The following is a 121896-nucleotide window of genomic DNA, read 5'->3' on the forward strand; positions in this document are numbered from 1 at the left end:
TAGCGTCAACTCGTAATCTGATGGTTGCAGGTTCGAATCCACGTCACACCAAACATGCACTTTCAGCTGGAGGTGCGTTGTAATGTGATGGTCAATCCCACTATTCGTTGGTAAAAGAGTTGGCTATTTGCGCTTGCTGTCCCTAATTTAGCGGTGTAAGACTAAAGGGAAGGCAGTTAGTCATCGCCAACTCTTAGGCTACTCTTTTACCAACGAACAGTGGTATTGACCGTCAAATTATAACGCCCCCACGGCTGAAAGGGTGAGCATGTTTGGTGTGACGTGGATTCGAATCCGCGCCCCTCGGATTACGAGTCGAGTGCCTTAACCACCTGGGCATGCCGGGCATTTATCAAAGAGCATTATTGTACAAAGATAATTAACCATATTACTGTAAGCTATATTTTAAATAAGGTAGTTTCTCTACTACTGATTAAGGCAATTATGTTTATTAGTTTGTAATTAAGCACAAAGCTATACAATGGGCTATCTGTGATCTGACTACCATTGTATCGAAATCCGGTTTCTAGCGTCGTAAGTCCGCAGACATGCCGCTGTGCCACAAGGGAGTTGATAATTATGTAATAACACTATGTAACAAAATTTTTACTTTTTCTTGTTCCTTGGCAGAGAGTGTTATTTCCCAATTGCTTAAGCCTAAAGTAAATGGAAAAGACATATTCTTCTTCAAACTTTGCTTTTGTGACCTGGGTAATGAAATTTTCAAATTTACCCATTTTCCAGAATGCATCTGCTATCATGTATCCGGACCTTCCATCATCCATCGCCCCAGTACCACACTGCCCTGAGTTCCCTGTACTCACTCCGCCATAGAGAAAGCAGCCACCCTCAGAAGAGAGCAGCAAATCAGAAGAGGGAGTGGACGTTGAAGATCCAGATTAAAATTTCAGAGATGCAGTTGGTAAGAGAAACCCATACTACCCCAACCAAAGAGACCTCAATGACTTAATCAGAGATCTTGGTTTAACAAAGTCGAATGCCGAGCTTTTGACATCTAGGCTCAGGAAGTGGGATTTATTAGATGAAAGTGTGCAAGTCGCAAGTCAGAGGAAGCGTCACCGACATTTTTCAAGCTTCTTCACTCATCAAGATGGGCTCTGCTTCTGCCACAATGTATTTGGTCTGTGCGAGGCAATTGGAATTGCCTGTAACCCGAACGAGTGGCGCCTCTTCATTGATAGTTCATCCAGAAACCTTAAAGCTATACTGCTCCATAAAGGGAATAAGTATCCTTCTCTTCTCCTGGCTCATTCGGTGCACCTCAAAGAGGAATACAACAGCGTCAAGATCTTGCTAGAAGCCTTGAAGTATGATGAGTACGGCTGGGAGGTTGTCGGATACTTCAAAATGGTGGCATTCCTGATGGGTCTCCAAGGAGGCTTTACCAAGTTTCTTTCTTATCTTTGCCTTTGGGACAGCAGGGACACTGCAGCACCCTACAACAGAAAGCATTGGCCACAACAGACCGAGTTCTTTGTGGGGAGCACAATGTCAAATGTGAGCCACTAGTGGATCTCCAGAAAATGTTGTTCCCACTATTGCATATAAAATTGGGTCTTATCAAGAGCTGTGACAAATTGTTTCATAAGGAGTCTGCAGCCTTCAAGTACCTTTGAGACTTCTTCCCTTAGCTGTCTGAGACAAAGTTCAAAGCTGGTGTCTTCTTTGGACCACAAATAAAGAAGATTCTGGAGTGCACAGAATTCCCCAAGAAGCTCAGTAGGAAAAAAGAAAAGCTTGGGGCAGTTTTGTCGCAGTGGTTCGGGGCTTATTGGGCGATCACAAGGCTCAAAATTATGTGGAACTGGTTGAGGCTCTGGTGAAGAACTACGGCACAATGGGCTGCAGAATGTCCCTGAAAGTACAAATCCTTGACACTCATCTTGATCAATTCAAGGAGAATATGGGAGCATACACAGAGGAGCAAGGCGAGCGCTTCCACCAAGATATACTGGACTTTGGACGCTGCTACCAAGGAGCGTATAACGAAAACATGATGGAAGACTATATTTGGGGCCTGACACATGAACGTGATTTACATTACAGTAGCAAATCTCGAAAACTACTCACTTCTAAACATCTTTGTTAATTTTTGTGTAACTTTAGTATAAATACATGTAAATTTTGATTCATATGTTGTTTTATTCAGACCTGATGTAAACGAAAATGTGCAAATTTGCTCGTTTTTTACATAGAAAATAGGTTAATTTCTAAATGTCATTATCCAGGTCACAAAAGCAAAGTTTGAAAGGAATAATGGCCATTTTCTGTACTTTTACAACATAAGCCATTAAGAAATAAATCATACTATCCAGGAACAAAATTTGTGTTGCATAGTGTAATTGAGAAAGTTTTTCTGATATGTATATACAAGGGTATGTTATTTATAAATATGAGTAAGTAGTTAAAGAAATTCACGAATATATTTAGTAAGTTTATAAGCTCGGTGTTTTATATGTAAATGTGTATGTGTGAAATGTATCTCGTATATTAACTTTGTCAAATGATTAGCAAAGAAATTATTTAAACAGGTTTACTTGTGAGTTAAGCATACTTACCATTTGCCTCGGATTTTTGTTGAATGGATGTTTATGCACTTAGGCCTACAAGTGAATATATGTTGTAGTAAATTTGAAGTAAGAAATAAACTGACTCGTTATTATTATGTGAACTAGCCTACGCATTATTTTATTCAAATAATCCCAAAGAACCTGCTCAAATGTAGAGTACGTAACACCAGAATGGATTAATAATTCATAAAGTTTTATTTATTATGCAACGTGTACTTGTGTTATTTCAAAAGTTTTCGTCTATACCTAATTGCTGTTAAAGGTGTAATGCTATGTAATTATTGAGTTTCTTTGTTCAGAAATTGTGTTGTCTGTAAGTATGTTTTCATAAAGGCAAACGAAAGTTACATTGCTCGTTCACCAACATGAATTTGTAAACTACTGGCTTTAAAGTAAAGCTTAATGTTGGCTAGAGGTCAAACACTAAGTAAATACAGTAGGAAATGTGTGGTGTATATCATGTATTTTCTACCTCCTTGTCTTAATGTAGATATTTTTTTAACTTATGTAAGGTATGTATAGTTGCCACATACTATTTTTATCAAAAAGGTTTTTAAGTTCTTTTGCTTTGGCTACCTTATTTTCTCTCATGTACTTAGAGCAGCATTTTTATCTTCCCATAGGAACGTTTACTTCAAGGTCACTCATAGTATGGCAAGTTACAAAGTTATCTTTTCAAATGGCCTTCGGGTAACTTTCTTTACGTTTCGTGTGTGATTTCAGTCAGTAAAGCCACATCGGGCTATTTGCTGAGTCCACAGAGGGGAATCGAACCCCTGATTTTAGCTTTGTACCATTGGGGGACTCATGTTTCGTTGGGAACGACCACTCACATGGTTAGTGTTAATCATTATTAGTATATATAATATATAAATATTACATAAAAATTTGAAGTAAGTAACAAGAAATTTATTCACTATGGAATAACAAATTAGTCTAATTGGGCTTGTTTATAAGCTGAACTCAGAAAATCGTCGAACCTAATCTCCAGTGAGGCGACTGTTCGTTGTAAGAAGTAAAATGTACATTTTTAATGAATTTGAATTAAAAAAAAACTTTTCATTATTTTTGTACATATGTGCCTGGTACCTCTAATTCTTATGGATTGAGCTAGTCAAACGCTATAGAAAGATTTCGCGGTATATATTTTGAAGAATCTTCTTTCTATAACAAAAATTGAAAACGGCAAAAGGTGGTGGGAGGCGTCGGTTCCTATTGCATGGATGACATTTCACCTGGTGTCGACGTAAAGATGACTTTGGCGTGAAAGAAGTATGAATGAACAGTTTTATTTTTTCTGGAAAAAAAGGTTTTCGGCTTGGATTCAGTGGTATAGTGTTAACTTTGTCAAGTTATTTGGTGACAATGTTTTGTTCCTAACCTCTTTCAGTTATATCTGTTTCAAAGAAATAATGTACTAGTCATATGAAATTATTATTAAACCAACTAGTAATGGCGGCGTCATTGTCATTCGAGATAAGTACGTCTACATCAGCGAAACTTACAGACATTTTTAATCATTATAAAAAGATAGATTTAAACCCCACACTGCAGTCTGTTAAAATTATCGAAGATATGCTATATATCTTACAGAAAAGTCAACACATCAGTTATGAAACTTTACTTTCCTTTCACCTATATGGCCCGGAATGGACAGGTGAATATGGTACTCGACTCGTAATCTGAGGGTCGCGGGTACGAATTCCCGTCGCACCAAACATGCTCGCTCTTTCAGCTGTGGGGGCAATCCCACTGTTTGTTGGTGAAAGTGTAGCCCAAGAGTTGCGGTGGGTGGTGATGACTAACTGCCTTCCCTCTAATCTTACATTGCAAAATTAGGGACGGCTAGCGTAGATAGCTCTCGTGTAGCTTTGCGCGAAATTCAAAACAAACCAAACCTTTCACCTAAACGCTAAAATCAGGGGTTCGATTCCCCTTGGTGGACTCAGCAGATAGTCCAATGTAGCTTTGCTACAAGAAAAACACAACACACACATTATCATTTTCTCTACTTCCTTTCTCTACGACCTTTTGCAGTTACTTTATTTTTATTTGAAGACTCTTTTGTTGTTATATAACTTTATACAAACACACTTTGTTGCCAAAGGGACTACTTTTATGTTCCATGTTTATACACTTCATTTTAAAGGTATTTATTACTGTGTCTTTGAAATTTGTGTGTTGAGGTATCATTTTTGTCTATCCTGCCCCGGGCGCCCGAGTCGCGCCAAAGATGCTCGCCCTCCCAGCCGTGGGAGCGTTATAATGTGACGGTCAATCCCACTATTCGTTGGTAAAAGAGTAGCCCAAGAGTTGGCGGTGGGTGGTGATGACTAGCTGCCTTCCCTCTAGTCTTACACTGCTAAATTAGGGACGGCTAGCACAGATAGCCCTCGAGTAGCTTTGTGCGAAATTTCAAAACAAACAAACAAACTATCCTGCCCATGTGTTATGAAGTGTGTTTGTTTAGCAAAAAGGTATGATACCACATAGTCCACAGGCAAGCGGCTGAATCGAGGTCTTAACTTTTTAGAAATAAAAGTTAGGAATGACCAAAATAAGTAGGGAAGACAAGTGTGATGTTTGAAAAAAACAATAACACAAAAACATTAATTTATTTCTCTTTTAGTATGTAAAGGTGAAAATTTACAAAATGTTCAAACTTATATATATATATATGAGTTGGTATAAGTGCTTTTTGTTATTATTCACACCGCCATTTTTAAACAACATTATAGGTAACTTTTTTTTTCTTCTATTCAGTCATGAACTTTATACGTTTTAGCACCAAGCATTTTAGGTTTTCTTTGACTGGTGTTGTTGACTGTTAATTCTTTTAGACTTGCGCTGGATGGTTTCTTGGTTTCATCAGCCATGCAAAGGTCTGTAGGTATCGAATGTCGTCACTTTTTTTTTTCTTTTTTTTTATGTTATTTTCCAAGTGATGTGACAAAAATGAAACCTGAGATAATTAACTATATCCAAATTTATATTTTTTAGTCAAGTTTTTTTTGTTTGGAAATTTCGCACAAAGCTACTCGAGGGCTATCTGTGCTAGCCGTCCCTAATTTAGCAGTGTAAGACTAGAGGGAAGGCAGCTAGTCATCACCACCCACCGCCAACTCTTGGGCTACTCTTTACCAACGAATAGTGGGATTGACCGTCACATTATACACCCCCACGGCTGGGAGGGCGAGCATGTTTAGCGCGACGCGGCCGCGAACCCGCGACCCTCGGATTACGAGTCGCACGCCTTACGCCCTAGGCCATGCCGGGCATTTTAGTCAAGACATGTGACAATTTTTATCTTATGGGGACATCCAACTAAATTAATTTTCACTTATGTTTTATTCAGTAAAGAATATTATTTTATCGTAAAATTATGTTATCCAATCTCCCTCTCCATTGAATTTGGTTGGACTTAAACCTCAATCTGCAATATTTTAATTTTCCCAGTTATTAAGCTTAACAGCATGAAGTCAGTGAATCTAAGAACAATAAACTATTCATTGGGGGATTTTATAACTTCCTTTTCAGTGGCTCAGCGGTAATACTTGAAGGCTAATAACGCTAAAAACAAGGTTTTAATACCTGTGGTGGGCACAGTTAAGATAACCCATTCTGTGGCTTTGCGCTTAGCTATAAACAAATCTGAAAATCAATCAGAGATTTCATAAAAATTTCTGAGAAGCACTGCTTCTGCTGATATGTTGCATAACAATTTTTTATACCCTCATGATGACGAGAAACCTACTAGGGGTAAAAATGTATTCTACAGACGACTGGTTTGTGTATTAAAACTTTAATTAAAATAAAGTACTTACTGGACAATGTTTCGACCTTTTCAGGTCATCTTCAGGTTAATAAAAAAAACGTTGTTCTATACTGTATTTTAATTAAAGCTATAATAGCCATACCAGCCGTCTTTAGGATACATTTTTTAAAATCCTGTCATAATCTAAGCGGAGAGGTTATACAGATGAAAGTAATACAATATACCTGAGTAATAAACCTACCGAATAGCCCATGTATGTTTCCTTACCCGTATTTTAAAAATCTCCTGTGGCACAGGGGCATGTCTACATCCTTACAACGCTAGAAACCAGGTTCCTATACCCATGATGAGCAGAATACATATAGACCATTATATAGCTTTGCGGTTAACTACAAACAAACCATATTGAGAAAGCGACCCCTACGTATAACTCCATGTCATTGAGACGCTCTGCGCATATTGCGCAATTGGTTTCATGTTCGGAAAATACGACCTGGTTTTAATATAACTGTATAAGTTACTGTGCAGTTTAATTAGGGACTGAGTTTAGAAATCTCTGTGGACCGGTGTTGCTTCTTTGACCTTGAAGGGTAACGTTTTCCAACTGTTCCTAGGTTGGTAATTTTTAGTCAAAATTAATATAAAACATAAAGATGCTTTCCAGATTTGCGAAGATAACTGTTGCTGCTTCAACGATTTCTTTGCGCTCATTTTCGACTACTATTCATGTAAGTTTTAGAAACAAAATGCCATGTTCATTCAAATTATTTATGACACTTTAGTGTAATATCAATGATATGAGACTGAAGGCATGATGATATTAACTTCGGCATTACGGTGTACAGTTCATATTTTTCTATTCCTTCTACTTCTAATAACATAAACGATAATAGTAACTAATAAAGACAATAGTAAAGTAAATGTGTGATTTGGGTTACTGAATACTGCTATTTATAGGGTTATGACCTTTCTTTAAAGTTTAAGGTTTAGGTAAGATGAAAAAATAGCAGTTATGTTATATTATGTGCTTATTAGTTTTAGCTTTACTGTTACTAGTCAAGTTTTTTTTACAAATTGTGATCTCCCTTTTTTAACATTTAAATCGTGCATAATATATGACCAATGGCAATAGCAACTTGGAAGATTTGCAAAGACATAATGTATGTTTTTTTTAAGATTATGCTTTTCATTGTTAGTGTTACTTAATTGTGGTATTCGTCTAATACTAATAATAAAATGCAGGTTGAAGGATTTATGATTGTTTGAAAAATTCACTTTGAGAAGTGGGATACAAAAACATACTGTTACTTATTAAATATAAACATTTCTTAACAATGTTTTTATTTCTTGGGATGAGTGTACTGGTGTAGTACTTACAGTAGCAGTTTCAAAAAATTAGTTCTCATTTAGGATTTTTTAAGCCATTGGTATAATTTCTTCAGTTTTAATGTAGCTGGTCAAAATTTTTGCTGAGTACTGTGGGAGGATATGTATTTACTGCAGTTATTAGTTATGCCTCAAAAATGTTGTTATACTTCTAGTGGTTTCTGTTGAGGTAGGTTATTTTTTTATTATTTGGTAAGGTAAGAAAATTACAAAATTCAGTTCACTCCATGATAAAAAGCATTTTATTTGACTAAAATGTGGTAAAAGTTCAACAATAGGATTCAATTCAATTTAACAAATAATACTAAACAGTCAAGTGTTAACACTTTCAACTACTTATTGTAATTTATTGAACTTGTATTTTTTGTTGTTAGAATACAGAGTTAGTATTAATAAAACTTAAATAACAACCTATGTTACCAGTTCCATAATCAAATTAATTATAACAGACTTGTTCATCATTGAATAATTTTAACAAAATCTTAGTGAACTTGTGTTTTATTAAGTTACAATGTTAAGAGCAGCTGGTAGCTACCTCGCAGCCAGGAATTATATTTCAAATAAAAATACTTGACTTATCTGAATATTTGATATTTTGTGAACTACATCAATAATATTAATAGTAAAGGTGATTAATTAATAACAATAATCATGATAATATTAATGATAATGTCACAAAAATTAATTATAAATTTGATATATATTTGTTGTATGTGTGAGAGAGTATAATGTAAATTAATACATTCAACAAAGCTATGTTCATTAAGTCAAGGGCTTCTGTAATGTTAAAACTTCCATTAGGCAAATAGTAATATAGATATAAATGTCTAGATTGAAAGATGTAGTCTGTAGGAGATTTAGTTTTACTTTGTTCTCAGAATCTTTTGTTTGTTTAACAAAGAACTGGAATACTATATACTCTTAAAGTACAAGTTTAGTATTAAAAAAATACTAATTTAGCACATTAGAGTAGGTAAATGTATTAGAAACACTTACTTTTTTATAATTTGTTTTTCACATTTTGATAATATTCAGTATTTGGTTCTTCCTTCTTTTTTTTTTTTTTTTGCATCAACCAAAACATTTGTACAGAAACACCGTATTTTACCTGCTGTAGTAGCAAGCAAGACATTTGTGGAGACTTTAGTAAATGAAATGGTAATTGGAAATGGTAATAATCCAACCAATCATAACATACTCTCTAGAATCCACCAGTACACCATGAAAGACCAACACTTTATATATATATATATATATACACACACACACACACACACACACACACACTGACCTGAAGGCGAAAGGCGGTAATCTTTCAAAACTTTGTCCCCTACACTTGTGTCTCCACAATAGGAAGTTGGTTTATTTTATAAAGTTTCATCAGTTAAAACCCTTGTTCCTGGTGCTAATCAATTCCATTGTTATAAATGAGAACCAAGAAGTTCCCTCATGCCACTTTGATAGAGACAAGTCATGAATTGAATAATGTAGTCTATACTATAGTATAACTGTTACTCTCTAATCTTAACTAAACCTTAGATGAAGCAGTTTATGTTGAGATGCCACAGGAAAAGAATTATTAGATGAACAGTATGAAGATGATCTATTGTCTTCTTCACATAATAACTCTTCTTTTTCCCAGTCTATTGGTGAATGTGGCACTGAGAAACCATCCCTATGAGCTACTGTTTTCAGTGCAAATACCTAATTGGGATATTTAACATAGTGTTTAATTTACCTGAATATCCAGAAATTTTAGTCATGCAAAAATAACAGTCGGATAATCTTTTGACTCGTGCCATATCATGGCACTGTAGGTGGCATACTTGGTCTCTTATTATTTAACCATGTTAAGCCAGATGTACAAGCTGTACAACACATATGAAGCCCATTGGTTTCCATGGTTACCAGTTTAACACCCAAAAATAGCTTTATTTGTGTGTGATATTTTCCTTCATAAAACTGTAATATTTTCTACATATGTAGAAAATATATAAACTGTTTGCATTTTTAGAATTTACATGAACTGGAAGCAACCAGCATTTCAGATGATCTTCTAAAAAAAATAAAAATTACAAAAATAATTTAAAGGATATGAGAAAATAGTTCTGCAGAACTTCATTATTATGGGTATGATGCGAGGAAAAAGAGTGGAGTGAAGTGACTAGGAGTGACAGGTGTCACTCTACTCCATTTACACTCAGTTGAGGGACTTGTCAAATATTCTGGCAAACTGGATACACAAGTTTTGTGATTCTGAGACAGAGCAGATGATCATAAGAATGAAATAAAAGTTTTGTGTTATTCAACATAATTATATCAAGAACAAATATCATGTACATGAACAATATATTTGGAATTTCATACCAACTAAATATAGTAAGTGTTTGATGCTATCAAAAATGTATGCCTTTTACCCATTAAACTGTCCAAATGTATTTGGTTTCACAGCATAAATCTATTGTACTGAAGTGATTGCATGGTATTTAACATAGTGCAGATAAAATATTAAAATAATTCTAAATCCAGAGGTGATGGCTAAATTGTTATTACATTTTTTTAAATCATCATCAAATTACTCTGAATCACTTGAATTTTTTAAAATTTTGTCCAATAGCAAATTTTTGTTGTCTAGTGAATTATTCCCCTATAGGTTTTAAGAACTTGCCATGCTTATTCTGTTTTAGTTTCTGTATAGTTGGGTGAATGTATTTAAGTAAGTTGTCTAATTATGTTGTACATCTTTCAACTTCTGCATCTTATCCTAAAGTATTTTTGTGTGTGTGTTTGTAAATACATACGAGTTTTACTCCAGCTTATATAGTTGACATATTGTACTTTCATAATGAGGTTATAGTTTTATTTTTTGTTCTTGATAGTCTTTGAAGTAATCCAGTTGTTTCGTACTTTAATTCAATAAATTGACTGTGTATATTTTAAAATTTTACTATTATTCTATAAGCATTCTTGATGCATTGCTTTATTAGAATAATGTGAAAGTTGCTATCCTTGGGGCCAGTGGTGGGATTGGCCAGCCCATGTCATTGCTTTTGAAGAACAACCCTATGATCACCCATTTATCCTTGTTTGATATTGCACACACTCCAGGTGTAACTGCAGATCTCGGCCACATCAACACCAGGGCCAAAGTCAGTGGTCATTTAGGCCCAGAACAGTTAAAGGTGAGATGATATAATATGTGTTTGTACTTATTGTAGAATACAGAGAAATATGGGTGCTTATATTTCTTTGATAGTGTTATGAAAATTATTACACACACCCACACATTGAGAAGATTACTTTTTCTTGATATATAAAAAATCAAAACATCAAACAACTGTTTGTTCCAACTTGTGAAATTTAAAACCATTTACATTAAAATTATGGCAGTTTCCACTTTAGTTCCATGGAAAAAGAGAAATTACTAGAAATGTCAGACATGTCTGTTTTAAAACTGTGAATATATTTCTTGTAACGTTAGGAGTCGCTGAATGAAGCTGATGTTGTTGTGATCCCTGCTGGAGTGCCAAGAAAACCTGGTATGACTAGAGATGACCTTTTTAATACCAATGCATCTATAGTTCGTGACCTGACTGATGCTTGTGCTCAAACTTGTCCAAAAGCTATGATCTGTATTATTGCAAATCCTGTAAGGAAATCAAATTTTTGATTTGTACATAACATTTATTAGTAATTACAGTTAAAATGGTTTTTTTATAAAGTTGTATAGACTGTGCCCTACTTGCTTATAATATTGTTATTTAATAAAAAAATGTAACAGTAAAAATAAACTTAAGTTACAAAATTTTTGTATATGTAATCATCTTGATATTTTGCTTTTACATTCTGATACATGATTCATATTTTGATTAAAAATCAGGTTACTGGATCAACAGATCTGGAGGCTTAAACTTTTTAAATGATATTAACTACTGTCATAATAAATGATGTTATATCAAGCAAAATATGAAGTGAGCTCAGTTAATACTTAAAAATCTAACACCTTTATTTAATACTTGGTGGCCTGACTAGTTTTTTTGTTGAATGTTTATTAATATTTAAAATAATTAATATTTGTTGTCTGCAGGTGAACTCAACAGTCCCAATTGCAAGCGAAGTTTTCAAACAACGGGGAGTCTATGATTCAAACAGAATTTTTGGTGTTACATCACTTGATGTAGTTAGAGCAAATACTTTTATTGCAGAAGCCAAGGTTTGTGTTTTGAAATATTCAAATGTTAGAAGCTGTTAGTCATTACTGTAGAAGCTGTATATACACAAGTTTCTCTTTAAAGGATGTAACAGATTAAGGTATAATTCAAATGCTCTTTTTAACAGAAAAAATTATTCATTAATAAATGTTAGGATTTTATAATTATTTTACTTTTTTTTTTTTAAGGGACTGGATCCAACCCAGGTTAATGTCCCAGTAATTGGAGGTCATTCTGGTGTGACTATTATTCCTGTAATATCTCAGGCAACTCCAGCAGTATCTTTTAAAGATGATGAACTGGATGCCATGACAAAAAGAATCCAGGAGGCAGGAACTGAGGTTGTAAAAGCAAAAGATGGAGCAGTAAGTTTTACTCAGTGGGAGTAGGTTATTACTTGTAAACGACATGTATTAAATATTGCACAAAATCGGTTCGAAAAGCACAAGTAGGAATCAGGATTGTGAAAATAGGACAGAATTGGTAAACAAAGTAATTTGAAATGCAGATGGTAGGAACCAGGACATTGAATAAGATCCATTAATACAAAGGGGTTGAAATGTACTTGAAGCTAAGTATGATTTCATTAATTTTTAATTCAGCAGGCAAAATAGAATAACCAATGTGCTACTTATGTTTTGTGGAAACAAATATTAAAGCTAAAACCTGTATGTCTTTCATTTTATAAGTCAAATTAATGAAGCTGCAGAATGTATATATTATATCCAGTATTTCATGTATTATGAACTTCTGGTATTTTTGTTTTATTGGTTCAAACACGCATTTCTGAAAAAATTGAATTTCTTATAAAATAACTAATTTTCATGTTTTTAGTAGTGTAGATTTTCTGATGTTAGATAATCAGTATACCTCATCATATTAAACATTGCTTATCTGTCTGTCGGTTAAAAAACAAAAATTGATTCCCAGTGATAGATTTGTGTATATGTCATTATCTAGTTTCAAGTAGTTTAAATTTAAAATACTTGTATTAAATTGTTGGCATAAAGAAATTTGCTGTTATATACTCTTCAAAACAAGAAACACAAAAGGGATATTTTTGTTATTTTAAAGAGAAATATATGTAATAACGTTACAAGCTCAGAGTGTGTGATATTACACGTGTTAAGGCACTGATTGTCAGACCAAAATGACAATAAAAGTTGTGCACTTTGAAAATGGAGGAAAACATCGGATTTTTCGCCAAAACTCATGCGTGTCCAATAAATTTGTTTGAGAGATCTGCATGTTCTGCAAGTGCAACATGCGCAAAATCTCTATAAAAGTGACGGGTTCTTGGTTTCCATAGCTCAGTGTTAAGCCACTGACACGCAATACAGTTACGCCAAGACTGACTAAAGCACAACGCAACAACGCCATTGGAAGCAGGCGAATCTCGATCAGATGTTGCCAGAGCTGTGAATGTCCACCCAAGCACCATCACAAGGCTATGGAATTGTCACCAACAACATGGATCAACCGTGACCGTCCACAATCTGGCAGCCCTTGTGTGACCACGCCCGCACAAGATCGCAACATCCAGTTACGTCGCCTTCGGGATAGGACCACCACTGCGACGTCTACTGCCTCAACCATACCAGGGCTGCGTAGGATTTCCGATCATACCGTACGCAACCGTCAACGAGATTCTTGGGCCCCATGTGCAACCCATCATGGTGAACGTCAACGACGTTGTAAAAACATGGCAACCCCCGTCCTCACACAGCCCGATTCACCACCGTCTTCTTCAGATATCACAACATCAACATTCTTCCCTGGCCCTCCAGATCACCAAACTTAAACCCCATCGAACATCTTTGGGACGAGTTGGACCGACGTCTGCGACGGCGACAACCTCAATCTCAGACTCTACCTCAGCTTGCAGCAGCTTTGCAGGCTGAGTGGACAGCCATTCCACAGGATGTGATTCGTCATCTCATCGCTTCCATGGGCAGGAGATGCCAAGCAGTTATTGATGCTCACGGGGGGCATACTCGTTATTGACGTTGAGTGATGTTGGACTTCGCCTTCGCAGACTTTTCACATTCAGCAGTGAATGTGCAAAGTTTCACACATGTCATACAACACTACCTGGAATAAACTTAACAATTTGTCTCATATTTTACCTTTTGCATTTCTTTTTTTGAAGAGTATAAATAACTACAATCCTAATTGTAAACAAAATAAAATTATACCAATATAAATATTGCAGAATAAACCTTTTTTTCTAGGGTTCAGCCACTTTGTCTATGGCTTATGCTGGTGCACGATTTACCAACTCGGTAAGGTTTATCATAATCATTGTACAAGACATGATTTATCAAAAACATGCAAAGGGAAAGCCTTATTTTGAACCAGAGGTGTTGCTAGTACGTGTAACCTTTGCCCCAATTATATTTGACAGTGCTCTGAATACCCCACTGGTTTCTTGAAAAGCCAGGATGAAAAAAAACTTGTACTGAAATGCTGAAAATTTACAAGTCTTTGGTCCCAAGCCCTAAATCTTTCAAATATCTAGCAGCACTTCTGTTGTATAAAATATACATTTCATAAGTACAACTCATTCGACCAAGGTCTGTGATTTTATTTCATAAAATGTGATGATAAAACCTTTATATTGTTACTAAGCTTTTTAAACTTTTACACATGGAGGATATCAAACAACTTTGGGTTTTTTATAAACACAGTTGAATAATCAAATAACTACACTGATTTTATATATTTTCATTATAATTTATTGAGGGTACTAATAAAGATTTTAGATTTTATAAAATATAAAACTTCGAGCAGACTATGGACACTACCTATCTCATTGAAATCTTTGCTCAAAAGAAGATGGAAGTCTTTTCAAAGATTAAAATGTGGGGAAAGCCACTCTTGGAACATTCTAAGCTGTTTATTGGTTATTTGCATACCATGTAATGAAATGTATATAAGGGACTTTTCAAAAAATGGAAAGAGTTGAACAGGCCACTGTTTATTTAGTACATATCTCACTAAAATAACAAGATATGAGGTTCTTATTTTATATTACAAACATCTCATTTTAAACAGTGGTGCATTCAGCATAACTCTTAACTCACTGAAATCTATATTTAGATTTATTTTATTTTTGTGAAACTTATTTTTTTACCCTATCATAAAGTGAAGTTGGTCAATTTGACTGACCTCCTAACTGCCAAAGAAAGAAAACAAACTGACAGAAATCTACCACTTTTTTTCTTTTCCAGAATAAATTCAAATTAAAACTACATTACTTTATTCGCAGTAGATTTAAGCTATTAACATTATCCATTTATTTATAATTATATTTTGCCTTTTTAAAATGTGCCTAACTGCAAACTGTGTCATTAGAAGTTATAAATCACTTGGCATTTGCAGCTTGCATTACACTATCAAATTATATTGCCCACATACTGTTTGTGTGTGTGTGCAAAACATTTTGGTTATTAATTTTATCTAATGTAATATTCCTTAACCTAGAAAGATCCATATTTTTCCAGTTTAGTTACTTTTATTATAATTAAAAATGGGAAACAAAATGCTTGCCTTGCCTTTTTTGGTTGATTGTTGGACATTTAAACTCAGTTTTTATACCAATGATAGTAATGTACTAAATAACTTATTGTTTAATTATATAATGCACCAAAGAACATAGACTAATAACATGCTTAATGTAGACTATTTTCCCTAACTTTTATAATTTTTCTGCTTTTCTAACTATGCAAAGAGAGCTGTTACAAATTCATCCAAGGTAGTCATTAAGTTTCTCAGAAGAATGTTACATGTACTTTGAGTGAAATTGACTGTGTTCAGAACACACATTGCAATATGTCATGTAACAGATGAATACCTTTCCTTTGTATTGGTTATACTACAGCACATAATTAAATGTAAAAAGAAAACAACATATCTGGAAAGAGAGGAAGTGACAGGTGAGTATGGTAGGAATGTTACGATTTTCTGTTGATAGTTTTGTAGGCTATAAAAATTATGGTTTGTCTGAGCAATGGATATTTACATTTAATTTTTACTCCCTTAATGGGTGGTGGTGGGGAAAAGTAAGACAAGATGCCTAAAACAATTGTGATACTAGGGGAAATTTAATATTTGAAAAATATTTTATTGTAGAATTAGGAACTTAAAACTTGTATACTATTAAAATTATTTGCCAAATTTTTTTGCTCTACCAAGTGGTATAACAAAGTAGTTTACTAAACTTTTGAATGTAAGAAACAAACTTTCATGTAGTAAAGGATGTCAGGAGAGAAAGGGTTAAAATAATGTTTCTGAAACACACACGCACCAATTTATTTTCAAACAACTTGAGTTTAGAGGGGTCTGTGTACATTTAATTGTTATACTTAAGTCAAAATAATAACTTTTCTATAACTGTAAGTTACTGAAAAACTTGTCGTCTGGTGTAACTGAGATAAGTTTACAAACTTCTAATACTGAAACCATGGGTTCAATTTACCATGGTCAACATAGCTGAACATGTCTTTGCTGGACAAGAAAATAGGGAGGAATGACATTGAAGTTAAACACTTTTTAAATGTTCTTTTGTTAATATCATGTTTACCTGAACTATATTATATATGCCAATATTAAATTATTAAAACAAGCAAATGAAATCCTGGTTTGTGTAGTATGTTACTGCTTTTATATTTGTTGCTAATACTGTTACTGGATTGACACATTTCAGGCTGACCCATTATAGTAAATTATGCACAACTACTATATATATATATATATTTGTCAGACTTGTTTTTAAGAAAGGTAAATGTTGCTCAAGTAAATATTTTATTTCTCAGCTAATTTTGAAATATTTCATTAAAACAGTTGCTTGAAGCAATGAAGGGAAAGGAAGGTGTAGTGGAGTGTACCTTTGTAAAATCATCTGAAACAGAAGCTGCTTACTTTGCTTCTCCAATTCTTCTTGGGGTGAGTTAATCTTTACCTTGACTTAACCCTTTTGTATTTCTAGATACACAAGAACTTTGTTTTGTCTCTTTCTCCCAATAAGTGTTAGTAATTATTGCTTTTTTATAGTGCCAATTACTAGTATTGGAAACCTTCATATAACAACCCCTATATTTACAACTTTGCTTTGAGTGTACTGTTATGTGGACCATTATTTATAAATCCTTTATTACATGGTATACTTTGCCTAAATAATACAGCCTCATCACCATCAGTACATGAAAATTAAAACACTATGCTATAACTCTGTTTTCAATTTAATCATATCATAGCAATCTTTGACTTTTTTTTTTTTTTATTCTGTTTGTGGTAAAATGTCCGCTCTGCAAGTTAGGGCTAAATGGCTAGTCATCGTCATGTATAGAAGGATTCTTTACTGATGCCAGTTACCTAAATTACAGATTTTATAAAAGGAAGTTTTTCTTAATATGGTCAAAGCTATGTTTTTTTCAATTTTCATAATGAAAATGATTTAATCAGCTGTGACATTTCTTTTAACATCATTCATATGGGCTGGAGACAGGTAAATTTGGACAATGTTTGGACTTTAAGCCTCTAAGAATTTTCCTACTACAATTTTGAAAAATATACAGAATTATTGCTAGATGTATGTGTGAAGTTCAATTCAACTACAATTATTTCAACCTACCATCGTTTTGTGTTTAATGTTTTTATTTTGAAATGTTTCCATATTGTATACACACAGATTTAATTCTGATTATGTGATTAAACTTTTCTTGCTGTAGCCAAATGGAATTGTCAAAAACCTGGGCATTGGAAAACTTTCACCCTATGAGACTGAACTTGTTAAGAAAGCCATGCCAGAGTTATTATCTAACATTAAGAAAGGAGAAAATTTTGTAAAAATGAGCTAGTTTAAAGTAGTAACTAGTTGCATTAGCCAGTCTTTGTTGAAACCTTTGTGTGTAGACTTAAATAGTTATAAAAGTGTTAAACCAGAAATAAAGGTGAAGTTTATCCAAGTAAAAACATTATACAAATAGAAAGTTTGAGTAATTTTATTAAATCAAGTGGTAAAAATCAAACTTACCCAATGAGCACACTTACGATCTAGGAGGTAACATATCAGGCACTACACATTACAAAAAAAGTGCTGTTGTCTCAGATTTAAATTTAGAACTTTACCCACATCTTGCCAGAACTGTACTAGTGAAGGATGTTTTAATTTAAACACTTATGCAAAGGCTGGTATTTTAGATAAGTTCTGTTTATTGCAAGGTTATTTAGTTCTAGAAGACAGACAGAAGCACTGTATACTAAAGAAAACTGATTTCACCGCAGTCTGCAATTAAGTAAAATACCATTAATCGTCACCCCTCAATCCTTCCTATGGTTTTAGCTTCGTTAAGAATGTTAGATGCTTCTAACCGGTTTATTTTTGCTTTAAAGTACTTTTTTTCTATATTATATATCATACATATCCAATGACATTTTACTAACACACAAGCAAAAATATTTTCTGTTAGAATATAACAGCTAAGGACTAAGTTAAGCAACATAATAAACAAGTTTAAAATAATCATCCTATAATGAATGGAGAAAAAAACATTTGCTATTAAGATGTCTAAAGTGTGCATGATTGCTTAGTAAGTGTTAATAACTTCATTCTTTGTACTTCACAAATACTATCTCTAAAGTTAACTTAGTCTAATAGTTTCACATGGGCTATTATTGTATTGAGACTTTAATAAGAAAATATTTGTACAAAAACATGCAGCATTTTTAACTTCATACTAAAGGTTAGTTTAATGCTTCTACTATATTAACATAATAGTTTTGTATAAACAGAACCTAAGAATAATGGCAGTATCTCATGAGAACTTAGAGATCACCTAATTAAAATGTGGATTAGAATGAAAAATATCCAAAACATTTGTGAAGTCTTGGTAAAACAAGGGGAGCACCCAATGGATGACACAGTCAACCTTTTTCCATATGAATTACATTGCTGCAAATATTGTTAACATGTTTTTTTCTAGAGGATATATCTTACACCTACACCTCGACTGGTAAAAACTGATTTACGATGTAGGAAATGTGTATTTTTCTTCAAACAAAGGAACTTTATTGAATTTGTGATATTTTGGATATACTTCAATATCTAAGGAAGTGATAGTTGACAAATTCTGTACCATTTGCAACTACATGAACTAGTAATAAAAATTAAGTTTTTAAGTACATAGTGCTACATCACAAGTATTGTGTACGTGTATGGTGTTTATAATGCAAACTGTTGACAAGTGACAAACCTTTACATACACATCCAAATTAATTCTTAAGCTGATATTGAAACAATTTAAGAAAACTGAGAAAGAAGAAAAAACAGCACAGTACTTATGTAAGAGCTGCACAAAAATTATCACCAGACAGATCTAAACCTCCATCTATTATACACTAACCATCTGTTCCTTTGCATATGAATTCAATATTTCCTTATTACATGTAAGGATGTACTTCAATTAACCAGCCCAAGAATTCTTGAAATGACAAAGAAAATTTGAATCTTCTAGCCTATTTCTGTGAAAGATTCTACACGTATCAGTGATAAAGATTGCGATAAAGAGAAAGACCTGACAAAGCTAAACCAACAAAAATGACTAGAGCTTTCTAAGATGAGTACCAGTCTTTCCCTGATGAGATATCTGACAGTTCTAAACTAAAAGGCTAGAATTACCTAGTTCATAGAATTAGTTTTCTCCAGTTGTATCCATCACAGCTTGTTGTGGACTAGAAAATAAGCTAGATTCATAGTTTTGAAAGCTCATATCTTAGTGTTTCTCTATGAGAGATCTGACAACCTCTAGTTTAACAGAAAGTATTCCATAATCCTGTCCAGAAAAAGTTACTCCAAAGCTAAACCAAACTGGCTAATTTCCTTACGTGGGAGGCTGCAAGTTAGTCCCCCTTTGCAGCTTCAACATGTCAGTAAATATCAAATTATTTATAATTCTTACAGAGAACAGGATGAGATTAACTCTTTAGATTTGTAGTGGGTCTATGGTTGTAGGTTAATGCTTTGATGAAATGTAAATGTTGAAGGTATACATTACTCATCACAATAATATACAGCTCCTGAGTTAATGTTACTAATACTTCATATTATACAAATACTCTACAACAGTGAATCTGATATTTATTTTCAAGAACAATTTGTAAATTTTGAGGGGAGGTGCTTTATTTGAAAACAAATATTTAATAATTTCATTTCTGTTAGAACACAGAACTGGAGAAAATTAGCAGTTGCACAGGTGTATTAACACATCTATGGTACAAAAAATATTGGTAAAAACTTGATGAAAAAAACCATTGTCTATTTTTCTTTACAATAACTGCTCATGTGGTTTAACAATATTCATTACATTGTTTTCTAGAAAGCTTTCTCATCTAAAAATAATTTCAGTGCTAAAAATACATACAACAATAAAACAAACCTAGATTTTTACAAGAAAATACTTAAGGTTGGAAATCCTTTTAAGATAAGTATAAAACTTTGACATGAGCACCAATATAACTTGAGGTAAAAATGAATAATGTCCAACTTATGAAATAAAAATTTGGAGGAGATTATACAAGTAAAAGATGGTGTCATGTTGTTACTTCCTAAATCCTTCATTTCTTTCTCCAAGGAAAATGTCATGCCATAATTAAATCAAAGTTTAAAACAATGATGTGAAATAAAAGGCATATGAAACACTTTGCAAATATTTCTTCAAAACCTTCTAGTTTCATTTTATCATTGTGACTTGTGTGTGTCAAATAACAAGTCTGAGGATTCACAATCTCTTTAAAAAGAACTTTTTACCTTCATTGTCTAATACTGCTGCTCCACTGCTATTAGATAAGTGGCCATAGCTGCAGGAGCAAAGGCACCTGACATTAACTCCAAGGAGTAGTTAAAAAAATTGCATTTAAATATAAACTGTAATTATAATAATTTGTTTGGATGGCTCAATTCAGAGGAGTGTCTTGTACTGAAAACATCATGGAAAGGTTTTTCTTTGAAAATTTGGCAAAATAGCTACTAAATTGAAATCCTAAGGTCATTCCCATTGATGGGGGGATGGAGGAAGTTCCAAGGGATGAGCAACAGCAGAGCTAAATAATTAAAAAACAAAAAACATTACACTACATCAGTCAGGATAGAGGTTTCTAAAATTATGGATTAACAAAATAATTAGTAGCATAATATTAAGTTACTAATATTGGCATTTAACCAATAAAGGCACTATGCTACAACAAGTGTATCTAAGGTAATACTGTATTTGAAGCATGTGAAGATTCTGTGGATAATCTAATACAATTTCCCATTTGTATCTCAGAACAGCTCGTATAGGTATTAACACTTTTACTGATAAAGAGAGAACAATGTTTCAACCTTCCTAGGTCATCTTCAAGTAAACTAACTAATAAGAAAAAAACATAGATTTAGGTAAATAGATACAAATCATGGCAGTGGTTTAGAATCAGTAGTTGCAATAGAGATGTACTGCACACACACACTCAATTTATTTTATAAGTATAGTTGAATTTATGACCTACTCTTAATTTTCATTTTATAAAATATACTTTTTAAGTTTAGTTTTTCTTACTAATTTAGAAAAAGGCCAATTATAGGTTTAAATACATCACTTACCTTGCAAAACTTTTAAAGGCTGCTGAGTGGGGGTTTATACAGAGTGGTATTTTGCCACTACCAGGAACCATCTCCATAATGAACGTGTGTAATTGTGCTGTAACATTGGAAGTTTAACACTTTTTAAAAGACATTCATTACAGTTTACACTACTCCTATTTACACTGTTTTATCATAGCAATACAATTAGCTCATAGTGTTTCTAAATTAAGTCAGGCAAATTGCACATTACAGTTACTGTAAGTTAAAGCAGCAAATATTTATTTGAGGGGCTCAAAATACAGACATGATTGTTCACCAGCTCAGCTTTTACAAATCACTTATATAAAAACAAACTGTACAGTTCTCTTCAAGCTTGTCAGTATTTTCCAAAAAACTATGCTGTACAGAAGGATAATATCAACTGTTTTATATACATGACTTTTTAAATAAAAACAAAACATTTAAAATGCAGAACAAAACTATTTGACTGACAGACAACATTACAAGATTGTATATTTCAGTAACTGTTCTACCATCATGAGTAAAAATATACATGGTAAGCAGGTGGTTTTGTAATTAAAAGGTTAACTTTTGTAATCTATGAGGGTGATACAATTATTGTATATAAGAAGTCAATATTTCTTTCCAAAACTGTGCATTATCACAAACTAATCCTTCATCTCTATTTAACTGATAATTATTTATTGTAGAGCACAATATTTGTATTAATTCTCAATATTCAATTCATTCTGAATAAATACATTTTTAGCAAAGTAAGGAATGCTGAATTTAAATCAGTTTGATATAGGGTTTAAGTTTGAACAGATGAACATAAAAGTAAGTAGAAGTAACTGTCCATTGTCAAAAACAAGTACACACTGTCTTTGTATTTTACATGTAAAAACTAAGTGTTTACATATCACCTTTCATCCAGATCAAAGCCAAAGAAAGTTTTTTATATTTAAGTTACCATAAAACAAAATAGCAAAACTAAAACTAATTTGCACAGTGGTTCATTAACATACCTTTTACTTGACTGACTGATTTGAGATCGTTTTCAGAGCAATCAAAAACATAAAGAGCAGATGGTTCAAAATCAGATACAAACACTCGCCCTGAACAAGTGGAATGACAACAATGACACATACAGGAGTGGTAGCGAAGGCGGCCTTCATCAAGGTATGGGTGAGAGAGAGCATCAACACAAGATATTCTGTTTTTCTAAAAAACAAAGTTACATTATTTGGTAAAACAAACATTCTGGTATATCATAATGCTCATTTTTCCCAAATTAGAATATCAATCCTGAGTAAATGACACTGAATATACTCAGCAATAAAAGAATTGCAGACAAAACTTGACATTTTGAAACAAAGAACTAGATGTAATAATGAGTAGTTATAACCAGATAGTAAAAGACTCCAAGCAGTTTCATAAATAGCAACAAAACATCTCTAAACAAGGTCACAGATATAAACTAACAAAAAAGTTTTTCTCATAATTAAAAAATGCAAACCCCTATAGCAACAGCAATGAATGCACAACTCCTAAAGCTTAAACAAAAGGAGGGAAAGGATCATATTTCACTATTTATATACTACATTAAGTCAAAGTCAACAACCAAACAGTGCTGTCAGGTTTTAGAATTACTTTGCAACTGAAAATAGGAAAATCAGTTTCTTTAATTAAAAAACAAAATGAAAAGGAAACCTCATAAGAAAGGACCAAAAGTTAAGAAAATAAACATTCTGGATTACAGAGAAAGAGTGATATCATAATACTGCACAAAATACTTAAGTAAAAGAGTTATTAGCAATGTTGAGGAGGTAATCTCCTCCTGTTTAGATGAGGAAGTGGCAATGCTAAAAACAATTAAACAAATGAAATACCTACAGGATTGAAGACCAACATCTGACACAGAAGATGCACAGCTTCGTGAGTAGCTTGTAAGGATAAGCTGTAAAGGTTAGAGAGAGAGGGAGGCTTCTGTGGTATTGTCATCATGTGAACACGAGCTCCTTCACAAGCATAATCCATATCCTCCACAGATGGTGTTCCTAGCAGACTTGTTATAAGATCCAACTGGATGAATGATTCAGATACTTTATACAGTCAGTCACACATACTACAAGCAATACAAGTAAAGTCATTCTTGGAAAATTAAAGAATTACAGAGATCTATGGTAAACAAAAAAGAGGAAGAATTAAAAACAAAATTCTTATTTAAATAGAAATGTTTTAAAGGGTTAATTCATTCTTTCCTTCACCTGCTGGATTGGTGTTTGGGCTTGAAATAATATCCTCCGACTCAACATCTCAGCAAAAATACATCCTACCGACCAAATATCAATCTTGGAGCCATAATGTCTGGCCCCCATTAGGAGTTCAGGGGCACGATAATACTGTGTCACAACTTCTTGAGTCATGTGCCTATTTTTATCTAGTTCCTCCACTCGTGCCAAGCCAAAATCACAAATCTGCAGAAAATATAGAAAAAAAAAAAAGTCTAATTTATCAAATGTTTTATTAAATAAGTTATATACCATATAAATAGAAAGATAGACACACACACAGGGAATTGATAATTTGGTTATGCATGTTTATGAGGTTTATTTTTCAGAAATATTCTGAATGTTCAAGATTATGTATCATTCCTGACATATTTATTCAGTTTCTCACACTCAACTGAATAACCACTGAATTGTATTTAATAACCTTCAGATGACTGTGCTTATCCATGAGAAAGAAAGAATAAATGATCAGTTAAAAATCAAACTTTAAAATATGCAAAAATATTAAATCAGAAAAAAACAAAGTATCCTGCTTCTGATTTTCATTGACAATTAACGTAAAAAAAAAATAGAGCTGCTGTTGATCAATAACTGACAGAACATTAAGAACACCTACTGTCGATAATAAAAAAAAGATGCACGATGCACCTTAAGGACAGGATGATAAAAATAACTATCACTACTCACAATCAGTGACCAAAGGAACACAAATACATTTAAGAACATGGATGATGCTGATCAGCAAGAACAATTTCTACCAATTAGTGACAAAGAACTTACCTTTAGAGCACAATTGCTATTAACCAACAAGTTTCCAGGTTTTATGTCTCTATGTATTATCTGAGCAGAATGGAGATATTTCAGCCCTGCAGAAAAACAATAACTAAAAAATACTCTTTAATTATGGGTTATAGCAATAATATGTAGGTCTAACAACACCAACTGTGGTAAGAATAAAATAATAAGCATTAAATATATGAACTAAGATAAAATTATAATTAAAAAGTGTACAAACTAATTTCAGTCATCGACTGTCATTTGCTTGGAATAAAATAAAGATGTTTGTTATTAAGCACAAAGGGCTATCTCTGCTCTTTCCACCCCAAGGGACATCTAAGATATTAGGCTTAACGAAATTAATGTATGCATTAGTCTAAGCCGAAGCTGCAAATAAAGTGAATATTAAACTACTTCCTGATGTTAGACTTACCTAACAAAATATTTGTAATAGTAATTTTCTGTTGTACTTTATAATTTAGAAAATGTCTTAATTTCATGCTTGGGAATGTTTTTTCCCCCCAATGTTTAAAGCACAAAAGATAACAAAGAAAATTAAATTTTCAAGATTCTTGGATCTAAAAATATTTTCAATTACCAGGAAGTTTCAAATTTTGTTGTTATATTAAGCCTTTAAGTTTACTTAGCTAATTCATAAACATAAGTACCATTATTCAACAATAAATAACAAGTTGGTAAACAAGATAGTCAGACATAAATCAAAAACCTATATTATGGGGCCTTTACAGACACCAGTTCATTTGTAAAGTATACAGTGAAAATAATCAAGTTTTAAGCGATGATTAGAGCAACAAGTTTACATTAAAACAAACAAATTGAAACTTCACTTTTTTTTTTTTTTAATCAAGTATCAACCTATAGTTAACTTTGTGAACAATACAATGAAAATATTCTATATATTGTTCCTGAAAATAAGACGAGAAGCCAAACATTTAATAGATTTAAATTGCTTCTGTATTATCATTTCTAAAATTATAAGCACAACGTTTATCTCCGACAGCTCATATACATAAATAATTTGTCTAAATTCTTAAAAGAGTATAAGGTAATTAACAGAGTGAAATGCTTTTTAACATAAGTTCAAACCACCTAGGAGATCAATAAGGTAAAGGTCTCATACTTTCATGTAAAACCTATTTCTTAACAAGTAGCAGCAGCAGGTTTGGTCAAAAAACAAGTGAAATTTTCTGTATTTGATTACTTAATTAGGTTTAAGTATAAAATAATAAGACTGGAGAAACATTAAGTGACTAAACTTATCATGAGAAATAAAACAGAAAATACATCATGTGTGCTTGCACAGAAAGAATTGCAACTGGCTACAGAGTTTTCTCTCCCTCAGAAGTAATTTCTGTAGAACTAAGACACCAATCTTAAAGAATGCCTTTACTCAACAAATCTGGCAGAACTGGTTTGCTCAAGAAAGCATGTCTGTATTAAACCTATACACTACTCACTTTATTCAGTCAACAGTGTCACTGGTTCTTATTTTGGGTTATGTCAGAGTTAGAAGATTTTCTGAAGTTTAGATGTGTGTTTGTAAAAAATGGGCCCAGAATTTATTAATTGTGACTTGTGAATGTTACAGTCAATATTCTTAAGAATGTAGTATTAAAACAGTTCTCAGTGTAGGGTAAAGGAGTAAAATTATACTTGTAAACACATACACAAACTATACACATTAACAATTTTAAAAATAAACATGCTCTTGATAAACAAATGTTTAACTCATAGAGGTAGTCTTTCAATATAGTTTACAGTTACCAACTTTTTCTAGAATAGAATTACAATATTTTTTTTAATAATACATTTCTCTGCTTTATTTCATTTATCGATTGATTATAGTTTGGTAAAACATTTAAAACAACAGACATGTCTGTTCATCTATGTAAATGCAAAGCCAGCCATTACCATTTGTATATTTATCTAGCCTTCTTTTAAAACCCCATTAAATTTACTGCTTCCACAACTTTTGAAGGCAACTCATTCCAAAGGCCATTACCTTGCTAGATAGATAAAAAAAAAAAAACTCAGCAGAAAGGACCACTACACTGCCAGAAGTTTCATTTGTACCCCTAGCCCTACTATTCTTGACACTAATTATGAAAAAATGTATTGAAATAATCAGTTTCCTTAACAATTACATCTCAATTAGATCCCCTACAACTTTTCTTTGCTCAAGAGAAAACAGTATTAGAGATCTTATCCTGTCCTTGTATGAAGATTTTTCTGCTTCAAGTATGATCCTAACAGCTCTTTTGAACCCTTTCCAACAATTCAATTTCCTTCATAAAATAAAGAACCCAGAATTGAAAACAAATTACAAATGCAGTCTAAACAAAGTCCTGTACAATAAAATTATAACCTCTTTCAAATTGTATTCAGTATTCCTGTAGACACAACACAATATCAATACAAACAATGAGGTGTCATGCAGCCAAAACAACCTGCTGCATGTTATTAACAGGAGTGATAGATAGCTTATAATTTAACCTTCTGTATCTTGGACTGTGATAGTACAAACTATCACATTATCAGTGAATAACCTCTGCTGGAATCTTACTTCACACACAAAATTTCAAACTAATCAATTATGAAACACCTTAAATATAACTTTTTTCTCTCCCTCTCTTCACACCAAAAATCCACATTTTCACTACAACTTCACCCAAGTGAAGAAGTGGGCTGTTTTTACACCCTTCAGTCTTCACTATTCTGTGTGAACTTTTAGCATGCTACTAAACTGTTACATTTTGGTTGAATAGGGTACATATAAACATTTTTCATGTTAACAAATTCTTCTCTGTTGAATAAAAACAACTTACCTCTGAGTATTTGATATAAAAAAATCTTAACATGGTCTGAAGTAAGGGGTTGTGGTGATACAATAATCTTGTGGAGGTCACTCTGCATTAGATCAGTTATTACATAACTAAGAAAAAACAAGTCAAGGTTCAAAACACAGTTAACACATGTAAAAAGTTATCCAAAATTAATATTAAAATATAAAATTTTAATATATTGTAAAATATTCAAAAAATAGCAATTAAGAATAACTAATGAGCTAGGAGTAGGATTGTGGAATGTACTATTGGTGAAATAAAAACTAGGATTAAATAAACTAATTATGTGTATAATCTAAATGAGGAAACTAAGTGTTAGTACTAAAGTTAAAAAACACTGGAAATTAAAAGAAAACATTCTTTAAATATTCAGAGTTTGTCATTATCAAATTCAAAATTCAAGAAAAATCAGTTCTTTTAGAAATGAGCATAATGTATTTCTGTGCAGAAGCAGTATCTGTTGTCTGCTAGGGTAAAGTCCTTAGTCTAGAAAGCAAAATGGTCCATACTTTTATCTCTCACCAACTTTCTTTATTACAGATATAAAATTTTGTTTCACTACAAATACCCTTTTAAAAACAATTTTCTGTGGGGAAAAAAAATCTACCCAACACTTCAAAATTATAATATAGTAAATAATGAATTAACTTGAAATATTTTGTTGGAAATATACTTCTTTAATAGATTTATTCATGTATTTTAATGAAGTTTTCTGTTATTTTTTTTAAAAGAACAATGTGTCCTCTTGAACATGAATCTGGTTTTACACCACCTTACTTCCAAATTCACTTCCCCTATATTACAGCAGTTTCTGAGGAGAAGGAATGCATTATATAATTAGAAGACATATCGCAGTTATAAATACGCCACTGAAATATCTAAGTTATCTAGTACCACAAAAAATGGTTTGGGAAAAAAATGTATCCTCAGATAAAGTAGCTATATACAGCTGGCTATTGGACACGAAAAAAATAGGAACGAAACAAGACCGAGATGGAAGTGGGCTTGATTTGGCTAACAACTACGTACCAGACTGTGTTGTTTCAACTTTGAAGGGACAATAAAATCCCTACATCACTGACTTCCCCACTTTTTTTCTCCCCATTGAGTTTTGTCTTTGAATAGAATTTCAGCTTTCATAATTATAAATTTTCCTAAAGTTAATTTTAGAATATTGATTTTAACTATTTTATAATATAGTAGCATTTTATTATTAGAGATTCTTGTTCTGTTTTGTTTACTTGAGAGGAATCAAGTGATATATACTCTTTCATTCCCACCTTGTCCAATTCCTTTTTCAAATTTGGTAACCATTCTTGCACAGCTTTTTATTATTATTTATTTAGTGATAAATGTTTTTTTTAATTACTAGTTCACTTAATTCTTTTTTGTTGACTATTGTATTGTATTAAATACAGCTTTCATGCCATACCTACATAGAGTGCACTAGCATATTCTCCAAAACTATTTGCAACTTATTATAATTTTATTAAAAAATAAAAGGTATATGGTCAGTACTCAGGTCTCACAAAACCTTGTTTCTGTTTTAGCACAAACTAGGCAGCAGCCCATATTCGCTATGTCCAGCACATGAGATCTAACTTTGGATTTTAGTTTTGCAAGTTTGCAAATTTACTGTTAACATACTGTTGCAATTCCTAAGTGCCATTAAATATATTAAGTTGAGAAAATCTGCTTGTTATACAAAATCTCGTTATGAGTCAACAGTGAAATTCTCTCTCTCTCTCTCTCTCACACACACACACACACACACACACACACACAGTTATTGCAAAAGTGTACGTAAATTTTTAAACTAGGTTACGAGGTTTCAATTGCATTGTATGCAAGTAGGAATACACAAAATATAACTGCATGTATGAATACTTTATATAGCTATTATGCAGAAATGTATACCCATACACTCAAACACATGAATATCAAAACGTTTACGTCACAAGGCTTTAACATATCTAATAGTTTCTCACTTTACATAAGGCTTATCATCAGAAGGTTGGAGATACATGGCCCCCCTTTACATACTGGAAAGTATTTATTTCAAGAATTACATTACTGATGTTTCAACATGATATAATCATCTAAACAAACACATTAATGTTATACATTACTTTCACGTAAATATTGAAAAAATAATATTTGAAGGCTATTAGTCTGCTTATAAGAGATGTATGACCTATTAAAAGTTGTTTCTAAAAACATAAGCTAATCTTAAAAAACAGGAACTTTTAACCTAAATGGCGCTCCCCCTCCTCTCTTTTGCTTATGGGTTAAATGGCCAAATTAGTAGTTTTATAGTAAAATGTTCAGCACCTAAACCCTAATAGTTATAGCCCTTAAAGTTACAAAGTGTTCGAAAACGTATATACAAAAATTAAAAGCTCGATAATTGTTTTTTTGATATGACAAAAATTGGATATAAATAGTAAGCTTGTAAATTTTGTCTTGGTCTCGTTTCTTTGAAGAACGAAATGTTATTCGAAATTATCTACACATGCTACAAAAGTTACGATAGTGAGGTGGTGCTCCATCCTGTCGGAAGATAACTGTTTTTAAAATTCGCACAAAGCTACGCGAGAGCTATCTGTGCTAGCCATCCCTAATTTAGCAGTATAAGACTAGAGGGAAAGCAACTCTTCATCACCACCCACCACCAATTCTTGGGCTACTCTTACCAACGAATAGGGGGATTTGACCATAACATTATAACGTCTCCACAGTTGAATGGGCGAGCACGATACGAACCCACGACCCTCAGTCCACTTCACTTTACTCGAATTAATAACGTTTTAAAATCAAACTTTTTCAGGGTTTTCGATTGGTAGAGGAAGACTTATCAAATGGCATGCTCGTTCACTCGATTTAACCCCCTTCAGATTTTAATCTCTGGAACTTTTTAAAACAAAAGTCTACTATAACAAACCAAAAGACCTTGAAGAACTGAAACAGATGTTTTAATGGTATCTTATTCATCCCTACTACTGTATCGGAAAATGTTTTCTAAAAATTTGAGCGCTGAATTAGAATAATTATAGCGAAAGATGAAAAATTGGCATTTTATGGTGCAAAGCAACTAGGCTATCTGCACGAAAGCTGGAGGACATTCAATAAAAAACGCAAAGGAAATTTTTAGGAATAACAACCAGCAACATCTGTAAAAATAAAAACACTTAGTGTGAACTGTACTTCTAATGTTGTGGCTTTGGAGAAGTTCCTTAAATAAAACAAAAAAATGTAAAGTTAATTAATTATAAATATTGAATAACTATTAAAAATTTTTTTACCCCCGAACAAGTCCGTACCTCAAGATAAAATGAAGTATTAGCCAAAATAAATATATAGAACTATAAAAAAGCCAAAAAAATATATACCAAATTTCAATACCCCTGAAGGTCACTTTAAGCTGAATCCTCTCTCAACGTCATATGGGCCTTAGCACTTCCGTTATCAAATAGCGTTGTGCTTCTTTCGCAAACAAAAGTTGGACTGAAGAAGAAACGTGAAAATGTTGAAACTTGTATCCATTTAAATTTAGGATTGTGTCTTTACAGTGGATTTAAACTTTATTTGATCTTAACAGAAATCGCAATTAAGAAAACTAAAAGCTCTTGTCAAATAAATATTTACTAATTAACACCAGTATGTGGACGATTAAGCAAACAAAACCCGTGCTAGACTGAATAAACAATTAATCGTACAAGTCCGATGAAGGGTGTGAAAATAAGGCCCTTGTGTTGTAAAATATACACGTGCGTATATATCAGTTATCAGGAAAGTAAGATTTCATATCAAATTGATTATCTGTGTTCAGAAAACAGTTAAGTGATTTTATACACGTTTGAATATAGTATATTTTAGTTATCTTACGGCAACAATAACAATGCGATTACAACTACAGGGTGGCCCGTAAGTCCCTACCCATGGATATATGTTATTGTTATATTCAATTACGCATTATCTTAATGACACTTTTGCAGACAAATGGATAGGTTGTGGTTCTGTAACATCCACCAGCACCCATGAAATAACCCCCAAGAAGTCCGGACTTGACAACATGCGAAAACTCTCTTTGGGAATACAAAAGGGCATTCTGTATAAACAACGTATAATGTTGAGTTGAAGGCAGCTGTTACCGTGGCATTTGGAAAAATAACCCCTGCTATGTTGAGGAAAATGTCTCACAGAACATGGCGTTGCATAATATTACACAACGAGAATGAGGGACAGCACACAGATACACTGGATACATAAGATATATGGATGGGTAGGGACTTACAGCCCACCCTATAGAACAAACGGCTACCTCAAGTATACATATCTGAAACACTACAGTCAATTTCAAACTTTCTTGGTGTATTGGCGTAAAATGGGAGGTCGCATTTTGAAGTAAGTGTGTTGTGATAACAAGTTTAATTAAATACAGCTCCACCTGAAATTGTACAGTGAATGAAAGTATATAAATAAATACTTTTATTCGGCATATTGGGTATTAATATGCTGACATAAAACCGATCATGTCGGACGTACAGTAAAACTTTAATCACATATTAATCAAATGTAATACGTAATGTGGGAACGGAAAACTTAGAAAGATTAAAACTTAATTGCAGGATAAAACAGAAACGTAATAAAGAACTCTAACAAACAAGTTTAAAGCTGTCTTTTAAATGAATTATCAATAGCAAGATATATTATTCAATGAATATTCTTAGTAGTAACACACACACACAAACTATAATGAAAATTATGTTTAGACAACAAGACATTAGAAGTACTTGATTTTCAAATATAAAAATATTTAGAAATTCACATAAAAGTATTCATAATATGAAGAGAACCCATACATCACCTCTTATTTCAAATCTTTGAGACAATTTATCTTCTCACATTATTACGGCTATGTGAAAAGGTCGTATCTGTCGCTCTATTAGGATGTTATACAGATAAGAGTACAAAAGGTTTTGTTTGCTTGTTTTTTTTTAATTTCCCACAAAGCTACTCGAGGGCTATCTGTGCTAGCCGTCCCTAATTTAGCAGTGTAAGACTAGAGGGAAGGCAGTTAGTCATCACCACCCACCGCCAACTCTTGGGCTACTCTTCTTACCAACGAATAGTGGGATTAACCGTCACATTATAACGCCCCTACGGCTGAAAGGGCGAGCACGTTTGGCGCGTCGGGGATTCGAACCCGCGACCCTCAGATTACGAGTCGCACGCCTTAACACGCTTGGACATGCCGGGCCAGTACAAAAGGGCTAGCTGTTGTTCAATGATTATGCTTACACAGGGTTTAGTACGGATATTAATACAAACACTGCATGTTTGATCTAAAAAACCAAATCCTTACGCTAAAAGCTGTAATAAACTTTCTGTAAAAGGTAATAAAATAAATACTTCGAGTTATATCTTTACTTACGCCCAAAGCGAGGAGAAACAAATTCTGAATGTCCCAAGTTGTCTTTCAGGCTTCAGTTGTTTGAAGCTTGAAAAAAACCATTAAACTAAAATTTGATTCGAATAATTGTGAAAAGAAAAATATTTCCTTCCAATAGAAACAATCTTGTATACAACGGAAAATTCCAAAAACTACAACGAATTTGAACAATCTGATCATCACTAAATAACGAAATAACGGTGACATGTTGCCTACGAACGAACACGAGTGTTTTCTTATAGCAAAGCCACATTGGGCTATCTGCTGAGCCCACCAAGGAGAATCGAACTCCTGATTTTGGGTTTGTAAATCTGTAGACTTACCGCTGTACTAGCGGAGGGCCAGAAGTATGAAACGTTGCTTCCGCAATTACAAACACAGACAAATGTGTTTTTTTTAAAGCAAGTATAGATACTTCATGCCAGGAAAATCGCACACGAATAAACTACGATGTATATTTAGAGGACGTGAAACTTATTTGTATGATCGTAAATACAAGAGCATTTAGTCTTACGATTCTTTAAAGCTAGTGTGACTTTTGTATGCTAAACATTCAACGCCACATTTAGATACTTCACCAATGCCAGGTTCGAGAAGGATAAAGAAATGATCTTTTTTTTTTTTAATATTTCGTTTCAACATTATTTGAAATTTGTAATTTTTTTTTTTACTTCTCTCCGTCTCGGTTTTCTTATACCAAAGCCACATCGGGCTATCTGCTGAGTCCACCGAGGGGAATCGAACCCTTGATTTTATCATTGTAAATACCTAGACTTACCGCTGTATCAGCGGTGGGCACATCTTTTATTCACGGCGATATATAACTCGCATGACAGTGAACTAGAGGAGGAATATTACAGATACGAGAGACGATTTGGTCCTTTACGTCTGTCATTTAACACTAACCCTTGCAAAAAGGGAAATTTAAAACCACCCATTATCTTTCACAAAATCATGAATTCTGCAAGTAATAAATCTCCACTTCTGTTGATGGTTGGTTCCATTAGTAAATCAAATCACCCTGTTACAGAAATGAAAATGTCTGAGCTGAAGCCTAGCCTAGTTTTAAGTTTGTCTTCTCGGCCTCTTGCCTTCTTAACACAGAACTAGTAAATTAGTCATTTATCCTATCCATCCCCTGGATAAACTTGTAGATTTTAATAAAATTGCCTTTTACCCTTAAATTATCCGAAGATAATCCCTTCATCCACGAAATACAGTGGCAGCCCATCCTTCAAACCCCTTACAAAAAGTCAGTATTATTTCGTAAAGAAACCAAGTATTCCAAGTCAGGCCTAATAGTCGATTTGTATAGAGAACAGATTCTCTTTTGACTTAACATTAATGTCTATAAGCATATCCTAACATTATGCTAGCTGTAGTACTAGCGACAGAGCACTACTTTAATGGCTTAGGTAAATTCTCCGCTATTATGCAAAAATCTAATGTATCATGCTGTTGAAGGTTCTCACCTATATTAAAAGGTGTGATTCACATTATGATAACTAATACATTATCTTGCACTTACTGTAATCAAAGGTCATTTCCTAAATATCTGTCCAACTTACCAACTGATACCAGACATTCTCTGTTAATACATCAAAATTCTCGATACGGCTAGAAGTACCTAACAGTTTAATTTCAATGATGTTGAAGATTAAGAAAAGAGATTCAAGAAGTGACACCTGAGGTGCTCCATTATTAAGACGTTCGCTGTGCTACATTGATATTTTACAACACTGACTTGGAAATAGAAGCAGTCCTTCAATGCTAATAAAGAAACATTTTTTTTTTTAAATCGCTTTACGTTATTGACAAATGGTCCCAACCAAATTGTGCTTTATCTACTATTCGCGATAAAATTACTAAAACCTTTGAATTATTAAACGTTCCCAGCTATTTTTTTCTGAATTGCTTTCCTAGACAATAAATGTTAATAAAAGGTGATAAAACTTTTTTTTTACAGACAATATGACATTAAATAAATGTAACAGTAAGTCATACTATATATATATATATAGACACACGCATATTATATACATACAAACGTATTTAACAAAGCTGTGTCGAGCACTTTTGTATGTACATAATCGGACATGACGCCTATCCTGCTGATTACTGAAGGATACATTTCTTGAAAGAAGTCTATGTGAGGCGGCCGTAAAATGTCAAGAGCTGACAGGACCTAAAAGGAAAATAAATGATTGATCAAGACAACATAGAACCAAAAACTAAGATTACATACTCTGACTTTCAGTTCTAACAGTTCTCTAATTCATACTGTCTAGAAGGTGATTATCGACTCGTGCACATAAGGCAGAAGAATAAGAAATTAAAAAATAAAACGCATTTAACTTGTATATATTATTATTAACTATTCATATGAATGGCCGGCTTTCGCTTACTTGAAGAGTGACTGTGATTATGATAAGTCGGATACAGTAATTTGACTGTATGCTGTTCAGTATGGACGGGAGTGCCGTACTTCTCACATGCCTGTCATGCTAAGTTGTATCATAATTGTTTTTACTTTTCTTTCGAACCCTATTAAAGATGTCTTCAAAGAATTGAATTTTTTTTTTTTTTTTTATGAGTTCAAATTGGGTAACAAAATACAGTCAAGGCGCTAAAAATATCAATCATTTCATACGAAACGAACTAGTATTATATATACAATAATTTATCGTTATTATAATTATTAAGAGCAGAATATGCCCTCGGGTTACAGGGACAGCAAAACTATATATACTGTAACCTCATCCATACATTTAGAACAGACTAATTTCAAAAGAAAAACTATTGAACTCCCATTTTACATTTTAGTAAAAGCTATAATAATCTAGATAACATTTATAACCCGAGTGCTCTTGAGAGGGACATTTCATTCGAAGTTTCTTCCATTAGAAGAAAGTCTAACTTTAGAAAGTGTTTGGATTATAGGGTTTTTATCACTTTATATCGATTTATTAAGCTTACATGTTTTACTGACATGAATAATCTAAATGAAATATGTATAAGAACGAAATGTTATATAGTCGCCAAACTGTTACGCAAAACAGTGGGTACCTAAAGAGGGGAAAAAGTAGAAATTACCTGTGATAAATAATGGTATATACCAACGAAAGTGACTATACTTTACGTATATTACCTCAAGTTCATCAACGTATTTCGAACAATTACGGATTTACTAATATATTTTTAATATCAATGTGTGTTTTAGTTAAATATGTATAATTTAGAAATACTTGTAGCTCGTACTATTAAACGTGTATAACGAAATTTTCGCCTATTCACTAAATTTGTAGATTCTCGAGCATAAGAATCAATATATGTATATAAATACCAGTTTTGCTGTCTTATATAAAATTTCTAGAAAATATTCTGAAGCTTATAAAAAAGGTAACCAACGCAAGGCAGGGAGTTCTATATTGTAGGTTTACTACAGTTAGTGTACTACACACATCGGAAGCTATAAACTTATTGACGCTTATTAGCCGCGAAACTAGATACTTATAAAAATGTGCAAAGATTTCAACATTACAAGTCGTTTAACTTCAGTAAATTAACTTCGGACTTAATATTTCTAAGAGGATATTAAGTATCTTCCTCAGAAAAAAGCTTCTACACAGCGTGAGACCAGCAAAGAAAAGAGCAGGGGTTCCCAACCGGTGGGTCGCGACCACCTGGGGGGTCGCGAAGCCTTGTTAGAAGTAGCTTAGGATAACATTAATTTTATTTCAATTACATTTTCATGTCGCGAGTGCCAAAAGGTTGGTACCCCTAGAATAGAGCTAAGCATTAAGTAAACTGTACCGATATCAATTTTAAACTGAATTTGCTCACCGTGAACTGTCGATAAAATATTCGGTTCCAGACCATATAGAAGACTTAATATTGTCATAAAATATTTTTATATAAATCATTACTTGCAATAACCTTATTCTAAATTATACTATTGTTTGTATACCAAAACATTTGTGTTAAGAAATAATTGTATGTACCAATGATCTGAAAAAGGGGTTGGGTTAGTTTCTTGTATTTATCTGAACATTTGTATACACATCCTACTACATATTTTAGTCATTAAAGCCTTTTTACAAAAGACAGACATGATGATGCACTTTCTGTATAAATTTTCGACATTACTTATGGGATGACCTGAAACTCAAATTGAAAAAGTCCTGGAAAGTTGCACGAATGCAATTCAACAGTTTAAAAACTGTATGTTAAAACTAGTTTCACATTTATGTTATTCCTATTTAACTTACTAACAATAACAGATTAGATGGAAAAAATTAAAAAAATAGATTTTTAATATAACAAGTTTCCCAGAAACCTACGTACAATATACGAATAGGAATAATAAAAAAAAAGAAACGAATGTCACTACCCAAAAATGACAACTTACATTTAACTTTTCGAAATTACTAATTTTAGAAGTCGAACATTGAAAGATGAAAATAACGATGATCAGACTCAGATTTAAAATATACATGATAGTGTTTGTTCAGTATCGTAATGTTGGTAAGGGATTATATTATACTTCCATGATTTTGCACATTCTGTCAGGTCACTAGCTATTTCGTATTTGCAAGTCACGATTTTGTTTCAAACACACACAGATGCAATGGTTTTACGACTATGGCCATGTCCGACACGTAGTACGTCAATTTTTTGTCACTGGAGGCTACTATAAATTTGGACAACCCACGACTCATTGCTTTTCATATCAAAACAAAATATACTACGTTATTTTTTGATGTTCTAGCATTGCTAATAAACGCTGAAACACCACCACCAATAATAGTGATGACAGACAGGCACCGACTTAGGTAAGGGGTACGTTCAGGAAACATTTACAAGGCGGAAAGGCTTACAAGAAATATATGCTGATTAATGGTTTTTATATGCCAACCTTCGTTACATAGCGTAATGCTTAATTAGACTATGGATATAATAAAAAAATGTCCAGAAAAAAGTTTAAGAACTGAATATTAATTCACTTGAAGCAAATTTGGTACCACAAAAACTACCACTAGATGTCAACGTCATCTGTTTACATACAACTGAAACCACGCCTGTGTGTTCTTACTACAATAACCACAATGAAATGCCAGCGGGATTTGTTATAAATATAACTAAAAAATGAAAATTTTAATTTCGCTAACTGGCGCTAAAAAAGTGAAAATTATTTACACAATTGTACATGATAATTAAAATTACTTTACATGCCTTAAAACTAATACCATCCAAGCTTGCAGGAAGGGGCATTTTTAATTATGGTGAGGGGAGACTTAGTTAGATGAGGAAGATGGAAAAGGTGATGTTTCAAATAAAACGAAAGCTTTAGGGTTAGAGTCAACGTTGGGAGGTTTCTCAGAGCAATATACAAGTAATGGTTTTAAGCTGTTGTCACCAGCTACGCTGGCCCAAAGTAAAAAGAGTCAGTTTATCTATTGCTGCTTTAAGTCCTAGTGCTGTTTTTCTTCGAGTGAAATACACGTGTGATCAGGCATTCTTTTTCCGAACAATCCAGTCTCATCTACATTAAACACTTGTTGTACTTTACGACCATTTTCACAGATGTTTTGTTTTAACAGATCCTGAAACAATTTGACAGCGTTAACATCGCCACTAGCAGTTAACTTTAACAACGATGCTTAAAACGGTTAAATCAGTTACTAGCAGATGAAAATGTTTTCATAACATTTGCATACTTCTTCATGTATTCATAAAGATTTTGTTTGAATCGTCAGAAGGCTTAATGGTACACGCCTGTGAATCAGGTCTTTATCTACAAGATAAGCAGTTTTTCCATCTCATGAATGGTACCAGCCCACTGCTTTCTTACTATTGTAAACTTCAAGGGTACAGATCCTTTTATATATTCCTTAATCTGTCCAGTATTTTCCACTATCGTGTTCATTGTAGACAAAGAGATCCAAGTTCACGTGCAATAGACGATAAGCTTTGTTTATCTTCACCCTCATATTTCTCTAACATCTATTTTAGTGCGTTTACAAGCGGGTTCCCCATTTTTAGCAGTAGTGTGCCATTCGCCAGTTACGATTAGGGCATAAAAATCACTATCGCAAAAAACAAAGAAATTACTACGAGCGATGCACAAGATGTGTTCAGCGCGAAAGTGTCACTAGATATGAGACGCACGAGCAGGCACATGGTAGCATCCTTAAAAGCAGCCGATTAGTTTACAGAAATTACTACGTGGCAACAGCTGTAGTGCATTGATAAGATGACTTTTCGCAAATGAACAATTTATCAGTAGGTTTATGATGATTCTTTATGTAAGTGTAAGTTTACGCAAGTCGGGAACCATCTGTAATAACTTTAACACGTTATTGTTTCACCCCTAACTTGGAGGTTTGATAGAACACTGTACAGGAACAATGGTTACCCAATTAAAACTTACCTCTTATCAGACTCTATGGCAGTACCTGAATGCTCTGGACTGAATGTTCGGGTATAGCAACTTAAAGCTACGAATTTAAAGTGGTGAAAAGTCCTAGTAAAATTGTTTAATCAAAAGGTGCTTGTCAAAGGAGTCTCGAGTTCATAGCGGGTTCAATCTATTGCAGAAAATCAAAATATTACTACACTAAAGCGTTACAGGAAGTGGTGTTTTAATTGTGGTGAGGACTAAGTTATTAGATGTAAAAGAAGGAAAAGGTGATGCTTCAGATAAAGCGAAAGCGACTAGAAACTTACCTTCATTGAGAGTCGAGCTATTAATATTTTGCCAGAAAAACAAAATATTAATACATTAAAAAGTTTGTAGAAGAAACATCCCAGGATTTGAAAGCTAAACATTATGACATATTGAACTTCACAACCAAGATTGTTTTTCTTCTCTTAAAATACGGCAGCCAAGAAAACTTATTCCAAATAAGACCTTTCTACAAGCAACAAAATAAACCAAAGAAAATTTCCATAAAAGGAATTTATTTTGTCCTACGTTTCGTTACATTTTTTTAAAAATACAAATGACAAATATTAGCTAGTTAGTACATAAACCTAAAATTTCAGAAAAATGCAAATCGTTGCATTCTGATATTTCCTTATTGATAAAGTTTGGTTTGTTCTGAATTTCGTGCAAAGCTACACGAGGTCTTTCTGCACCTAATAAATAAGGAAGAAAAAATTATGTTTATGTTCTAACTAGCTAAAATCCAACAAAAATGCAAAATAGTGATTTTTAAGTTTAGAAAAAACGAATCGTTGCATTCTCATATTTCCTTATTGACAGATAAGATAGGGTTTGTTTTGAATTTCGCGCAAATCTAAACTAGGGCTTTCTACACTTAATAAATAAGGAAGAAAAAATAAAAATTGCTATTTTGCAACATTTTTACTTGATTTTGTTTTGAATTTCGGGCAAAGCTGCAAGAGAGCTACCTGTGCTACTTATCCTTAATTTAGCAGCATAAGACAAGAAGGAAGACAGCTAGTCATCACCACCCACTGCCAACTGTTGAGCTACTCTTACCAACGAATAGTAGGATTGACCATAAAATTAACTCCCCTACAGCTGAAAGGGCAAATATTTTTGGTGTGATTGCAATTCAAACCCACAACCCTCAGATAACGAATCGAGAGCCCGAACCACCTGGCCATTCCCAGATTTTTATTTATTTATTAGTCGGGAAGAGGGTAAAAGTGAATATCATCATTTATACATATACATTGTGCTATGAAAGCCGAATTAAACATATTTTCCACAAACAGTTCATTTATTACGACCACGATTTTGCCAGAGACACCTGCTTTCTTCAATCGTTTAACTATGAAGTTCTACCAAGTACCACCAGTTTCAAGTATAATTTCTATAAACACGTCTATGCAAACTATTTAACCACTTTTTTTTTTAATCAACTTCAGAAGGTTAGCTAATAATTAAGTTTATATACAACACAATACAATTTCTAGGCTTCAACTGGCTCCAAACCTAGTTTCACAAAGATACCTGTCCAGACCTATACAGTCATAGCTAATGAAGAAATGCATATTCCTTAAAAACTTTGCAATTAATAAAAGTATTTGTTTTTGTAATGTCGTAACATTTTATTGTAACGTGGTGCATATTAAATTACAAGTAGATGGTTAAAATAAGCGTACTACATGAATGTTTTACACCTGAATTTACTGTCGCACCTCATCAGGAAGAGTGTTTACTTAGTTATATTCATTAAGTTATTTTTTTTATTTTTCACTTAAATAGGCAGTTTAATCTGTTCGGAAGTTAATATTATTCGTTGAGGAGATTTTATCATATTCAACCACACAAACGCCACGAACTTCATTCCTCCAAGTATAACATTAATACTTCGGTGAAACCTGGAAAATGTGCGATCTTTAGGCCAGATCTAAAAACATTTAAAATATTTACCCAATCTAACTTAATATTAGCATCATGCTTTGTTGAGTTTTTTTTTAAGCTAATGCAAAATATAGAAGAAAAAATTGACTTTTCAATACCCATACGCCTTTTGCAGTACCTTGTTTAGTATTCCACAAAAGGTTTGGGTGCAGTATACTAAACCATTTTTATTTTAGGGTTGCAACAGAATAATAATAAATGGGACATTCGAAACGGACTTTTTCCTTGAAAATCTAACATGCTTGATGTTTTTTTTTGTATTATTTTATATGTTCAGACTTAGCAGTAGTAAAGGTTTTTGAAGTGTAGCTGTAACTGAATCTTCACTGTTTAGGTGCTTTTTGCTCAGTGTTCTATTAAAGTTTTGCGCAATTACTTTCGTTCCCCATTACGAATCACTATCGTGATTCACTATTGTTTAATATAATCAAACACACCGTAAAAGTGAAATGAAATACGCCACCCCCCCAAAAAAAAGTTTAAGAATGTGACTTAAAGAAAACAAAATCAAAATTGGAGATTTTGTATCTCGTGTATTTATTAATGGATGTAAAATAAGAGTCCAGTAGAAAAAATCCATTAAAAATATGCGAAAGTTTGAATTACCACAGTTATTTCGAGCATACGACAGCACTGTGCGTCTTAATGGATTGGATTTTGAATTATTTTCAGGTAATTTTAAAAACCTGCTAACAGAAGAACATTGATTAGAAGCTTGCAAGTCTACTTGAATAACATACTACAACAAGTTTCAATATCTTCTTACTGTTGGCCATTATTTACCCAATTAACTTTCAATTCTGATCTATGTAGGTAACGTGCGTTACTCAGATGTCATTGATAAGAGTCATCACTGTTTACTTCAACTAATAGACAGTGACAATTATATACACAACTACCTGCATATTACATCTACATGGAGAAGTCTAAGTCCTTATATGAAGGATAGAAGAAAATATTACTGGCAAAATATCTTGAACATCTCGTTTCGGTAGTAACTGTAACAGCCCCTTATGTGATGTCATTTTAATGCATACTGATTGACTGACAGATAATACACTGCTTTACTGGGCTATGTGCGAGTAAAACAGGTCATTCCTCCAGACGACTTTCAGAAAATGTTTCGCCATAGATTTCATCATGGATTAAAGATAAAACTGAACTTAAAGATAAATGTGAACAACTTTTTAAAATTATATGGGACACGTTTAGAAATTTGAAAACTTCAAGTAACATACAAATGCACTTGACACGTAAAAACGAGCGTTGGCTGAACACGTGAATTTTCCACGTTATTCACTGGAACAATATGAAAATACTTAAACATGTGACTTTACAAACGAATTAAAATATTAGGAAGTCATTGCCAGTTGTTAAAAACAAAACGAGGAGTTTAAATAAAGATGCAGCCTGTAGGTCTAGGTGCAATTGAGATTTTCTTCCCTATGCTAGTGAATTTCTAGAATCCTATTTTGTAAAATGACACGACTGTACATAATGATAATCATACATGCACACCTACATTTACTCTTGTATATAAATAAACCTCGTGTCCTTCTTGATCTACCAAAAATAGATCATATTGTCTATTAAAACATGTACACAATGTTTCTTCTGGAAAAACTTTATACAAATAATTTTATTGTGCATACAAATTGCCAACGTTGTGATTTTTTTAATCTTTATTGAATTCTTAGTAAAATTAATTAAGTATGGTAAACAGTCTGGACACCAATACCTTAACACAGTTATAAGATATTTCAATTATTTTTCTTTTTACCACTTCAATCCCACATATCAAAATTAATTCAAGGAAAATTTAACATTCTGCCTTGGGAAAAAAGAAAACTATAAGATACACAGGAATTCATCATCTCCACATAGAAAAGCTAAGTTGTGTTTAGAAAACATTTATGTAATACAGTATCAATAATTTAGTAATTAATTAAAACACAAACGTGATAGAAACAGTAAATGGTAGAATATACATCCATGTAACGTATGTTATATATATTCCAGATGTCTGTTTTGTAATATTAACTACCTATAAAACGAAACTTGTTCTACAATAATAATAATAATAATACAAGGAAAAAAATGACTTTTACAACACATTAACCTAAGAACGAAAGCTTTTAATTTTGAAATCAATAAAATAAATGTAGATGTTATACTTAATACTATAACAATTAATATTATCCTGTAAACTATCAAACATCACCCTTTACCTTGAACTTAAGTCACATTTCACCAAGCTTGTAGATTTCAAAATTTGATCTTCAAGTTTAGATTTAGACCAATGTGTTTCAGTTTCATACTTATCACTTAAACTAAACTAGTGACATAATCAAGAACACATTTAGAAGTTTTCTTTGCCACACTTAATTCTTTTACCTGATGAATATTTTATGCCACAATACGAAACTTTTCAATTAATAAATAAAGTACATTAAGTAGCATTTTCAAGAATCCATTACAAACTGGAAAACAAAACTACTCATTAGGACAGGTTACATTTTGCATACCACTTTAAATCAATCAGTACAAATTCTAACACTATAAATAAAACTATTAAATATAGTCATTACTAAATTCTTAATGGATAACCATGTTTTATCTGCATGTCTATACAGGCTGAATACACTATTAATGATCAAGTTTTACAATTCTGCTATATATACTTTCAAACTGTGAGAGTTCTTGTATTCAAGAACTGATATTTCTTATAGAAAGATAAGGTTTCAAAATCTTACAATCTACATCAAAATTTACAATGTTATTTCAGTAATAATCCTAGAAAGTAGTTTCACATTACACAAGTGATGCATTACATATCACACAAAATGTTATTACTGCAGATCATAACTATTTCTCCCTACAACAGTGCTTACCAAGAAAGTGCTACCATTGTTCTAGCACAACTACCATTTAAAAAAACAACAAATGTTAGTTCTCTCTATAAATCATATCTAGTTTTTCTTCTACACTTCTTTTAGGTAGCCCAATTTCTACAGAAACTACACTAGTCAAACCTTAGAATCACCACACCCACTTGGTCATTATGTAGATCACATCTCTAATATAACAAACACATCAAAATTACTTGGGCTTATCCATTTTTAAGTTGAACAGATGTAAAATTCACCTACCTTGCAAGTGGAATTCTCACATCCCATAATGCATTTTTAGTTGAGCTGCTGACACTTCATAAACAGAATTAATACCAATGTACATTCTAACATAGAACTTTTAACCTACAACAGATTTATTTTAGGTCCAGTATAAAACTTTGAAATACTATGACTCAATCACCACTTGCATTTCTGGAATTGTGCATTCAGGTTCAAATTTAAAAAAAGCATATTGTTGATTACTTAGAGTCAAAAGAATGTAATTCGTATTTATAACAAAAAGGAAAACTTTGAGAAGGTTGCTAGATATTAAGAAAATATTAAACAATGATACTTTGCATGAAAATAATAAACAGTACATTTAATTAAAAACAAAGTCTTAAGTGTTTGTTTCCAATTCTGGGAAGATATTTGACAAGGTATTGATGATTGTTATTCACTTTTAGTTAAAAAATGCAATAATCATTGTGAGAAAAAAAACTTTAAAAAAGTTCATCATAGTTAAGGAAATATAAAACTAGCTTCACAGTTTGACCCCTCCCCTTACTGATTGCCAACTTGTTTCAATGACCTAGATATATATTTTAAGTTACGATTATTTCCTGAAGCCCCTTGTTAATATATGCATTTGTTTCTCTGACAAAAAATATTATCAACACTAGTTTCAACAAACAATAAATTCATGTGATCATTTAAAAAATAAAGAAAAATGTGCACATGTACCGCTATTATTTCATCATAATTTAATAAGCCATTATTTCACCTGTTCTTTATAAAATATGAGTTTGCAAATATTTACATAATATAATGTTGCATTAAATAGTCTACTCTTATTTTCATAAAATAAAAGGCTTCTATTTCTTTAGAATTTATTGCTTTCTCTTTTTACTTTATATTAAAGTGTTTCTTCTTCCTATACTTACATTTTCATGTTTAAAAAAACAGAGCATTTTGATTTCTCTGTAGGCCCGTTTGCTAGATACTAGGCTCTGGAAGACATTATGAATTTTTTTAAGAGCTACCCGTTTTCCATCTCGGGGGTCAGTCACAGACCTGCAAAAGACAGTAATTAGTTACAATTGCTGTACCAAATAATCAAACTTAGAAGTGTACTCAAAAAAAAAAAAACAGTTATTAAATAATATTATCTAGGGGAAAAACATTTAAGTTAAACAATTAAAGGAGGCATATTTGAAGTAAGACCCTTCTTTAACAACAAAATATAACTTGATGATAAATTAATGAAAAGTTCACCCTACCAGTTTGTTTGTTTTTTAATTCATGCATCTGATGATTAATCATAGGATCTAAAATGGAAATGAATGGTTGTTGAGCCAATACTCTTTACAAATGATTTTGTACAAGTTTGTCTCAATTGTTACTTAGTGAATTATTTTAAAGTTGTCCAAACTGTTCACAAATCATGAATAGTCTTTAAAGAAGGCATCTTAGCATTCCACCTATGTTGTGAGCCAATGTATAACAAGTGTTGCTGGCAAATAACATATGCCTGATCTGCATAACAATTAGGGGTGACTGACATTATATTGTGCATTTTATTTCTGCTAAAATATAAATTTCAATAATTTGGTTTTTATGATTATAAATTCAACATTAAGAAAATGTAATTGTTAAATGTAACATATAAATTGCTTGAAAATAAGAGTTGCAATGAGTTTTAAGGGAAAAAAGTAACTATATCTTGAAAATATGGTTACATGATATCAGTAGTAAAATAAAAAACCTAATTATATTAACTGAGGAAATACAACCATTCTTTTTTTAATAGAAGCGTACAGACAGATAAAAAGGCCACCTGATTTTGATCTTATGTCTTGACTTGGTAAATTATTTTTCATTGTACCAATTACCATTTTAAAAGGTTTAATTGGTCTTTTATAAAATACATAGTTAAATACACAATACATGTGCATGTTCTAATTAACCATAGTAACAACCAAGCTCCCAAAGAACAGGTAGCAAATATGTGCCACAAAATTGTGTGATTTTAGCACTGACTAACAGTTTCATTACTAAACTTGTTTACAATGGCTAGCATACCATTTTATCATTAACAGGACTGGTTAAAAACTGGGACATATTACACAATTAGACAACATGATACATCAATCTATATACTTTACTTCTAGGTTGTGTGAAGCAAAACATTTCATGACAGCATTAAATTATTATAAAAGATATATCATTAAACACAGTAACACTTAGTATGTATGGATGAGCTAAGAAAACAAATGGTTGCTGCATTCAATCTATCACTCTTATACATAATTGATACCGTTGAATTATAGCACCCGACTACCATTAGAGTATTTCATGGCTTACAAGACTTGAAAAATTATTGAAAAGTGCTACTAAGAAGTGGAGAACTAAGAACTGGGTGAGAAGCCAAGGATTTATCTTTTCTTCCAAGTTAGCAAAACAGTGGAGTTCTTGCAACAGTTTTAGTACAACAGAAAAGTACTTTTAGAGCACTTCGAAACAGGCTGTCTCCAAGCACAGTAGTACCTAGTATACAGGGACACACACACACACACACACACACACACACACACACACACACACACACACACAAGGGCCCAATCTATTACTCTGCAATACTTACAAATAATTGGTAAAGTTGAGATATAGCCTTATTTGAGCACCATCATGCTATTATTGTTTCATATCTTATATAACAATAATATTATTCCATTCTTTTATATGTATTTTTGTAGGTAAATAATAAAAAGGAAAAATTCTACTTTGCAGTGGGCTCAGTTTATAAGTATACATTATTTCCAAATTTCACAAACAGTTTCATTTTAGTTGCACAAACATATCTGTCAAAATATTTTCAGCAGAAATAAAGAATAATCTAAATTAATACTCAAATTATCAAAGAGATAAAATATTAATACAATTGATATATATACATGTTATTGATGCCAAGTTTGAAAACACCAGTTTAAGTGTCAATACATTATATAGTAGTCTACTTTTCTTCAAATTTTCAGTGGGGCCAAGTCTGACAGTTCGTGTGTGTGTGTGTGTGTGTGTGTGTGTGTGTGGTATCTCACTTCAGGGTCAGATCTGTACGATGTTCTCCCTATTAATCCATACGACTCTAGCAAGTGATAAAGTTGATTGGGTGCACATGCAATGAGTTAAGGTGAAGTTGAAAACGTCGGTCCATCACTGTAACACACTGGAGGAACCATTCCTGGTTCACTGGTCCCAAACGTAATCCAAAATTTAGAGAAACTGATGTGGTACTAAAAAAATATATTTATTACCACTGATTACAAAAATAAATGACGTTCACTTATCAACCTATTCCAACAAAATTGTTTGAAAAAAAAACCAGAAACAAGTAATAAATGTAGGAATAACAATTCCAGAAGAACAGGAGAACGTGAGGATAAATACACAAAACAGTAAGAAAAATCCCTAGATAAGTATTCAAATATTCCAAAAAATAATTTGCATCTATAACTAAATGTTAATTCCGGTTCGTTGCACGAATTCATGTTTGAATAAAAGTATTTAAACTGATTAGTACTATACAGTCTCACACAGTTTGCAAGATTTGACCTCGGTACTTACTGGCTACTTATGTCGAGATTTTGCGTATTCTATCTTGTTTGTGTACGTTTTGGCCTTGCCATCCCTACACCATAATTAATTTTATTTTTTGTTACTACTGCCATTATGAAGATATTTTGGTTCTACAACCACAAAAAGCAAAGTTCTTCACCTTGTTAATCTGTTACAAACTTATAGCTTGTTTTGTTTGTTTCTTAATTTCGCGCGAAGCTACACGAGAGCTATCTACGCTAGCTGTCCCTAATTTAGCAGTGTAAGACTATAGGGAAGGCAGCTAACTAATCATCATCACCCACTGCCAACTCTTGGGTTACTCTTTACCAACGAACAGTGGGATTGACCGAACATTATAACGCCCCCACGGCTGAAAAAAACAAGCATATTTGGTGCGACGAAGATTCGAACCAGCGACTCTCGGATTACAAATCTAGTGCCCTAACCACCTGGCCTTCAAACTTATGGCAATATGCATTCGCACATAGCATAGTTAGTTGAAAACAGCTTGTATAATTTTTGTCAATAGTTGAGAAAAGCAAACTTGAAATTAAGAGGAAAAAAAAGTTAGCTCTATAAAAAAATGAATATTTTTATATTTTACTATAACTATTTTTATTTACACGATTTAAAAAAATTATCTAGTTTTATTTTTAACTTCTTAGGAGGTCCCTAAGCAACTGCCGCGTTGTCTTTGCTTTTAATTTGGCCCTGGAGAAAAGTCAGCGAAGCTTAATCGCGCACGTGTGAGTAACGAGTGCCAACATCAACTATCCAAACTGGCTCTATATTTTAAAATGGAAGAACCTCGATACTGATTTACGATTTTAAATTTATGCATTATAAAATAAAATAAAGTCGCGCTACAAATTGAGAATTTAGATTTTTCACTATCACTACATAATTGAAACTACTGGTAATAATTACAATATATCTACTGGTATACAAGATTTCAAACAAAAGTTCCAGGTCAAAGTACGTAAGCCTGTAATCATGATTAATGCATCTTTTAAATGACTTGAAACTAGTTTTACAGGCAGTAATTATCTTTTTACTCGTACATTGATCTCAAAACAAAGTTAAAGGCATAATTTAATCCGAGATATCTTTGATGGATAGGTGACTGGAACTAGTTTCCACGTAAATATCCTAACCAGATTTTGGAGAATATTTCAAACAAAGGTTGAAAACATTGTACAATCTGTGATTATAATATTAAATAGACATCTGACATGCGAATTTTCTTTGATGTAAAACGGGTTGTCAAGGTGGCTTGAGTCATGTGCCTAACAGGCTATGACGAGTCAATACAAAATAAAGCCGAGAAAAACCAGGACACCAAGGACTCGTCATGCTTGTAGCAGTCCCGCTAACCTATAGCGTGTTCGAAAAAATAGGTTACTAGAACGGAGACACCTCCAGCTCTCGTTTGTATTCTGTCACACAACAACAGTTGATACTCTTCTCTCAACAACAAAAAAGTCGCATCTTTCTCTTCAGATATATGGGTATCCTAGGCCTTTTTTTTTTGAAGCCATCAATCACCCTCTGTAATATTAAATGAATGACAACCTAAATGCCCTGTATATTTATGCTTTCTTTATCTTGGAAAAAAAAAAAAAAGACCAAATTCTCAAAATCAGCTTAAAGTTATTACACAAGTATTACATACACATTTAACAGAATTACCTTTAAAACATTACCCCTCCCCCATGAGAAAGACTAATCCATCCTTCATCGTTCATGGATCATTTATTCATATATGTGGCAGCTGTGAAAGAACCTACCAACCTTAGAACAACCAAAACGTCATTTAACCACATGCATCCATCAGGACAGTTTAATGTAATGGACAAAAAGGGTCCCTCCGCTTGTTGCGAGTATAATAAACAAGAAAATATAATGCGTATAAATAACAAAATAATAAGCCATTGTTTTTTATATATCCTTTTTTAAAAAAAATCACTAGTAAATTTAGTTTATCATATTGTGAGGTATTTTCTTAAACAGAGCTTTTCAAAATAATTTTTAACTGCACGCTAGGTGCATGATTGAACTAAATCTAAGCTCAAGCTTACATCCTAAGTTATGGAGTGAAAAGGAGTTATCCGTTTTAATGGAACTGCCCAGATCGCCTGCTATCATGGTCTGAATCACGGTCTAGTTAACAACATCAAAACAATACCTAGCATACCAACTCGCACATAATCATCCCTATAAAAAAACGTAGAAACAAAAAACTCTAAATAATGAAATAAAAAACATGTAATGAGATGACACCATTAAGGGCGAATAACGAAGGTACAGTGTGTTCAATTTTTTTCACAAACTTATTCTGAAGAATTTCTTTAAGACACCTAAAACGATTTATTCATTCGCCTAAAAACAATTACTTCCACAAGATTTTACATTATTTATTTACACACACACAAAACATCTTTAATACGTTATAAAACGTACTTCCATATATTTTTTCAACAGTATACACATTTGTAAGTTATAATACTTCATTATTTAGACCCTGTTTTCCAACTACCATTAAAAGATGATAAATTGTCTTATTCTTAAAAACAAATCATAGGCGGCGTGCAAATCGTTGGTTTAAGTAGGCTATTTTCTTACATGTGTATAGAAAAGATGGGGGGGGGGGGTGTACAGCTCTGAAGAATCAGCTGGAGCTGTTATTTAAATAAACCCTCCAAGGTAGTACACTAAGCCCTCTTTGGCTTTACTTCTCTCCCTCTCCACGTACAGAACAGTTTCATTTGGAAAACTAATCCTTTCAAAGTCTCTTACACGCGCCGCCCCTGGAACAAAGGCACAATTATATGTGAAATATTAACATACAAATATAGAATAATTAAAATATGATAAAATAAAAAATTCCGGATAATACATGTTCATTATGAGAAGAAAATTATACGAAAACTATCGGCTATGTTTAACCATGTGCGACAGTAGAAATATTTCCGGGTGTAGGATGGGGAAGATTAAAAAAACATGGGGTTAAGGATCCCGCCTTCAATGTTTTGCTAGTGCAGTGGGATTTGATGGGTTTAATATTTGTAAAATTAACTTAAGCCATACTGCAAATTTGCACAATAAACTCATAATACTAAATTTTGATTGACCCCAACCACGCTGTCTCGTAGGATGTCTGCAAGACTGAGCCAGTCCCTTTGATAACCTGCTGCTGGTTTTACCAGCAGGTGTCAACAGGTTGATTACGTTCATACTGTGCCAGGGCTCAGAGGATGTCGGTAAGACCGCGTCGGTCTCTTTGATGACCTGACTGAGAATGGCTGTGTCCAATATCCAAGAAGCCGCCGTGGTACAGACGTTAATATTTTGCTACAGGGTAGAGACCAAGTAAAGTTGCTGAGAAACCTGGCGACTTTTATTAGAATTTGAAATTGTGTGTAATATGTAACATGAAATTGTAAAGTGAACAAACGAATAAATACTCACCCCGCGAATGCCTGTGTGTTTAACTTACCTGAACATATACCAAACTGTTCCAAATACAACTATGACGAGGTACCATCAACTAGCTTTCGATCATTCTATATGATGGGATAGTTTACAGGAAAGACACCTACTCAAAGAATAATACCCATACCAGCTAACCGTCTTAAGAAAGCATTTTCCACTCCTGTGGCAAGTGTCCCACATGGAGGGGTTGTTATCCTTTTCCACTCATCGTATGTCTTAGCAGCATACTGCTTCTGGTAAAAAACTTCTGGAATTTCAACTCGATTTTATATATATATTCGGTTACTATCTTAAAGACTTCCACAAGTACAATATTCACTACTTTGTACAACTTGGAAGATACCCAGATCGAAAACTCAAATTTTCCACATAATCATACAAATCTCCCCATGTTTTCAGGAACACTTTTTCGATGTTCATTAAACTAATTCAGAAATAAACTCACATAATCGCTTCCTTCTGTCATTTTAATAATTTTATTATACACAATACTAATATGTTTCTCTCTCTCTCTCTCTCACACACACATACACACACTACTATCGATTTCACGAAAAGGCCACCTAACAAAGACTTAGTTGTTTGTGGTCAACAACGGATGATGGTACAAAACAAACAAAATATTTTAACCAACAGTATCAGAAAAATGGCGACTCATGTGCACTTGCTAAATGTTATTTAACATTAATAATACCTACAACTGTGATGCAGAATTCATACCACCCTTCGCCCAGAACACAAATTTTTTATCGTTATACTTTGCCCGTTGCAGAAGGTTTTTGTTTTGTTTTTTTAATTCTTCTTACATTGATCGTTCTACTTCTAGAAAAGTGATCCAGTTGGGAAGCAAAAACACAAGTTCCCGAGAAACTTCTGAAATGTGGAAGCCTAGCACATGCACTAGAACGTTTAAAATGTATAACACTAAATATAAAAAAACTACATAAATATCCATTTAAAATGATAAATCACAAACCCTCCAAGTTAACGGAACAATATTAGTTGGTTCTTTTCAACAGTCGGAGCCAAAGAAAGTCTGCTAGTTATAGGAAATTGTACAACAATAACATACGTTTTATTACATTAAACATAACTTTATACATAAACATTGTAGTTCGTGGTAGCATTAACGTAAACCACGACTTTTATTATTTATTAATTCATGTATGGCTTGTTTTCTGCAAACTACTGTAAAATAGCCAAGTGCTAAATCATAAAATATATCAACGAATTTATTTATATACAAAGAACTGCTAATGACATCCAGTATTGACTAAAAAGTAACGTTCTATCAAAAAAATAAAAACAGATTTTGTAAGATTTTAAAAAAATAACTTGCTCAAAATTTGATACACTGCGTTTTACATAAAATTTTAAACACACACACACACATCCTGTTTGTTAATTTAAACGCGCGCGCGCACTCATGTGATGAAAAAGTAGATTTTTCTAGTTTTGTTCCTTGAATAAAACTTTTTCAAAAGTGTCACACAACTAACTATGTATTCTTTACTCCAGTCAGTTGCATGGCAACATACTACATCAGTAATGAGTTGCATCCTTATAAGACATGGGAGACGAGGAAAAAGGTCTAAATTTAATCTGACCTTTAGTCACCAACACTGACCCACACCAAGGCTTAGCTGGGTAGAATAACCAACGTTCTGTAGTTAACAATATTTACAAAGCTAATACTTGTTTGCGAAAGCTATTTATATAAGCATGAAATGTACTGTTTATAGTTGAAATTTTGTTTTTATAATTTAAAAATAGCAGATGAATTAGCTCATTGCTGTGTTTAGTTTTAACTTCATGTTAACTAAGTGTTATTTTACTTGAATTTTATCTTATACTTACAAATGACTATGTCCGGTAATAAGAATAGAGATCAAGAATGAATTATCAAGAATCTTATTTCTATTAGTGAACGCTTCCATCTTAGATTGCAATCTTCATAAGGCAAATTAAAAATGAAGCTTTTCAATAACGAATTTATTCATTTTCCTTATTTTGATGTTATACAAACATTTAATAGTTCCTAATTAAGTATTCATTATAATATCTAAGAGGCTGTTTTGATAACAGCACAAACATGTACAAATATATTGGGCACTTTTAGATTATTTGCATCTTCTGGAATGCATTAATCTTGTATTTGTGATTTATACAGAATTTTAGAAATTCTTTGATTATTTTTCCACATTAACTTAACATTGTTTATATATTACATTAAACGCATTATTCGTGATATTAGCATTTAAATTTCCAAATGTAATTACTCTAATGGGTGGGGTAACATTAATTTATTAAAGTATTTAAAATTATTCTTCACTTAATTTTCTGACGGCTGGAGGAAAACTGGGTGTGAAATTAGTTTCTTTGCATCCTTTATATGGAGTGCGGTTGACCTATAATTATTGTAACGTTTATTCACACAGCAAGAAAATGCTTCGTTTATTTATTTATTTTTATTTTTTTATATCTCTAGAAATTAATACAATAAATTTGATAATTATTCACCTAAATTACTTTTATAAATCAGTTGACCAACTGTTTCCAAGGGCAATGAACGGACAGGTTAAGGCCCTCTGCTTCTCAAATCTCCGTGTACCTGTTCTTGTCATTCCGTTACCTATTTTAACGCGTTTAGTGTTTGCACAATTCCTTAGCTCAAAACTACCGTTTTACTACATACTATTAATATACAATGCCAAAATAAATGAAGGATAACTAAGATTTATATTTTAGCTAAAGACAAATCAAACCCAATGTCATCATGCTCTTCCCAGTCAAGTTTTATGCAAATCAGATATCTGCTGTTTATAAAGCTTCTTTTGTGCAGGGAGTCGAATGTTTATTCAAAAAATATACATTGTGGAAGTGGAATTACGATACTATACATTGTATCCTCAAATAAAGTCAGTCAATTGTATCAACATATGGCAACAAAAATAGCGTACTGTGTGGTTCTTATAAATGTGCAACATATATTAATGATACCATTCACAGAAACGTAAGGGTTGGCACGCCTGCTAATACTTATTCCCACCTACATAATACATTCACCACCACATCAGCCATTTCCTTTAACAAAATGGGGTTGATACGAGTCTGGTTTCAAATTTCATCCAAAGAGGTATGTGCATGTTATCGGACTGCATGAGTATGCACGATTCATCTGTGTAAATTAATAATAACAATAATAGTCGTGTATTCTGAGTATCATTAAAGACGAGCTGTTTTGTTGCCTTACAACGAACCGAATGCACATTAGGTGTCTAGTACACTAACTACGACTGACATTGTGAAGTGTATATCTAACCATCTGTACTCTCATAAGCATCCGGGAGGGGGTCCACAAACGTATAATTCAGTAAACGTTATTATGAGCGAGTACTCTAACTTGGAAGAACCAAAATTCACAGATAATGGTCTTCTGCTTGTACTGTACAATTTTTTGATGAAATTAGGTTTTATTGCACAGATACAAATAGCTGACAAGTTTTGCCACTCCAAATCTAATGTTATCCACAACCAAGAAATTGCAACCAAATTTTAGGCCATCCTGTATTAAAATTTTGAACTTTTTTTCTTTGCACTAAATACTTAACTGATGTGGTAATTTAGAAGTCCTGAAACTAGTAGTCGTAATATCTGACGTCAAAGAAACTTAATTGAATAGGAACTCTAATATTTACCACAATTGCACGTTTTAAAACACATTTTTGAAATTCGGCAGACCTCGGGCATTACATTTGCACGTTTGCCATAGATGATATAGGGTAGAAATAAACTACACTACTTTTATAATATCACCACACCACTCTTATAAAGATATACATACTCATATCGTGAAAATGAAACTAAAAAGATATACTAATAGAATTTTTGTGTTACTATTAATACAACTTTTTATATTCGAACTCCAACAAAATTCTAAAAGCTGATAATTACGATAATACAAAGAAAAGCAAAAAATGAAGTTTGCTCAACGCGCACTAGATATTTCAAGGATTTTGTGTGATACTTTTGACGTCATGTCCAAGATAAATACAATTTATTACGTACTTAAATATACATGTAAAAGCTTAGAATTTACGTTTATGAAAACTTGCGAACTCATGCTGTAGACAGCTGTTACACCTATTTATTATAACGGGATAATTTTATTACACAAATATCTTACCAGACAACGCCAAAAGCTCCATACCCAACAGGTCTGTCTGGCTGTTTGTCCTGAAGATCAACAGGGGAATTAAACGGTTGTGCAGCGGCAAGGATCGCTTGTTGAGAAGCAGCTACGGTGGCCGCTGGCCCTGGAAAAGCCATCATATGCAAAGTAGTCCTTGGACCTACTACCGCCATTACCCAAAGCAAGAGGCTACTCGTGCTACTAAAATGTATATCATAAAACGCATGCCCAGCACTTCTCCATTCTACCCAATTTTAATATTAAAATAATCAAAATTAGCATGTAATGTGAAATATTCAACACTATAAACTTGTTCCCTCTTCCATCAAACCTCTTCTGTTATGCTATACAGCAAGCCCAACTTACCCAAGCTCTACTCAAACAATGGCATACACGTGACTTCCCATAATACAGTTCCAATAGCCAATAGAAACCTTCTACACTTCCACGCCTTCGCGTAAAACGACGCATGGACAAGTCATGAGGTTATTACATTTTTCAATTCGTGTGTGTTTGAACGATAGAGAAATAAATACGAGATAGAAGAAAGAATTACACTTTATTTACTTTTGTACCGAAGCGTCCAATATAAATTAGCATGGTTAACTGAAAACATTGGGCTTAAACATAATCAAAATATTCTAAATAGTTCTAAGGCACGTACGTGTATGATAGCAATGGATTGCATTGACAGTATTAACATCATTGTATTATTATAAGCGAATGTGATTAAATAACAGTTAATGTAATGTGAGCAAAAGTATTTTCCAGCTCTAGTTTAATTCAAACTTTGGCTCTATTAATTTGATGAATATATTCATTTTCACATTATTTAATAGAGATCTTTTTACTCGTATTATCAGTCTTTATGGTATTTAAGTTTGGTCTAGCTTAAGTCTAGTTTTAGACTCTTGATGAATAAACTTTCTTTAACCATAAGCTTCTCTCAGAGTTAGCTGAACCAATGATTAAAAGTGATCACTGTGAACAGAAAATAATGTTTCGATTCCACGTGTGCTCTCAATCTGAGGTTCGCGAGTTCGAATCCCAGCCCCACTAAACATGTTCGCCCGTGAAGGCGTTGTAAAATTACGATCAATCTCACTATTCATTGTTAAAAGAGTTTCCCAATATTATGAGTGGGTAGTGATGACTAATTTAACGGCGTAAGACTACAGGGAATGCTAATGCAGATAACCCTCGTGTAGCTTTGCACGATTTGTTTGTTTGTTTTGGAATTTCGCACAAATCTACTCGAGGGCTATCTGTGCTAGCCGTCCCTAATTTAGCAGTGTAAGACTAGAGGGAAGGCAGCTAGTCATCACCACCCACCGCCAACTCTTGGGCTACTCTTTTACCAATGAAAAGTGGGATTGACCGTCACATTATAACGCCCCCACGGCTGGGAGGGCGAGCATGTTTGGCGCGATTCAGGCGCGAACCCGCGACCCTCAGATTACGAAGCGCACGCCTTAACGCGTTAGGCCAGCTTTGCACGAAAACCGGAAAGAAATAATTCGTATGTGCTCTTGTACATGTCGACCATTCCTTTCTAGTGTTATTTAGTTCATGTTTGAAAACTTCGAATATATGAACCAATATAACCTCTCTACCAGCGAAGATATGAATATTCATAGACAAGGTGGGAAGCTTGAGTAACGGCATAGTCTTTGACGAAAATAAAAGGTTCGAATTAGTTTTGATGGTTTTAAAACAGTTATCACATTAAATTGTGGATAAGTTTTCTTGACTAGTCTTTTAATTTTATTTTTTACAGTATTTACATGTATCTAGATATGGTAGCATAAGGGTTATAGTGCTGAAACGTTCTAAAATTGTCAAACCACATTCTTCGAACTTTAAATATCTCAGCAATATACTTTTGATCTTATTATCATAATAGCAGTAATTTATGTTCATTTTAATATTCTAAGTTATAGTTTGTTTGTTTTTTAAATTGTAAAATATTTGAATAACGTTGGTAATCTTAATGACCATTCACTGCATTATAAACAAATATGTTAATTAGTCATATTAAGTGAAAAATAAATGTATCAATATCAAAAAACATGTTTACGGATGAATTTATTCGATCCACACTAAATGATACACACTCGCTAATATGTAATTACGTCGTGACACTATTTACGAAGTGAACAAATGTTTTTATTGTAATCCCAAAAGAAAACATGGATGTAACACAAAAAAATGCAAGACAAATATAGGTAAATTTTTTCCCAGCAGTCGTTTTCACTTGTTGGATATACACAGTTCACTTGCAATGCATGTAGTCATGAAGGATAAACAAATAATAACGTCTAAGTGAGTAATTTTAAATGTCATCTTTTGTGTGTATTGAATTAGAGCCGTGTAGTTATTTCCTCATAAGTTTTATATAAATTAATGAGCATATTTTGCGGTTTTAGCAACTACCTTTTGCACAAAAGAGTAATAGTTTTTTGTTTTTTTTTAAGGCAGAGTTGCACAATGAGCTATCAATGCTGTGTCTACTATCTGGGAGGCCCGGCATGGCCAAGCGTGTTAAGGCGTGCGACTCGTAATCTGAGGGTCGCGGGTTCGCATCCCGGTCGTGCCAAATATGCTCGCCCTTTCAGCCGTGGGGGCGTTATAAGTTACGGCCAATTCCACTATTCGTTGGTAAAAGAGTAACTCGAGAGTTGGCGGTGGGTGGTTATGACTAGCTGCCTTCCCTCTAGTCTTACACTGCTAAATTAGGGACGGCTAGCGCAGGCAGCCTTCGTGTAGCTTTGCGCGAAATTAAAAAAAAACAAACAAACCACTGTCCTAGCGGGGAAGTGTGTCGTTCTATCCGTTGGGTTAATGTCGGAGTTTTCTCGTTGTCGTGTTCAACACAGGTCAGTATTTTCTTAAGATTTTAATTGACATATGAGTAACACTGATTTGGATTATAAAATTTAAAGGTAATTGAGATCAAGGACGATTTCAAATAAAATAGAGTTGTGGTAGTTAGCTCTTCATACTGTACCTTTCCTTATATTTTATCTCAGAAATAAATAAATAATGTTTTTCTTTGCTTAGTTGAGAACCTGAAAGTATTTTAGAGATCACGTAAAAATGCATATGCAAGATGTCTTAATCATAACATGGAGCACTGATAAGTTGGTGGTTAGCAATATCCATGTGCAAGGATATCTTTACAAACGTCGTAAAAGTTTAGCTGAATATTTGAAAAATAATCCATGTCTAATCAACAAGCAACTGTCATTTTTGCCTTTGTTTCTAAATTTAGTAAGTCAACCACTTATGTACGTATTTATATCTATAGTTAGTTTAATTCTGTTTTCTTTTTAAATTGCCATCAATTATATTTAGTTTTCGATTATACTGTTCTCTACAGCATTCATTTTTCTCTGTTTATTCGTCAATAAAACGTGTTTTGTTTTTGGCAACCCTAGATTAAGGCATGAGCTTACTGGGCTGAAGCCCAGGGCCTCACACTAATTTTGGGGCCTCAAGCTATGATTATAAATAGGGGGCATCTATAAGTTGAAAAGCTTAGGGCCAAAAACACCCTTAATTTGGCTTTGGTTGTCGGATAAAATGAGTTGTGTTTATCTTTTTTGTAAACCAAATTCGAACTCATTTAACTTTGAAAAACAGAAGCTTTGTCGATTGACAAACCGCCAGATTTATGAACTGCATGTGGTTACATTAGGTTATTGGATCCATCCTATTTTAATTTTCAGCTGGGTTAGCAAAACTTTTATGGACTTACAACGCTAAAATCTGGTATTAATTCCCGGATAGTTTTGATTGTTTGTTTGTTTTTGAATTTCGCACAAAGCTACTCGAGGGCTATCTGTGCTAGCCGTCCCTAATTTAGCAGTGTAAGACTAGAGGGAAGGCAGCTAGTCATCACCATCCACCGCCAACTCTTGGGCTACTCTTTTACCAACGAATAATGGAATTGGCCGTAACTTATAACGCCCCCACGGCGGAAAGTACGAGCATATTTGGTGCAACGGGGATTCAAACCCGCGACCCTCATATTACGAGTCGAACGTCTTAACCCACCTGACCATGTAGAGCCAGGGCAGTGGTAAGTCTTCGGATTTACTACGCTGAAATCAGGGTTTCGATTCCCCTTAGTGAACACAGCAGATAGCCCGATGTGGCTTTGCTATAAGTAAACACATACAACATACACACACAGAATGACACAAGTTATACTAGACACGTGCTTTCATTATTATACTGAAAAATACAGTCACATATTATGTTGAAATAATTAAAAAGTACGATAGCTAGTCTACAAATTGATCAACATTAAATTACAAAGATCATTCATAAATGCCCTTATTATAATAATTAAATAGCATAATAGTTTTGTTACCACATAGTTTGATTATTTTGTATGTTTATTAACCTTCACCAGAATTCAAAAAGTTCAACTTTATCCTGAACCTCTAGAACAGGGCTACAAAATTCCTGCACAATGACTACCTTGTTCAGAAATTAAGAAAGAGATAAATTTTTGTAATATTTGCAAAATAGAGAAATATATAATGTACACCAACCGAACATATTTCTGAATCAATCATACTGAAAAACAAAGGGTACATTAAGTTTTCTTTGATTTTGTTTCATAAAGAGTGAGTCACATGAAACATATACAAATATCTCTGTCATTATATAAAACAATGTTTAGTGTACATATTAATTTATTAATTTTGTCAATGAATATTTTACGATTATTTAATTTTGTTCATAACAACAGAATTAAAGTAAATGTTATGACAAGTTTATTTACGTAATTGAGTAAGAATTGTAGACTGTGTTTATAACTTGATATAAATATTAATTTATCGTAGAAGATTTAGTAATTAAACAAATAAAACGTACGAGATCAAAGGAAAACAACAGACAAAGAGCAGACAAGAAACAAAATCAAGTCACGTGAAAAAAGGCGTTCGTATGGAGAAGGAAGACTTTACAGTTGACATAGTCTGAGAGACTAATGTTGTTAAAACTGATAAGAAAAATAGTTTGTTTCGTCAAAGATATTTCTAAAGTAATTGAATCTGCCTGTGTGAACTTTGACAAAAGGTAAACGATTATTTAAGTAGACATATATGCGAAAAGCAGACGTTTATTGGAAGTAGGCCTAAATACGAAAAAGGAGCATACGATTTTAAAAGTATAAGATATAACTGTGGTAACAGGACGAAACGCAAGTGAACTATGCTCGGATAGCTTGAGGACAGTAATAGAGGAAAATAGTTTGGTTTGCCAACCGAAATTCTAAAGCAGTTGAATAGGCCTAAGTGGATTTTTGACAAAAAGAAGAGAACTATATAGTGTTTAATATATGCCTGTGATCATCTGTAGTGTAAAAAAATTATTCAGTATATCTGTGTGCTGTCATTCTCGCTGCATAATATTATGCGACGCCATGTTCTGTGAGACATTTTCCTCAGCATAGCAGGGGTTATTGTTCCAAATGTCGCAGTAACACCTGCCTTCAACTCATCATTAGTATTATTGAATATAACATAATAACATATGGATGGGTAGGGACTTACGGGCCACCCTGTATATATGTAAAATATTATTTTCAAAACAAATGAAATGAGTCTTGTTATTTTTCGAATTTACTGTCAACAAGTTACAGACATCTACTGTAAAATAATTCAAAGGACAACAACAACACTGTATATTTATACTATTAAGAAGTGTAAGTAAAAGCTTTTAATTAACAATTGGTGAACATAACATAAATTAGCATCTGATAATCTTAGTTGCCTAAAGTGCAAAATATTATCTATGGTAATGAAATTAATGAGTCCCGATGTTTCTCTCTTGAAATGGTATGGATTCCAAAAATATAGCAATGTCTCTTTCAATAAGATACCACATTCACGTCAGCAAATGTCCATCAACATTTGTCACATAACTAGTGCTCAGGAAGAAAATTATCTCTAAGTCTTTCAAGCATGTTGATTTAATAAAATTCAAAGTAATTATTTATTAAAGCTGAAAATAATTGTCAATCTTTCCAAAATCTTACCTAACAACTTCAACTGTTCTTTGTGTACGTAACGAGGTTTTAAAGGTTGCGTCTCAGAAATTCCACTAGAACACAGTTGACTTCACAAATGATTATTGAAGATAATTCATTAATGTTTTGCTATTATTTATTGCTAAGTAACATATAAAGTCAAGTCAAAGCCCTTCTAGCTGTTTATCTTAAATGTGTAACAACAAAGTGGTTGTTACACAACACTTTAATTATATTTTATCGATAACCCCCAGTGACACCTCCGAAAGAGAGGAATTTTGTTTACTTTCAATCGTCCCACGCTAGTACAGCGGTAAAACTACGGATTTACAACGTTAAAAGCAAGGGTTCGATTCCTCTCTGTGGGCTCAGCAGATAGCCTGATGTTGCTTTACTATAAGAAAAAAAACATACAAACACATACTTTCAATCATTTGACTGTTCAAACTGCATAATAATACAGTGGATAATATATGATGTATTGCATATACATCCTGTCATGAAACGCCAGATGATGGCTTGGAGAATAAGGATTGGAACTCCTTTTCAACAGTCACTGTACTAATTAACCCACTATCTCAGCTGGTAGCCAAGCAGTTAATCTCAGACAAAACGATTGGGAGACCATTGTTGGAATTTTAACCAATTATCAGAGCAGATAGACTGCTCTTCCAATGGTGTTTCCTCATCATATTTCCCATAAATAGCCATGTAAGTACTAGGAAATTATCTCTCCTCTCATAATCTAAAACGAGATTGCAAGAAAGATACCAAAAGTCCAATGATATAGAGTTTAGGATTGTTGATGTATTCCACGTGCGTGTTCATGCTAGGAAACTGCTGTAACTCATACTTCATTAATCTGCACCAGACAAGATATAGAACTTTCTAGCCAGAACTGAGTTGTTTCTATATTGCAGTTGTGTGGGTGTACCACAATCATACCTAGTCATCACACTCGAACTTTTATTCTGTTACTATTTTGTCATAACATCTTTGAGATGTGGTTACTTTAATCCAGTTGCTATCAGGTGAATTCATGCACGTTGACTATTACAGAATACAACTCTTTACACACATTTCTGTGCACACTGTGGTATTTTTGTATTGTGTGGAGGGTCATAGATCAGATTCGTTTGGAACGTCAGTTTTTACTCGTACATCACGAGATTATGAGAATCAATTGATTGTTTGTTTGGTTTTGCATTTCGCACAAAACTATACAAGATTACTATAGAACCAGAAATACTCTGAAATAAATTATGTGTGTTACAAAGGAAAATTGAAAGTAGTAAAAATGTTACGGGAACTGAAAGCAGTTTATCAAATCTTTATGGTGATTATTCCAAGAACAATGACAACCAGTGTTTAGAGACATAGAATGAACCTTTTCTTGTTAAAATATAATGCATAATAAAATTGCAACAACACTGACTTTATACTGTTCTTAATGGAAGGAAAACGGCGATTCAGAACGTGTAATAATTTACATATAGCTTGTTTCTTTAAAAGCTTTATTTATGAAAGTAATACCTACAATATCCTTAAGCCATGAAATTTAAACATTTTAAGAAATTTTTATTTCATTATTTCTCCTAAAAGACTAAATAATAAACACTGATTTCAAGTTAGTAGCGTTTTTATTTCAAATTACACATTATGTCTATTCTCTCTGACTGAGGTTATACCCATGGGAACAAATTAGTGGCTTTTCTTTGTAGAAGTTTTCGGTTAAACACGTGAAACGTTTGGGTTTTGGTTTGTTGCTTACACGAACAAAACAGGTAAAGACACAATGACTATATCATTCATATTTTTTCATTCTTAGGAATTCAGATTTGTTTTAAAATAGTGTTTATGTTTGACTTCTATGTGCATGTTAATATTGAAATTTTTAAAGAAGATTATACAATTTGAGTGTCTCTCATTTATTTGAAATTTAATTTCGGACGTTGCGAATATTGATCAACAATTCAGTATAACTGAAAGGTTTGGTTTGAATTTCGTGCAAAGCTACTTGGAGGCTATCTGAACAAGACGTCCCTAATTTAGCAGCGAAAGAGTAGAAGGATGGCAGTTAGTCATCACTACCCATTGCCAACTCTTGTTTACTCTATTACCAACGAAGAGTGGGATGGATCGTCATATATAACGCCCTCAAAGCTAAAAAGGCAAACATGTTTGGTAAAATGGGGATTCGAATCCACAACCTTGAAATTTCAATCCTGTTGAATGTTGCTCTGTTGTGCAGTATGGCATCTTCACATACAGTAGGTACTTGTAATCTGAGGGTCGCGGGTTCGCATCCCCATCGCGCCAAAGATGCTCGCCTTTCAGCCGTGGGGCGTTATAATATGACGGTCAATCCCACTATTCGTTGGTGAAAGAGTAGCCCAAGAGTTGGCGGTGATGACTAGCTGTCTTCCCTCTAGTCTTACACTGCTAAATTCTGGCCTTTGCTAAAAAATCTTTTAAGGCTATGTTAGTTTCTCAAAATTGGTACCTGACCTATAACTTGAATACATTTAAGTGGTAGACAAAATGTTAAGGCTCTGAAAAAAATTTTTTTTTTGACATCACTGTTGCTGTTAGTTTTGTAAATACTGAGTTTGTGTTTCAATGAAGTATTAGAGATACAGGAAGTATCAAAGATTTGATAAAGTTAGCTAGTAAACAAAACTATTGCTTCCATGTTTACTCTAGTACTGTGGACCTAGAACCTGGTAACATTTGCTGATACTTAAATTAATGGGACTTGAAGTTCAGTGAATAAAGTGATTTCATTATCATTTAGTGGAATGGACATTGCATTCTTTTTGCCAAACGATCTAAAAGAACATACCCAACAACAGAAAAGTTATAACATTTACATAAGGAGCAGGATTATTTTGGTAAAAATGAAATAATACAGAGCTAAGCTCAACAGGAAAATAGGTGCTTCAAGCAAGATTAAAAATATGCCAGAATTGAAGAAACAGTTGAAAAATAATAAAGAAACAGAAAAAGTAATAACATGAATGAGTCAAAAACTGACAAGTTCATGAAACAATTGTAAGAATTTAAGAGAGAAATATAAATGGGAAGAATTATATTATAAACAAATGTAATTTTTATCAAAGATTAATGAAGCTATAGAAAATGAACACAAAGATTACAACTAAAAAAATAACCATCAAAACAGAAAAGAATTGGAACACCTAGATTGAGAAGGCTAAGGGAAATATACAAGGTGATATCAGCTTTATGATATCTATAAATTGAATTAGCAAGGGAAAGGATCAAGCCTGTGACAACTCTTTTCACATCTGTTCAAGAATTCCCGCCTAAAACATTATTACTGCTCAATACGGAACAGAAGAACACATTTGGTTTACACTGGTTACCATTACTGCTGTGCAACTATGACTACAGCATCTTTTTGGACTACTCAGTTACACCACAATCAAGTCAAGTTGCAAAATATAATAGGCAAGTTAGCAACATTGCCTAATTGAGAAACCTACAAACTCTAACAAGAAGGTATAATGAGAGACATATCAGACACAGTACGAAATAAATTTCAAGGTGACTGGATGGAAAAGTGAATAATGAACTATTTATTTTACTGCACATTTAAAAGAACCAGTTTTAATAATCTTAAGCAACTTCTAACAGACAATCACAACACCTCTCAAGCAATAATAGTCATCTTATCAAAAAGTATTGGATTACCAACTCAGAGATGGAAGTTCCTAAAAGGAACCTTCTGTAAACAGCTCTAACAACTACCAAACAGAATGGGATTGTCACAGAAAAATTTAGGGGCACAAAATGGATGAAACCTCAGTAAAATTGAAGACATACAAAGGTTTGCCTAATTATCTTATCCAGATGCTTTATGTAATATGATAAATCTGTTTGCACATAAATATTAAAAAAGATTAAGCCATGTCCAAAATAAAGCACTCACAGTAGGACACCTCATCAATAGACTGTTAGTGCTAGACATCAGATGATTTTATTTTCACAAGAGCTCCATCCCTAATGTGTAAAAGAATAAATTAAATCCTTAATAAACCTCTCCCAATAACATACCTCATTAGCAGATTTTCACTGCTAAGCACCAGATGGTTTTATTTCCACAAAGGGAGTAGCTAATGGGAAAAGAATGAACTATGCCCAAAATGTACTCTCAAGATGGCTGGTAAAAGTATTAGAACATTAATAAAATAAAGAACAATGTTTCGACCTTCTTAGGTCATCTTCAGATTAACCGTCTTTCTTTATTTTAATTAAAGTGCTAATACCCAAACCAGCCACCTTCAGAATACATTTTTACTTCAGTTGGGTTTCTTGTCATCACGAACTATGCCCAAATTACGCCTTTTACATGGTACTTCATTATTAGTATAATCCTTCTACTAATAAAAAAAAATGACATCCAATATAAAGGTGAAGAAACTATAGCTGAAAAAAAGATTAACTGATATTCATAATAACAATTAGAAACTACCTTCAAAAGTACATATATTCAAATAACATGAAGTTCACATAATTCTCAGTTTACAAATAAACCAATAACATATTTCTGGTTTCTTGAAAGTATGCCACAGTAATGAGGTTTTTAACTGTATGTTCAACATTTATGGAACTTAAATGACATAGAACACCATGCCTAAACATTTTACAGCAAACTTGTAGTTAAGTAACACATCAGAAATTAACTACATATGTAACACTGATAAAACTGAAATGATGGAGAACACCATGTTTATTCTGTTTAAGAGAGATAACTAGTAAGAAAACATAATCTGGAAGGTTTTTACAAGGGACATCTTACGTTGAATATTATGTTATGATGATATTTTGGGATACTTGCATGTTTCTGAAACCAATGCAAGTGCCCCGAAACATAATCATGGCATAATATTCCTGGAAAGATCCTAGAAGGAAACAAACAAACTTGCAGAACATGTCTGTACAATTCACTATAACATTGCTATTCAACACATCATGCTGATGAAACAGTCACTACATTTTAGAAATGTTCAGAAATTCAAAATCAATGCACAATAATGAGGTAATGCATAAACATGCATTATATTAAAGTGCTAAAAAAGAATGTCTTTGCTAATTAACCAGATATAACTTTAATCTAAAACATTTACACTTTATTTTATAAATAACAGAAAAAAACCACCAAAAACTAGTCAATAAATATTTATTAATTTTCTTCAAAATTATATACAAAAATGGAGAGAAAAGACAAAACTTTAAAAATCAATCTAGTTTTCCACGAGCTACTAACATGCGTTGTCTGGCTCGCTGAAAAGCAGCTATGATAGCAGTAATGCTGTTCTGCATTGATGACCTAAATACAAACAAGAAATGATTTACATAATTAGGAAAATTTCTGAAACCACAAAATTAAAAACTGATTTTAGCCACACAAAATAGATTAATTTGTTCTAAAAAAGTGTGCACAGTACTCTTATCTTGTGTAAGATACTATGAGCATAAGCTAATTAAAGACATAATAAAATTTCAGATTTTTTTATAATATGGAGAGACTATAATTAATACTAGAAACTCATTCTGCCATTTTAAAATTATTATAGCAGTATTAGCTTGCCAGCATCTGAATCTTTTTTTTCTTAGTTAAAAACAATTAAGAATAAACATCTCCAAAATAAACCACTTGCAACAAGACAACTCATCAGTAAACTGTTAGTGCTAGACATTACATTATTTTATTTCCATGTAATGTGATAATCCAATACTGTTTCATAAGGTGACCATTACTGCTTCACAGGTGTTGTGACTGTCTGTTACCAGTTGCTTGAGAGTTTTAAAATATATTAAAAAGAACCAAACATCGATGAAGCAAAATACAAAACTCTGAAAAAAAAACACAAAAACAGATATTTAATTGATAAACAGTGAACTATAATACTGAATCACCCTCCACATTTTTAGGTGTTAGACAAAATGGACACACACAACTTACAAACAGCACTACAATAAAACATAAAATATCATTCCAAATTTGACAGAGAAGAATATCCTTGATGATGAGAAACCCACATGAAATAAAAATGTATCTCAGAACGGCTGGTATGGGTATTAATACTTACTGATAAGCAGAGAACAACGTTTTAACCTTCCTAGGTCATCTTCAGGTTAACCAAGAGTTAATCTGATAAACACAACATAACCATAGAAAACTCCCAGATACTAAGTAAGGAAACAAATATATAAATAAATGCAAAATCAGAGCCCTACTTATACAGCAAATAAAACCAAAATTAAACCAATATAAAGGAATACTTTTATACCTATACTAATTAATAATCCAACATCCAACTGCAACGCCTCTACAATCTGATACCTGCTTATACTCTTGTCCCTTGTGTCTGGCAATGGTCAGTTGCAAACTCTCTTTGTTAACCTGAAGATGACCTAGGATGATCAAAACGTTGTTCTTTGCTTATTGATAAAAGTGCTAATACATATAATAGCCATTTTGAGATACAGCGAAGAATATTACTCAAGTATTAAAAAGCAAACATCATAAAAATAAAAATCAATGAAGGAAGGACCACAATGAGTAAGCAAAAGAAGTTCTGAAAAATCATCAGATACAACGATTAAGAATTTGAGTAGATATGAAATATGATACAGAACAACTACTAAGTAATGAAACACTATGAAAAATAATCTTCAGAGTTGATGGTCTTATAATTAGGCAAAAAAACGAAAACACTCACTATCCTACAAAGAATTGATTGACAGCTAGCCATAAAACTTTAAAATTTGAAATTACAGGTAAAAAAAGTTGCATGAGGCTGTAAGATAAACCATTGTAGTTGAATAGGTCACTAAGCTGAAGTATTCCTCTAGACATACTTGATCAGAAAAAAATATTTAGACATAAGAAACAAGATACTCTTGAAATAAGAAAGCAAAAGCTATGGGATCTGGTACTTTCTTGCAAGAACTATACAAGTATGAATTTTTCAAGATGGATTAAAATAATCTGAATTTGGTAATAAAAAATTCCCTTCTGAGAAGCTAACAATACTATGGCATTTATCTGTGTCAGAATTTTTAACATTCTATTGTATAAAGCTTATTTAAGATGATGTCAAGATAGCAAAATAATAAGTATCCATTAAGAAGATGGAAATCTTTGGAAATAGATAAAAAGAGGACACATAACAAGTTCAGCCATCAATAAAAATAAAACAAAAATGGATGCAAAAGGACTTTGTCATTTAAAAGGTTCCTGATAAGGTAGACAACACTGGTGAGGATATAATGATGCATGCATATCCAAACCAAACATCCATGAAGCAAAAGGAAAGACACTGAAAATGAAAACAACAAAAAAAGATACCTAATATGATGCTCAGCCAACAAAAGAGATACCTAATATGATGCTCAGCCACCAACAAAAGAACCTCAAAACACAAGGATACAAAAGAAACTTATAATTTTAAAGATTCATAAAATGAGAGGATACGATGGATAGGGTGCAACAGAGCAATATATATGAGAACCATACATCTAAAGATAAAAAAAAAAGAATAGGTAGAACATATTGTTGTGGATAACACCACTTCTCTTGCAAGTACATAAATTAAAATATACAGCTGTGCATCTGAAACTACTTGTCTTTGGCATCCATATTTCTTTAAATATGGGAGCATCAAGAATTAAGTCTGAGTTGACAACCAACAACTGGTTCTTATAACTTTGAGTTTCAAAATAACATGCAAACACAGCAACACATTAGAGGGAAATTTGAAACCTTGAGTACATTTCTTAGACAGAATGAAGGATACTTACTGAATTGAAGGATCAGTATGAAATAAATCTAATAGAGCAAGGAAGAAAAACTGACATAAAAGGGGAGTATAGAACAGAAGTATTGTCATGAAGGTAGTATCTGGAAAATAGGATCTTAATGATGTTTAGGTAGTCACAATTATTCTCCATGGGAAACAAGAATGGAAGGAGGTTCAGAGGATGGAATAACACTCAATGACCATTTCAAACAGATGTGTCCTAAAAGGGTATTTTCCTTACAATCTTAATGCTCTTAAAAGAACGACTGCATATTTTTGAAAGAGTAGTGGGTACACATTCACAAAAAACAAAATGTTTGACAGATCCCTGGAACCATGAGCTACTTAAACACATGTTTAAAATCCTTTTTTACAAACTAAACATGTCAACATGGGACATTAAAGAATGATAAAACACTGATGACAGAGCAAAATGATATGAAAAACCACAAATTGAAAGTTCTTAACTAAAAGATGAAAAAAAAAATCAGAAAAGCAAATCAAAAATTTGTTTTAGGGTTTTGATCTAATTAAATTCCTGTAAAAAACAACAAAATACTTAATAATTCATTGATTTCCTCTGATTTTTCAGAATAAAAATTTTTATCAACTTTTTTTAGTGGAATTTAAGTTATTCGCTAGTATATAATATAATGAATTATTATATACAAGCGTATAACTTAAATTCCACTAAAAAAAGTTGATAAAAATTTTTATTCTGATAAAATAATGAATTATTATATACAAGCGAATAATTTAAATTCCACTAAAAAAAGTTGATAAAAATTTTTATTCTGATAAAATCAGAGGAAATCAATTTCAAATCTTTGTTAAAGTGTCCTAATCTAATTTTAAGTTAAAGAGGAAAGTTAAAAGATGAAGGTCATCAGATGATACTCATGTTTTGGCCTGATTTCGAAAAGAGACAAAAATGGCATAAAGGATACGTCATTAAAAGAAGCCCAAATAATCCTTTTATTCTAAACTCCCTTAAACACTTAAGATATAGATAGAACTAGTAAAAGTTACCAAGGTGGTTAAAAAACAAACAGTGCCACTTAATTAAAAATAGGCATAGAAATGGCTAAAACCAGAAGATAATGACTAATTTTACAAAAATAAAATGTTTAAAAAGGTTAAAAAAAAGGTACCACACAAAAAAAATATCAGGAAGTGCTCGACTAAGTGCAGACACACACACACAGATAAACAACTGAAGTATATGATTGCAAAAACAAAGTGACAACAGAGTCTAATGATAGAACATGTGACCACGGCAATTATCACAATACCAATAACCGAACTACAGGTATAGACTTATGGTAAATGGAAGAATATTGTGTTACAAGGAAGCTGAGAACATGTAATGAAACATGACAGTATAGGAAGGTTTGAAAAATATTTTAATAATTGTTGATGTTATAAACAATGTGTTTCTAAACAAACTTTGCTGCAGTTGAATAAGTCAATAAGCTCTACACATCTTGTGTACGTGCCACTAGTGCAGCAGCATTTCGACAAAAGATATTCATTTTGATAAACAAATGTTAACCACCAAATAACAAAATAACATTTTGTACAGGAAGTTACTATTATTATAGCATCTCAACTAAAAATGTCAGTATTTTTACACTAGTAAAAAATGAAATAACTAGCCCATACACATTACATTTTACATATAATAAATATATTTTCAAACACAAGCTTGATTTATTTAATGTAAAGTAACTAAATTATACCAACCCTGATGTATCCAAAATATTATTAATGCTGTACTGACCAGGTCGGGGAACACTCCTAAAATATACAGCACATTAAAAAAAAGTAAATTCATTATTTTGATTTCAAGTATGCCAGAAAATGCAAGTAATAAAAACAAAATAATAATTTATGTTTGTGCTGCATCTTTAAAGGTAATTTTACCATTTAAATTAACTGAACCTTAGTAAACAAACAAACCCAAAGACAGAAACATTTCTTTATTTCGATATACTTAAGATTGTTTCATGGATTAACCTACTGGTATAGGTGTCTGCATTTTAATTAGTATTTAACATGGTCAAAGTGGTAGCTTGTATGCAATTGACTTTAAACTTAAACCCAGTGCACTGAGTACCACAGTAATTGAAACTAGTGTCAAATATTAAGTCAGTATTCAACTTACAAGAAACCTGTGGATTTTATTCAATGTTATTACACTTAAACAAACTAGCAAGTCTCACTGAGTAATTATTTAATAATCACTTGTGTGCTGTTTTTAATCTATACTGAAACTGATGGTGTATTCATAATATACTGAACTTACGGAGACTGTTGATGAACAGTATTCAATCTGACCACAACAGTTCCTGTTGTTTCACTGCAGAAACCAAACTTGCTGAGATGATTACCCTACAGATTAGAAAAGACAAAACAATTTATTTATACTGCATAATTTATAAAGATTAATCATATATTACTATCTTGTAATTAATCTAAAATATAACTTTCACAAAGAAATACCTCAAAATCATTACAAGTAGAAAGAAAGAGCAATAATTAAATTATAAACTTGTAGATTTAGCCTACAACTATTAAAATACATATTCTTCAATATTACATAACACTCAGGTGGACAACTTTCACAAGAGAATATTTTAAAATTTCTATTGAATTATATTTTTGGACAATATATATGGCTGATACATTATTCTCTCTGTATAATTTAAAATTTGATAAATTCATATTATAGCAATATAGATCCAACTATTCAATTTACATTTGAGAGGGACAAAAATAATACGTTACTGTTTATAGATATGTTAGTTACATGTGTTGAATTAGTAAATTATAATATTTTAATTCATGTAGTATATTACTGTCCTTTCTTATTTGTTCATTAATTTGGTTATTAACCCTTTAATTGCTTTGCACACCACATGATGTTTTAGTTTACCCATTACTGTTTGAAATCGCAGCTGATATCTTATTATACCAGTGACCCGTCGATACCCAATACATAGCAAGAAAAAAAGGTGTATACTTACACAGTATGTTTAATGACTTGTATTTGAGTGCTAAGTGTAACATTTGTACAATATAGTCATGTTATTCACAATCAGTGTCATGCCAGTGCATTAGATAAGAAAGGAGTGCAATAATAGATCTGGCAACAACCAAACAAATAATGCTCGTCCTCTTGTCTCATCTCACAGTTCGTGAGGGTCATTCTGGATCTGACCAACCCCATGCTCCCTCTTCACACCACCAGACCTAAACAGAGGTTATTATATGATGGTTTTGGGTTTATTCTTTATTTTTGAATGCTATACTGTGATTTCATATGATAAACATTTTTTTGTAATGGATTATTTTTTACCTAACTTGAGCAACAAGATAGCTAAGCAAATTTCTGTGTGTGTAAAACAAAAAATACTAAAGCCCTTGATATCTGAAACTGTTACATTTTGGTAGAAAAAAATGTTTTGTCTCTCTGAATAAAAATATAAAAACATCTCAAAAATATTTTAAAATTTGCCAAACAATAAAATTTTAAGTATTTTTAAAAAGAGAATATAATTCTTAATTTTCACATCACAAAAACAACTGTGGTGAAAACTAAAACAAATTTTAAAAACCTGAAATGTGGAAGGTATAGCCAAGTAAGTAGGGTCTACAATCTCAGCTGGTCCTCCTATGAAATATGTTCTAAGTTTATCAACCAATGAAATGGGGAGTGGCCGCCAAGTCTGAAGTTTCAGCACCTGAGAACCTGAACATTTGTAAAAATATACCCTTTAAAAAACAGGTACATACTATTTTGCATGAAAACTACACCAATGAATAAAACATAAACAACTAGAATGAAAGTATGAGCAACAGTTATATCCTAGAAAATTGCCTTGATAATATCAGACTTCTGTTGGAACTCTTCATTATAAATCAGTATGAGATCATTGCATTCAATCTAACTTTTAAGCAATTTTCAATTATCATTCTTAACTAAAGTATTTATCATTCTTTTCTGGTAGTTTGTCATAAAATTGCTTTAAGCATAAACTATCCTTTCATCATTGGTATATGATAATTTGCTTTAGTATAATGACATACAAAATATTCTCAATGTTATTTAAACTCTTCTTTTGTATTTTATAGAACTTGAGTTCCCTTTATAGGCTAGTATCTTATTTTTCTGAGGAAAAATGACATCATTCAGTTTTAAAATATTTTATTTGACCCTCCACATTAAGTCATCTACAACATAAACCAATATCTGAAAAGTTCAGAGTTTCTATTCTGGTTATAGTATATTTTATAAGTATTTGTTTCTGATAGAAAATAATTCATAAAGCTAACCCTAATTCAGATTTTTGTTCTCCAAACAGTGATTTGTACTCTGTGTAAAAATGCTTACACTCCTGCCTGTTTAGATAAGGCTTATGAATATGTGGAACAAAGTTGCAAATCTGTGGTCTTTGTACAAGCTTATTATTTATTTCTACCTCAAATAGTTTGAAAATAGTGTACTTTTGAAATAGTTGGTGCTAGAAACTGTAAGACAAAAATTGCACTATTTTTGTTTCACATGTTTCAAGCTTCTACAACTAACAGAATCATACAAAACTTGTATGAAAGCTGGGATTACCTTCTTCCTTGCAATCTACTTGCTTCAGAGCTCTCCTTCTTCTTTATATGAATTACTGATTTCGAAACTCAAAACAGAAACATATGTGACATTCCAGTACAGTGATGTATGACAGATAAGTCTAAAACGTTTGCAAAATGGAGATTCAAGAATCTTATGCAAAGCATAATCCGAAGTTCAACAGCAAAAACACAAACAAATGAGAATTCACACATGAAAAATTAGATAATTTATATTCCCAAAACTTTGTGTATGTCATTAATTTACAACCTTCTTATCACTGTGAGATTTAAACTGCAGTATGTAACCTCTACACTTGTACAAAGTGGTTGGACAATGTTTACAACTTAGCAACATCTGGTCAACATTGGTATGATTAGCTAGCTACTGGCAGAAATTAAATGCAAATTTAGAAAAAAACATTTAAATACATCTGAGTAAAGATATATTATATAGTAGATTTGAAAAGGTTCAGTGGTATAATAATTATTTTACTTTCAACATGTTTTATGACTGCATGCTTTCAAAATCTACCTACATCATGTTTTACATTATTTTACTTGTTTAACTGATTATTTACTTTGCTGATGTAATTATGTTAGCAGTTCCTTTTAAAAACAATTACTTGAAATTAGAAACTAATGGTTTTCTTACAGTGGACATCGTCCTGTGGCATGAACTTAAAAGTCAATGTGACTTTTTGAAACAGCTTCACATTATTAATTATTTCTAAAACGATTACAAAAGTAGCTTTTATAAAAAATGATATAGTGAGATATCATTGACTAATATTTATTTTTAATGACAAATAAAACACCTTACCATAACATTTCATTTAACAAAGTGAGCTACTGAATGATGTCATTAGACCATAACCATATTTTTCTAATAAGAATGAGCATATCTGGCTTTTAGAATATTGGTTACAAATGCATTATGAAATTATATGAGATAACAGTGTGCTATACTGTTTTCATTTCAATATAGAATGTAAATTTACCAAAACATATTCAATTACTGTTCAAAAATGTTAAACATTTATCATTCTTTATATTTTAAGTTTCTTTATCTAAGATAGTTTAATTTTTGTGGTATTTTTATGAATGCAACAAGTGGCTAAAATGATGACACGACTGAAAAGAGTTAGTTTTCAAGAACTAATAACTTGAAATTTAAATCTACAACAGTTCCTTAAACGAGTTACATTCACAATGCTTTTACCTGGAATTACTGGTAGAATTATGTAACCATAACCCTGAATCTGGTAGTGTCCCCATGTACTATAAGATACAACTTTAAAAAAAAGTGTTGGCCACCTGGGTAGTGAATTATCTGAAAATATAGTTTTTTAAAACAGTAATCATTAATACTGGTATTTCTTGAAATCATACATTTTGGAAGTTTAGTTTTTGGTTTGTAAAATTGATGCAATATAATTCTGATATATCTTGGAACTCTGTAAGAGTGAAAAACATAACTTGTTGAAATTTGAAATGAAAATTAGGTTTAATTTTCACAAAATATTTATATATTAGCAACTGCTAAAAACTTGACAAATTATTAACACAAGTCCTCTTCTTTTGTACAATTTGTTTTGACTCATTTCTTAAATTATTTCAAATACTCAGGAGAGGCATAGAACATTAGGATGAATTGCCCAAATAAACAACTACATATTATATCCGACATCTCTTATTAAACAGTTTAAAATGACAAACAGGTTGAAGCTAAAGAGAATAATATCAACATTAGGTGGCTGAAGAAAAAGCTATCAATCACAGTACTCCAGCCTAATTGAAGATACTGAATGATATTATTCCTGTCAAAAAAATACCTGTGGAGTCATTATGTTTCTTTAATGTTTCACATAAACACAAAAACATGCAAATATACTAAATTCCAAGGTTTTTAATTTCTATTTTAGTCACAGAAGAATTAAAGACCTTCTTCATTGAAAATACTGCCATATTTCTAGAACTGTGTTTCTAGATGGAGATCATATCCCTTTTGAATAGGTTTACTATTGCCTGGGGCAAATGGACAGCTTTTTACCACTGATCTTTGTGTTGGTGGATTTTTCCTATTAAAAAATGTCCTATGATTACCACAACTGAAGTATGACTTATTGTAGATCTTTTTTTTGGATGGTCCTAATGTTCTAAGTTGATCCATATTATTTTGTTTATAATAGCATTATTAAGTACAAAGCATATCTTTGTCTGGAAACTTCTAAAGCTCAACTTGAGTACATCATTAAAATATGAGTGCAAGAACATTTTCGTCTAGGCAAGCCTATTATACACCCTTCTCATAGGTGATCAACCGTTGGTGGTATGTCAAAATATAGTTCTGATACATATCATCCCACCAAAACTTTATATTTGCTGTAGTTGCCAAGTACAAAATTGTTTCACCATGATATTCTCAACCTTGTAATCTATTATTGCCATAAGACAATAGTTAGGTGTATTCTATTCTTAAACACTACAATCTTTATTCCATCTCCCATTTTTTAGTATAACTTATGGTAGGAATGCTTTTGCTGTAATGCATGATTATAATAAATCATATTTATCATTAGAACACAATATTAGGCTTATTGTATTTTTTTTCCATATTTGGTCCCTTATGGGTATTTTGAAAGTAAGGGTGTATAATAACATTTTGACCAAAATATCGCATAAAAAATGAAATTTTATTAACCCTTTCAAAATGGAAGACCCTTTGAATGCTTATTAGAACATGCTTATTTGTTACATTCAAAATTGAATTTACAGTTTTAATATCAATGTATGTGAATGAATTTAATATTGTGTGTTAAGAAAGTTCTATTTTAAGTTTTAAGTCTGTTATTATAAAGTAAACCTTCAAAAACTATTTAAAACTTCTGATGTATTATCATGAGACCAATAAGCTATGAAAAAATCTCTACTTTAGCATCTTCAATAAATATGCTGGTAATACAGTAAAGATATGTCTATCCACCAAGATGCTGGCACAACCTTTTGAGTCATTCCTTTGAAAGTATTCTGAATGAATACAGTTAAAACAAGTAATAAATGTTTTCAACCCTGACAGCTTACATGCTAATCTCCAACATATTTGTTTGTGCTTTATCCCTTCCATGTAGACATTACATGTGTATATAACAATTAGAGAGAGAACTTTACAGCATAAACTAATAATAGTTTATTTATAGAAATGTATGCCAAATCTTCACCACAGAGTACATGAAATTGACTATGGTATTGTTGGCTACTTGATCAACTACATCACTTATGGTTGATTCTTATCTAAATATGTTATAGAGATACGGTTAAAATTGTATTTAAGCCTTACTATTGTATTTTAGTTTATTTTGTATTAGTTGTGTTTTAAAATGCAAATTAAAAGGTTTAAACATACATCATACCTTAGATTCATTCTCAATGCTTATATTATGTAATGAGGTAAAATTTTGCTGAAGGGTTATGCATACTTCCCAAAGAAACTGTACTATGCTTCATGGACACTGTTGAATTGTGTTGAGATGAAAAATAAGTTGTAAAAGACAAGAAATGAAAAATAAAACATTAAAAATTAGCCATATGCAAAAAGAAAAAACAAAAAGATGAAATTATGAGTTGAACAAAAGGTAACTTTTTAAAAGATATTATACAAAAAAAATTAAAAGGTTTGGTTTACTTTGTTTTGAATTTCATGTAAAGCTACACAAGAGCTATCCATGCTAGCTGTTCCTAATTTAGCAGTGTAAGACTACAGGGAAGGCAGCAAGTTATCACCATCCACTGCCAACTCTGGGGCTACTTTTTTACCAATGAATAATTGGATTGATAATCACATTATAACGCCCACACAGTTGAAAGGGCATGCATGTTTGGTGTGATGAGGATTTGAACCCATGACCCTCAGATTAAGAGTCAAATGCCTTAACCACCTGGAAATGTCAGACACAAATTAAAAGGTATACACTTTTGTTTCTATTTCCTAATTTTAATTATTTCATTGAATTGTAGGTTGATAATAGCTGGCATTAGTGATATGGCAGAAAAAATGAAAACTAAAATACAAAAATATATTTTAAACAAACTTTTGATATCCTTTTAAGAGGTCCTAGAGATTATGCAAATGAAATATGAAAACTACAAGATGAAGAAATGTAATTTTATACTTAAAATGAAAATTACTTTGCACTTCATTTGTTAATATCTTAAATGTAACTACAACATAAAAATATTTTTAGTAAAAAACAGTTATAAAATCATTATTTCTGTAGAAGATACTTAGGATCTTGAACAAAATTTCACCAGTTTTTAAGAGGATGTGTTAAAAACGTGAGTTATCACATGTATTGTTGTATAAGTGAAATTCATGACTTGATTTCCATAAATTGCACAAGTCTGCTGTGAAAGGGTTAACCTGTCTTACTGTATAAATAACTAATTTATATGACCAAAAATACACTAGATAAGTGAAATTATTTCACTAAATGTACATAGAACTGGGATAATGGTATGAAAAATGGAGTTAAATGTGGTACAATAGTTTAGCTTATCACAAAAAAATCATTACCTTTTATACATATAAATATATAAATTACCTGGACATGCTTGAATGGTTTTCATCTTGTACTCAAGTTCAAAAGAAAATGGGTGACTGAAGTAAGCTACATCTTCCTATAAATTATAACAGTAACAAGTAGAACACACTTAAAAAACAAACAAATTATTCAAAGCTTTTTTCATTTGTTAATAACCTATGACATATGATTTTATCAGAGTTCTACTAAATGATTTGTTGAAACAAGTATCTGAAACCTTCAAAGTGTTACATATTTTAGTTGTTATATTCTATAGCAACAATGATACACAGGTGTAAAGTTGAAAGGATGTTACTGATATTCCCCCACTTACAGTGGAAATATTTAACAAACTGCATTAAACTTACTATACATTTTCCATAATGTCTAGTTAAAAAAATCATACAATATTTTTTTATGGATTGTCAAACTTCCACAATTTTGTTGTGAGATACTCTTTAAAAACAATTACTTCCTTTCATTTTAGAACATCACTTACTTTTGATAACACTGCACAACATTTTTTTTGAAAAGTTTTGCTTCCTGAAAAGTTTTTGCTGATTGCGACTGGTACCTGGTGGGTAAGTGTAAATATAGTTTTGATTTTTCTTCATCATGTAAGAACTCTGAGAAATAGACAATTAACTGTTTACCAGCAATAATGTATTTAATTGCGTTTACGTTTCTAATACGCTATTAAGTTCAAAATAATTAAAAGTGTTTTGCTCCTGATTTTTGTTTGCATTCAATGTCTGGTGCATCACATTGCAGTGTCCAACAGTAGTCAACAAGCATTGACGGATTCCAAATGCCCTGATATCATTTTTCCACTGTAGCAAAACTGAAGATTTTGATGAAACAGTACGTGATGGGCAAATTTGGATGTGATTTTCGTGATCAGGGGCCAAAAATCTATAAGGAACACCCAACAGTGTTCGAGAAGCAAAAACTTTGTTGTGCAGTGTTCTTAATAAGTTCCAGTTAATAAATTCATTCAGTTTCATCTTGATTGATATTTTTAACATTTATTTCAATACTTTATTTTGCTGTTGTAGTATTCACCACTCTCAGCTATAAGTCATAAAATATGTAAACAAAATGATAAATACTTATTAATAAGTGAAGAATCCTCACTTTCAAAGCAATGTCATCATTACCTTTGTAAGACTAAAAATGTTCTTGCTCAGAATCAATTTACATATAATAAACAGCTTGTTTTCAAAACATTAATATTTTTTTGTGTTTGAGTTGTTTGAATACAAGGAAACAGAACAACAGTATTCAATAAGAAAGAATGTTTCATTTGAATAGTATATGTCATTTTCTGTACACACTAAACCCAAATAAATGTAAGAAGTACAATTATGTAGCTTTTCGAACAGATATATTGTAATATAAAAACATTTAAGGTATGAAAAGAATATCAAAAGGAACTATAAATAAATTTCCAAATCTATGATTCTTAATAAGTGTTATAAGTTTTGTATTAGTTCTTTGTTCATTCCTACATGAGCTCCAAGTAACCAGTATGTTGATAAACCCAAAATTATAATTAAGACCACTGTATTTACTTTATATTGAAGAAGATAGGTTAATTTCACTTTTAACTAATAGTTTTCAGCCACTGATGATAGGTACTATTAAAACAAAGCTTCATGAGTAATTGTTGAGACCACATGCTACAACATCACAAAAAGGGTCCCACAAGGAGCTGTAAAAATCAAACCACTGACAAAGAAGGAAAAATGACATGAGAAATAGACATGAAGTATTATATTTACAAAATATGATAATTTCTTAAAAAGGAGAAACCTCTACTTTGGGATGTCCAGAAAAAATTATTAAAAAGTGGTAATAGTGTTTAGGTGAGAATCCTAGAAGCTGCACAGAAATGAAAGTTAATACTTTCTTTGTGAGTTACACTAAATAAGTATTATATAATAATAAAATTATCACATGTATAATATATTTGGTATTCACATTTTAAAATATTTTTTGTTGTCTTTCAAAATTTCTAGTGCATACTGCAGAGATTTACAGATTTTGATAAAAGTTAAGAAAAAACTACCTTTACACTTCATATAAATATAAAAGAATATATATGCTTTTATTTAAACCAACATGTCACCTTTGCAGCTTCTTCAGGGTTAATATACATTAAGGTATATGTAAAAGTCGTTTTTTATTTAATTTTAAAATACTGATATGTAGTTACACACTCAACACCTGAAAAATGCACAAGACATGAAAGGAGCTAATGTTAAAGATTAAAAAATAATTAAGGTGTACAGAAATTTAAACATTTAAAATAAGTCAAAAACATAAGGCCAGTAATTTCAAAGCAAATGACACTTTTGTGCTTGTATACATACTGCTGAAATATTGATTTAATAATACATTTGTTTTAGATTGATGCATCATGACTGATATTTTGAAGTTCTACCAAAAAGCTCGATAGCAATGTTAATTATTAGTCTAATAAACATCCCACTTTGAGCATTCTTTTTAACTTTAATACATCTCTTGATCTGAAATTAAAGGAAACACATATAGCACAGTCTTTTTATTGCAAAGTGTATGCTCAAATAGATTCCCTGCTTTTATAAATGTTATTTTCAATTATAATGCTTAATCAAGGTTTAACCACAACTGGTTTATAATCATGAAAAAACTGTTTGAACAAAATACAAAAGAAACCTAAACCTTATTTATATAGTATGAAGCCACCTTATTCTTTATGTAATTATAAATGCAGTACATAATTCAGAAGTTATGCTTTCAATAAATATTTATGTGTATGTCAATATATACACAGTCAAAGTCAAAATATTTTGTAAGTGCAACACACATAGTATACAAACAAACATCACTGCTTTATCTGTTTTGGTCTTTCATTTTATAAAATGTTTGAGACAATGCTCAAATTACAACGTTTATTAACTTTAATATAGCTAAGAAGTAAAATAATTTCTTTGTTGTTTACAAACATGAAAGGATAGTTTTTATATTTTAAATTGAAGACAAAAATGGGTGACATATCAGTATATTTATGATTATTGTTAAAGAAACATCAATATACAGTTATGCCAACCATCACCAGTATACATTAAGCTATTGTAGCTTGGTCTGAACAAAACCTAATTACATTTTACAGAAGTTTGTTAGCTATAAAAATTTACAAAAGTTCATACACTTTTAAATATGGATTTCTTCTGAAAAAGAGACTCTTTACAAGCACATTTTTAAAATAATTTATTTGTGCAATACACAGTATCAGTTTGCTTTATAAACACTAATGTGGTATCAGGATTTGCCATATATCTCTGATAGGAACCAAGACAGTTGTTTAACCTAGTGAGGAACAAGGGTGATCATTCTCATCTTACTCCAAGAAGCTTTTGACTGAATTTTTAATTTTATGCAATTAATGCATTTTTAATATAAGCAAAATAAGCAAAATTCTTTTGGTAACATTTAATGTTAACAATGCTTTGAAAGCAAACCAATCAGGTAATATTTTTTATCCACTGTAGAACTGTTAGCAAATAAAATTGAAAGCCATAAACATTATGGTTTGAGCAATGAAATTTTATAGTGAGTAATTTACATTTAATTTCATACTTATTGGAGAGGTAAGGGATAAAAGACATGCCTAGAGAAAATGTTTCACATGTCACAAAAAATTTAAAAATATTGACTTAAAAAATTAAAAACTTAAAACTTAAATGCTATTAAAATATAAATTATTAGCTATGATCTTATGCTATACTAATTGGTATAATATAAACAAAAAGTAGATTAATGAACTTTTGAATACAAGTCACTATAACCTTGTGTCATGCACAGTAAAGGATGCCCATGGTGATAGGGTTAAATAATGCATCAAAGAACATAGAATAACAACAAGCAAAAGGTGCAGGCAATTTCCTTTAATTATCGCAATTTTGACTTTTTAATTATGTGACAAGAGCCATTACAAATTCATTCAATAGTTATCTTTCCTGTGAGAATAAAGCTTGTACTAAGAGAAAATAACACTTCTCTGTTCAGAAAGCAATGTAATGTGATAAGTAATTTAATAGATGAAAATCATGTTTTTCTACTGGTTATACATAATACAGTACTAAGAGTAAAAGAGAATGATTAAGAAATCCTTAAAGAGAGAATGTGATGAGGCTGTGGTGTGAAGGGTCTGATGTTCTCTTTGATGGCTCTGTAACCAAACAAAATTGAGGGCTATAAAAATTATGGTTTGTCTGACCAATGACAAATTTATAGAGAATAACTTATGTTGAATTTCATACTTACTGGAGGGGTGATGAATAAAACAGAGAAGGGGGGAAGAAAATATGTGACGTTTCTCACACTAAAATAATTTTTTTTAATTACTATCTTATAAACTTAATAACTTAAAACTTATGTACTATTAAAACATGTATTATTAGCTACAATTTTATGCTAAACTAATTAGTATAAAGTAAACAAAAAGTATTTAACTTCTGAACAGAAGTCACTAAACCCTTGTGACATGCATAGTAAAGGATGCCCATGCAGAAAGAGTTAAACATACTTTTAAATCTAGATTAATGTAAATTACAAACTTAGCTTAATTTGTGAGTAATATGTTTCAATTATTTTTTTTAATTTGATACCTGTGTTTAAAACTTTGTTTACTAGTGAAAGAAATGATAATAATAATTAGTGGACATTTATAGACAGTGTGCAATTATTTTGGTAGGTTCTATTTTATTTGTTAAAAATTTTCATGTGACACTGTGTACAAAATTAAGGAGATAACCATTACTTTGTAACATGTTATGAATTCTCGAAATTTCCGAGTGAGAACAGAAATGTCAGAACAGATATTATACACTTTGTATAAGAGGATTTAGAACAAGGCTACATTTAAAGAAGTCTGGTATTAAACTGTTGAAATGAGCGTATAAACCAGTAAATGTTTTCTTACAGTAAACAGACGAGGCAAAGATAGTTGATTTTGTTTATTTGAATGTCCAAAAAATAAGTTATTGTTTTATTCCATCTTACACATAAAGTTCATACATCAATTCTGTGAATTTAGTTATTCTAAAAACTACTTGGTGTGATAATCATTGTGAAAGTGTACAAAAGTATCATTAACATATCTTCTCTGTAATACTAGTTTGTAATAAAGTGGCAGTTATACATTCAATGACATTTGTAATAACACAGAAAAATATTTGCAAGGGTTAGACACAGACGTTATTTCACTGCCACTTCAATCATCTGGTTATAAATATGGCCATTAAAAATGAAGTGATTGTCCTTGGGGGCCAATTTAAGAAGTTGTTTGAAGTTCTGTTGGTTAAAGTCAGAGTGCAGAGCATTTTTGGTAGGGAATAACTGTTTATCGATTATTTTAACTGTTTTCTCAAGTGAATTGTTAGTTAACAAGTTAGTTATCAAAATTGGCCATAACAAATTGGTGTGCATTGTTTTTTGTTTAAAGATATTAATGCTGGTGATGGAATTTAAGGAAATTCAAAAACGTCTGTATTAAAAATATATTTTGGTGCTATAATCTTTTTAAACTTTGTTAGAAAACTTTGTTTCCACCTGATGAATCAGTTGCAAATATCATTTTATTCTGAAAGGGAGAGCATGTTTGGTGTTACAATGAATCAAACCTGCAACCCTCAGATTACACACATTATTGTAGAAGGTAATTACCTTGTTCTCAACTTTGGTTGAACAAGCATGTGTCACTCCTTCCACTTCCCCTTCACCTGATACTGTCCAATCTAGTCAAAAAATAATTGAATATAAAACATAAGAAACAATAAATAGTGAACACAAAAAGCTGACATACAATAAACAATTGAGATACCACAAAAAAAAACCCAATAAAACTCATGAATAAAATAACACTAACAAGAAAACAAAGTGAAACATATCTTAAGAAATTTAATTTTCTCTGATTAAAATTATAAACAAACCTCTAGTTTTCCCTATGAAAAATATTTTTCCTTTAAGAAAAAGCTAAGATTAAATAAGAATGATTAAGTCATGTTTCTAATTTTGTTTTTATCATTGTAACAAAAATAAAAGTTATTCTGCTTATTTGGGGACTTTATGAAGTTACACAGACTGATTTACAACCATTTTTAATTTTTCAGTCCTACATAAACACAAGCATGCAACTTATTTGTATTCTATCTTGTTTTCTTCCTATTACATACTTATGAAAAATTATTATAGTTTAACCAAATATAATGTTCATAACAGGAAGGGAAATCTTAACTTTTTTGTGTAATAATTTTACTCATAATTAAATTCTTAAACTTTCTAGAAATTACTTTAGTAAATTTTGTAATGTTTATGTATGTCTAGATTTAGGTGAAAGTTTATAAAAATGAATTTTTATTAAAAAAATTCAATAGTTAAACTTCATTCACAAGATAAACTAATGCTTAAAATACTATAGCTTTATTTTAATCATAAGAGTTACAGGAAGTAAATTTTAATGAAAACTGATGTTTGACTGTAATATGTCCAGAACATTTAAAGTTCAATTTGTTTAAATTATGAAAACAGTTCCAGTTAAGATGAGTTCTTTGAATTTTATTAAAACATAAGGTTAATTTCTATACTAATTTGTTCTCTTCTTTACATTGTTATCAAGATTATTATGATGAGTTGTAACACTATTTACCTTAGTAAAGTTTACTCCACAGCTGCTGAAACTAGAAAAATAAAGAGTTTGGTAATCTTCTTACTTTGCCTGAAGCATTCCAGTGCTTTATGGAAAAATGTTTTTCAAAGCACAAAATTTTCAATTAAACAGGTATTCCTTAACTAATGCAGTGATGATTTTATCCTCCTTTGGTATCCCACTTTAGAATTTTTTGTGGGTTCTACATGTATTTTCTAGCAGCATTGGTTTGGGCACAGTACAATACTCGTACAGCATAAAAAGAAATTACATTAGAGGTCCTTGTTCCAATGAATCATAGGTACTGAGAGTTTTTACTTTATATGAAATTACAGAATGAATTGCAAACCAAATTAGTAAGCTGCAATGATGCTGAATTTGTTTTAAGCCTATTTCACAAACTCTACTGATATATGACTAATCTATGACAAACAAATGTCATTCCTCACATGGCACAACATGAGTATTACAAGTACACTTCACTAAATGATCATTAAGGAAGGACTAGCTTTTTTTTTAAATATCTAATGAAGAAAATACAGAGTTTAGGCTTAAGAGAGAAACCATATTACTAAAGCATTTACTCCTGGTATTTTATCCTTTGGATTTCTGATGGTAATGATTTCTCAACTGCAGCATTTTACCTCAAAACACAGTTATATAATAAAAATATCAAGGTTTAGCTATTATAAGTAACTAAAAACTTAAATATTACAAATATTCTTAAAAGCCTACAAATCACATTTCTCTCATAATATTATTTTTCTTTAGCTTCATAATTTGTGAGAATAGTTTGTCCACTGAACTACAAGTTAACAACATAAAACCTATCAGAAAAATCTTTCTCAATTATTATATGCAAAAAGAGGTATTTCCTTTCAAATAGGTATTTAGGTCTAATACACTGAAACATTTACATTAATTATGAATAAAATTTATTTTAATGACACTAGAAACCTTTTAGCCTTAGATATCAGATGCACATTTAATAACCATACTTTTTGTTAAATCCAAAATTCCCCTTTCTTAAAGCAGTGAATTTCATAGACTTACTTAAAGGTAGCTCCAGGATATAATGCACATAGAGGTTGTTATCACTGAATCCATAAGCTGAAACTGAACATATATAAATGTTTCAATTTTGGTTAAATCTGTGTACACATACAACTCTAAGTCCCAAGCTACTTTTTAAGGTATATTGTAAATTTTATTGTAACATTGCTTTTGTTTTGTCCTTAATGGTGGAAGTGTTTTATGATCTGGTTTATAACTCTTATATACACACAAAAAGAGTACTGTGTACTACTGATAATGTTTTACACAATATCTTATTGAATGCATCTTTATAAAATAACAACTAATTTACACTGGTGTAAAAAGTATAATTACTCTCGGTGAATACCCCCATTTAGAATTGGTTTCATAAAAGCACACCTACATGAGCAACATTTAACACACAGTGGAATTCTGTGAAAATGAGGTAACAGACCCTGAAAGGTAAAGTATAGACAAGTGTAGTGATTAAAATACTCACCTCTCTGTAGATTCCAGCAAAAGTGGTTAAGATAGCTACAAGGGGATAATAAAAACCCTCAGAGGAACATATGGCAGATCAAACAAATGAGAGAAAAAAGCCTGAAAGTGAATTATTGGAAATCAAACTGCCAGTAGTTGGGTGTTCCAATGAGTGGCCAACTTACCAATCTTCAGTGTTTCAAAATGAGAATCAATCCAATAGGAAACTTCATTATGTATCTATTCTACTGGAAGAATCTGTTTGGGTTGAAATAATCGATCTGCCACAAAAGTCATCACATGTGAAACATGGCACGTTGGTAGTGTGATATGATAGAAGTATCCCCAAAAAACAAGATACAAGGTTTGAAAACAGAGCCTCTGACCAAATGCTCCCTAGATGAGAAATGTAAGGCACCACTCAGAAACTGTTGGAGCCTGACAATTTTACCCTTAATAAACCCAAACAATGACACATCACCTTTTGAAGAGCAGAAAGGTCTAAAATACTGTGTAGAGAAGCCTTGTCATCTATGCCTAAATCCTCAAATTCTTGACTGTTGAGAAATGCACTCCATTCATGAAGGAAGGTAATTGTGAAGAGAATGGTGGCAGAAGAACCATATATTAATGCTGTCCTAGTCTAAGCGAATCTAAAATTCCTTCCAGAATGTCCAGAATTGCCCTCAATTGCTGCCTCAGAACCCTAATATAAGATTATTGACAGTCTCAACATAGAATGACAACCCCTTTTTGTTGAGCAATGCTAGATATAAGACCTGATTTGCTTCTGTGCCATAAATAAAAATCCTGAAATTCATGCCATATATATTAGCTTCCCAAACATTTTGTTAATGAAAAATCAAATAGGTAACATGAAGAATACTCAAAGCATCTTCCATGATGCAGTTTAATGTAGAGCAATATGCAGTTTGTGTGTTCTAAACACAGCTGGCATGGATATTAAAAGTTTAATGAAAATAAAGCATACAAGAACATTTTGACCTTCTTAGGTCATTTTTAGGTCAACAAATCATGGATATGCAGATTTTTCTTCCTGATATATGTAGAGGGAATCAGATAATTCCCTAAGTCAAAAGTAATCTAAAGTTATCCTGCTAATTAATACAATAGAAATAGAGCTAAATTATGTTCATATAAAGAAATAGGTACTTAAAATATAAATTATAGTTAGCAGTCAAAACCAACTTGCAATATATTTCATTAGTCATAAACAATATTGAAAAATCTTTCTTATAATTATTAACAAACATGTGGAAACTGTATTAACTGATGATACAAGTTCATTAAAACAATAATGTTATGCTGTAACACTACTTTGAAAAAAAGAAAAAGAAACTACAGTATTTACATAATGAATTTCACTGAATATTTTATAAAAATATCTGCTTCAATTTCCAACATTTGATAGCTTAGGATATGACTAATAGTGTACATAGTTTAATCATTGTTTGAACTGACTAACCTATTTCTCCAAATAAGAATACTCGAAACACACCAAGAGCAGGCTAAAACAAAAACACAATAACATACAAAGTAAATATTATATCCACAATTACAGTACTCTTCCAGTACTTAGTTCTTATTTTGAAAAATTAAAATACATATTAAATGAATATGTAAAAATTTATATCTTTAACAGCAATCCCATACATAACCAGATCCCAGTCAAGTGCTGTATTAAGGAAAATATTAGTATTATATTTCTAGAAGCACCATCTGTAAATAAATGAAGCATTAAAGACCAAGGTTGCCATCCAGTAAAACTTTGGTTTTTGAAAGGACGTTCACAATATCTTTAAAATAATCAACAATTTACATTTTTCACATAGCTAAAGCAAGCAACCTAAAGTTTTAATAACGTGAGTATCCTAATCAGGACTGGGCAATCAATAGAATTAGCTAATTGGTTATTCATCACGCTCATTAATCTATTACATTTAAGTAATCAATTTATTCACATAATATGGCTAAAAAAAGAAAAAACTGATTATTCTCATGAAATGAAAACAAACAAAAAATACACAAACATGTAACACTAAAAACTGAGTGAAGTGGACAGAGAACAGATGGACTATACTGTGTAATTATGCATTTATATTAAAAAAAAGTAAACTTATGATTACTTGTATAGTTGGAATATATAATAAAGAATGGTTATAATCTAACTCCAATTTTGATTAGTTGATTATTTTTGTAAGTCTCAACACCAATTGATTGGGTTGAACAAACTTGAAGTAATTAAAAATAATAATACAAAATCATAATAGTAATATTTTGGATAGTACAATAATCAAAGTAACAATCAGAAACATTAGTTTATTATTGTGCCATCAATAGATTTAATTGTAACTTTGATTAATCAGTTATTTTACGTAACACTAGCTGATTACATTGGCTAATTGAGTTAATCATCTGGATATAATCCAAATTAAAAATGTAAATTTATAGCCTTTCCTGCTCTGCGATGCTTAACAATTCTATAAATATGACATAGAAAATGTAATTATTTAATTTGTTGTTAAAAGTTTGTAAAAGTTACTGAGAGAGAAAATGACTTACATTATCAAACTCCTTTCCTATGCAAGCAAACACCAACTCTTTTTTTCTAGAATATAACTGAAAAGAATTCCAAGATAAAGCATTAATGTATTAATTTCTTCAAGGTTTCTGTCTCATTTTTTTAAACATTTATAGGGTACAGTACATAAAAAAAGGTGTGGTTTCTGAAAACAACTTTTTAATAAGCAAACAGTGCTTAATTTACTATATTAATATAAATTGTTTTTGTAAGGAAGAACAACAACAAAAATCTGGTAGATCTGTGATGATGAGAAAACCCACTTGTAGAGAAAATTATATATGTAAAAATGGCTGGTATGAGTAGAGCACCATGTAGAGGAGCAAACCTGATGATGTCTGAAGAAGGTTGAAACATTGTTTGCTCCTCTACATAGTGCTTTCTCTACTCATACCAGCCATTTTTTACATGTATAAAAATCTGGTAGAGTTCTTAAAGCATAACAAAGGGCTTTAAAGGTCAAATTTTATTAACTGATGTAAAAATTACATTTATTTTACTGGAAAAAAACTAGACCAATTACTTTTCATAATGTTACACAAAGTTGTAAATTTTACCCAAGAAAAACTTTCACCAAATGAGATTACAATTTGAATCCATGAGTTTGTTTACCAAGCAGTAGTTTTAATATCTTAAACAGTTATTTTGTTCTGTAAGCCTCAATTCTCATTGTTGTACACATGCCACATTTCTTTCAAAGCTGTTTATTGGGTTGATGAAACTTTACATTTTTCCTATACTGAAAGTGTACTTTTGATAATACGTATCTTGGTTCACATTTTAGCTTTATCCTGAAGAAAGATTCTCTCGTTTGCCCATCTAAGAAATGGTATGAATTCTACCTTGTTTACTCCACCCTTTATGCCCCATTATATTGCCCTTACTGATTTTAATTTTCTGACTCTCTCTAACTATGAGAATTACAAGGAGTCAAGGTCCCTCTTTTATGATAATTGAAAAGAAGAGAATGACCACACTCAACTCAACTGGATAGCCAAGAGTCATATCTGAATCAGACTTAAGAGAAGGTAACCACATAGGCTGGACAGGCTCCCAGTCAGACATCTGAGAAAACTATCCACAGTTAAGTGTAAGAGGTTAATCAGCTTTGCCCTTTTCTCTTTGAGTGGAAAAAAAAAAAAAAGAGTTCAAACATCACTCAAGAAGAACAGACCTTTCTCCACCAATTCATAAACTGAAAATGGAGAGTGATAAGGACTTCCATGCTCCACTAGAGGAAAAGTGGGAACTTGCAGAGGGGAGTCCTGATGAATGATGCTTCAGATACAGTGCAATGAGTGAACCACATTCCCTATTTTGAAAAATAAAACAACCCTAATTTGTTCAGTTCAGGAGCTAGTAGGGATGGGCAAATTTCCCTAATGCTTTACTTATGAAAATCCATGAATGGCGGTTGAGTATTGTACATGGTATTTCACTTAGAACAACTGATCACCACCTGAAAAGTGTCAAGGCAAAATCATGGAACACCACATCTCAGAGCTCCCTGCTACCAGGAATTTAGTTGTTAGTCTACTGGTAGCAAGTGCGAATTTGTCAAAGTATACTTGACCAGGCAACACTTCCACCTGAGTGGGATCCAAATGAGAATGACAAGAACATGCCTAAAAATAAAAGTAATGAAGTCATTCAGTTCTGCCACAATCAAGTTGGGGCATGTAGAATATCCATGAGTAGTAACAGAAACCTATATAAGGAGGTGACAGTCAAAATAATGTAAATAGTGTGATATAAAGGTGTGAGGTGTGGTTCGAATACCAATCTGTACATTTATCCTCAGCAGACAACACAACTGAGCTGCTAGGATCATCAAACATAATGAGATGAGATATAAAGGAGTATCTATTCTTCCAATGAAAGACCAGAGTAGGCTATTTAAACCAACTGATGAATCCAACTAGTCAAAGTGACAGGGTGTAAGTTTCAAGAAACTAAATAATTCTAACAGATAAAGAACCTGTGACATGATCCTCAAAAACACTTCATTACATGCCACATAACATTGGAGAGCCTGAACAGAGCAGCATAAATGATGATCCAAAAAGTCATAAATGAGAAATGGAGGGAAGATGAATGAGAGAGAAAGTCCTTTCTCCTTCCATAACTCTTGCAATTTTCGTTAGAAAGGACCTTTTCTGGATACAAAGAATATAGTTGGAATGGTACAGTGTCCTGTGAACATGGAGTGCAAATACAACTTAACTTCAACCCTGCTGGCCAATAACATGAGAAAACATGTTTTAAGCAAACGATGATAAGATGAACATGACCCAAAAGGTTCACAAGGTGAATGTTACAATACACATAAAACCATTGCGATATTCCAATTAGAAACCTGGAAAGAATGATGACAATGGATAACCTGAAATTATTTGAAAAGTAATGACAGAAAAAGGGATTCAAAACTTTTCTTCACATAAAAAAATAAAAATAAACTGATAAAGCAGCCTTATACAGGGCAATAAACAAAGGATGAAGGTGCCAAACCTTCCTCAAATAACCATGTCAAAAAATGAGGTGTTGCACAACAGAACTCAAAGAGTTAAACCCATATTTGATAGACCATTAACAAAAAATAAATAATTCCTTTTAATAAACTTCCAAAGAAAAATGTCAAATAAAATGCATTAATAAGGACATCACTTTATTTGTCAATCCATGATGTAGTGCAATAGACCACATAGAAGCCAGGTGTTAAGTTAAATAACACCTACTACTGGATGCAAAATGTCTGATTGAGGTTGCTGCAACAGAGATGGCTAGGGAGGATGGGGAAGAGGTTGTCAGCCCAGAAGATAGTGGAGAACTGGAAACCAGTACTGACCAGGCCAGTATAGTACTACCAGAATTTGAGAGCACATGAAGTGAATCAGTGACAGAACCTTGAAAAACAGATGAAACAAAGAGAATGCTTAAAGAGGAAGACTTGTACAACCTTGGCTAAGAGCTTCTACTTCCACAGCCAGAGGATGAGGTACTGAAGATCAATAGTATGGGAGTTTAGCATTCCAATGTGTGGATAAAGATTCAATCTGTGGTGTACCAAGATAAGAGCAGATCCAATGTGAAATCTGAGAAAGAACCATCCAATCCATAGAAAGAACTCTGTTGGGATGCGATAACAGGTTAGCCAGTAGATTCACTAATCCTGGAACACAAAAAGTGAGGAAGAGAATCTGGTGTTTGTGTGTTCAAAGGAGAAGATCCACTGTTTGAAAAGGATGAGACTACTGTGGAATTGTCCAAATGAAACATCACCAACTTCCCTTGCAACAATTCAAGGCCTTGAATCACAGCTCAATGAACTGCTTAAAGTTCTAAGAGACCAAAGTTCCTTGAATTCCACATTTCTATACAAGTACCCCACCCCTGAAGGAAAGCATCAGTGAACAGATGTATCTCTGGATTTGAAGGTGGTAGAGAGATACCTACAGTTGAGCTGTCCATGTTTTACCAGGAGCACATTGAAATCCAACAGTCTCACTGAAAAATTCAGTGCATCTTTGCAAATGTTTCACTGGTCCTTACAGGACCATAAAAACAAATAAATTTTATTATAACAATAATTATTTTTCAGCATATATGGAATACAGAACTTACCTCAAATAACATGCTTTTTTCTCTCTCCTTTTCTTCCCTTTATTAAAAGGAAACATGGGTGAAGTAGGAACAGATGAACACACTCTCAATAAATTTAAATAAAGTATTATGTGATTGGTTCAACAAAAATAGCCTGTAGGGTATCTCAGTTTAATGAATACTTTTTTAATAACCTAATGGTAAATGAAAACTTATAGCAAAGTAAATGAGCCTTTTTCACAATGTAAAGCATTCCACCATGAAAATAAACTGAACGTAAAATAATTTACATTTAAATGAGCATTTTCTACAAAAAAAATCATTTTAAGTTAATAAAAGAATGCAATAAGTACTTTAGAAGTCCTGGAGTTGTTGGAAAATTTAAATATGAGCATTTTATTAACATTGTAACTTAGATTTGTTGAGAAGCACAACAATGTATTGTATTTATCTAAATATTTTACTTAAAAGGTTTACATTTTTTACTGCTGAGTATAATTATGTTTTATCTATATACTTCTGATATGCCTATTTTATTTAAATACTCACTTGTAATTCATAAAACTACTTTGCTATGAAGTTACTGTAATTTTCTTCCCAAAGAATAAGAAATAGATTAATTGTGATTTATCTACCTAAGGTAAAGTGGATAATATTTCCATAATTATTAAATTAGATGAAGACAGCAATATGGAAATGTGATAAAATATTTCTTGTGAAGATTAGTAAATCATTATCATAAGTGGTCTATCATTAAATATTAAAAAAATATCTTAACTCTAAATTAAATGTACTTACTTTGATATTTTCTCAGAAGCATGTTGAATAATGACTTTGAACTCTTCTGAAAACAACAACAAACAAACTCAGCTGTGTAACTGAATTATAATCACATCACATAAAGAATTACAAATTCTATTTGTAAGGTTGATTTCTATTTACTTGAAATGTTTAGAGAATTCTTGTAAATAGTCTGTAAGAAAAATTTTCTATTAATGTTTATCAACTACTCTGAACAAGTAAAATAATGAAATAATAAAGGTGACTGCATGGATTAGAATTTTAAAAGTATAGCACAACTTTTGTTGAATAGTAAATTTCACAATATACAATCAATAATAAGGTACTAATGCAACAGATGATAATGATCACATATTTCTACTAATCACATTTAAAATCTTCAATTTAATGCAAAACATTGTACAAAAAATTTACACCTGGTAGACACTTTATAATACACACACATATATAAATTTTAAGAGTGAAAAGTTTATCACAACATTTTCCAATTTAGTTCAGAAAAACAAACAAACTAACCTCCAGAGCTGTTCTGAATTATATAGGGCTCTTTATCAAAATTAAAGTCAGGAGATACTATCAACACACCATTAGTGTCTGCCCCAATTGAACACAAAATCACCTCTTCACATGTATCACTGAAATACAGGCACAAGAAAAGAAAGGAAGTTCACACTTTGATATACCTCTACAAATTAACGTGTTTAATGAGATGTACATTCACTATCAAAAAGCTTTTCTTATCCTTAAGATTAGCGAGAAACTTTTCTGTTAAAATAGACCCAAAATGTGAAACAAGTATAATTTACAAGAATAAGAAAAAAATTCTATTACTAAATAATAAAGCTATGTAGAGCTGGTCATTGCATTTGAAGAAAGGAACAAGACAAGGAGGGAAGTGGGTATATCACTTGATCCAGCTAATGATCACACAGCAGATTAAACCATCTCAACTTTACATGAAGAATAAAATTCCTACACTTCTGGCTTCCTCACTGGTAAAACAAATAGGTTCAGAACTTAAAATAATAAAATGTTGCTTAATATAACATAATGATAAAAGTAGTATTTTAAAGCTTTATTGTATAAAGAATGTGCAATGGTGAAAGCTAAGATTCTATTCAAACATCAAACTTTCAATCAACAAACTGATGAATTTATACTTCACTTTTTGGTCATTTTGATGACATAATTAGAGCAATAAAGTTACTTTATCATCACAGAAAAACACGATTATATTACCAACACAAGCAATGAGAGACAGGAGAAGGATTTACAAAGTAAGCCATTGATTGGATGAGTGATGGGGACTTGTGAAGTTCTTCACTGATTGGCTGTTGATAATGTAAACAAACTCCACTTGAGTGCACATACAGCATTTAAAACTTTACTGTTTTAATAACTTCTCATGGTTTCTGAAGATATTTTCTAGCTTTATATACTGTTCTATTTAAGAAAATTAACTAAAAATTAAGCATTTGAGTAAATAGTAATTAAACACATGCACACACATTGCATGTTAAACACTTTGTGTATCTATACAATTAGATTCAAACCACGTTATAAGAATAACTAACATTCAAATACCTAACAAGCTTATTTAACTTTTGTAAAGAGTCACATAAAAATATTTTCTTAAATGTTTATTACTTTAGGCAATTCTCCTTGTCACCACTATACAAGTAGTTCTCGATGTACGTGAATTCGTTTTACACAACACAACATTTGAACGATTTGTGTATTGTAACGGTACAAATAGAAGCATTTACTCGCCATGTGCTTGACGTTTTAGCCAATAACTTGACACAGGGTAGCTCAAGTGATGTTACAATGACAATAACATTATGGTTATCTTAGCAGTAGCCAGATGGTCGTAGGGTTCATTTGGTCATACAACAGCCATTAAAATCAATTTATCATTATGCTTCACACTGGAGTTGATGTTTTCTGTAAGTATATTATGTTGACTATGTGAGAATAGGCAACACTTCCTGCAGCATATTAAGGCTTGACTAATAGCATTCCAATTGGGATTGCATGTATCGTGTATACTCTGTGGGAAATAGTGTTTGATTTACATGATAAATTCCTGGAATGTAACTATCATGTAAATCGAGAACTACCCGTACTGTAAACAAGCTGATCAATATTCTTCTACCGTATTCTTGAAGCCAGGATTATGATAAATTTTCTGGTGATTGTGTTGTTTATTTGCTATCAGTGGTGCTGCATTAAAGTGTTATGTAAACAATCTAATGACAGGAGTGGTGATTCATTGCTTTATGTTTGGCAGGTTTCTCCTTCAGCTGCTAACAATAAAATAAATACGGGAAATAAGAGGTAAAACAGTTAGAAGTAGAAACTCTGATAAGAAGTACCTTGGAGCTTCTTTGTCAATACTAAAATAGATAAAAGAGTACTATTCACTTTATTTTGCATTTTTCAACCTTTAAAGTTTCATAGTTGTGAAGTCTGTCAACTTTACATGTCATGTATAATTAGAGTAGAAAAATAATATACAAAATATCAAATTTTTCTAAAAAAGGTGTTTGACATATTTTTAGGTGGTTCTAAAGAGTTGCACAAATGAAATTTTAAAATTTTCAGATGAAATAAAGCATTTTAAATTTTAACACACAAAAATTATTTTGCGCTTGGAACAGTCAGCATTAACTTTACATTCAGGGGCAAATTTTTAGTTAAAATACTTAATTAAAAATTCTGATTTTATTTTGTATACAAAAGACTTCTAATATTTACTACAAGCTTAAATGATTTTATCAAGATAAACAAAACACTGTTGTATGGAGACTGATGATCGTATTTGAATCATGTGGTCAGTGTGATCCAATGAGAAAGTAGGTAATGGTAATTTTTATAAGATGTTTAAGCTTTACATAATCATTGTACATCTTGGACTAGTATGCGTAGCTTTCAGTTTCATTGAACAGATGTAAACCTTGCTCTCTCTTTAATTTATCTTATTTCAAGAGTAATTTATGTCCACCATAACCAACATGCCACCTATTATACAAACTAAAGTTCATCAGGCCAAAAATAGCTTAACTGGTGTCCTAAGCAGATATTAAGGCTACACCCCTAATTACAATGTAGACTCCCAAGTATTTAGTGTTATAGGCAGTTAACTATTTTTAATGCCATGCTAGATGCTTTCTCTAATCTACACATTCAGGTAAACAAATGTTAATGTTTGCCCCTTATTACCAATCATCAGGTCTAATATCTGCCATAATCCACATTCTCCGAGTTGGTGCAGTCAACAGATGCCCATCTTTGTTTGCCTGACTACTCACAACAATATGTGATCCACATGGAACATCCTGAAGCCTGCATTAGAACAAGCCATAAGTGGTATTCAGAAATGTACTACTAACATAAAAAAGTTTCACTACTGTAATAGACAGTGTAATGATAATAATACCATATTTTTAAGTGTGAGAATCTAGATAGGTTAATTGTCAGCTACCTAAACATATAAATAATCTCTTACAGCACCTTTCTGAGAAATCATCAATGTGATTTATTTTTCAAAGTTAATCATTTTCTAATCTTAAAAAAGTATTTCCAACAGATACTTCTACACATAAAAATGTAATTTCCCTTGTATGTCTACCTATGGGAGTTACATGCCACCAGCCTTGAACTACTTTCATGGAATCCCATGTTTAAATTATGGAGGGGCTGGTGCAAATATTTACCTGCATGGTCTCCATTCCAAAATATGTTTGAAGGGAAGACCAAGGAGTGTGATACCCAAAAGCAGAGGATCCATGGGGGCACACCCATAAAAATCTCATTTTGTTTCTTTGCAAAAAAGCTTGAGCTTGAAGTAATGTATGCATGAGCAGAATGAGATTATGATCATCCAAGCAGTGCGAGAGACAGGTGATGAACCTGATGCAAAGCAATGTGAAACAGCTTGCAAGCATCTGTAGCCAGAGAAGAATAAATGACCCAGAAGAGTTGAAGGACCCATTCAGTAAGGATAGAAGGAGAAATATTCCTGGAAGAAGACGGTTACCAAGATTAGAGCAGACGATGTTGAGAACTTTAAAAGGTCCATGATAAGTAACACCAAACAGCTAAAATAAGACACAGGAGCCAATCCACACCTTTTCAGTCATACAAGTGAGACAGAAATAAATTGGAAAATACATTTACCTTCCTAAACAGCAGAAATCTTAAGAAGGCAGGATCAATCAAGGTAGAGGCAAACATAACAGTAAAAAGCTGAAATAAAAGCTGAAGAAAAATGGGAAAAGTTTCATTAACAAATGCAAATCTCGTCAAATTGAACATGTCTGTTCAATGAAGTATTAAGGAAATGAATGAAGTAATCACGAGCGAAAGTGCACAGAGGTAGTTACTGCACATCAAGATTGTGTTGCTCTTCTACTAGTGGAATTCTACAGTCACATGATGACATCAACATGTATCTGTGCAGTTCATATTAAACTTATCTTAAGGCTAGTGTATACAAATCTCATAGGCAGACACATAAGATTAGCATTTTTGTGTGAGAGATTAATTACCATTTCAAACATTAATGTCTTAATTAGTCTTCATATTTTCTGAGGATTATCAGTGAAATTTTTGATGATGCACATAAATAAAAACTTACTTGTAATTAGAACCATATGAATAATGAGAATGTGGATCGACATTAGATCCTCTTTAAATTATAAAACAAAAAATAATACCATTAGGTTTTCTGAAACTCATACTTATTTCAATAGTTCGTAAAGCAATTATAACTGTCAACTTTTAATCAAATTGTCTGGCTCTTATTGTTTCATTTTTATTCCCCATACTATTAGTTTTGTCACTTCCTCAGTTTAAAGATAGATGTATTAAGAATGTAATTTTAGTTTGCTCAATTTAAGTTATAATTTTCCTATACTGAAAAAGTACTTCTCTTATGTACTTAACTCACACACAAGATTGGTTATTCTCATTCAGTGCTGCCCTTTATATGCAGATATTTTCTTTTTGCATGCCACAAGCCTTTCACTCCACCCTGTCAGAATTGAAAGATTCCAGTGTGTTTCTCAAGCAAATCATCATGTGTCACTTCTCAACCATTAGGAGCATGACATGCTCATGTGACTCCTCCAGTCAACCTTCCCTTTAAAGTTTGGCAGAAGATGTGAGCACTGGAAAAGTGAGATGGAGGTAAGTACCTATTAAAAATACACATTTTCAGTAGGAAAATTATAACTTTTGATATGGTACTTACCTATACACACAAGATTAGCTTGAATCCAACATTGAGAAGGAAGAGAGACTGGTGCAAGGAAATGACAGAGGTACCCCAAAAGTACCCAAAGAATATCATTAACAATGAGAGGAATAAATATGAAGATCAGAAGAGGGGAAAACTACACCACTTCTGAGCCAGATATACTTGTTGCCTATCTGTATAATTTGTAAAACACAAGGGCAAAAATTGTGAGGTGTAGAGTGGCTAGTGCATGTCAGACCATACTTAGTAAGTCAACTGCAACCAAATCCTCCTCATTGGGTACCAACATCCACATAAGGGTATGATGAGGATTATACTATTTTCTCTTCAAACCCAAGAATCAGAGATCAAGACCTGTGGATCATCACCACTTCATCAATCTTGGAATTGTCATTCAGCATCAAGAGGATGAACTCAACTTCTGTGAGGACTCATGTTGATGGGTTATCATGAAACCAATCAGAGAACAAGACCCATACCAATTATTGGGTATGACACAAGGATCATCACCACCTCAGCAATCTGGAATGGTCGTTCAGCATTAATGGATGGAATACACTTGTGGGAGGACTGTTAAGAGTGAAGGTAGGATGAGAGCTCCCAGTAAAAAAGAGGTGAACTGTATTTTGATGGTTCAACTCTACTATTGGGGAAATAATAGCAGAAGACCATGTCAACCAGTCTGGTGATGGATCAACTCCATGGTATTATAAATGATAGAAGTCCTCATCATCCTGGATGATAATGGATCAACTCAGGTGATCCTGCAAATTGTAATAGGAGAACATTTCCCCCAGAAAGGCACTGGATCTACTCCAGTGATCATCACACGGTAGGAGGTGGTCACATCAATCTATGAGGTGACAGGCCAACTCCATGGTAATGCAAATGGTATAATGAAAGTACATCATCTTGTAAAGTGATGGATCAATTCCAGCAGCTGTGTAAGTAGCATCAGGAGGCCACGTCATCCTGTAAGGAGATGGATCAACTCTTGTATAGACCTTGTCACAGCTACACCAGCAAAACACCACTGTCCTACTCTCAATTGAATGATTCTAATCTATTTATTGTGGAACTCACTGAAGAGATTGCTTCCATGGTTTTCTATCCTGGTGGCTTGGAACTGGAAAATGGCAAGAACTCTCATACTCAATTTGAAGAAGGGAGGTACAGTGCATTGGAGAGCCTGGATGAACATCGTCACCAGAGACAGTGCAAGGGGTGGCCACAAAACCCTATTCTGAAAAGCAGACCATACTGAGGTATTTGCTTATGACATGGCACAGATGGGCAGCAACCCCCTTCTGCTTCACTCATGTCATTCATGGGTGTTATGGACCAGAATGACATATTTATGCAAAAATTATCTCAAGATCGAGAACCTTCAAGCGATCTTGTGGAATACTCCCATCTCAATAATAAACTTGTGGAGCCATGGACGAAAGCACACAATTCAACATGGATTAGAGTCCAGGTATATAATTAAAAAATGCCTGGTTAGGCATTATTTGCTACTGAATGGGATTTACATGATAAACAGTGAGATAAGGCTCCTGAAAGAGAAAAGAAAATGACTAAACTTTATCAGCTAGTCACAATGAAGTCTGAAGAATGACCACTGATGGTAGATGAAATCCAAACCAGGAGGAAATCAAGAGATGGTGGAGAAAGTGGAAGATGAACAGACAGGGAATGATCAATGTGTCAGAATGCAGAATCTCCTGCACTGGATGATGAGGACAAGAAGCAAGGAAAACAGTAAGATGTAGTATCACATGGAAAGATGACTGGAATAAAGCCAGGAGCAAAAATGGTAGAGAAAAAAACACATTTGAACCAAAAGATGAGTCCATTGGTAAATAGAGAAGTTGAAAAACAAAAAAGGATGATGACTGCCAAGAGATAGAGAGAGACAGGAAAATATATTCTGAAAAAGTATTCAGAAGGGTAAAGAAGGGAAATAGGTTGGTTAGTTAGGTGTTTTGCGGAACAAACAACTAGGCTATGTGCACCAAACATCCAGTAAAAGTTAAAGTAAAATTAGTAAAATTCATAAAAGGAAATTAATGTAAAACAAAACAAAGTTTAATTTTTGAATAAAAACATAAATAACATTAAATCCAATTTTTACATCTAGTCTACAGCGATAAGAGAAAAACTACAGTAATACAGATTGTAAAGGACTTTCTGTAACATAACTGTAATTATTATAACTTCCCAGGAAAACTAACAGGTAAGTTAAAAAACCACTGTTAGTCACTTGAAGTTTGACTTTCCAGTACTAGTTTTGAGTTATTTGATGTTATGGTCATTTTCAGAAAGTAAAGTTATAAAAGTTTCAAAGACTTGTAGCAAATTTTTAATTATTATAACTCAGCAGGATGACTAGCAGGTAGTTCAAATAGCAGTGTAAGTCACCTGAAGTTAGCCTTTCCAGTCCTGGTTTCGAATTATCTGACGTTACGACCAGTTACTAATTTCAAATCAAACTAGATGTACTTTGATTCTTAAAAGGGAATCACATTAAAAAAGGTCTAATGTATAAATTAAAAAAACTTAAATAGCATTAAAAAGATTAATGGCCTTTAAAAACTGAAACGTTTTTAAGGTCAACAATGTCACCATTGCTAATAACACTGTTTAACATTATGGATAAACCTTAGGACAAACATGTTTAAAATGGTGCCATTGTTGAGAGTCATAACAATGGCAAGACAGTAAAATGTGGCTTATTGTGATCTGAGCGTTATACAGACAACACACTGGTACATCAGTCTCAGATAAAAGAAAACAATAAGTTAAAAACTGTGACCAATGCGTAGTTTAGTTAGAACAACTTCCTCTTTCCGATCCTTACAGAAGCAAGATAGCCAATGTCCAATATAGGATTTATTTAAAAATCTGGTTTTTGCATTGCTCATTCCAAGTCAACTGCCAGCTAGCATGGAGCCGAGCCTTGAATACAAAACCATAGTTCATGTATGGAACAGGCACAGCAGTGATAGTGCCAAAACAGATAGATTTAGCTGCAGTGTTGAGAGCTCATTCCCGTGAATACCAACGTGCCCCGGTATCCAATAAAACTGGATAGAAGTAGATGTTAAAGAGAAATGGGACAGTCGGTTTTGAATATCGGCAAGAACAAAGTGTGAACTAATGTGAAGCAATTCCAGGGCCAGTAGAGAACCAAGCAAGTCAGTATAAATAGTGCAATTTGAGTACTGCTTAGCTTCTATGTGATCCAGGGCAAGAGAAATGGCATTCATTTCAGCAGAGAACACAGAAGCTGTAGAGGCAATTCTGCACACAACCACCAAACTACACAAACCATGGCAGAGCCCACACAGTCATCTGATTTCAAACCATTTGTATAAATAGGAATGGAAGGATGGTTCGAAAGATGTTCAGCAAATAACAGACAGTATTTCCAATTGATAATATCTGCTTTTCTCAGATGACTTAGAGATAGGTCACATTTTGGGACTGCAATAAGCCATGGTGGGATGGGCTGACCAGTAGATACAGCAGTGTTATCTAAGACCAGACCCAATTCTTCCAACTGCACCTGGATATGAAGGCCAAAAGTAGCAATGGCAGATCATCTGTTCTGGAAAAGTATGGCCCACTGAAAAAGGAAAACATAATCCCAGGTGGGATGCTTTGGTAAGGAATGAAGTTTTGAAACATATAGTAAAGACAGTTGCAAAGAAGGTTCATGAGACTCTGTGTATAAGCTCTGAACTGGGGAAGTGCAGAAAGCCCCAGTGCAGAGCTGAAATCCTTCATGATGAAAGGGGTCCAGCATCATTAAGGCTGAGGTCCTGGCAGAGCCATAGACCATTGATCCATAATCTAGTTTTGATTGAATAAGAGCACAATATATCTTTAGCACAGAACATCGATCCGCTCCCCAAGTGGTGGAAGAAAGGGCACAGAGGATGTTCAGTGCTCTTGTACATTTGACCTGTAGCTGCTTGATGTGTGGTATAAAGGTCAGCTTACAGTCAAAGATAAGCCCCAAGAACTTTGACTCAGGGATCACAGGCAGCACAACTTCAACAGTACCAAGTTCAGGATCAGGGTGAATACCCTGTTGGCAGCAAAAGCGAGTGCATGCAAGCAGTTTTAGAGAAAGAGAAGTTAAAGCAATTTGCTGTGGTCTACTTCAGTAAATGACTGAGGGCAGTTTGTAGCTGCTGCTCAATATACCTCATGTTCGACAACTGACATGAGATGTAAAAGTTGTCGACATAGAGCCCATTTACAACAGTAAGAGGGAGTTGTTCAGTGATGGCATTAATCTTTATACTGAAAAGTGTGACACTCAAAACACAGCCCTGAGGGACTCCATGTTCCTGTAAAAAAGAACAGGAAAGTGTTGTAGCATTTCATAGTGTATATCATCAGGTCTGACCGATGTAGTGCCAGACCAATGAAGGGCTATTTTGTGTTCCACCAGTGTAAAGGGACAATTATAGTCATAGAGACAATCTGCTTGAAAGGAAAGAGGTAATTACTCTGCTCGAGTCTTGATGGCTAAAAAACATGGAGAAACAAGCAGAAGTGCTAGATACCCAGCAAAAGCTTTCACCTAGAGTTTCAGCAATGCTCTGGGTATCAGTTACTTCCTGTTCATCAGAAAGTAAGATCGAGAGGGGGACAAAATTATATTGCTCGTTGACCTTTAGAATCTTGTCCCATATGATTTTGGAATTGGTGGTAGAAGATATGTTGGCTGTGAACTTAATCCAAGAGTCCTTCTGGCTTTGGCATCTTACCCACCGAGCATATGCATGGGCCTGCTGGAAAGCAAGGTGGTGCGAGAGTGTGAGATATCTATGGAAAGTATCCCAGGTCCATTTTTGAGCCTTTTGTGCCATGTGGCAGGCAGGATTCCACCATGGAGGAGGATATTGTGGAAAACATGTTGAGGTTTTAGGAATGTGTCGAGTAGCTGCTTGTATAATACAGTGAACTACTGCTGTCACACAGTCGTCTATTGATGGCTTACAGACGATGGTAGGATTAAGTTCTGTGAGAATAGTGAAAGAGGGCCAGTTTGCTTGACCCAGCTCAACCATAGCACATGGGTTGGGTGGCATCGACCATGGCCAGTCTCTCAAAAAATTACAGGAAAATGATCATTGCCTCATGGATTATTGTCAACCTTCAATGAAAAGTGGGAGAATAGTGAAGGGAAATGAACTGAGAGATTAGTAGCAGTAAAGGACAAACTAGGTGCATGAAAATAAGTATAAAAACCACTGTTGAAAAGAGAAAGGTTGTGATCAGAGAGCATTATGCTCTACAGAATGACTCCTCCCATCAATATTAGCACTTCCCCAGAATGATGTCCATTAAAGTCCCCAGGATTAAAAAGGGAGACAGCAACTGTTCAATGAGAGCATCAAGGTCTGATTGATCATAGGTCTCTCAAGGTGACATGTAGAGGGAACAAACAGTGACGATATGACCTAAGGAAATATGGATGACTATGGCATCCAAGAGTGTGTCGAGTGGCAAAGACAGGGAAGGCACAGTGCCACCCCTTCATGCACTCAGCCTATCATTTCTGTACAAAGAAAACTGCCAAAAGGTGACTGTGTTGGCAGGTTTCAGAAATGTTACCTGTAAGGAAAGACATACAGGATGGTAGGCAGCAATCAGTGCTTTGATGTCAACCAGATTAGAATGCAATCCTCAATAGTTCCATTGTATCAAGGTGGCAATTTTTATTTATGTGTAGGCAAATTGGGTGGAGAGCCCTTCTGTTTATAACCACATCTTTTTCCTTTATTGTTTTTATTCAAGGGAGGTCTGTTGACCTCCAGAGATCCTGCCCTGGGTTGATTGGGCAGGTCTTTGGTGTTGGAAGAGAATTTCGGGGATTGAGAACGTGAATGAATGATCATTTTGCATCTTGGGGTTAGAGAAGAAGATGTACCTGAGGAAACGTGTGTACTTGGAACCAAAGGAAGTGGATCTTGGGGAATGCTAGAATGTATGTTAGGGATTGATCAACTTTTTTAACCATGGAGGTCAAAATACTTTTCATTTGGTTTGAGAATGATTCTTTTGGAGGCACAGAGAACAACAGAGACAGCACCTTCGAGCCTCAGAGTAAGTAATGTTTTGAATTGTTTTCAAATGCTGCACCTCTTTTTCTTCCAACCATTTTAAAGCAAGAACGAAAGTAGAACGGGTGAGAGCCATGGCAATTGCCACAATGAGGGTCTGTTTCACACTCATAGGCATTGTGGTCCTTGCCACCACAACAAGCAAAAGTCAAGAAACCACTGACACTGGAAACATCTGAGAGGGTTTGGAATGTATGGCCATACCTTGCAATTAAAATAATCTGCCCTGATAGTGGCAAGTGGATGTGGTGATGTAAATGTCAGAATGAGGACATTGGTTGGCATCATAATTCCATCTTTGCAAGTGGAGATATGCCTTACTGCAGAAACTCCTTGGGTGAAGAATCCTACAAGAATCTCTAACTCAGAGATGTTCTTCAAATCCCTCTCAACAATAACTCCTCATGATTAATTCAAAGTAGCGTGAGGTGTAACCTCAATAGGTATATCTCCAGTTGCCATTGAATAGAAGAGGAGTCCACTGTGTTGAGATGTGGATGTTTCCACCAATATGTCACCATATCAAAGCTTCTTTACTGACTTTAGAGAGCCAGCAAGTTCCTCTAGTCCCTTATGAATGGAAAAGACATCTGCCTTAAAGGTTTGTCTGAAAGAGAATGTAATATAAGAAAATGAGGAACAGGTGGAACAGGTGTTGAAGATTGCTGCTCAGAATCTTCAAGACGAGGTCATTTACCTATGGACTGATTTTCCACTATTTTATTTAAGTTTTTATTTGGAGGAACCATAATAAAAAAAATATTTTGGGTGCCCACTGACCCCAACCACCATGGAAGTCTACAAGGGGACACACTACAATGCTAAACAAGGACACTGCAACAATGCCAAGGTTTCGCGAGCACTATACCCAAACACCAGCATTAGATACAATGTCCATAACATCTGTTGAGAACATCCAACACTGGTACTTGGTTGACCATAGCTCAAGTGAGCCAGCCGATTGACCCACGGGGGGCCACCCCAAGACCGTCTGTCCACAGGACTTCAAGGCCAAAGTGGTGTATTAGGGTTGGACCCCTCAACCACCAGGAACCTTTCTTCCCTTTCATGGGTCACCATGCATAGCAAACACATGGGTGGATATTCAGATCCCAGAGAAGATAAACTAAAAGATCAGAACCTTCCCTGGGAAATCCCCTAACCATGTACAGGAATCCACTGAGGGGAGGGAAATGGGAGAAAAGGAGGAACAGCCATCCTGAATTGCCAATGCCTGTGGGAGGAGAAACAAACTAGATAAAGGAAAGACACACAGTGGGAGACTGTGTGAAATCTCAATGGCAAACAAATCAGACTACCAACTTCGATGAGTTAAGAGAAGAAATAACCTTGGACATTAGAAAGTGGTTCAAGTGTAGGTAAAGTTAATGAATGACTGACCACATAAATGATCCAATCTGGAAAGGTAGGACACATTTGAGGGTGACACAGCCAGAAAGAATGCACAACTATGGGATGAACAAGGAAAGTAGAAACACTACAACATTTGAAAATTGAAAGGTACAGAATAAAGATCACCTTATATTCTAAAAGCTAAGAGAACAAAATCCCATGGTTGAAGAACCAGGTGAGAATTTCTACCACACAAGCCAGGATAAACCATCAGCAGCAAAACTCCTGGCAGTATTCCAACAATGGAAGACCTGCCATTTTCTTTGGTTATACCACCTGTAAAAGGATAGATGGAGATAGCTAACAAGAAGGCAACTCAACATGTGAAATCAGAGCAAATCACCAAGGGTCTGATAAAAGGTAGGTGTTAAAACACAGAACGGGAAGGTTGGAATGTAGAGCATGTGACTGAGGTTGCCAAACAAGGGAGGGAGAAGATGACAGGGGATGGGGAAAGAAGAGCAGTTGATGTAATCTTGGAAACTAAAATTGATCTGGATAAAAGGGAGAAATTATAAGGACTAGACAAAGAATGGACAAGAAATCACCAGATGAAGAATTGGACACAAAGATGTTTGTGTGACCAATCCATGTCATAGGAAGCAACTGCCAAAGCCAGTGGATAAAGTACAGGTAACCAAAAGATAGAGAGAATTTAGGGAACAGGTCTGTATCAAAGGCATCAACATGTGGATATTCCCACTGATGGCAAAAAAAGCTTGAAAATGAGGGGATCTAATGTCAGGATGCAAAACATCATCCATGACCAGATGGAAAGCACCTTGCACAAGACAAGTAGTAATACAAAGGTGATATTTGATGCTCCATTTGGAAAGATCTAATGGCCAAAAATGTCTAGACTGGATGCTCCCACACTGAATGATATGTGCCACTGCTGTAGAATTTGGCTGAAGGAATGAACCCTGAACATTACCAGGCAAAGAGAAGTAAATGATGTAACACCTGAAATACAAATAAAAGTTAAAGAGCAGCTATATGCAAAGTACTAAAATCTGCAAACTATTAGCCCAAAGTATTTTGTGATTAACCCAAACTTCCCATGCCTGCAAGAAAGCATCTATGAAAAGATGCAAGTTCAGATGCAGGAAAGGAAATGTGCAACGTATAGGAGTTGTTTAGCCACCAATACAAACAGTTCCACAAGGAAGGAAGAAGGGAACTGGGGGCAGAGAAAGGATTCCTACCAAAGCTCAATCACTCATGAAATGTCTCCTAAAGGGACTACAAATGGGCATGACAAAAGGGGACCAGTAAAGTTATGGAAGATCAAATACCTAAAAACATTAGAATCCCATGTGCAGTTTGTAACTGAGATGAGAAGGGGTGGCGAATGAAAGTTCCATTTAACTAAGTCATAAAATAAGAGTTTGACATACATTTTAGTTCAAAAGACCTCCAATTCCATGAAATAGTGAGTGGGTCAAAGCAAGGGCATCTGGGTATTGACCAAACAGCCCCTCTGAGCTGCCACAGAAAGCAAATGCCAAGTAAAAGTAGTTAATTTCAGTTTGGAAGGAGCTAGAAGATACCAGCTGGACATATAATAAAGAAACCACAGTCCCTGAGCATGGAGATGATGTGCTAAAGCCTGAACAATTTGCAGGGTATCAAAACAAGTTTGAAGAGAAGGCCTTAAATTGATTAACCAACCCATGAGAGACAAACCGAGAAGAAAGAGTTGATATCTTCATATGAAGTAAGCATTTGAGACATCCATGAATGATATCCACACCTATTACAGGGAAAGAAGGAACCCAAGGTTAATGTAGATATTGATATGAAAATGTTGATGCAAGAACAACAAAAAGGAACAAAAACACAGGAAGGATGGGAATAGGTTCTACTGCCTAATGCCAGAACAATTAACAAACTGCTTTAGACAAATTTTGGTAGAAGAGAAGAGCTCAATGAGGAGGGAAGGAAATGGGGAAAGAAGAAACTAGAGGTGAAAACAATTTCTGATGGAGAGGGGAAGATGGAATCAAATAATGGTTCCAACATAAACAAATGGCTACAATAATTGGAAGGATGGAGAGTATATGGACCAATAACACCCAAGACCCAATAAATTTCAGGAATGTACAAAGACAAGACATACAAAGGGAACCTTACTGAAAACCCTATGAACCAAAGCCAAGTAGCATCATGACTGCTAATGTCCCAACAACAATGGAATCATGTATAGAAAACTAATATAGAGAACCCAAATATCAGGAAAAGACTAAAAGTAAGAAGAAGATACCACAAGATGGAAATGGTAATGACTGACAAATACAGGAGAAAGAAAGTGATGGAAAAATGTCTTGTCAACATGCAAAGAATCAGAAGCATTAGTGGGAGTCATGAAGAATGTTTAGGATAAAGGATAGATCATGTGATGTTCAATCTCCCAACTCATAATGCAAATAAATCCAAAGTGTAATGCAAACTTTGGAATTCATAACACAGAAATCTAACATCAAACATAAGTGCAGAAAATGCAACGTAATGGAATTGATAAAATTGAATATAATAATTGTATTGAAGAAATTAAATCAAATTGAAAATTAAACACTTTGGGAGTAAATAAAATCAAATATGTAGCAGTAATGAACGAAAAGGCACATCTCAAGTCATGTTGCCAAACAAGAAATGAAGGTTTGATAGAGAAGTGTAGAGGGAGATGTACAATTCATATGAGCATGTCATTCTCCTATTGACCAAGAGGTGATGCACAATAATTTGCATGAGAGATGTTGGAATCTTTCAATTCAAATTGGTGGTGGTAGGGGGTATGGAATGAACACAAAAAGTTAGAATACAGCACTGAGCAACAATAACTAATCTTGTAAGTGGATGTAAAGGTACCATATCAGAATGAAGGTTTAAATGTAACAAACAGGTCCACAAAGTCTGTATGTTTAAAAATTAATATACACTCAGTGCCACTTTATTAGATACATCCATCTGGTACCGATTAGGACTCTCTTTTGCCTCCAGAAAAGCTTTCATTCTTTACAGAATGGATTCAACAAGGCACTGGAAACAATCCTTAGGGATTTTGGTCCATGCTGACTTAATAGCATCATGCAGCTTCTGCAAATTTGTCAGCCACACATTTATGCTGTGAACCTCCTGTTCCACCTCATCCCAAAAGTGCTCTATTGAAGTGAGATCTGAGGACTGTGCAGGCCACTGAACTATATTCAAGTCACTTTCATGTTTGTAGAACCAGCTTGAGATGATGTGTGCTTTGTGACATGGCACATTATCCTGCTGGAAGTAGCTACTGGAAAACAGACTGTGACCATAAAGGAATTCACATGATCAGTAACAATGCTCAGGTGCGCTGTGACATTCAAACATTGCTCAACTGGTATTAAGGGGCCTAGTGTCCACTAAGAAAACATTCCCCACACCATTATACAAGGCAGAATGAAACCATGCTGTTTACACCAAATTCTAACCCTACCATCTGCATGTCACAGCAGAAATCAACATTCATTAGGCTAGGCAATGTTTTTTCAATCTTTAATCATCCAGTTTTGGTGATATCATGCCTACTGTAGCCTCATCTTCCTGTTTTTAACTGACAGGAGTGGAACTTGGTGTGGTCTTTCCCTGTTGTAGCCCATCTGCTTCAAGGTTCGACACACTGTGCATTCAGATATGCTCTTCTATGCACCACTGTTGTAAAGAGTGGTTATTTGACTATTTGTGACCTTCCTGCCAGCTTGAATGAGTCTGGCAATTCTCGTCTGACCTCTCTCATTGACAAGGTGTTTTCACCCACAGAACTGCCATTCGCTGGATGTTTTTTTGTTTTTGCATCATTCTCTGTAAACTATAGAGATCATAGTGCATGAATAAACAAGGTCAGTAGTTTCTAAGATGTTGGAACAACCATGTTTGTCACAAACAGTCATTCCACGGTCAAAGTCACTTAGATCATGCATCTTCCCCAACTGTCTGCATGATTTATGTGTTCAGTTGCAGCTACATGATTTAATGTTTGGCTATTTGCATTAAAGAGCAGGCATACCTAATAAAGTGGACACTGAGTGGACAGTACATAAATAATGCACTGTGGAAGATAGCCAACCAAAATTATTTCTTTACAAGTTACAAACAAAATTTCTTATTGCAATATAATGAAAATAATAAATACCATATTGTAAAAATAGCTTTAAATCATAATATTTACAAGAACCCTAAGTACTCTTATTTTTTTATTCTTTTGCCATATGGCACAGTATCATATTACTGGTATATACAGATTATTATACAGAAAAAAAGTTACTTTTTCTTATCTCCAGGCAAAAATCCTTGTCGCAGCTGAAGGTTTTGCATTTTTTAGCTAAAAAGCTAGGAACATCAGTATGGGATGTGGTTGCTGGTTCTTCCCACTAGAAAGTCCAAAAATAATGTTCTATGTTCAGAACATGTTATTTATTTTACCAAATCTTTCAAAAGCAGGAAAGTTGGTTTCTAATAATTAAAACATAATGAACAAATATATTTAAGGACTACATAAGTCAAATAAAACATAATTAGGGCTCCAAAAATAATTTGCTCTTAAAAGTATTTCAACACACAATTTTTCTTCTAGCCTGGAAAGTGAAATTATGTGGAAAAAAACACACTAATTTTTAAGCTTAATTACAATATTCTATAAGGCTCTAATAAGAAAGTTTACAACTGTTTAACACCTTTGACATATGTTAGACATTAAGCAAGCATTGTAAAATAGAGATAGGCACCTAACTTAATATAATCAATTGATGTAACAAAATAATTGGTTAATGTAATTAACTAATCCAAATTAGTAAATTCAATTATTGCTATTCTTGATTATTACTTTTAACACACCTTATGAATAGTCAACTATCAGGTTACACTAATTACCCAATTTTTACTAATGTAAAATGAGTGTACAGAATAACATACGTGAAGTTTTTACAGTATTTTTGTGACAAATCTACCTACTTTCTTAACAAATATATATTTACTATTTATCCTGAACTTCCACATACACAGTCTCTCTTCATTTCAAAGTCAGAATAAGGAAAAATTAAAAATGTTTGAAATGTGAAAGTAAAACTAACATACATTGTATCTCAGAATGGCTGACATGGGTATTAACAATTTTACTGATAAAGAGAGAACAACATTTCAACCTTCCTAGGCCATCTTCAGGTTAAGAACGTGAAGATGGCGTCAGAAGGTCGAAACATTGTTCTCTCCTTATCAATAAAAGTGTTAATACCAATACCAGCCATTCTGAGATACATTTTTATTTCAAGTGGGTTTCTCATCATCATGAATAACATACATTGTATTTTTACATTATATTATACGTGATACTTTTTCCCATAACACTACTTAAAGGTGAAATCAACTAATTACTACTTCTGTCTTGTTGACAACAAATAATTGCTTGTTTGTGCTTTTATCAACCAAACTTTAAAATAAAGCACTTATTTTTTTATGTCAAGGTGCATTTTTAAAATTGGAGCAAATCAGAACTCTTGTTGACTATAATCATGTTATCTTTATTAATGGAAAAAATCTTGCATATTTATCCTCATTTCAATGAAACTTTTAAAAACTGATTTTAGTTATGCATTAATATTAAATATTTCTTCAAAAAGGAAATAGCACTCCAACTTTCAAAATTTGGCTTCTGATAGATACTTAGAATTTATGTTTTATTTACAAGATACAGACAAACAAAGTTAAAGCTAATCTAACTCACACAATTAGTGGTACTAAAATGGTCATTCTGTAATAGTCAGAGTGTTTTTATTTAGGATGTGAAATTAAAAATGGAAATATTTACTGTGAAATTAATATCATACAGCAGAAACTATTCAAAAACCTTATGTCAATTTAGTGATCAGTCATCAGATTTGTGATGACTTAAAGATAACAAGTGAAATATTATTAGTTTACTGTAGTTATTAAGATTAAGGTTATATTCATACACTGGAAACTATTAATAAAAACCACATAATGGGACTGCTGTAGAATAATCGAAGGATAAACTTTTACAACACTAACTATAGCATGTTGCAACTACTTATTCATTTAAGAGAAATTATTTGACAATTATCAATTTAATGTTATTTTAGACTAGCTTGATGTAATTTTGAAGAACTGTTGTAAGATTCTATTTCTTTAAATTCAGAAATGAAGAGTTAAAAACTGTACACCTATATCTATCTTGGATGTAATTGACTACAATGACTAAATCAACTATTTTTTTCATGCTTTTTTACATTTAAGAACATTCTAGTAGGAATTATTTCACAATAAAATTTAATCATTATATTACACTAAGAAGTTAGGTATATTCATTTTTTTTGGATCATACTGATCAGAAATAATTTGAAACAAACTAAAATGGCCTTGAATTTTTAAAATATTCTCTCTTTAGATAAAATTTATTCATGTTAACTATTAAAAATTAATGTGAGCTTTCATTATAATAAACTTAAAGATACAACTGATTTCACCGTAACATTATGGAAACCAGGATTAATTTCAAACAGACTTAGGACCTAACAACTTGGCTTATTAATGTTCTAAAGATCAGTATTTGACAATTAAATTTACATAATGTTTGGAATGAATACAGGAAATTCACTTACATAATGGTCTAGTTATCTATGATAATTACATTTATTATGTCCACAGATTAATATCAAAATTATAATTAAAGAATACAATACCACCCAATATTTAATAATTTCATTTTGACAATGTTTTACTATCTATATTTACCAAATGTTATTCATTAATGACTTTTAAATGTGAAAATTACACTAATAAAACATAAATTATTAATACAATGTGTTAATTAATTAAATTGTGTTAAATAGGTAGATGTAATATAACCTTAAGGAATTCATTAGCAATATCAGCATCAACATAAGTAAAGAGATGAGAAGTGGTCTTTCGGTTACTTGATGACTCCAAGCCCAACACTTGTTGATGATATTTACGTTCCAGGAATGTATGGAGGTTCCTTTCTTCACAGTACTTATCCAGCTCCCTCTAGCATCAACAATTTTAGACTATTAATATTGGCTGATTTCTTGAATCAAACAATTTAATATTTGTTAAAATAAATGTTAGTTTGTTTTCTCATGAAACTTAAAATTAAAAAAAAATTCCCAGAGATATCGTTTGCTTTTACTATAATATTTTAACTTTTCATTAAGTCTTGCTTTAAATAATAATTTTTATCACTAATACTTCACAGTTGTTAAAATGCCTATGCAAAAAGTAATGTTTCTAACTGCTACTACTTTGACTTTTCAATGAAATCTTAGCGAGCCCTTCATTTAAAGATCTTTCAAAAGTGTTCTGTCTTGTCTATTTTTGCAAGTTGTTAAGTGATCTTATTAGACATAGATTTCTTTGAAAAATGTTTATATACAATTACATTGTTATTTATATTAAAATTCTTATGATCAATACTGACAGCAAACTTAATGTTTAGCTAATCTAAACGAACACACACATATGCATAGGTGTTTAATTTTGAGCTATAATCCCTAGAGTTTTACATATTTAATATCACTGATCTTAATACAAACATTTGATAAAACAAACCTCCTCATACCTGACTGAAACATTTTTCTTGCCACTTAACGATAAGTTCTTCTTTCAATTCTTTCTTCAGACGTAGTTGCTGGAGTTCTGTCCCACTATTTTCTTCTTCTATTTGTGCCTCTTTCACAACACTTGATGCAACAAGTTTCTCCAAATAAACTCTGAAATAACACACAAAAGTTGTTGATCAGTGATTTGCTAGAAAAAGTGATTGTTTATTAAAAATCATAAATGGGTCTCAAAGTTATCACTCTTTATTAAACTTCTATATGCTAAATACCAGATTTAAGATGTATTTCCACACTTGTGATTAATTTGGATAAGCTAAGAAGTTTAAAATTGATTTTTAAAGAACTGGTACAAACAAAATTACCAACAACACACAAAATTTTTATGCAATTTAAGATTTAATTTTCAAAATTCCCATTACATATTTTCACTAAATTTTACACATAAATAGAAGAGAGAAATTCCTCAAACCAAGAATAATTCCTCATAATTTAATGTCCAATATAAATGGGAAGAACATTGTAAAAATAATGAAAAATATTAAGATCCAATTTGAAATAACTGCATAAAACAAAAAAATTTAAAAACACTACAAAAGCTCTTTTTTTCACTCTCTAAACTACTAAAAGCAATAAAAATATTTCACAGAAAGGTATGCTAAGCACATTTTTTTATATAATCACAAAAACTTACATAAATAATCTCATATAAAATGTGATAAAAATTATCTTATTTTGTTAATCCTTGTCTCTTGTACATGAAAACATATATATAGTACAAAACCTAAACAATCTGAAAATACAATTAATAACATTTCATTGGTTTCTCCCAACAAATCAAAAAACACTTAAGTTATTATTTCTCATAATACATTGTATAAATAAAGATTTCATCTCAAGAAATACAAATTACAAAAGTGGCAATTGGGATGATTTGTAGTCACAAAATGTAGCAGAACTGTTTGAACTGCCTTATATAAGTATCAGTTAGTCAATTTACTAATGTACATTATTTGAATAATTTACATATAAAAATAACATTCAAGAAAGATTTGAGGTATCAGAATGTTTTGCAATTGCCTACTAGCACCTTCCTCAATAAACATTAAACTTGTCATATTTGCTGACATTTTATTTGGTGAACAAAAGGTAAAAATTTCATGTTTACAAATAGTGGAACTCAATAAAATAATGGTGTGTGCGCGTGTGTGTGTGTATTTATACATATATATATTAAGAAAGGAAAAACATGAAGGTTTAAACAAAGAATCAAACAACAAGATATTTTTATTAAGCCTTAAGCAATCTTCAGTCACGTGAATTCTTTGTTTCATACAATATGTATTTATTTCTGAATCTACGTAAACTACATGTACCTGATAACATAACTACCTTCAAACATAGTACTATGTTAAACTTGTATAGTTTCCTTTGTTACCCTTTCAACATACCTATAAAGTGTATAAGCTTACTTTTCTCAAGTTATCTGATGTTTCCTCACTGAAGAAAAAATTCTGTAGCTTTCAAACATTTAACACACAAATACTTTCATAATTCACAATGAAAGAAACTGAAAGGAATGTTTACAAAAAGTACAACAAAATTTCAAAACTATACATTCACTATTACATGACAGTATAATGATTGCTCTGTGTAATCATATTTACAATATCTTTATAGCTGCTTTTAAAGTTGTTTCATTATAAAATGTTCAAACCACTTGATACGGTGCCATGTTTCAAATTATATAAAATGTGGTCAGAGAACCATATGTTTAGAAACTGTTACTGAAAATAGGATTGATCCAGGATTCCAATTATGGGGGGGGGGGATCAACTAGACATCCACAAGCACTACTGACAATTTACATTACTTTAGTTGTCTGTGTTTATAACCATAAACTGCTTATAACTTTAGTAATAAAAATATAAAATCAATTAGTCATTATGAGTAGCTCAATCAGGTTAAAATCCACCAATTTCACAGGCTAAATCTTTGCTCATTTAATTTAAGTGATATGCAAATAACAGCAGTTGAAGACATCACAAATTCTGTAATTAAATACATATGATATTCACAAAACATTATAAAGTCTACATCTAAACTTATATTTCAGCATTCATTAACAAGATGCTGTCATAATTTCTTTTAAATCATCACTTGAGTATCAAATATTAAAAACATTTTTCTTAGAAGTATTCAATTTCCAAAGAATGAAAAACTGTTTCTGTAACATGTCTCTCTTGTAAGAGCTGTAGGTGTCTAAAGCAATACAAACTTTGATGAAAACAAACCTCTACGGTCTAAACGCATTGTTCATGTCTGGTTACCAGTAATAATGGCAGATAGTCTTAGTAGTTTGGTAATAACAAAGACAGAGAGAGCAAGTTCAGTGGTAATGGAAATCAAAGCAAGACTCCCAAATCATTAACATTTCCCACCAATTTATTATATAGCTTTGCATCTAGCAACAAACAATGATAATATTTTGATCACATGAACAGAGGAAAATGTTGGAAACTCTAATTTTGATTAATCGATTATTTTCATGACAATATAATCATAATTTCAATTAACTGATTATTTTTGTTACACTATTTGATTATATCAAATTAGTTGCTCACATCTATTTTACAACACTTGCTAAACATCTAACATATGTAAAAAATGTAAAACAATAGTTGTAAGATATCTCAATAGTTTTACAGTATACTGTAATTATGTTTTAAAATTACAGTTTTTTAATACATAATTTCTATTACTAGAAATAAAATCACTGCTCATAGGTATCTGACTATATTGGTTTATTGATTAAATCATCCAGCTCTAATAAGCAAGAATTATCAGTGGGTGCTGTTAGCTAGTTGTTCAAACTTAGTGACGGGAGCAGCTAGCTCAGAGAGTAAAGCAAGTTCTTCTCTTTGTGAAACTATGTTGACTGTCCAACAAAATTTTACATTTTTTCAAATGATTTTGCAAAGCATCTTTCATAAGATATTGTAAAGCTTTTTCTAATTCCAATATTGGATAATTGAAAACGGTAGTGATAAGAAACATTAATTTTGATTAATTATTTTCGACAAATATCAACTTATTTGTAATTTCAATTAATGTAATAGTTTATGTGACAATAACTTTATAATCACTTTTTGCAGGTAACTGATTATGTCATTGACCGACTTAGCTCTACCAAGCAAATGACTATACTTGGAAACTTTTTTTGTACATAAAAACTATACAAATTTTGGTCAGCAATTTCTTCCAATACCAGAGGCTAAAAAACATTTTAGAATTGTCCACACAACTGTCATTAATTACAAGTGAATGAATCAGAATTTTTTAAATGTATGTGTAAAGATGACTTTCCAAACAAAAAAACTTGTAAGTTAAATTTTTCTCTACACATTAGTTATTTCATGATATTAAACTAAAAATAACATTAGCTAATCACAAAATGATTATTCACCTTATTTTTAAATTTTGAATGGGATCATGTGTTCGGTAAATTCCAGGTGGATGTTTTTCAACTTTCTTGTTTTGATAATTCATCTTTATGTTCTTTCAATCTGAAAAAAAAATAATATACTTTTTTTAACTTCAGTACTTATGATAATTTTTAAAATTCATCCTTAATATATAAAATCCTCTACTTTGATAGTTTTTTTATAACATCCAGTCTGCAAATTGCTGAGATAATGTGGAGGATTAGAGAGAAGTGTCACAGCTTCTGATATTCAAATCAAAACCAAAAGAATATATTCTAGTAAAAAAATTTGTTCTGTTAGCCATTAAAAAAACCAAAAACCTCTATTGCCAAAGCAATTTTCCTCTTGACAGTGTTTGGTCCAGAAGATGCAGAATTTAGTGGGGTTGGCCAGATTGTGTTCCTCTTGAAGAAAGAAGTATTAATGTTCAAATAGGTGTTGCACATAGCCACCTTAAAATATTAAATAAGCTTCAATAAGCCTTCTTTGACCATCTACATCAGCAGAACTCACAAAAATTACAGAGAAAATGGACTTACAGAGCTAAAGGACCAAATCTTGTATTGCATGATATGTGTGGGCAAAATTTAAAATAGTGTAAATTCTGCCATCAAGTTGAGTAATTAATATTTCAAATAGTAGAAGGAGTTCAAACCTCTATTCATAACTAAAGAAAAAGATAGTAATGAAATGTTTTGTTTGGAAATTAACCCATACAAAGACAGGTGTTAAACCTTACTCTAGACCTACACAGCTTAAAAACACACAAATGTGTCCTAGTCCTCATACAAGAGAGAACTAATTTCTGACCACAAAATCAAAGCAAAAATGTAGTTATAAATTCCACATTCTATTTACCTTGTTGGCTGTATAGGTCTTCTTTTGTATTTGTCTTAAATAATACTTCTACTTTTCCATGCCTTTGTCCTTTCTCTGTTATAGGTATTTATTTTACTGGTGACTTTATTATTATTATTATTAATAATTCAGTTTTTCAAAAGTTTGCCATTTTATTCTTATTGTATAGTATCTAGTATTTTACTTCATATTACAATTATGTTTCACTTGACCAAGTATGTTTTCAATGTTACACTTATTAGCACTTGTATATATAACAATGATATATATCTATATAAAACTACTACTTTAATTATAATTATTCAATAACTTATAAATACTACATGCTGTACACAAAGACATTTATTTATTAACAACTTATATTACTGAAATGTTATCTACATTCTTATCTCAGATACATTAAATTTAAAATGGTAAAAGTAATTGAACATTTAAGAAACTTTACAATGTCACTCACCTTTCAGCACTTGATGGCTGCTTTTGTGATTGTTATGTAGCAACCCAAATAAATGCAGGAAATTATTAGAAAACATCTCAACATCTTTGATGATACGTTAAATTAACAATATTTTCTTTAGTCTTGTGGCCATCAGTTTAAAATTTAAGAACATAAATTTACTATGTTCTAACAGATGCTGGTGCAGAGTTATGATATCCTTTCCATTCATGATGTCAGAAAACATATAAGTTCAAGAAGTATTCACACAAAATGATAAAAACACTAATATGAGTGCTTTTGAAAGGTGGACCTTTCTTCTTCTGTGGCAAACACAGTAAAACATAATAAAAACATTGTGAAGCCAAAAAGCATGCTTTACTGTCACACCATTACTATTAGTGATATAAATAATTCTTAATTGTATTTTTACCCATACTATAAATGTACAAAGGAAAAATAAGAAAAGTTTACACAAAATTAATTTTTTCCTGATACTATTAAGTTCAAACTGCCACTGTAATAATGAAAAGATGTCATGTTGAAAGAGGTATCTATCCATATCATAAACATAATTTTCATATACAGATATCACCATATTTCAATATTACTGTATTTCCTGATTCTACTGTTTTACGGCATAAACAAACTAACTTACACACGTCGAGTTTAAACTCACTAGTCTATGGTTACAAAATCCAGCAAATCTACCACAAGGGATTATGATTGTGATAAGAGGAGGTTTATCACGTAGCCTTAAGCCCCATGCATATAGGTGCCTCCAATCAACTCAGTGGGCTGTAAAATCATATATAAAGAATTTAATGTTAAAATAGAATATCAAATGCAAAATAATAATATATACATTCTATATTGCTTTAGCATCGTACGCGTAAATTAAGTAAATTCACAATGTACCGTACTTGTACACGTATTCATAATAAACATCAATAAAAAACGACCCAAAAACAAAAATTAGCCTCAGGCTTCAATTACAGTTACTCCCGAGTTAATCCGCTCCATGTCATTGTATAAAAATATATGTAATACTAATACCATTGCGATAATATTTAAGCCTTAGTCTTAAAAGATAAATACATAGAAAATTGGCCAACAATCTTACATTAAGTTATAATTTTCATTAAATTACACCTTGGGCTTTAACGTTAATCTCACGGATGAACATTTATCTCTTCTACATCCTTTGTTATTAGAATAGCCCGCCCCCTAACGTACTTTGGCGCTAAAGTACGAATAATTTAAAGATATTTATTATAATCTCCACAGAATACTTCAAAAAATCGAAATACTTTTACTTAAGTTTTTGCATTATAATGTAAAGCAGTAATATTTACTATGAGAGTGTGTCATCCAGTAATAATTTACAATGAAAGAAGAGGTGAATTACTGAATACAAATTATTAGACGTTAGATTCTTATATACCTCAATGTCCAAATAATAAAAGTAAAATCTTATTCTACATTTTAATAATAGTAACCTTTAAATACCACTATCGCCCCCCAGTGGCTCAGCGGTATGTCTGCGGATTTATAACGTTAAAAACCGGGTTTCGATACACGTGGTGGGCAGAGCACAGATAGCCCATTGTGTAGCTTTGTGCTTAATTCAAAACAACAATAAATATCACTATCCAACCAGACAAGAATATCCAAGGAGTTTTCAAGAAGACGAATAATGTATAATAATATTTTTAACAAAGACTGTATCCACAATGCCCGTTGCTGACTATATGTTTCACTCAATATCACATCAGGTTGGCTCGAACACGACAAACATAGATAATTCGAAGCACGATTTAATGGTCATAACTAACTTGTTAAACCTCGCCACCTGTATGAATTTGATAAAGTAAAATTTAAATAAAAAAGTAAAACTATTTATTACAAAAGTATGATGAAAATTATGATAAATCAATAACTATAAATACCGATTATATATTTTTCGAGTGTTTTATCCTGCGTCAAATTTATGTATCCGAGTTGCTTCACGTGTAATGGCGCTTTGAGGGAAGGTTACAGTTTGGCTGAGCATGTTTTTTCCCCCCAAATTATTTAAGGATAGAAAAGCATACATTAAATTATTACACATGAAAACTAACTGCAACAGAGAATATGTGATAATAAGCCAGATGTGGCAAATGATCTTGAATGCAGAAAAATATGGCGCACTGAAATAAAAGTCTGTATTTTTTATTGTGAATATGAAAAAGATGAACAGTACATCATCTAAGTTTTAGAGTGTTTTTTAATTTTTATAATTCTAACTTTGTGGTTGCGTTTTCTGTCTATTATTTTTTAATAAATCACTATATGTCTAGGAAATTTTTATTTGTTTCACACGTTTGAAGCTTCGTGATTTAGAAGCTGGCTTAGCCTTTATAGATGAGAGAGTTTGACCAAGAAAGTGATTCAACGAATGTTTAAAAAACAAAGACTAAAATAAATATAGCTACTGTCTTTCGTTTGACTAGTAGAGTTTTAACTATAAATTTGCAGTAATAACTATAATCAACTGCATATAAAAAGGTCAAAAGTGAAGCCTGAAATACAAATATTAAATTAAAATATTCCTTGTTTAATCTTGCGTCCCAGAGCGAGTAAATCGCT

At 32.5% G+C, this 121896-nt stretch overlaps 2 protein-coding genes and 1 pseudogene across 9 annotated transcripts; 1 reads left to right on the plus strand and 2 right to left on the minus strand.

The window, feature by feature from the left end:
- The first annotated feature begins 6693 nt into the window (after positions 1-6693).
- On the plus strand, positions 6694-19163 carry Mdh2 (malate dehydrogenase 2). 2 transcript variants are annotated; one of them, XM_076481422.1, is made up of 8 exons: positions 6694-7094; positions 10740-10934; positions 11234-11401; positions 11840-11965; positions 12152-12328; positions 14195-14245; positions 16806-16907; positions 17693-19163. In XM_076481422.1, exons 1-8 carry the CDS (start codon positions 7020-7022, stop codon positions 17819-17821), a joined length of 1023 nt encoding a protein of 340 aa, XP_076337537.1. In that variant the 5' UTR covers positions 6694-7019; the 3' UTR covers positions 17822-19163. The 2 variants fall into 2 exon arrangements, with proteins under 2 accessions (XP_076337537.1, XP_076337538.1); XM_076481423.1 differs by lacking the exon at positions 14195-14245.
- Positions 17950-56166, minus strand: LOC143239849 (serine/threonine-protein kinase NLK-like; annotated as a pseudogene). Its single transcript, XR_013021405.1, has 10 exons — positions 55768-56166; positions 45416-45545; positions 35096-35151; positions 27497-27603; positions 24654-24739; positions 23850-24059; positions 23476-23664; positions 22608-22803; positions 21601-21697; positions 17950-21062 (listed from the first exon to the last, which is right to left on the minus strand). The product of XR_013021405.1 is annotated as a serine/threonine-protein kinase NLK-like (transcript).
- A 10833-nt stretch (positions 56167-66999) lies between these two features.
- Positions 67000-120511, minus strand: LOC143239854 (tectonic-like complex member MKS1). 6 transcript variants are annotated; one of them, XR_013021407.1, is made up of 21 exons: positions 120392-120495; positions 119927-120066; positions 117956-118055; positions 114492-114642; positions 113762-113920; positions 111165-111270; positions 97274-97396; positions 94568-94686; positions 94049-94094; positions 93272-93308; positions 89632-89688; positions 88535-88577; positions 86587-86649; positions 84552-84622; positions 78864-78939; positions 75485-75595; positions 73257-73390; positions 71945-72030; positions 71383-71436; positions 68128-68251; positions 67000-67163 (listed from the first exon to the last, which is right to left on the minus strand). XR_013021407.1 is itself a non-coding variant. In XM_076481429.1 (20 exons), the coding sequence occupies exons 6-20, from the start codon at positions 111212-111214 to the stop codon at positions 67073-67075; spliced, it is 1161 nt and encodes a 386-aa protein (XP_076337544.1). In that variant the 5' UTR covers positions 111215-111270; positions 113762-113920; positions 114492-114642; positions 117956-118055; positions 119948-120066; positions 120392-120511; the 3' UTR covers positions 67000-67072. The 6 variants fall into 6 exon arrangements, 5 of the variants coding, with proteins under 5 accessions (XP_076337544.1, XP_076337543.1, XP_076337545.1 ...); XM_076481429.1 differs by lacking the exon at positions 68128-68251 and having other exon boundaries at positions 119948-120066; positions 120392-120511; XM_076481428.1 differs by lacking the exon at positions 68128-68251.
- Positions 120512-121896: the final 1385 nt, after the last annotated feature.

This window comes from Tachypleus tridentatus, chromosome 13 (genome assembly GCF_004210375.1).
Source record: "Tachypleus tridentatus isolate NWPU-2018 chromosome 13, ASM421037v1, whole genome shotgun sequence".
NCBI classification, from domain to species: Eukaryota; Metazoa; Arthropoda; class Merostomata; order Xiphosura; family Limulidae; genus Tachypleus; species Tachypleus tridentatus.

Coding starts and splice junctions, on each gene's coding strand:
- Mdh2 (XM_076481422.1), top strand. CDS start 7,020: ATGCTTTCCAGATTTGCGAAGATAACTGTTGCTGCTTCAACGATTTCT. Junction 10,935..11,233: donor TAGGCCCAGAACAGTTAAAG/GTGAGATGATAT, acceptor TTGTAACGTTAG/GAGTCGCTGAATGAAGCTGA. Junction 14,246..16,805: donor GTGCACGATTTACCAACTCG/GTAAGGTTTATC, acceptor TCATTAAAACAG/TTGCTTGAAGCAATGAAGGG.
- LOC143239854 (XM_076481429.1), bottom strand. CDS start 111,214: ATGCAAAACCTTCAGCTGCGACAAGGATTTTTGCCTGGAGATAAGAAA. Junction 84,623..86,586: donor TATCCTGGAGCTACCTTTAA/GTAAGTCTATGA, acceptor TTTTTTGACTAG/ATTGGACAGTATCAGGTGAA. Junction 67,164..71,382: donor AATATTTTGGATACATCAGG/GTTGGTATAATT, acceptor GTTTGTATTTAG/GTCATCAATGCAGAACAGCA.